The sequence below is a fragment of the Arachis ipaensis genome, chromosome B9, assembly GCF_059453495.1.
Source record: "Arachis ipaensis isolate K30076 ecotype BB chromosome B9, ASM5945349v1, whole genome shotgun sequence".
Lineage (NCBI taxonomy): Eukaryota > Viridiplantae > Streptophyta > Magnoliopsida > Fabales > Fabaceae > Arachis > Arachis ipaensis.
The window spans coordinates 122,242,353-122,386,531 of record NC_142444.1 but is presented as its reverse complement, the minus strand read 5'-3'; the positions used below and the strand labels follow the sequence as shown (position 1 = coordinate 122,386,531).

At 35.8% G+C, this 144,179-nt stretch overlaps 1 protein-coding gene and 3 non-coding genes across 5 annotated transcripts; 3 read left to right on the top strand and 1 right to left on the bottom strand.

The window, feature by feature from the left end:
* The first annotated feature begins 7,239 nt into the window (after positions 1-7,239).
* LOC148546162 (small nucleolar RNA R71) lies at positions 7,240-7,343 on the top strand. Its single transcript, XR_015901730.1, has one exon. It is a non-coding gene; the product is annotated as a small nucleolar RNA R71 (small nucleolar RNA).
* A 56,706-nt stretch (positions 7,344-64,049) lies between these two features.
* LOC148546161 (small nucleolar RNA R71) lies at positions 64,050-64,157 on the top strand. The gene has a single exon (XR_015900563.1). It is a non-coding gene; the product is annotated as a small nucleolar RNA R71 (small nucleolar RNA).
* Positions 64,158-78,810: 14,653 nt separating this feature from the next.
* LOC107615796 (protein SIEVE ELEMENT OCCLUSION B-like) lies at positions 78,811-106,276 on the bottom strand. Of its 2 annotated transcripts, XM_016317826.3 has the most exons (8): positions 105,913-106,276; positions 105,722-105,808; positions 102,320-102,738; positions 102,143-102,219; positions 101,613-101,755; positions 101,028-101,492; positions 85,329-85,404; positions 78,811-79,083 (listed from the first exon to the last, which is right to left on the bottom strand). In XM_016317826.3, exons 1-8 carry the CDS (start codon positions 106,210-106,212, stop codon positions 78,887-78,889), a joined length of 1,764 nt encoding a protein of 587 aa, XP_016173312.1. In that variant the 5' UTR covers positions 106,213-106,276; the 3' UTR covers positions 78,811-78,886. The 2 variants fall into 2 exon arrangements, with proteins under 2 accessions (XP_016173312.1, XP_088356336.1); XM_088500210.1 differs by lacking the exons at positions 78,811-79,083; positions 85,329-85,404 and adding an exon at positions 96,543-96,695.
* Positions 106,277-131,096: 24,820 nt separating this feature from the next.
* Positions 131,097-131,199, top strand: LOC148546160 (small nucleolar RNA R71). The gene has a single exon (XR_015902060.1). It is a non-coding gene; the product is annotated as a small nucleolar RNA R71 (small nucleolar RNA).
* The last annotated feature ends 12,980 nt before the right edge of the window (positions 131,200-144,179 follow it).

The window sequence follows — 144,179 nt, the reverse complement described above, 5'->3', positions numbered from 1 at the left end:
TTATGGCTTAAATGCCGATTTCATGAATTTGATGATTTTGAATGTGGAAGTGCTGTTTTGTTGAGAGCCGGAATGGCTGTGTATGTTTATACATATTGATTAGTTCTGGATTGAACCGTGAGCCGGAATGGCTGTGTATGATATGAATATTGGCTGGTTCTGGATTGAACCGTGAGCCAGATGGCTGAGATGGATGTTGATCCATGATTGAGAATGAAAGCAATTATGCTGAGACATTGATAAGTTGTGATTTTTGCACTTCCACTATTGGAAATGAGGGTTTCCCCTGGTAGTAGCAATGGCTAGCCACTATGTGCTCCAGGTTGAGACTCGAAGCTCTGTTAACCCAATGTCGTAAGTGTGGCCGGGCACTGTGAAAGGCCCGGATGAGCTCGCCCCCATAAATATTCACCAGTGATGGTGATGGATAAATATTCACCAGTGAGGGTGATGGATATGGATCATGATTATGATCAAGTTTATGATGAGTATAACTCGAGTTGGGGATGCACGACAGAGGGACAGTCCAATGGTTAGCTACCAGGACTTGTCGGGTTGGCTCTATAACCGACAGATGATATCATCAGCCACTAGGGACAGGCATGCATCATATGCATTTGTGTGACATTGGTTGGGTGTGCATATTATACTTGGTTTGCCTATGTGATTAATTGCTAACTGTTCTACTTGTAATAACTATTTGTTTGTGCTTGAACTTCCTATCTGTGTTTGCATCTGGGACTCTGTTGGATTGTGGTGATTGGTTGTTGGTTGGATTGTTTGGGCCTAGGGCCGTGGTTGGAAAGAGATGAACTGACGGTTGATTTCGGTTTTGTGTTTCTGGTTTGGAATAAAATTATGAAAGGCTATTTTGGTTCCGCATAGATAAACCGTTTTGAAAGGCTTTTGAGTTTTGAGAATTGAACGGTTCTTCTTTCCGAAAAGATTTCCGACTTTACTTTCATTATAAACCGTTGTTTTTGAAAAGAGGCATAAGACGGTTATGAATCACTAGTGCGGTTATCTTCATGTATCCTATTACAGTAATTCCCAAAAACCCTCTACTGAGAACCCTTTCGAGGATGATGTTCTCACCCCCTACATTTTTCCCCTTTCAGGATATGGGCGCAGAAGTTACGAAGAGCTTATTTAATTGTTGTTGTGATGCTCTGTATTGTTTTAGTTAAGGTTTATTGCACCCTCGCCTTTATCTTGATATATTCTGTAAGAAGGATAGGAATTGTATTGGATTATGCTTGTAATGATATTTATATATATATGTATGTATATATATATGTATGTACTCTTTATGAGTTTCTGTAAGTTGTATGGTATGTATGGATGTACGTTGTATAGCAAAAGTATTTTTTTTTTTTTGGGAGCGGTATTGCGGCTTAAAGTTTCAAACAGGCTCATATTTTAGTATTAAATAGTATAAGTGTCGTCGTAATATCCGAGCTATCAGAGTAGCGCAGCCGGAAGCGTTGCCTTTGGTAGTCAGGGTGTTACAAAATTCAATTCCATGATTTAAAATTATTATGATATATTAATAGAATAGAATTAAGTTTAAAGAGTGGAAAAGTGTATTTAGAAATTAAACCCTTTTTTGTCTGATTTATAAAGAAAGAAAAAATGAGAATTAGAATTCTCAAAAAATTTAAATAATTCATTTTTAGTTACTCTAAAAAAAATTCAACTTTTGAATGAATTATAAGTAAAATAGATATATTGATAATAAATTAGCCACAATATTAATCTAAATTTATCTATAATTATATATTATCGCTAATAAAATTTAATCATAAAAAGTATACTAAAAGATGACTATCATTATTTATCAATGTTTCTAAAACCTATGTTAAATATATTTTGTTTCAAGACTTGTTCTTATTTGCTAATCTTAAACCTATGTTCCATGTATCTACTAATTTCTAGCAAAAATCTTGAAAAAATATTTTGGGAGGCAAACATCATACAATGTCATCTAAATTAAAACTACAAAGAAAATCTGCATAAAATTAGTTTTTTTTTATACCTTTTGAAAATAATTTTAAAGGTGACAAATGTAATATGAAAAAATTAATGAAATTCATAATTTAATTTGATCAAAATAAGAGAGTAAGAATTGGTGTCTAAATAATTTTTTTAATATGTAAAAAGTAATGTGGTTGTTTACACAAATATAATTTTTTCAAAATAATTAGTTGTCTACTGAATCAGATTTTTGCTCAGGTCCCTCAATTTCAGCCAGAAAATACCTGAAATCACAGAAAAACACAGAAACTCATAGTAAAGTCCAGAAATGTGATTTTTGAATAAAAACTAATAAAAACATAATAAAAATTAACTAAAACATACTAAAAACTATATAAAAATAATGCAAAAAAGGGTATAAATTATCCGCTCATCACAACACCAAACTTAAATTGTTGCTTGTCCCCAAGCAACTAAAATCAAAATAGGATAAAAAGAAGAGAATATACAATGAATTTCAAACTTATCAATGAAGATTAGTCTCAATTAGATGAGCGGGACTTGTAGCTTTCTGCTTCTGAACAGTTTTGGCATCTCACTTTATCCTTTGAAGTTCAGAATGACTGGCATCTATAGGAACTCAGAATTTAGATAGTGTTATTGATTCTCCTAGTTCAGTATGTTGATTCTTGAACACAGCTACTTTATGAGTCTTGGCCGTGGCCCTAAGTATTTTGTTTTCCAGTATTACCACCGGATACATAAATGCCACAGACACATAACTGGGTGAACCTTTTTAGATTGTGACTCAGCTTTGCTAGAGTCCCCAATTAGAGGTGTCCAGGGTTATTAAGCACACTCTTTTTACTTTGGATCACGACTTTAACCGCTCAGTCTCAAGCTCTTCACTTGACACCTTCACGCCACAAGCACATGGTTAGGGATAGCTTGGTTTAGCCGCTTAGGCCAGGATTTTATTCCTTTTGGGCCCTCCTATCCATTAATGCTCAAAGCCTTGGATCCCTTTTTTTTTTTATTTTACCTTTGCCTTTTGGTTTAAAGAGCTATTGGCTTTTTCTGCTTGCTTTTTCTTTTTCTTTCTCTTTTTTTTTCGCAAGCTTTGGTTCTTCACTGCTTTTTCTTGCTTCAAAAATCAATTTTATGATTTTTCAGATTATCAATAACATTTCTCCTTTTTCATTATTCTTTCAAGAGCCAACAATTTTAACATTCATAAACAACAATATAAAAAATATGCACTGTTCAAGCATTCATTCAGAAAACAAAAAGTATTGCCACCACATCAAAATAATTAAGCTAAATTCAAGATAAAATTCGAAACCATGCACTTCTTGTTCTTTTGCAATTAAAACATTTTTTTATTTAAGAAAGGTGATGGATTCATAGGATATTCATAGCTTTAAGACATAGACACTAAATACTAATGATCATGTAATAAAGACACAAATATAGATAAAACATAAAGAATAGGGAACGAAAAACAGAAAAATAAAGAACAAGGAAATTAAAGAACGGGTCCACCATAGTGATGGCGGCTAGTTCTTCCTCTTGAAGATCTTATGGAGTGCTTTAGCTCCTCAATGTCTCTTCCTTGCCTTTGTTGCTCCTCCCTCATGGCTCTTTGGTCTTCTCTAATTTCATGGAGGAGGATGGAATGTTCTTGGTGCTCCACCCTTAGTTGTCCCATGTTGGAACTCAATTCTCCTAAGGAGATGTTGATTTGCTCCCAATAGTTTTGTGGAGGAAAGTGCATCCCTTGAGGCATCTCAGGGATTTTATGATGAGGAACTTCCTCATGCTCTTGTTGAGGTCCATGAATGGGCTCTCTTGTTTGCTCCATCCTTTTCTTAGTGATGGGCTTGTCCTCTTCAATGAGGGTGTCTTCCTCTATGACAATTCCAGCTGAATTGCAGAGGTGACAAATGAGATGAGGGAAGGCTAACCTTGCCAAAGTAGAGGACTTGTCCGCCATCTTGTAGAGTTCTAGGGATATGATCTCATAAACTTCTACTTCCTCTCCATTCATGATGCTATGGATCATGATAGCCCGGTCTATAGTAACTTCAGACCGGTTGCTAGTAGGAATGATTGAGCGTTGGATAAACTCCAACCATCCCCTAGCCACGGGCTTGAGGTCAAGCCTTCTTAGTTGAACTGGCTTACCTCTTGTGTCTCTCTTCCATTGAACGCCTTCCACACAAATGTCCAAGAGGACTTGGTCCAACCTTTGATCAAAGTTGACCCTTCTAGCGAAAGGGTGAGGGTCTCCTTGCATCATTGGCAAGTTGAATGCTAACCTCACATTTTTCGGACTGAAATCCAAGTAATTTCTCCGAACCATTGTGAGCCAATTCTTTGGGTTCGGGATCACACCTTGGTCATGGTTCTTAGTGATCCATGCATTAGCATAGAACTCTTGAACCGTTAAGATCCCGACTTGTTAAATGGGGTTGGTGAGAATTTCCCAACCTCTTCTTCGAACTTCATGTTGGATCTTCGGATATTCACTCTTTTTGAGCTTGAAAGGGATCTCGGAGATCACCTTTTTCTTGGCCACAACTTCATAGAAGTGGTCTTGATGGACCTTTGAGATGAATCTCTCCATCTCCCATGACTCGAATGTGGAAGCAATTGTCTTCCCTTTCTTCTTTTTAGAGGTTTCTCTGGCCTTTGGTGCCATTAGTGGTTATGGAAAAATAAAAAAGCTTAGCTTTTCCCACACCAAACTTAAAAGGTTTGCTCGTCCTCGAGCAAAAGAAGAAAGAAAGGAGGAGAAGAAGAAGAAATAGAGGAGATGGAGGGAGGTGAGTGGTTCGGCCAAGGGCGGTAGGAGTGTGTATGTTGTGTGAAAATGAAGGTGGTAAGAAGGGGTATTTATAGGGTAAGGGAGAGAGGGTATTCGGCCATGTGTGGGTGGATTTGGGAGGGAAATGGTTTGAATTTGAATGGTGAGGTAGTGGGGTTTAATGATGGATGAATGTGAGTGGTGAAGAGGTTATGGGGAAGAGGGTAGGATTTGATAGGTGAAGGGTGTTTGAGGAAGAGGTATTGAGGTGATTGGTCAAGGGTGTATGGGGAAGAGAGTTATGGAAAGGTGTGAAGAGGAGAGAAGAGGAGGTGGGGTAGGTGAGGATCCTATGGGGTCCACAAATCCTGAGGTGTCAAGGAATCTGATTCCCTGTACCATTCTAGCATTCAAACGCCCATTCTGTGCTAAATTTGGCGTTTAACGCCAGTTTTGCTACCTTTCCTGGCGTTAAACGCCAGCCAGACACCCTTTCATGGCGTTAAACGCCAGCCAGACACCCTTTTCTGGTGTTAAACGCCAGCCAGATGCCCATTTCTGGCGTTAAACGCCCAAAGTGCTGCCCATTCTGGCGTTTAACGCCCAGAATGCTGCCAGGCTGGGCGTTAAACACCCATTCTGCCATCCTTACTGGCGTTTAAACGCCAGTAAGCCTGTCCTCCAGGGTGTTCTATTTTTAATGCTATTTTTCATTCTGTTTTTGATTTTTCAGTTCTTTTTGTGACTTCACATGATCATCAACCTAAAGAAAACATAAAATAGCAATAGAAAATAAATAAATATAATTAAATAAAATTGGGTTGCCTCCCAACAAGCGCTTCTTTAATGTGAATAGCTTGACAGTAAGCTCTTAGAGAGCTTCACAAAGATTCAGAGCTTGATGATGGCCTCCCAACACCAAACCTAGAAGTTGAGTGTGGGGGCTCTGTTTGACTCTGTATTGACAAAAGCTTTTCATGCTTCCTCTCCATGGTTGCAGAAGAAGATCCTTGAGCTTTAAACACAAGGTAGTCCTCATTCAATTGAAGGACTAGCTCTCCTCTGTCCACATCAATCACAGCTCTTGCTATGGCTAGGAAGGGTCTTCCAAGGATGATGGAGTCATCTTCATCCTTCCCAGTGTCTAGGATTATGAAGTCAGCAGGGATGTAAAAGCCTTCAACCTTTACTAAGACATCCTCTACAAGTCCATAAGCCTGTTTCCTTGAATTGTCTGTCATCTCTAGTGAGATTCTTACAGTTTGTACCTCAAAGATCCCTAGTTTCTCCATTACAGAGAGGGGCATGAGGTTTATTCCTGACCCCAGGTCACATAGAGCCTTCTCAAAGGTCATGGTGCCTATGGTACAAGGTATTAAGAACTTTCCAGGATCCTGTTTCTTCTGAAGTAATTTCAGTTGAACCAGATCATTTAGTTCATTGATGAGCAATGGAGGTTCATCCTCCCAAGTCTCATTACCAAATAACTTGGCATTCAGCTTCATGATTGCTCCTAGATATTGAGCAACTTGCTCTTCAATAATATCTTCATCCTCTTCAGAGGAAGAATACTCATCAGAGCTCATGAATGACAACAATAAGTTCAGTGGAATCTCTATGGTCTCTATATGAGCCTCAGATTCCTTTGGTTCCTCATTAAGAAACTCTTTAGAGGCCAGTGGACGTCCATTGAGGTCTTCCTCACTGGAAATCACTGCCTCTTCCTCCTCTCTAGGTTCGGCCGTGTCGGGTATATTGATGGCCTTGCAGTCTCTTTTTGGATTCTCTTCTGTATTGCTTGGGAGAGTGCTAGGAGGGAGTTCAGTAACTCTTTTACTCAGCTGACCCACTTGTGCCTCCAAATTTCTAATGGAGGACCTTGCTTCAGTCATGAAACTGAGAGTGGTCTTACATAGATCAGAGACTATAGTTGCTAAGTCAGAGTGGCTCAGCTTAGAATTCTTTGTCTATTGCTGAGAAGATGATGGAAAAAGTTTGCTAGTGCCAAACCTATTTCTTCCACCATTATTATTATTGAAGTCATGATTAGGCTTCTGTTGATCCTTCCATGAGAGATTAAGATGACTCCTCCATGATTCTCAGGGTCATAAGCTTCTTCTTCAGAAGAAGCTTCCTTAGTATTGCCTGATGCAGCTTGCATTCCAGACAGACTCTGAGAAATCATATTGACTTGCTGAGTCAATATTTTGTTCTGAGTCAATATGGCATTCAGAGTATCAATCTCAATAACTCCTTTCTTCTGAGTTGTCCCATTATTCATAGGATTTCTTTCAGAAGTGTACATGAACTGGTTATTTGCAACCATTTCAATGAGTTCTTGGGCTTCTGCAGGCGTCTTCTTCAGATGAAGAGATCCACCAGCAGAGTTGTCCAATGACATCTTAGACAATTCAGACAGACCATCATAGAATATGCATATGATGCTCCATTCTGAAAGCATGCCAGAAGGACACCTTCTGATCAATTGCTTATATCTTTTCCAAGCTTCATAGAGGGATTCACCTTCCTTCTGTCTGAAGGTTTGGACTTCCACTCTAAGCTTGCTCAATTTTTGAGGTGGAAAGAATTTGGCCAAGAAAGCATTGACCAACTTTTCCCAAGAGTTCAGGCTATCTTTAGGTTGTGAGTCCAACCATGTCCTAGCTTTGTCTCTTACAGCAAAGGGGAAAAGCATAAGTCTGTAGACCTCAGGATTAACCCCATTGGTCTTAATAGTGTCACAGCTTTGCAAGAATTCAGCTAAGAACTGATGAGGATCTTCCAATGGAAGTCTATGAAACTTGCAATTCTGCTGCATTAGAGAAACTAATTGAGGCTTAAGCTCAAAATTATTTGCTCCAATTGCAGGAATTGAGATGCTCCTTCCACAGAAGTCAGAAGAGGGTGCAATAAAGTCACCAAGCATCTTCTTTGCATCTCCACCATTGTTGTTAGGTTCGGCCATCTCTTCTTCTTTTTCGAAAAATTCTGTCAGGTCCTCTCCAGAGTGTTGTGCTTTAGCTTCTCTTAGCTTCCTCTTTAGAGTCCTTTTAGGTTCCAGATCAGCTTCAACAAGAATGTTCTTATCCTTACTCCTGCTCATATGAAAAAGAAGAGAACAGAAAAGAAGAAGAATCATCTATGTCACAGGATAGAGATTCCTTTATGTGAGTAGAAGAAGAGAAGAGTAGAAGAATGAGAAGAGAAAAATTCGAACACAGAGAGGGAGAGAGGGTTCAAATTTTAAGAAGAAGAGAAGTGTTAGTGATTAAATAAATAAATAGAAAGAGATGAGAGAGAGAGAATTCGATTATTAGTTTAAATAAAATAAAAAATATTTTTTAATTTAAATTTTGAGTTAGAATTCGAAAATTAAGAGAAGAAATAAAATAAAATTTGAAAACTAATTAATTAATTAATTAAAAAGATTTTTGAAAAAGTGGTTAGTGATTTTTGAAAATTAGAGAGAGAGAGAGAAAAGTAGTTAGGTGGTTTTGAAAAAGATATGATTGAAATAGAAAACTTTTAAAATCAAACAAAAAGTCAAGTAGTTAATTGAAAAAGATTTGAAAATCAATTTTGAAAAGATAAGAAGTTAGAAAAGATTTTGAAATTGATTTTGAAAGGATATGATTTGAAATTTATTTTGAAAAAGATTTGAAAAAGAAATTAAAAAGATTTGATTTTGAAAATTAAAGTTGATTACTTGACTAACAAGAAACTTTGAAGATATGATTCTAAAAATTAAAGATTGATCCTTTCTTAATAAGTAAGTAACAACTTGAAAATTTTTGAATCTAAATTTTAAATGTTAGCAATGAATTCGAAAATATGAAATAAAAATAAGAAAAAGATTTTGAAAATTAAATTTTAAAGTTTTTGAAAATTATGAAAGAAAAATGAAAAAGATTTGATTTTTGAAAAAGTTTTGAAAAGATAGGATTTTTAAATTGAAATTTTGACTTGACTAACAAGAAACAACTAAATTTTAAAACTTTTTGACTAAATCAATTCAAAATTTCGAAATTTATGAGAAGAATAATGGAGAGATATTTTTTTATTTTTGAATTTTAATGAGGAAAGAGAAAAACATAAAAATGATGCAAAGCATAAAAATTTAAGATCAAAACAAAAAATGCATGCAAGACACTTTGAATGTCAAGATGAACACCAAGAACACTTTGAAGATCATGATGAACATCAAGAACATGTTTTTGAAAATTTTTTTAAGAAAAGAAAAACATGCAAGACACCAAACTTAAAAATTTTTAAACTTTAGACACTAATAATTCAAGAATGCATATGAAAAACAAGAAAAGACACAAAATAAGAGAATGCAAAGATCAAACAAAAAAAATTATCAAGAACAATTTGAAGATAAATGAAGAACAGTTCCATGCATGTGTTCTTCGAAAATTTAAAAAAAAATTAAAAAGATGCAATTGACACCAAACTTAAAATTTGACACTAGACTCAAACAAGAAACACAAAATTCTTTTTGGTTTTATGATTTTATTAAAATTTTTTTGTATTTTTCGAAAATTATTTTGAAAAAGGAAATAAAGAAATTCAAAATTTTTAATAAGAATTCCAGGAATAATGCAATGTTAGTCTAAAGTTTCGGTCCAAAAATTTAGACATGGCTTAATAGCCAGCCAAGCTTTATGTGAAAGCTTCGGTCCAAAAGATTAGACATGGCCAATGGCCAGCCAAGCTTCAGCAGAGCATTACATACAATAGCCAAATTGATGGGAATCAAAAGGCTCCTCCAATGATAAGTGGAAGCCTCGGTCCAAAAGAATTAGACATGGCTTGACAGCCAGCCAGGTTTCAACAGATCATGATGAAACTCTAGAATTCATTCTTAAAAATTCTGAAGAACAAAATAAAATATAAATTTTTTTTTTGAATTTTTTGAAAATAGAAAGCTTAAAAATAAAATAAAATTACCTAATCTGAGCAACAAGATGAACCGTCAGTTGTCCAAACTCGAACAATCCCCGGCAACGGTGCCAAAAATATGGTGCACGAAATTGTGATCTCTGCAACGGCGCCAAAAGCTTGGTACGCACGATCGTAATCTCAACTCTTTTTCACAACTCCGCACAACTAACCAGCAAGTGCACTGGGTCGTCCAAGTAATAAACCTTACGTGAGTAAGGGTCGATCCCACGGAGATTGTCGGCTTGAAGCAAGCTATGGTCATCCTTGTAAATCTCATTCAGGCAGATTCAAATGGTTATGAGGTTCTGGTGATTAAAATATAAATAAAATATAAAATAAAATAAAGTTACTTATGTAATTCAATGGTGGGAATTTCAGATAAGCGTCTAGAGATGCTTTGTTGCTTCTGAACTTCTGCTTTCCTACTGCCTTCTTCCAATCATGCATTACCTCCTTCCATGGCAAGCTGCAAGATCCTCTCGGATGAAAACAAATCCATATGCACTGTCACCACACGGCTAATCATCTGTCGGTTCCCGCTAGCGCCGGAATAGGACCATTGTCCTTTTGCAACATTTGTAGGTTTGAAGCTCTTTACAGTCATCCCTTCCCAGATCCTACTCGGAATACCATAGACAATGTTTAGACTTTCCGGATCCCAGGAATGCTGCCAATGATTCTAGCCTATACCACGAAGGTTCTAATCTTAGATTAGAAACCCAAGAGAATATACTCCAGCTGTCGTCCAATGACTACGTTGAACATCATGTAGACCGCTTTGTGGTTGTCAGGCACGCGATCTTGGATAAGCGAGTAATGAAGATTGGGTGATTGTCACGGGTCACCCCTTCATTCTGACTTAACTGAATTAAGTACGAGAGTATATCTTGGAGAAGAAGTAGGTGTGAATTGAATAGAAAAACAGTAGTAATTGCATTAATTCATGAAGAACAGCAGAGCTCCACACCTTAATCTATGTGGTGTAGAAACTCTACCGTAGAAAATACATAAGTGAAAAAGGTCTAGGCATGGCCAAATGGCCAGCCTCTAAACGTGTACAAAATGATCTATGATAGCATAAAACTGATCAAGGATGTAAAATAAATCACTAAAAGTAGTTTTTATACTAAACTAGTAACCAGGGTTTACAGAAAATGAGTAACTAAGTGCAGATAGTGCAGAAATCCACTTCTGGGGCCCACTTGGTGTGTGCTTGGACTGAGCATTGAAGCTTTTTCGTGCTTAGGTTGTTCCTGGAGTTAAACGCCATCTTTGGTGCCAGTTTGGGCGTTTAACTCCAATTCTGGTGCCAGTTTGGGCCATCAAATCACGGGCAAAGTATGAACTATTATATATTGCTGGAAAGCCCAGAATGTCTACTTTCCAACACAATTGAGAGCGCGCCAATTGGGCTTTTGTAGCTCCAGAAAATCCACTTAGAGTGCAGGGAGGTCAGAATCCAACAGCATCTGCAGTCCTTTTTCAGCCTCTGAATCAGAATTTTGCTCAGGTCCCTCAATTTCAGTCAGAAAATACCTGAAATCATAGAAAAACACACAAACTCATAGTAAAGTCTAGAAATGTGATTTTTGAATAAAAACTAATAAAAACATAATAAAAATTAACTAAAACATACTAAAAACTATATAAAAATAATGCCAAAAAGAGTGGAAGGATTATTTACATGGCTGACAAAGTTTTGAATGTGAATGTAGATTCAGCCACAAATGATAGTGCACCAGAAAATGGACAACCTTCGAACGTTATTTCACGTTCGGAAGGGGTAGTTGTGAACAAAAGTATGGCAGTTACTAATGTGCAGGCTGGAAATAATGGGCGTAACACTCGTCCATGTGGTAATCCACCACCAATTCAGCCCCAAGTAAGTATTGGTTGGCCTTCTTATGGCCTTCCTCCGAGTTATACTCCACCAGTAAGTAGTTTTGTTTCTTCCGTCTGATTTGGGGGTAAAAATGGGATAAACATTGCTTAAAATCCAAAACAGCAATCCGAGTTTTCTCGAGATTATAATATGGGCTCTACATCGAATGCTTCTAATTCAATAGCAGCATTTCGGTAACATGTAGAAGAAAGTCATCATGACCTGGTCAATTTATTGACCCAGTAAATGACCACAATTCTGAATCCTATGATGGCTGATCACGAATCAAAATTTGATTGTATTGCAAGGCAAGTCGAGCAAATTGCTCGAATCATTGATTATGATGAAGTAGAAAGGCAGAATGCCAAAGGTAATAATGAGGGTTTTGAAAACTTATTTCAAAATGAGAATGATGTTTTTAGAAATAGAGAAAATCCTCAGTTAATTCCTTGTGGTCAAAATGTAGATGATGTCCTGGTTCGATTACGTGCTAATCAAGTTGGTGAACATTATCAGTTTACCAGAATTGTGGAAGATGTTCTAAATAGGGTTGGATTCAATATAGGATTCATGAATCGACCCTACTTTGTGTCAGCTTTTCCTCATAATGTACAAATGGCTGAAGTGCCAAGGGGAGTGAAAGATCCTAAAATAATTACGAAGTTTGCAGGAGAAGTTGGGGAGTCAACTACTGAACATGTTGTCCAATATTTGGTTGAGATTGGAAATTTGGCATGAAAGTTTGAAAATGAAGTTTTTTCCTTCTTCTTTAATAAAGAATGCATTCACTTGGTTTTCGAATCTTAGACCAAATTTGATAACAACATGAGCTCAGTTAGAAACTGCTTTTCATGCCCAATTTTATCGGAGAGAATTAAATGTGGTAGTTACTGACTTAGTGGCTTTGAAACGTGAAAATGGTGAAACCATTGATGATTACATGATTCGTTTCAAAAACGCTAGAAGTCGATGTTATGTGTCACTTCCTGAAAATGAAGTAGTAAAGATAGCAGTTATAGGGTTAGGATTTTATCGGGGAGAATTAAATGTGGTAGTTACTGACTTAGTGGCTTTGAAACGTGAAAATGGTGAAACTATTGATGATTACATGATTCGTTACAAAAATGCTAGAAGTCAATGTTATGTGTCACTTCCTGAAAATGAAGTAGTAAAGATAGCAGTTATGGGGTTAGGATTTTACATGCGTCAAAAATTACTTAATGTGCATATTTCTGATTTAATCCATTTGGCTGAGAGAGTTCGACAAGTAGAAATTCTGAAGGAAGAAAAAGAGAAATAAAAGAATGAAAAGAGGCCGAAGAGTAAGCCTTTTTCTCGTAAGGAGAAAGTTTCCTATGTGGCCATGGAATCCTCTGATGAGGAGTTCGATTTAGATGCAGAAGTTGATTTGGTTGAACTTAGGAAAGGCCCTTTTTATATTTGTTCTTTATTTAAGAAAATCCCTCACAATGAGAAGTCGAATGATTCAAAACAAAAAAGTGGGAAAAGATATAGTTTTAATATTACGAAATCTTATCAGATTTTTGATGTGTTGCATAAAGATAAACAGTTAGTTTTACCTGAAGGCAGAACTTTACTTTCAGTGAAAGATTTAAAAGAAAAACCTTATTGTAAGTTTTACCAAGCAACTAGTCATTTGACTAATAATTGTGTTCTTTTCAAGTATTTGATACAAGAAGCCATCATGGAAGGACAGTTGAAATTCGATGATGGTGAAGCTAGTTTTGCTTAACCATATTTTGGAGTGAATATGGTTGGAATGTCTTATGACTTTGATATGGCTTTCAGAAACTTTGAATTAGACGTCCGATCTATATACCTTGGAGTAGGAGATGGGATGTCGGCTTTTCTGGTGCAGCAGAAATTAAAACATCGGGACGTATCTCTATGTCTCGATGCAATGCAGTTTTTGATGCTAAAGCTGCAGTAATTTTTGAGAAGGAAAGGACGAAAAAGGAATTGGCTCACAGAGAAAAATAGGCCCGTCAAAAACAACCTATTCAACGAATGGAAGGGAAAAGTTCTGGAGGTCCTCAGAAAAGTAATATTGCACTTATCAACCGTTCTCAAGCCATTGGCGTACAATGGATTCAAAACTGCCAAGAGTTTCAGAACAGAGACGCTCATTATAAGCGTAACCCACAGTAGGGGCATAGAGGGCCTTGATAAACCACTATTTCATGGTTTATCTTGTATTTAATTGAGTGGTTTTATCAAGTCTTTGCCCACTTATTCATACTAATTGCATGGTTTTACATTTTCCTTCCGAATCTTGTTTTATAATTGGAAACTTGCTTCCCAAAGCCTTTAAATTACCAAAAATTAATTCTCCTTTACCATTCGATGCCTTGATATGTGTGTTAAGTGTTTTCAGAGATTACAGGGCAGGGATGGCTTAGAGGATGGAAAGGAAGCATGCAAAAGTGAAAGGAATGCAAGAAATTGAAGGAATTGCTGAGCTGTCCAGCCTGACCCTCTGCACTAAATCAATCATAACTTGAGCTACAGAGGTCCAAATGATGCGGTTCTAGTTGCGTTGGAAATCTAACATCCGGGGCTTTGAAATGATATATAATTTGATATAGTGGCTGTACAGCTAGGCGATGCGAACGCGTGCTCCACGCGGACGCGTCGCAGTGACAAAAAACCAGCGTGGCAGATTTCGCCCCCAGCGATTTCTGGGCTGTTTTTGACCCAGTTTTCGGCTCAAAAAACACAAATTAGAGGCTATAAAGTGGGGGAATGCATCCAACAATTGATATAACTTTCATATTCACAATTTTAGGTTTTAGATGTAATTTTCTAGGGAGAGAGGCTCTCTCCTCTCTCTTAGGATTTAGGATTAGGATTAGGATTTAGGATTTCTATTATGATTAGGCTACTTCTCTTCATTCCAGGTTCAATGTTTCTTTAATTTATTTTCTACTTTTATTAATTCTATTAGTTTAATTATTATTTATTTTTTCAATTTGGCTTATGAACTTTCCATGTTAGAATTAATTTTCTTATTTAATACATATTGAGGTATTTCAGATCTAAAGATTGCTTTCTTCAAATTTATGTTATTAATGCTTTTAGTTTAATTTAAGATTTATTTTCCCCTTTTTGGCTTTGGTTAAGTAATTGGTGACACTTGAGTTATCAAACTCAGCAGTAGATTGAAAATTGGGATTGCTAATTGATTTGGATCCCTCTAAAGCTAGTCTTTTCTTAAGAGTTGACTAGGACTTGAGGAATCAAATTGAGTAGTCCACTTGACTTTCCTTTATTTAGTAAGGGTTAACTAAGTGGGAGAAAAATCTAATTCTCATCACACCTGATAAGGATAACTAGGATAGGATTTCCAGTTCTCATACCTTGCTAAGAGTTTTTTATAATTATTAATTTATTTTTCCTACTATTTAAATTACTTATTCCCTATTTCAGAAAACCTAAAAATATCCCTTTTTCTATAACCAATAATAAATCATACTTCCCTGCAATTCCTTGAGAGACGACCCGAGGTTTAAATACTTCGGTTATAAATTTTATTGGATTTTGTTACTTGTGACAACCAAATTTTTGTACGAAAGGATTCTCTGTTGGTTTCGAAACTATACTTACAACGCGATTATATATTTATGAATTTCTTTACCAGCAGGAATTCGATCGTCAAAAAATGGCGCCGTTGCCGGGGAATTGCAAACGTGTGCCTTATTATTGGTTATTGTAAATATTTGCTTTTTCCTTGTTTATTTATTTTTATTTTTGTTTTTATTTTTGCTTTTTCGTAAATTAAGAGGTTATTGGTTTTTGTTTAGTTATTAAAATTTTCGAAAATAATGTTCCTTGTTCTTTCTTGATCTTCAAGTTGTTCTTGGTGTTCATCTTGAACTTCAAGTTGTTCTTGGTTGTTTTCTTCGTTTAGATCTAAAAATTTTAAGTTTGGTGTCATTTTATTGTTTTTCTCTTTCCTCATTAAATTCAAAAATATCTTTTCTCTTTATTTTAATTGATTTTTCGAAAATTACAAAAAAAAAATTCAGATTTTTATTTTAAAATTTTTATCTTATCTTATCTTAGTTTTAAATTTCAAAATTCAAATCTTTTTCAAAAATCATATCTTTTTCAAACTCTTATCTTATCTTATTTCAAAATCAAATTTCAAATTTCAATATTTAAAATTCCAAAATTCAAAATTCAAATTTCAAAATTTAAACCTTTTTCAAATCTTTATCTTATATTGTTGTTAGTGTTTCTAGTTTTAGGAGTTTATTTTTATTAATTTTTTTATTAGTTTTTGTTTTTATTTTTTTAGCTACTATAAATTCTCACCCCTCTGGTTTTAAGTTAGGTTCCAATGTTGTTGTAAGGAATGGAAACTATAATGAAAATAGGCATTAAGGTTGGAAGAATCAAAGATGGGAGGAGCCACAAGGATTTGATCAACCCTCTTGGCAACAACCCCCTCCAATGCGCTATCACCAACAACTATTCTGTGATGCATACCAAGATAATAGTTATGGTGGACCTCTTCGTGACAACCAATCTCCACCAAATTACTATGGTCAAGAGCCATTCTAGGGAGTGTACCAAGATGATGAATATAGTGGACCCCCTTGTAGTTACCAACAAGCCCCACCATATGCTTATGAACCGCCTCCACAATATACCTTTGAACCACCATACCCACAAGCCCCTTTACACCATTCACTTCCATATGACACTAATCCTTATCCACCACACCAACCACCATATGAACCACACCCAGAACCACCACCTCAATATTCACCATCTCCATATCCTTATCAGGAAGAACCACCTCCGTATTATGAGCCCTCTCCCCCAACAAATGAACCCTCCTATCTACCCCAACTCCATTGGATAACAACACACTCATCTCCAACATCATTGGTCTCACCTCTACACTCCAAAATCTTATATCCCGCATGAACCAACCCTCTACCTCCAATATTCAGCCCTCAAGCTCTAGTGCACTTCCTTTTCAACCACATAATGATCTCTCCATCCCATCACCACCCTCCATAGAAGAGCACCTACATCCATCAATCCAAGAGCAAGATGATCCCAATTATGCTATTGATATGGAACAAAAAAGAAGGAATCATCTTCGCGAATCCATACTTCATAAGAAGCTAGAGGAGGCCCTAAGGGTAGCGGCAGGAGAGACCCTTGAAGATGGAGGAGTGATTGAAGAATTAGTGAAGGAAGACATCAAGGAGGAGTTTGATTTTGTCTTAGAGCAAGAGGAGGCCCAAAAAGTGGAGGTAGGAGAAACCCTTGAAGATGAAGGAATAGTTGAAAGGAGTTGTCATGGAAAAGAAATCATCAAGGATGAGTATGATTTTATATTAAAACAACTGGACAAAGTAGTAATTATTGAAGAGGAAGGAGTGGTTGAAGACTTGGGAGATGCTGAACCTCCATGGGAAAGTCAAGTTATAGAGCCTCCTTCAAAGACATTTGAAATTGATGTTGAGGAGGGTGTACAACCTCCAAGGCATAGCCTGGTTGAAGACTTTGAAGGGGATGATCAAGAGATAGATTCAATCATTGATGAATCCTTATCTACAATTGAATCCTCTCCCATTGGACTTTACATGGAGATTAAAGAAGAAGAAGCACAACCTTCCATGCCCTTGGAAAGCAATGAAGAGGATATTGAATTGGAAGAAAGCTACCAAGAGGAAGAGGTTGAAATTGAAAAAGCTTACAAGGAGGTGAAAGAATTCAAAGAAGAGCAAGGGAATGGAGCTTGCAAGATCATTAGAAACACCTCTCCCAAAGCCATTACCATCCAATACAACATTCAAGTGGGTAAAATTCTTATCCTTGACCTTTACTTTTCCACTTGAATATGGTTTACTTGAGACAGATGGTCAACTTAGAGCTCTTTGTGGCATCAAGAGTAAGAGAAAAATGGTTAGTGGTAGGAGTTGCCCTGCAAGGTTCAATACTGTTGCACACTCCAAGTTGAAGTGTAAATATTGGTGTAGAGCTCGATTGAATGGGTCTAGGTAGTTGTTTGGATGCCGTTGTGAGAATTCGAATTGCTTACCACCCAGATGGAATCATCATGTTCCACTTGAAGACGGGTGCAGAAACAAGATTTGGGATCCAGGCATACATGAGGATCAAATTTGGGAGCTCAAAGCTTGTGAAGAACTCCATCAAAGCTTAAGAAATTTACTTGGTATTGATAGAGCTTATTGGAAATCTAAGCATTGGTGGAAGTTTCAAGACGAGTTCAAGCACAAGCCACCATGATAAGGAGCTCACCAAATGTCCAACTTAAGGACTTTAACTAAAAGTGCTAGGTGGGAGACAACCCACCATGGTATGATCGTTCTTTTTCAGTCTTAGTTTTATTTTACTTTATTCTATTTTATTTTTGTTAATGACTCTTCTCATATTCTCTGCATATAGTCTGCATTTACATTTGCATTTTGCATTCTGCATAGTACATAAAAAAAACGCACGCGACGCGTAAGCGTCGCTGACGCGTAAGCGTCATAAGTGCGTTCTGAAGAAAAGAGAATTGAACAGAAAATCACGCAAAAGCATGGCTGGAGGCGTGCCTTAGGCACAAGCATGCCCACGCGACCGCGTCAATGATGCGTCCGCGTCATTTTGAAAAAGAGCCTCCCACGCGACCGCGTGACCCATGCGAACGCGTGCCCTGTAAAAATCGACGTAAAGAGGTATATGGCAGTAAGTTATGATGGAGCTGGGTGATAATCAGAATCGTTGTCGGTAAGAAATTTCTCTTATAGAAAGAAGAATTTCGTTGTAAGCATAGCTCCAAACCAACAAACAACTCTCGCATCAAATTAAATTTTTGGTTGTCACAAAGAACAATCCCCAAATAAGAATTAACCGGAGTATTTAGACTCCGGGTCGTCTCACAAGGAATTGCAATGAAGTGTATGATTATTGGCTATGAGGGGACAAGAGGGTCTTGATTTTGTATAAGGACAAGAAAGTAAATGACAAGGAAAGTAAATAAAGCAAATAACTAAAGAAAGCAAGTAATAAAAAGAGACATTCATGGCAAGAATTGAGATCATAGGCTTTCTATCCTAGTCATACATTGATTAATTCATCTTATTTAGTCAACTCCAACAAATGGAAGAAGGTATCATGTCATCTTCACATAGGGAGAAAGTCAAACAAGACTAATTAATCATGTCACAAATATAAACAAGAATTTATCTCATTACGTCATCTCCAATATTGGAAGAAGGTATCATATTATCTTCCATGAGAGAAAGTCTAATAAGACTAGCTAATCTCAATCCAAAAGTCCTAATCAACTTACTAATTAAATTAGCAAAAGATTAGCGTCAATGGAAATAATATTAGCTAACAACTCTAGATCACCAACATGAGTTGGGTTTTCATGACTCAAGATTGCCTAATTACTCTCTCCAAGCCAAGAATGCTCAAAATCTACTCTAAGATCCAACCAAGCATTTTGTCAAACACTTGGTGGGTACTAAAGGAAAGCATGGTAAATATGCAAGAATGATAAATCTACCAACTACAAATTGCAAGAAATCAATAATCACAACTCAAATCAACAATTAAAAGAACATCAACATCAAATTTGCATTAAATGTAAACCAAATCAATCATGAGTGAATGAACATAAAAGAGAGCAAAAAGTGAAATTAACATTACAAATCAAGAGAATGAAAGAGTGGAAGTAAGAATTCATAAAAGAAACAAGATGAAAACATGTAATTGAACCTAAATCTAAGAGAGATTAACCTAACCTAATTCTAGAGAGAAGAGGGAGCTTCTCTCTCTAGAAATCTAACTAAAGGCTCATATTGGCTAAACTAATTGCTCCCCCTTTTACCCAAGCTTGAATTCTGCATGAAATAGCTTCAGAAATGAGTTGGGTTGGGCCTAAAGTGCTTCAAAAATCGCTGGGGGCGATTTCACTTTAGTGGGCCACGGACAGCATCGGCGCACACGCGTACATGGCACGTGCACGCCCCTGAGCGCGAAGTAACATATGGCAAATTTTATATCATTTCGAAGCTCCAGATGTTAGTTTTCCAACGCAACTAGAACCGACTCATTTGGACTTTTGTAGCTCAAGTTATGGTCGATTGAGTGTGAAGAGGTCAGGCTTGACAACTTTCCGGTTCCTTCATTTCTTCATGAGTTCTCCCACTTTGCATGCTTTTCTCCTCACTTCTTCCATCCAATACTTGCCCTGTGAACCTGAAATCACTCAACAAATACATCAAGGCATTGAATGGAATTAAAGTGAATTAAAATTACCAATTTTAGGGCCTAAAAAGTATGTTTTCACATTTAAGCACAATTCAAGGGAGAATTGCAAAACCATGCTATTTCATTGAATAAATGTGAGAAAAGTTGATAAAATCCCCCAATTTAAGCACAAGATAAACCACAAAATCAGGGTTTATCAAATCTCTCCACACTTAAACTAAGCATGTCCTCATGCTAAAATTAAGAAAGAAGCAAAGGGTATTAACATTTATTCAATGCAAACTAACTAAATGCAACCTATCTATATGCAATCTATCTACATGAATGCATCCACTTAGTTAAAATAAATTAATTTCTAAGAAAACATATTTAAGTACAAGGGTTAAAGCCATAGCAGTCAAATCAACCCACAATTGAATTGAATTATTAAAAAGATTTTATAAACTTGCAAGAAAAGATGATCATAGGTGGAAACATGTAATTGAGCGATCGAACCCTCACCGGATGTGTATTCGCTCTAGTCACTCAAGTATATGGGGTTGATTCACTCAATTCTCCCCTAATCATGCTTTTCAAGATTTGTTTTTCATCTAACAATCAACAATTACTTTATGCATGCATACAAATATCATGAGGACTTCCCATAGGTTGTAATGGGGCTAGGGTCAAGGTAGGGTGCATATGGTCAAGTGAGCTTGAAATTCGAATCTTTGATTAACTTAAACTTCCCACCTAACCTATGACAACCTATACAATTCTAAACAAACCTAACTACCCATTCTTCACTTTTTCGCACACTCATGCATTCTCTTTTTGATCACCACCCATATGCATTGACTTTTATTGAACCTTGCTTTTGGGGTATTTTGTCCCCTTTTTATTGGAATTCTTTATCTTTCTTCTTTTTTATTATTATTATTATTTTTTTTTCATAAATTTTTTTTTCTTTTCAAACTAAAATATATATACAAGAACATCAATGCATATAGTTTACACATGATTAATATATGAGTATGTTCCCAATTCCCAAGATTCTTCAACAAAAATGTAAACACACTTTTATCTCTACCCAATCTTTCCAACTCTCCCAAAATCAAATGATAAACACTCTCACTAGCCTAAGCTAATCAAAGATCCAAATTAAGGGATATTTATTGTTTTTTTCACTTAGGCTTGTAATGTGCTACAATTAAGAACAAATGGGTTAAGCATAGGCTCAAAATTGACTAACAATGGAAGATAAAAGGTAGGCTATTTGGGTAAGTGAGCTATTTGAACAATGGCCTCAATCATGTAAATGCATGTATACACAGAATAATGGACATAAAGAATCAAACAAATCAAAGATTACAATCATAGGAAGAGAATAATGCACACAAGAATGAAAATAAGTGGTTATATATGATGTAACCACACAATTAGGCTCAAATCTCACATGCTTGTGTTCTTAGCTCAAAACATGATCCACAAAGTATATAATTCAAGCAAGTTCTAAAAAAAAATTTTTTTTTCAATCAATTGGGTGCCCTATAGATAAAATCCTTGGAAAATATCATGATTTTGACTAAGCTTAATATATACATATGCAATGCAACCAAAAATCCTAAAATGAAATGCAAAAGTGTTGGGATTAGAAACTTGTCACCCAAAAACGCCGAGCGGTCGGACGACCTTCCCACACTTAAAAGTTTGCACCGTCCTCGGTGCACTCAAAGATGAGCAAGGGGGTACGGCGACTTTCCGAGTTGCTACCTTCAGCTGGTAGGTCAACCGGTTGCTGCGTGTTCTTTCTCCCGCTTCCATTTTTGCTTATGGTGCATCAATCATGAAAAACAAAATAAACACCGTAAGATGAAAACAAACAAAAGCTAGGAAGCGTGAATTGTTGGAATGAGGTGAGTCACTAGAATTGAACGAGCGAATTAGTGTGACATTGATGAAAAATAGGTGTGTGGGTTCTAAAATTGCGCGCGATTTAGAACACACACACATGCTAGTATAAAAATCTATGTCACATTTACACAAAAGAAAGCATACACTTCACTCATTCTAGTGTGCTTGAAATACTTCAAAAGACTTGTAGGGTAAGGGCAACCAAACAAGTAGTGAAGAATCATAACAGCATTCAAGCAATTAATCAAGCAATTGTGAAATTGGATAATGCATGGACATTGATTGATGTGTAGGTAAAATTAGTGAACAAAATGATATATGAAACTTACACAACAATCAATGACACGTATTGAAGTTGTTGCAACACCTAAGTGACATAGAGGTGGAACATATGGATGCTATGAAACTTAGGACAAAGAAGATAGAAGTGGAAATCAATCACATAGCAAGCATGGCCTACAAAGCTTTACAAAGATCAAAAATATGTCACTAGGTAAGCTTTCGATCCAATTTCACAATTCCACAATCTCAATGCATAAAATAAGTGATGGTCACTCAAAACAAGCATCCTAAAAAAATGCATTGATAATGTACAATTGCCTAACAATAGATGATGAATGCATGGTGGCCAAAACATGCAATTCAAAGAGGTAAGATGCATGAAGGCAATGTAACAAGTACTTGGTATTCAAAAGTGTTAAACATGAAAAATTCCAAACCAAGTAATAAATTGCAACCTCAACAAAGGAATCCAACAAGTACAATTAACAACAATGATGTTAAACTAACATCCTATTAATAAGCAGCAGTAAATGGTAAACAAGATCAGTAATCCAACACTTATAATGGAAATAAAAAATTAAACTAACCAACTAACTAAAAGAAAATGGTGTTATATGATGTTTGGTAGTGTTGGATGATGATTGAAGGGTGGAAAGAGAACAGAAGAAGGAAAGAAATGGAAAGAGGAGAAGAAAAGAAGGTGAGTGAAACAGGGCAATCCACAAGTGCGCGTCATGTGCGCGTAAGCGTGGATTGATGAAATAGAAGCGATGCGTATGTGTGCAGTGCACGTATGCGTGCATGGCAAAGCAGAGAGTCGACGCGGACGCGCAAGGTACGCGTTCGCGTGCCCTGGGGCACCAAGTTGGCACACTTCAGGCACAACTCTTGGGTGAATGTATGGGAAGTAGAAAATTTCAATCCACGCGTACGCGTACATGGCGCGTCCGCGTGGATGGCCGAAATTTCTTGATTCACGCGTACGCGTGGAGTGCGCGTGCGCGTGGGTGGTGCTCTGTTTTTCAAAAAAAAATTTTCTATGTTTTTTGCACCAAACCAAGTATTCCAAACCTCCAAACAGCTACCAAAACATCATAAAACCTTATTTAACACACTAAACTACCAAACAAACTCAACTAACTAAACAAAACATGAAATTAAACCTAAATTACCAATATATACAAAAGAGAAAAAGAAAGAGTTTACCATGGTGGGGTGTCTCCCACCTAGCACTTTTGTTTATTGTCCTTAAGTTAGACTTATGGGGAGCTCTTCATCAAGGTGGCTTGTGCTTGAATCCATCCTTGAACATCCACCAATGCTTGGACTTCCATTGTGCTTCATCATTCAAAGTTAATAACTCAAAGCTTTGATGGAGTTCCTCACAAACCATAGGCTCCCAAAGTTGATCTTCCTTGTGTGATCCGGGATCCCACACTTTGTTTTCACACCCGTCCTTGAGTTGATCATGGTGATTTCCTCCGGGTGGCAAGAGAGATGAATTCTCATGGAAGCACCAAGCTATTCTCCTAGACCCACCCAATTGAGCACTAGTCCAACCTTTACTCCTTGAAGCTTCAACCATAATGAGCCTAGACTTACAACACCAACCACGAAACATCTTTCTTTTATGCTTCATCCCATAAAGCATCCTAAGTTGACCATCCGTTTCAAGCAAGCCATATTCGAGTGGGATAATAAAGGTAATAGAAATGAATTTTACCCACTAAAATGTAGGAGTAGATGGTAACCTAGGAAAAGGTGATTCCAAGGGTCTTGACAAAGCGTATTCAATTCCCATCCTTCTCTTTCTAAGGACTTCCACCTCCTCACAAGATCTCTTAATCTCAATCCTTTGTTCAATAATTTTATCTAAACATTTTTCCTTACTCAAATCACAAATGGGAGGACAAGAGAGATTTACCTCCACATTGCTTTCCATCTCTTTGGGAGAAAGTTCTTCATGCTCAAAGGATTCTTCACCACTAAGACTTGATGCTTGATCTCCATCACCAAGGGAACTCAATTCTTGCTCTATCTCATTCAAGGCTTCATATGGAATATGCCTTGGAAGGTGTGCACTTTCCTCCCTAGCATCAATTTCAATCTTCTTGGATGGGTTTTCTTCAACTCTATGTTCCCAAGGAGGTTTCGCATCTCCTAAGTCTTCAACCACTTCTTCCTCTTCTTCAATAATCTCTACCTCCTCCTCTTGTTGCATTACTTGCTTTAACTCGTCTTCTTCACCTTGGAGCTTCAAGTTCACTCCCTCACTAAGCTCCTTGGTTGCTTCTTCACATTCCACAATGGAAGTGCCTTGATCGCACAGGCTTAGGCGGGATGAGACTATGTTGCCAATGGCTTCTACCATGATAGCCATTTTTGCTCTTAACTCCTCAAATTTCTTTTCATCCTTCTCGTGTTGCCTTAAGATATGAGATTCAAGATCCCTTAATTCTAGCATAGAGGCTTTATCGAGAGGTGATGGTGGAAGAGAGGGTTCATTGTTTGGGGGAAAGGTATTATAGTTGGAAGGTGGTTCTTCTTGGTAGAGTTATGGTGGTAAGTAGTATTCATCTTGGTAGTAATATGGAGGGGATGGTTCTTGAAAATGTTGATGTTGGAATGGTGGTGGCCCTATATGTGGTTCATATGGTTGCTGGTAGGATGGATATGGATTAGGGTCATATGAAGATGGTTGGTGAAAGGTGGCTTGTGAGTATGGTTGATGGCTATGTTGAGGATATGGCTCATAGGTGTATGGTGGTGGTTCTTGGAAGTCACAAGGAGATTCACCATAAGCATTGGATTAGTATGCATCATAGAATGGCTCTTCTTCATAGTGCATTGGTGGAGGTTGTTGCCAAGAGGATTGATCATATGCATATGGCTCCTCCCACCTTTGGTTATCCTATCCTTGATGCACATCTTCATTGAAGTTCCCATTTCCTACAACATAGTTGTAATCACACTCATAGCCAAAGTGAGAATTCATAGTGAAAAGTGAAAATAAGAAATAAAAGCTAACAAGAAATAATGAAACAAAGTCCTAAAACAAACAAAAATTAACAAGCAATCCAAAAATCAAGCTATTCACAATATTCACATATATACAATAACCAATAACACAACACCATTGCAAATCCCCGGCAACGGCGCCATTAATTTGATAATCAGAATCGTTGTCGGTAAGGAATTTCTCTTATAGAAAGAAGAATTTCGTTGTAAGCATAGCTCCAAACCAACAAACAACTCTTGCATCAAAGTAAATTTTTGGTTGTCACAAAGAACAATCCCCAAATAAGAATTAACCGGAGTATTTAGACTCCGGGTCGTCTCACAAGGAATTGCAATGAAGTGTATGATTATTGGCTATGAGGAGACAAGGGGGTTTTGATTTTGTATAGGGACAAGAAAGTAAATGACAAGGAAAGTAAATAAAGCAAATAACTAAAGAAAGCAAGTAATAAAGAGAGACATTCATGGCAAGGATTGAGATCATAGGTTTTCTATCCTAGTCATACATTGATTAATTCATCTTATTTAGTCAACTCCAACAAATGGAAGAAGGTATCATGTCATCTTCACATAGGGAGAAAGTCAAACAAGACTAATTAATCATGTCACAAATATAAACAAGAATTTATCTCATTACGTCATCTCCAATATTGGAAGAAGGTATCATATTATCTTCCATGAGAGAAAGTCTAATAAGACTAGCTAATCTCAATCCAAAAGTCCTAATCAACTTACTAATTAAATTAGCAAAAGATTAGCGTCAATGGAAATAATATTAGCTAACAACTCTAGATCACCAACATGAGTTGGGTTTTCATGACTCAAGATTGCCTAATTACTCTCTCATAGCCAAGAATGCTCAAAATCTACTCTAAGATCCAACCAAGCATTTTGTCAAACACTTGGTGGGTACTAAAGGAAAGCATGGTAAATATGCAAGAATGATAAATCTACCAACTACAAATTGCAAGAAATCAATAATCACAACTCAAATCAACAATTAAAAGAACATCAATATCAAATTTACATTAAATGTAAACCAAATACATCATGAGTGCATGAACATAAAAGAGAGCAAAAAGGAAAATTAACATTACAAATCAAGAGAATGAAAGAGTAGAAGCAAGAATTCAGAAAAGAAACAAGATGAAAATATGTAATTGAACCTAAATCTAAGAGAGATTAACCTAACCTAATTCTAAAAAGAAGAGGAAGCTTCTCTCTCTAGAAATCTAACTAAAGGCTCATATTGGCTAAAATAATTGCTCCCCCTTTTACCCAAGCTTGAATTCTGCATGAAATAGCTTCAGAAATGAATTGGGTTGGGCCCAAAGTGCTTCAGAAATCGCTGGGGGCGATTTCACTTTAGTGGGCCACGGACAGCATCAGCGCGCACGCGTACATGGCGCGCACCCCTGAGCGCGAAGTAATATATGGAAAATTTATATCATTTCGAAGCCCTGAATGTTAGCTTTCCAATGCAACTCAAACTGCCTCATTTGGACTTCTGTAGCTCAAGTTATGGTCGATTGAGTGCGAAGAGGTTGGGCTTGATAGCTTTCCGGTTCCTTCATTTCTTCATGAGTTCTCCCACTTTGCATGCTTTTCTCCTCACTTCTTCCATCCAATACTTGCCCTATGAACCTGAAATCACTCAATGAATACATCAAGGCATCGAATGGAATTAAAGTGAATTAAAATTACCAATTTTAGGGCCTAAAAAGCATGTTTTCACATTTAAGCACAATTCAAAGGAGAATTGCAAAACCATGCTATTTCATTGAATAAATCTGAGAAAAGTTGATAAAATTCCCCAATTTAAGCACAAGATAAACCACAAAATCGGGGTTTATCACTGGGCTGGAATCGTGCTAGAAGCACAAGCCCTACCACGCGAACGCGTGCCCCACGCGTCCGCGTCGTTTTTCAAAGTATGGCCATTCACGCGTACGCGTCACCCACGCGAACGCGTCACCCCAGATTTTTGGCAAAATGCATTTAAAACAGAGAGTTGTGCATACGCGAGGCTGCACTAGCGCCAATAGCACAAATCAGGCCACGCGATCGCATGACCCACGTGTCCGTGCCACCTGAAAAATATCGCACACCACGCGACCGCGTCACCCACGCGTCCGCGTTACATGTGGCGCACAGCTTATCCAGATCAGCCAAATATCATATCTTTTCTTCCCCAAATCCAAATCTTTTCTTTCCCTTCTTATTTCTTATTTCTTCCTTCTTCCTTCTTTATTCTTTCTCACTTTTTACTTCCACCATCCCTTATTTTTCACATCCATTATCAAGGTTCTTTTCTTCCTTTCTTTACTCTTTACTTTTCTATTATTATTATTTTATTTATGTTTTCTTCTTCTTTTCCTTTTAACTTTCATTATCTATATTTTCTTTTTCTTTCTTTTCTTTTCTTTTTTTCCTTTAATTGGTGTTAGAAATTTATTTGGGTGATTATTTTCTATATTTTGCTTGTGAATTATTGTGAATTGTTTGACAATTAATATTACTTCTTAAAGGGTTGCTTGCATGTTCAAATTAATACTTTCAATAACATATTCACCATGCATGCTATGTGTTTGTGAAAAATCCCATATGGCATTGAACACTATTTTAAATTATTCTACTACTCTAATGTCTGTTTTTTTCACAAAACCCTTTTATATTTTATTGATTAAAATATAATTGTCAACACAAACAGATTGTTAGTTTGAAAGAGTGATAATTCATTTAAGTAATTAATGATTGATCTATGCTACTCATGCCTTTGCCAGCATGCCAATAAACATCTTGCATTTAATTGCCATAACATGCACTTGCTATATTTCCATTGATGGACTTTTCACATGTAGTCATGACCATGTGTTAACGACATCCTTCTTTACCGTGCATTGATTATCCTTCTTTTCGAGGTCGATATCCTTTCTTTCGCGACCGATCCAAAGAGTATCAAAGGGGCAGAGGAAGAAGCAGACGACAACCATCAAAGGTGTTTCCAGTTGACAAAGTCAAGGGGACAACACCTTCTGTGCACTCTGATAAACCACTATTTTATGGTTTATCTTGGGCTCAATTGAGTGGTTTTTATCAAGTCATTGCACACTTATTCGTATAATTTGCATGGTTTTACAATTTCTTCCTAATTTTGTTCTATGGTTGAAAACTTGCTTCCTAGACCTTTAAATTGTATATTTTTAACTCCCCTTTATACCATTCGATGCCGTGATCTGTGCGTTTATTGTTTTCAGGCTTTATAGGGCAGGAATGGCTTAGAGGATGGAGAGGAAGCTTGCAAAAATGGAAGGAACACAAGAAATTAAGAAGACAACCAGCTGATGGGAAAATTTGTGGAAAAACAAATTTCCAAAACACCCAAATCTAACCGGCAAGTGTACCGGGTCGCATCAAGTAATAATAACTCACGTGAGTGAGGTCGATCCCACAGGGATTGAAGGATTGAGCAATTTTAGTTTAGTGGTTGATTTAGTCAAGCGAATCAAGATTTGGTTGAGTGAATTGTAATTGACTGAAACTAAATTGCATGAAAAATAAAGGGAGAGGGATAATTGCAGTAAAGTAAAGAGAACAGAAAATAAAAGTGCTGAATCTTAAAGAATAAGAAATTAAATGGCAGAAACTTAGAACGCAAGAAATGTAAATTGCAGAATCTTAAAGTGCAAGAAATATAAATGGCTTGAATTATAACAGGAATTGGGAATTAGATTTGCAGAAATTAGACAAGGAAAAGTAAATTGCAATAAACAAAAAAGTAGAAAAGGAATTAAAATGAAACGGATCTCAACTGGAAATGTAAATGAACTTGGAGACGCATTCAACAGAGAAATTAAAATGAAAACTCCAGATCTCAGGACCCAAGAGACTAGATAACCAAGTCTAGATCTCAATGCTTTCCTAGATCCAAATTCAGAATTCAATTGCAAGAAAAGTAAAGATCAAGCAGTAGAAGAAAGGAATGCAAAAATTGATTTCTCAAAAAGTGCAGTAAATAAAACAGAGAGATCTCAGGGTGAGATTGAAACAGAATTCCTTCAATTCTCCAACACCCAATATTTAAACAAAGAGTAAATGAAATTGAAAATAAGAAAACTAAGAGGAAGAGAATTCAATTCTCCTTCCCCAAGACTCAGAATCTCAAAATAACTCTTAACCAAAAGCTCTCCCAAAATCACTCAGCAAAACTAAAAAGGAAAAGCTCCCCAAAAACTTAAACTCTAAGCTATTTATACACTCTCTTCAAATGATCTTCAAGCCTTGAATTGGGCCTTTGCTCTTGATGAAATTGGGTTGACAAAAGCCTCTGTTGATTGCTCTTGGAGTTGGAGAGAAACCCACTTGTGAACCGGGCCATGAACCATTAAAGCTTGAGTCAAAGTTTGAGGTCAAACTTTGACTCAAGCTTTTCATATCAGCTTGCCTCCTTTTGCTGTCATCCACGTTTGAGCCAAAGTTTGAGGTCAAACTTTGAGCCAAACGTGGATCCCTCTTGTATGCCTCTTGGGGTGCTACTTTGTCCTCTTGTCAACGTTGCCAATTTTATGCCAACTATAGACTATTATATATGGTTGGAAAGCTCTGAATGTCAGCTTTCTAACCCAATTGGAATCACCTCAATTGGACATCTACAACTCAAGTTATTCTTGTTGAAAGTATACCCCTTCAGGCTGTTGTGGTGCCAACGTTTGCCTAAAAGCTTGAGGTCAAACGTTGGCGCAAGCTTTTTCTCCATCTAGGGTGAATTCAACTCTTCCAAAAGTTTGAGCTAAAGTTTGAGGCAAGCTTTTGCTCAAGCTTTTTGTTCTCTCTTGCTCCTTGCCATTTCTTCTTTCTTCAACCTTCTTCAAAGCTCTTTTCACCTATCATCAATCAACCAAGCACATCAAAGCTATGCTCAAAATCATGAGATTGTTATTCCTTCGTAATATACGATAATTATAGCACAAAATCTCATGAAATTGCATTAATTTATCCATGGTTGATTGAATCAAAGGAAACATGAAATTCTACCCAATTGGCTTACCTATGGCTCAAGAAAGTGCATAAAATTAATTGAAAACAAAAGAAAAAGACTTGTGAAACTAGGCTAAGATGACTTGTCATCACAACACCAAACTTACAGCTTGCTTGTCCCCAAGCAAGAAAAGAATTATGCTCAAAGGTTCTTTCAATTAGAATGGATTTGAAGAATTACATGTACTGTCCTGTGAGTGAAGTGATTAAGTGACAGTGGGGTGAACTCTAAATTATATGCTCATGCAAGGGTTTCAGTGCTCACTAGTCCCTACATCTTGGGAGTCTTAGGTCTTAGAACTTTCATCCAAATAATATCATGAAGATCTCTTTATGTGTAATCACCTTGAAGCAGCTTGTAGTTTCTGTGCTTTGGCCTTGACTCTAAGTGTCATGTCCCAAAGCGGCTCTTTAGATAAGCTTTCAATCAATACTCCTAAACCAGTTGGTTTTAAGGTATTAGGTGTTAAAGCACCCCTAGGGATTTACTTGCTCAAGCCTCTTTCTTTGACACAATTCGACCACAAGCATTTACTATGATAACAACTCTTTGAGTTTTTGTTTCTTCTTTCTTTTCTGCCTAGTAATTGATGCTCAGAACCTTGGGCCATGTTCTCTTTATTTTTATATCTTCTTTATTTTCTTTTGTTTGCTGCTTCTTGGATCAATAAATGTTCGAAAATCTCCACAATACTTCTTTGAATTCTATGTTCTGCCTATGAGCTCCCATGCAAGTTTTCATAAGCATGCAACCTCAATGCATAATCACACAACCAGAACCACCACTTCTCCTAATCTTTTGCTTGCCTCAAAATTGTTTAATTCCTCAATCCTTCTTTTCAAAGAACTTTCATGTGATGCATTTTTGAAATATTGAGTGCAAACATGTTTGGAGAGTACAGGGTTGTAAATGATCAAGCATCTTGATTATTGAATTGCAGAAAAACTATACTAGACAGAAGGACAGATAGGGGTATAATATCACTTTCAATCATAGCAGTGATGCAACTAATCACTTAACAATACAACCTTTTGAAGTTTGCTTGCTTTACTCCTCATCATCATTATTGCTGGTCTTCACATTCCTTTCTCTTTGATTGATGATGCTTAATTTCTCCAGAAGCTTGTGTGATGTCTCTACAGTGATATTGAAAGTTGTTGTGTCTCCAAGCACTTAAAAAATGGTTAGCATGCATGAATTATTTGTGGGCTTTTGAACTTACTTTGGTGTGGGAACACCAAACTTAGTACCTTGCCAATGGTTCTCATGCATCAGATTAACCATGTGTGAAACTCTTTTTCTTTTTCAAAAGCAATAGAACTGAAAACTAGGAAACAGCAGAATAGTTAACAAGTTCGTCTAAACGCTTGAAGCTAGCATTATGCAGAAAGTGAGAATGCGTTTTATGATGGGATTTTGGTGGAACACCAAACTTAGAATCCTTCATTCTCCCTTATATTGTTTTGGTGTGTAACACCAAACTTAGCTTCTTGCAATATGGATGAAGTTAATTAACCTTTTTATTAAAATAGCTATGAAAAGAAAACTACCTCGAGTTGGGTTGCCTCCCAACAAGCGCTTCTTTATTGTCATTAGCTTGACATTCTCTATGCTTGCTCAGCTCAGATTCTGGACTTCCTTCTCCTTGTCCCATTGTCCTCCTAAGTGAGGCTTTGCTCTGTGATGCTCATCCTGGATGAGTGATTCTTTTCCTTTAGCCCTCTCGCTTTCCTTCAAAATTGCTTTCCATTTCTCCCATCCGGCAGCTTTTTCGTTGTCTTTTGGGTCATCTTTAGTGGCTTTGGGGAAAGTAGTTACCCTCTTCTCACCCATTTCTGCGAGGTTCTTAGCCAGTTGTTGCATTTGCTTCTCAATTCTTCTGATTGAGGCTTCCTGGTTCTTCATTGTCACCTCTTGGTGTTTCATCATTCTCTCTATTAAGATCTCCAAATTGGTGATCCTCTGAGAGTCTTGTGAGATTGGTTGGTTGTGGGGTGTTGGGGGTTGGAAGGGTGGGCTGTGTGGTGATATGTAGTGATTGTTGTTGGTATGGTGATGTTTTTGTAGGTTTGGAAAATTGGGGTTGTCGTAGTTGAAGTCCCTGGGTCTTTGATTTTGGTGTTCGACCCTCCTCCAGTTGGAATGAGTTCTCCAGGGTGGGGTGTACACATCATTCTGAGACCTGTATTGAAACATGCCAGAGGAACTATTTGGAGAGTGTGATTGTTCATAACTTTGTTGCTCATGGTCAATTGCTCCAACACCTTGTTCAGGTTGATTCCAAATGTGTGAGTTTTGAGTTAGGTTGTATGCATGTACTACAGCAGTTTGCTGCTCATTGATTTTTATGACCATCATATCTAGGTGTTGTAGAGTCTGCTGATGCATCTGCTTGTTTTGGTTCATGACTGCACGGACACCTTCAATTTCCTTCTCTTGTGTGAATGGTTGCACTTCTACCTCTGGTTTAACAATTCCCTGAGGTGGTTTCAACTTGGCTAGGAGTTCACTCATTAATTCTTCCCATCCGATGATGTTTCCTTGTGGGAAAGCTTCAAACCATTGAGCAACGTCGTTCATGGTGACTAGTGGTTGCTTCAAAGTATGGGTTGCATTATCATCTAAGGTGGGGATATTACTCCCCCGCTTACTGGAATTCGTTGAGTTCCCCTCCATGATCTGCACAAGCGCAAACGGTCCAGATGAAGATAGAGTATATTCATGCCAGAATATGATTGGAGAATTAGTTGACACAATGTGTCAAACAGTTGATAAACTTGAAAGATAAATGGAAGAAAATTGCTTCTCTCGTATATTCAATAAGCACAGGCATGAGGATCACACAAAGCCAGAAAATACCAAGAAAACTTCACTCTATTGCTAAAGTGAAATTTCAGTTAGCTCAGGCAAAAATTCAAACAGTTAGCGTGTTAGTCAAAAGTTAAAGAAACAGAAAAGAAAAAGTGCTTGATCTAGATCTCCACTTCACTTAATCATTGTCAATCTATTTCAATCCCCGGCAACGGCGCCAAAAACTTGATGGGAAAATTTGTGGAAAAACGAATTTCCAAAACACCCAAATCTAACCGGCAAGTGTACAGGGTCGCATCAATTAATAATAACTCACGTGAGTGAGGTCGATCCTACAGGGATTGAAGGATTGAGCAATTTTAGTTTAGTGGTTGATTTAGTCAAGCGAATCAAGATTTGGTTGAGTGAATTGTAATTGACTGAAACTAAATTGCATGAAAATTAAAGGGAGAGGGATAATTGTAGTAAAGTAAAGAGAACAGAAAATAAAAGTGCTGAATCTTAAAGAACAAGAAATTAAATGGCAGAAACTTAGAACGCAAGAAATGTAAATTGCAGAATCTTAAAGTGCAAAAAATGTAAATGGCTTGAATTATAACAGGAATTGGGAATTAGATTTGCAGAAAATAGACAAGGAAAAGTAAATTGCAATAATGAAACGGATCTCAACTGGAAATGTAAATGAACTTGGAGACGCATTCAACAGAGAAATTAAAATGAAAACTCCAGATCTCAGGACCCAAGAGACTAGATAACCAAGTCTAGATCTCAATGCCTTCCTAGATCCAAATTCAGAATTCAATTGCAAGAAAAGTAAAGATCAAGCAGTAGAAGAAAGGAATGCAAAAATTGATTTCTCAAAAAGTGCAGTAAATAAAACAGAGAGATCTCAGGGTGAGATTGAAACAGAATTCCTTCAATTCTCCAACACCCAATATTTAAACAAAGAGTAAATGAAATTGAAAATAAGAAAACTAAGAGGAAGAGAATTCAATTCTCCTTCCCCAAGACTCAGGATCTCAAAATAACTCTTAACCAAAAGCTCTCCCAAAATCACTCAGCAAAACTAAAAAGGAAAAGCTCCCCAAAAACTTAAATTCTAAGCTATTTATACACTCTCTTCAAATGATCTTCAAGTCTTGAATTGGGCCTTTGCTCTTGATGGAATTGGGTTGACAAAAGCCTCTGTTGATTGCTCTTGGAGTTGGAGAGAAACCCACTTGTGAACCGGGCCATGAACCATTAAAGCTTGAGTCAAAGTTTGAGGTCAAACTTTGACTCAAGCTTTTCATATCAGCTTGCCTCCTTTTGCTGTCATCCACGTTTGAGCCAAAGTTTGAGGTCAAACTTTGAGCCAAACGTGGATCCCTCTTGTATGCCTCTTGGGGTGCTACTTTGTCCTCTTGTCAATGTTGCCAATTTTATGCCAACTATAGACTATTATATATGGTTGGAAAGCTCTGAATGTCAGCTTTCTAACCCAATTAGAATCACCTTAATTGGACATCTACAACTCAAGTTATTCTTGTTGGAAGTATACCCCTTCAGGCTGTTGTAGTGCCAACGTTTGCCTAAAAGCTTGAGGTCAAACGTTGGCGCAAGCTTTTGCTCCCTCCAGGGTGTGTTTGTTGTGGCGCCAACGTTTGCCTAAAAGCTTGAGGTCAAATGTTGGCGCAAGCTTTTGCTCCATCCAAGGTGAATTCAACTCTTCCAAAAGTTTGAGCTAAAGTTTGAGGCAAGCTTTTGCTCAAGCTTTTTGTTCTCTCTTGCTCCTTGCCATTTCTTCTTTCTTCAACCTTCTTCAAAGCTCTTTTCACCTATCATCAATCAACCAAGCACATCAAAGCTATGCTCAAAATCATGAGATTGTTATTCCTTCATAATATACGACAATTATAGCACAAAATCTCATGAAATTGCATTAATTTATCCATGGTTGATTGAATCAAAGGAAACATGAAATTCTACCCAATTGGCTTACTTATGGCTCAAGAAAGTGCATAAAATCAATTGAAAACAAAAGAAAAAGACTAGTGAAACTAGGCTAAGATGACTTGCCATCACCAGCGAGCATCGACGAGCACGCATGGCTCACGCGTGCGCGTGATCTGGAGATTTTTACAGCGACGCATGCACGTATCTGACGCATACGCATGAATTGGGGTTTGCACAGCGACGCATGCGCGTACCTGACGCATACACGTGACAACAAAGAAGGAAATCGACGCGTACGCATGACTGACACGTACGCGTGACATGCGTCACGTGCAGAAATCGCAGAAAACGCTGGGGACAATTTTGGGCTGAGTTTAGACCCAATTTTCGGCCCAGAAACACAGACTAAAGCCAGGGGACAAGCAAAGACTCAACACACATTGAATTCACTTCTCATTATTCACAATTTAGGTTTTAGATGTAGTTTTCTAGAGAGAAAGGCTCTCTGCTCTCTCTAGGTTTTAGGATTCCTAGTTTTATGCTTTTGAGTTGGATATTGAGAAGAGTTACTACCTCCGTTGAAGTCTTTATCATTCTAGTTTGTTTCCTATTCCTTTACTCTTTTTATTCGCCATTTACTTTGTTTAGAGTTATATGGATACCTTCGATTTTGGAATTAATTAATGCAAAGATACTTTTCTATTTAATTTCATTATTTCTTGATTATTTTCAATTGAGTCCAATTATCATGTCTTCTTTCTACTCCATTTATATGTATGCGAAATTGGCATCCATGTCAATGGAGTAGGCTTTCAACTTGGCTTTGGAGTTGATTAATATTTGGAGACCCTTGAGTTGGAAGACTCGAGTTAATTTATAATTGGGAATTATTGGCTGACTCTCTAGTCATTAATGGTAATCCTTCCCAAAGGAGAGGATTAGGACTTGTGAATAGAAGTTGGCTCAACTACTTGACTTTCCTTTATTCGGTAAGAGTTACCTGAGTAGAAACAACAACCTATTACTATTAATCTTGGAAAATCCAACAAGGATAGAACTTCTGACTAATCTTCTCCTAGCCAAGGCTTTTTATTTTAATTACATAAAACCTCTTGTTAATTTTCATTGCTTTAATTTATAATTATTTATTTTTCTATTCTCCAACTCTAAAATTTCTCAGAAAACTCATAACCAATAACAAGAACACCTCCCTGCAATTCCTTGAGAGACGACCCGAGGTTTAAATACTTCGGTTTATTTTTATTGGGTTTGCTTAAGTCACAACCAAATTTTTGTATGAAAGGATTATTGTTAGTTTAGAAACTATACTAGCAACGAGAATTTATTGTGAATTCTTTACTAGTAAAAATCCATTCATCAAAATGGCGCCATTGCCGGAGAATTACAAACGTGTGCCTTATTATTGGTTATGGTGAATATTGTGAATAATTTTGCTTTTTCATTTATTTGTTAGTGTTTCTAGTTTTAGGAGTTTATTTTCATTAATCTTTATTAGTTTTTATTTCTCTTGCTACTATGAATTCTTATCCCTTTGGCTATGAGTTTGGTTACAACCATGTTGTAGGAAGAGGAGATTACAATAAGAGCTTGGATCACGGATGGGGCAATCAAAGATGGGAGGAGTCACAAGGATTTGATCAAGTCTCTTGGCAACAACCACCTCCAAGGTATTATCAACAACCAGTCCGTGATGCTTATCAAGACAATGGATATGGTGGACCCCCTTGTAGTTACCAACAAGCCCCACCATATGCCTATGAACCCCCTCCTCAACATAGCTTTGAACCACCATACTCACAAGCCCCTTTCAACCATTCACCTCCATATGACTCCAACCCTTATTCACCACACCCACCACCATATGAATCATACCCAGAACCACCACCTCAATATTCACCATCTCCATATCCTTACCAAGAAGAACCACCTTCCCATTATGAACCCTTTCTCCAAAATAATGAACCCTCCTATCCACCCCAACCTCCACTGGATGACAACACCCTTAATGTTATTCGCCAAGGGCAAAGAGAGCTTCAAACCACACTTACCTCTACTCTCACTAGTCTCACCTCTACTATCCAAGGTCTTATATCCCGCATGGATTCATCATTTATCCCCAACATTCAACCCTCAAGCTCTGGTGCACTTCCTTTTCAACCACATAATGATCTCTCCATCCCATCACCACCCTCCATGGAAGAACACCCACATCCCTCAATCCAAGAGCAACACGATCCCAATTATGCTACTGACCTGAAACAAGAGAGAAGGGATGGTCTTAGGGATGTAATGGATCGGTTTTATGCACACATACTTCAAGAGAAGCAAGAGGGGGCCCAAAAGGTAGAGGTAGGAGAGACCCTTGAAGATGAAAGAATAGTTGAAGAATTAGTGAAGGTTGAACAAGAGGAAAGTTCCATCATTGAAGACAACTCTACATTAAGTAACATCAAGGAGGAGTTTGACTTTGTATTAGAGCAAGTGGAGAAGGCTGAAATTATCAAAGAAGAGGAAGTGGTTGAAGACTTAGGAGATGCGGAAACTCCATGGGAAAGTCAAGTCATAGAGCCTCCTTCCAAGACGTTTGAATTTGATGTTGAGGAGGGTGTACAACCTCCAAGGCATATCATGGTTGAAGACTTTGAAGAGGTTGATCAAGAGATGGAGATTAAAGAAGAAGAGGCACAACCTCCCATGCCCTTGGTAAGCAATGAAGAAGAGAGTGGATTGGCAAAGAGCTACCAAGAGGAAGAGGTTGAAATTGAAGAAGCTTACAAAGAGGTGGAAGTTATCAAAGAAGAGCACAAGGGAATAGAGCTTGAAATCACCTTGCCAAAGCTGTTGGAGACCTCTCCCCCAAAGCCATTACCATCTAATACAACATTCAAGTGGGTAAAATTCATATCCCTTAGCTTTCTCATCCCACTTGAATTTGGTTTGCTTGAGACGGATGGACAACTCAGAGCTCTTTGTGCTTTTAAGAGTAAAAGGGAGATGGTTAGTGGTAAGCGTCACTCTAGGTTCATGATGGTTGCACGCTCAAAGTTTAATAACAATGGTTAGTGTAGAACCAAAGTGAATGGGTCTAGGAGGATGTTTGGGTGCTTACATGAGAATTCATCTTGCTTACCACCCGGATGGAACAATGATGATCCACTTCAAGACAGGTGTAGAAATAGGATTTGGGATCCCGGCATAAAAGAGGATCAATTTTGGGAGCTCAAAGCTTGTGAGGAACTTCATCAAGGCTTGGGGAATTTACTTGGAATTGATAGAGCTTATTGGAAGTCCAAGCGTTGGTGGAAGTTTCAAGACGAGTTCAAGCACAAGCCACCATGACAACGAGCTTACTAAATGTCCAACTTAAGGATAATAACTAAAAGTGCTAGGTGGGAGACAACCTACCTTGGTATAATCGTCCCTTTTTATTCTTAGTTTATTTTATTTTATTTTTATCAGTGTTCATTCATAATTTCTGCATCATCACCTAAATTCTGCATAAAAAAAAAGAAGGATCGACGCACACGCGTCGTGTGCGACTACACAACAAAAATAAAACGAACAGAGAGTTGCGATGGAGACGCGCGGGAGGGGTGCATGGCGCACAAGCCACTCCACGCGTACGCGTATCTCACGCGTATGCGTCCCCTGCAGAAAGTTCAACCCACGCGTAGACGCATACGCGTGGGGATGAAAATCAGCGTAAAAAGCAAATTGAACAGAGAGTTGTGTGGCCATGGTGCTGGAGTTGCGCGAGTAAGCACGCGTGCGCGTGACTGACGCGCACGTGTCAGAATGCATTTTTTTGCCATCCACGCGCACGCGTGGGCGATGCTTACGCATCGCATGGCTGTCTCTGTTTTCACGCGTATGCGTGAGGCACGCGCGCGCATCGCGTCCTGTTTTTCATTCCCTTCTTCTTTCTTCCTCCTTTCTTTCTTTCTTCTTCTTCATTTCTTTAACTTCTCATCCTTATTCTCTTTCATTCTATTTTTTCTATTGCATTTGCATATTTTTCTTCCTTGCATTTTAATTTTGTTCATATTTTTATTTTATTTTCTACATTTATTATTTTCTCCATTGGTGTTAAATGTCCTTATTCAACTGTTGTATCTTTCCTGGTATTATTCTGGTACTTCGTGACTTGTTTTAAATTATTGGGTATTATTGATTATAAGTCAATGCTAATCTTTTATGATACTTGTATTCCTTTTGCATTGACATGCACTTATACTATCTTGCATTACCCACACCCTCTTCCCCGTTGTTGCAATTTTTGCACTAATGATATGCCATTTGCTTCTACTGTCCTCTCACTTGCATGTTGTAGCTACCATGTAATTGAGACCCTCATTATTTGGCATTAACCCACCCATACTTTATTTGTTTTCTTATCTTTATTTCTGGATTACTTTTCTTCTTTTTCCTCTTCTTTCAGGCTGGCCACCGAGAAGGAAAAGAGAAAGCTTCTCAATGGGGCAACAGACAAGTTCATCTGCACAATTTTTTGAGAAAAGTATCAGTTGGAGCAACCAGTCCACTTGCACATCTCAGGATGCACCGAGGACGGTGCAATCTTTAAGTGTGGGGAGGTCGATACCGACTTCCGTGGGTTAGCTATTTCGTCTCAACACCAATGTTTTATTTTTCTTGTTAGTTGTTACATTTGCATGTTTGATTTTGTGCATATTTTACCACTACTTGGTTAAAGTAATAAGTTTCTTTTCAAGACCCTATTTTATAGTATTTCACTAATTTAAATTGAAGAATTTGTGTTAAACTTGTTTGAGGAATGTAATTTAGAACATGAATTATAGCTGAGAACACACAACCTCTGAGACTTTGAGCTTAATTACATGGTTACATTATTTAACTATAATATTTTATTCTGGTGTATTTTCTTCTCTATGATTGCAATCTTTGCTTTGTTTCATTCTATATGTCCATTGTTTAGTGTATTTATATGCTTGCATATGATTGAAGCCATCATTTGTTATTAGCTCACTTATCCCAAATAGCCTGCTCTTTCAATTACCTTTGTTTGCCACTTTGAGCCTTTTAATCCCCATTTGTTCTATATTTTACCACATCACTAGCCTTAAGCGGAAAAATAATTAATTACCCCAATTGAATCTTTGGTTAGCTTAAGATAGAGATTATGTATTAATTAAGTGTGGGGAACTGTGGGAACTTGGGTTGATGAAATTGTGCTATGTTTTACTGATAAAAGTATTGAGAATTTGGGTGCATAATCATGTGAGACAAGAAAAATTAAAAACACATATGCATTGATATGTTATGTTTGCTTTTGTGATTCAAAAAAAGAAAATAAAAGAAAATATAAATAAATATTACAATATAAATAAATAAATAAGGGGACAAAATTACCGTAATGCTAAGTTTAATAAAAGATCGATGCATATGTGGTGAAATTAAAGAAAAGTTGATACATGAGTATGTGAAATATACAAAAGGGAAATTTTGGGTAGCTAGACATGATTTTAGAATTACATAGAGTGTGTGTGTGTGTTAGGTGCAAGCTTAGGTTAGTCAAAGATTCATATTTTAGCTCACTTGGCCATACATATATCCTCACCCTTACCTTAACCCCATTACAACCTTGAAAAGACCTCATGATGTTTGCATTGGTATACTAAATTTTTGTTGATTGGTTAGATGAAGAACAAAGTTCAGAAAGCATGACTAGAGAAGAGTAGAGTGAACTAACCCTAGTAGAATCTGATTTATTTTTGCCTTGAAGAGCTTATTTACTTTTAACCAAGTAGGCAGTAACATCTTAGCATATAGTTGCATTCATATATAGGTTGCATTACATGAGTCTTACTTTTCCCCATTCATTCTTTCTGTCTCCTTGAGCTTAGCATGAGGACCTGCTAATGTTTAATTGTGGGGAGGTTGATAAACCACTATTTTATGGTTTATCTTGGGCTCAATTGAGTGGTTTTTATCAAGTCTTTGCACACTTATTCATATAATTTGCATGGTTTTACAATTCCTTTCTAATTTTGTTCTATGGTTGAAAACTTGCTTCCTAGACCTTTAAATTGTATATTTTTAACTCCCCTTTATACCATTCAATGCTGCGATCTGTGCGTTCAGCGTTTTCAGGCTTTATAAGGTAGGAAAGGCTTAGAGGATGGAGAGGAAGCTTGCAAAAATGGAAGGAACACAAGAAATTAAGGAGACAACCAGCGAGCATCGACACGCACGCATGGCTCATACGTGCGCGTGATCTGGAGATTTTTACAGTGACACGTGCGCGTACCTGACACGTACGCGTGACACGTGAAAATGGCAACCAACATGTACGCGTGACTGACGCGTACGCGTAACATGCGCCACGTGCAGAAATCGCAAAAAATGCTGGGGGTGATTTTGCGTTGAGTTTGGACCCAGTTTTTGGCCCAGAAATGCAGACTAAAGCCAGCAGACAAACAAAGACTCAACACACATTGAATTCACTTCTCATTATTCACAATTTAGGTTTTAAATGTAGTTTTCTAGAGAGAGAGGCTCTCTGCTCTCTCTAGGTTTTAGGATTCCTAGTTTTATGCTTTTGAGTTGGATATTAAGAAGAATTACTACCTCCGTTGAAGTCTTTATCATTCTAGTTTATTTCCTATTCCTTTACTCTTTTTATTCCCCATTTACTTTGTTTAGATTTATATGGATACCTTCGATTTTGGAATTAATTTATGCAAAGATACTTTTCTATTTAATTTCATTATTTTTTGATTATTTTCAATTGAGTCCAATTGTCATGTCTTCTTTCTACTCCCTTTAAATGTATGTGAAATTGCCATCCATGTCAATGGAGTAGGCTTCCAACTTGGCTTTGGAGTTGATTAATATTTGGAGACCCTTGAGTTGGAAGACTCAAGAGTTAATTTGTAATTGGAAATTGTTGGTTGGTTCTCTAGTCACTAACGCTAATCCTTTCCAAGGGAGAGGATTAGGACTTGTGAATAGAAGTTGGCTCAACTACTTGACTTTCCTTTATTCGGTAAGGGTTAACTGAGTAGAAACAACAACCTATTACTATTAATCATGGGAAATCCAACAAGGATAGAACTTCTGACTAATCTTCTCCTAGTCAAGGCTTTTTATTTTAATTACATAAAATCTCTTGCTAATTTTTATTGCTTTAATTTATAATTATTTATTTTTCTATTCTTCAACTCTTAAATTTCTCAGAAAACTCATAACTAATAACAAGAACACCTTCCTGCAATTCCTTGAGAGACGATCCGAGGTTTAAATACTTCGGTTTATTTTTATTGGTTTTGCTTAAGTGACAACCAAATTTTTGTATGAAAGGATTATTGTTAGTTTAGAAACTATACTAGCAACGAGAATTTATTGTGAATTCTTTACTAGAAAAAATCCGTTCATCACACTCTCAATAGTTTTTCCGACTGATGGAGAGACATTTCCAAAGGGAGTTCCCTCCCCTGTGAAGTTGAATAAAGGAAAAGCAGTCGTTATTGCTTCAGATGGTGACAAAGATAAGGTTGCTGGTTTAGATGAAGATTACTTCGAAGAACGGAAAGATGAAATGGTCAGTACCATTTCGATTATCCCAAGTGAGTATCTGGGGAAATATGAGGCTAATCCGGTGGAGGATTATGATATAGATGATGAGGAAGCCTTTTCGTTCATTCGATATGAAGATGAACCCAGTTATTTTCAGAGGCCTTCCAAGAAGCAAAAATCTCATTTGCACCCACTTCACGTTACAGCAACCATGATTGGGATAAAAATGAATAAAATTCTGATCGATGGAGGAGCAGCTATTAGCCTTCTACCGGAGAGGATGTTAGTGAATGTGGGAAAGCACCCTGATGATCAAATTTCTACTAACATTACTGTGACAGATTATAGTGGTGTTTCAACCCCTGCTAAGGAGTTAGTTACTCTTGGGGTAAAGGTTGGATCTTTTGAGCGAAATATAGTCTTCGAAGTGGTGGCTTCGAAGGCAAGTTATAATGCCTTACTGGGGCGAGTTTGGATCCAAGGTGTTGAGGCTGTACCATCCACTATGCATCAAAGTGTCATTCTTTGGACAGATGATAGAAAACCTGAAGTAGTCAAGGCTGATTTGAATCTATATGTCGAACAGTTGTATGTCGATTTCAGGGTGTATAGTCCAAAACTAAAACCTTTGAATGTTGACAGGGTCTTGAATTCTTTCAATTGTGAAGGCTGTTATCTGACCTCAGAAGGTTCGAATGTGAAGTTCTGCCGTCCACATCTTGATGCGTCTCCATCTGGGTAAGATTGTTCTACATAAATAGTGATTTGAGGATGTTTTTTTATGGCAAGTGAACAAGATGTCTCGGATTATCTGATAACTTTAAATAAATATTTAAGTAACTTTCTTTTAATAGAAAATAAAAGTGATTCTTCTGATGAAGTCGAGTCATGTAGGAAATTAGTTTCATCTTCTTCTTATAGTGTAGGTTCGACCCCTTCGGTCGAATTTAGTCATAGTTTAAGTTCTTTCTGTTCCCATAATGTTAATAATGTTGTCAATCAAACTGCTGCTGGTATAGCAGAAATACATTGTATTGAAAACAAAACTGTTGTTAATTTAGCAAATGATCAAGTTTGTTTCAATCCTAATGGATCTGTCGATCTATCTTTTGATTGTATCTATGATTTAGAACCGTTGGATTTTAAGAAATATTCGGTACAAGACGGTGAAAATGTGAAAGGTTTCGAGTCGCAAGATCCTTTAGAAGAGATTAATCTGGGATCTGTTGATGATGTTTGAATTGCTTACATATGTAAGGACCTTCCAGTCCCATTTCGAACTGAATTATATCACCTTTTGCATGAATTTAGAGATTGTTTTGCTTGGAATTATCATGAGATGCCTGATCTTGATCGTTCTCTCATGGAACATCGACTAGCGTTGAAACCGAATGCTCGACCTATAAAGCAAATGCCTCGACGATTTGCTCCTGAGATTAATCAAAAGATTAAAGAAGAGATTGAACACTTGATTAAGGCGAAATTTATTCGCAGTGCACGGTATGTTGAATGGGTTTTGAACATCATCCCTATGATGAAGAATAATAAGAAATTAAGAGTATTGATTTCGAGATTTGAATAATGCACTCTGAAAGATGAATATTTTATGCCAATAGCAGATATGTTAATCGATTCTGCTATAGGAAATGAGATTTTAATCTTTATGGACGGTTATTCAGGGTATAACCAGATCTTCATTACAGAAGATGATGTGTCCAAAACTGTTTTTCGATGTCCTGGGATATTAGGTACATATGAATAAGTTGTTATGCCATTTGGTTTAAAAAAAGCTGGTGCAACATATCAACGTGCCATGAATACTATTTTTCATGAGTATATTGGAAACTTTATGGAAGTATATATCGATGATGTTATGGTTAATTCGAACTCTGTAACTGAACATATCGATCATTTGAGAAAAGCATTTATTACTATACGGAAAAAAGGGATTAAAAATGAATCATTTAAAGTGTGCATCAGTGTATCAGCCGGGAATTTCTTAGGATTTGTTGTCCATAAAAAAGGGATCGCTATCAATAAGGGTAAGGCTGATGCAATCTTGGCATTATCCCTTCCTAAGTCAAAGAAGAAAGTGCAATATTTTCTTGGGAAAATTAATTATCTTAGAAGATTCATATCGAATCTTTCGGGTCGAACTCGAGTATTTGCACCTTTGGAGAAACTTAAAAATGAATCTCAGTTTGAATGGACAGAAGAACATCAAGAAGCTTTTGAATCACTTAAAGCTTATTTGTCTAAAGCTCCAGTAATGGCAAATGTCCGTCCTCGTGAGCCTTTAAAATTATATATTTCGGCATCTATGAATACGATTAGGTGTATGTTGGCTCAAGATGATAAAAATGGACATGAACGAGCTATTTATTACTTTAGTCATGTATTAACTGATATAGAGACAAGGTATTCACATATCAAAAAATTGTGTTTGTATCTTTATTATGCTTGCACAAAGTTAAAATGCTATATGGTCGCCAAACTTGTGAAAGTAATTGCACAAACTGATCTAGTTAAATATGTTAAATTATCCAATGTTGAGAGGACGATTAGGAAAATGGATGTTGGCTTTAACAGAATTTGATCTGCAATATATCCCAGCAAAGACTGTGAAAGGTCAGGTCATTGCAGATTTTCTAATAGATCATTCAAAAAATTTTAATGACTAGGGGACAAACATAATTGATGTTCACGTCGATTACACGAAGTTGTATTTCGATGGTTCGAAACATAAAGATGGTGCTGGAGTAGGGATTTTAATTATCTCACTAGACAGGGTTCCATCGAAAATTTTGTTTGAATTAAAATACCATTATTCAAATAATGTGGCCGAGTATGAGGCTTTAATATTAGGCCTGGAAATCTTGATTGGAAAAAGGGCTTTAAAAGTTCAAATCCTTGGGGATTCTCAGTTAGTTTTGAAGCAGTTGTCAAAGGAATTCAAATGTAATAATGAAAAGTTACAAAAGTATTTGGCAACAGCATGGGAATTGTTAACTTTTTTCGGAAAATCGCATTAGTTCATATTCCGAGAATTCAAAATGAAATTGTGAATGAGTTGTCTCAAATCGCTTCGAGATATAAGATATTCCCAAAAACACTAAGAAAACTGGTAAAGATTTGTCAGATCTTAGTACCAGTCCATGAGAGAGAAGCTTTGTGTTTGGATGAGTGGGAAGATGACGATTGGAGAAAACCTATTGCCGAATACTTAAAAGATCCCAATGTTTGAGTTGATAGGAAAATAAAGTTGAAAGCGATGAACTTTGTATTGATGGCTGACGAGTTATATAAGAAAGGAATTGATGGAAGCCTTTCGAGATGTTAGGTCAAGCTGATAAGGATATCGCTTTAGGGGAAGTTCATAGAAGTATATGTGGGGTCCATCAGGCTGAGATGAAAATGAAATAGGTGTTACGTCGAAATCATGTCTATTGGCCTTCTATGATTAAGGATTGCATCGATTATGCGAAAGCATCCCAAGAATGCCAATGTCATGGAGTGGTACAACAGATACCAGCATATGAATTACATTCGATTATTAAACCATGGCCTTTTCAAGGATGGGTTTTAGATTTAATTGGTTTGATACACCCTCCTTCGTCAAAAAATCATAAATTTATTTTGGTAGCAATTGATTATTTCACAAAGTGGGTCGAAGTTGTTCCCTTAATAGAAGCTGGGCAGAATGAAGTGATAGATTTTATCGAGGAACATATAATCCATCGATTTGGAATTCCTCAAACTTTGAGTACTGGACAAGGGACTATGGTCACTGGTCAGCGAATTAAGAGTTTTGCAACCTCCAGAAACATTAATATGGTTAATTCGACTCTATATTATTCGCATGCCAATGGGCAAGTCGAGGCAGCAAATAAAATATTAATCAATTTGATCAAGAAACAAATTGTTAGTAGACTTCGAACTTGGCATGAAACTTTAAATCAAGTACTGTGGGCCTATCGAAATTCACCAAGAGGGTCAACAGGTAGTTCTCCTTATAAATTAGTGTTTGGTCATGACGCAATTTTACCATTAGAGATTAATCTCAACACGTTGAGAATTTTGAGGCAAGATGAATTGCCAGTTGATGATTATTGGAATGTAATGTATGATGAGCTGAATGATTTAGACTCAGAGCGTATTGTGGCACTCGAAATTATGATTCGACAAAAAGAAAGTGTTGCTTGAAACTATAATCATCGAATAAAAGAGAAATGTTTCAGTATAGGGTAATGGATTTTAAAAGTTGTATTACCAATGGAAAAGAAGTCAAGATTCCTTGGCAAGTGGTCCCATACTTGGGAAGGATCTTTTCAAGTAATTGAGTTGTATTCTGGAAATACGTATCAAATTAAAGATATCGATTCGAGAAACGTGATTAATTCGATAAATGAAAAATATCTAAAGCAATATCGATGTATGTTGAATCAAGATTAAATAATATAAACAAATAAGTAAGAGCATAAAAAGTGTTATTAAATATAAGAATGCCCTAAGTAGGTGGAGTTGAAGGTGCTAAGAGTTCTGCTAAGTCAGAGTAAAGTTGGACTCTTTTACTGTCCAAAGTAGCGAGTGCTTCGATATGCTCATATTCTTTATTTTGATCTTTGTCAAGCTGCTTCTCACATTCTTCTTGTTTAGCTTCTACAATGCAAAGTTCCTTGAAAAGTGTTTGTTGCTTGTCCTGAACTGAAGCCAAGGGTATAGCTAAGTCAGCTTTCCTTTTTCGAATTTGGCCAATTTTTTATTAATTTGGGCTAGTTCTGCCTCAAGTTCTTCCCCTTGTTTGTTATAATGGGCTTGAGCAGTGAAGGCTTGAGTAATTCACAGATCGAATTCTTTGTAGGATGCCTTCATTGGTCGAAGAATTTTGCTAACTTCTTCTGACTTATTCTTGAATGTGGCCACTTTTTTCTTAGCTTCTTGTAACTTGTCTTGGACAACGATGCAGTTGTTGAAAAATTTTATAACTTTCTTGACTATAGTAAAGAATTAGGGAGGAACCTGAAATTCAATGGAAGAGCTCAAAATATAAAAAATGAGTGAGTTCAGGTTTTGTTGGCTGGTCCATTCAGTTGGTGGATGTGATAAGAGCCTAAGAAGAGTGTTCAATTATTTGTGGGTGTGTCGATTGAGTTCTAAAGGAAGGCTGGATGTAGAAGGGCCTGTAGGAGGTGGAGTTGAAATTGGTACTTTGTCTTCTTGAACAATCCGAGTTAAAATGGCAACCAGTTCAGCAAGGTCAGTATCAGAAGGTTGAGAGGGTATGTCAGGGGCTTTAAATGATGGTTCTGGACCCTGTGAAGTAGAAGGCTCGTTATTTTTGTTTGGACTTGGAGATTTCTTAGGAGTTACAACCGTCTCCCAGTTAACCAAACTAAGACCCCTACCGTTAATATTGTCTTTCCACAAAAATTGATCCATCATCGAGTTGATCCTTTTGCACACATAATCAGGAAAGGAAGACACCTGCATGTGATATATAGGAATAGAAGACACTACAGACTTGATAACATAAAGTCCCCACATTTCCTTGTCCAACTAGCCAAACAATTATTTCCTTGAGTTAATTTTGTTTAGACGCATGTGAACATTCTCTTATTTTATTTGACACATTATGCAAGCAAAGGACTTTAGACTTCTCCACATTCACTTTCATTCCAAATGTAAGACAAAATTTGTGAAGCACATCCATAACCAATCGAACCTAAGATTAGGAAGTTTTACAAAATAATAGGATATTATCTACGAACATTAGGTAGGAGATATGTAGACCCCTTCTAGACACAGCAACTAGCTTCCATAGATCATTAAAAACCTGCTTGGTGATACAGAGACATAGAAGACATAGGATCTCCTTGATAAAGACCTCTACGAGGGGCAAAACCCTTTAACTTGTTGCCATTCCAAAGAATTGACAGAGAAGAAGCTTGGCTACAAGACATAATTAAGGAAATAATAGAAGAGGGAAAGCCAAAACTAACCAAAGAATGCTTTAGGAACCTCTAATCCGCCCTATCAAACAACTTTTCAAGATTGATTTTAAAAGCAAGGGTCCTTTTCTCATATTTTGTCCATTTCATAAAATATAAAGCTTCCTAGGTAATAATAATAGTATTAGTTGTGCCTCTTCCTAAAATAAAACCACCTTGAAATAACCCAGTAACCTCAGTTAAGAACAGTTGAAGACGATTAAACAACACCATGGTGATAACCTTGTATAACAAATTACAAAAGATTATAGGACAAAAATATTTCAAGGATGTAAGAGATTGGACCATAGGGATTAGCACAACGAGCATTTTCATGAGAACGAGATTGATGGACTACCCTAGAAATGCACCATCGACCACATACCACACATTCTTACCCACAATGTGACAATATTGCTTAAAAAAATAGCTTAAAAGAGATCCAGGACAAGAGCCCTAAAAAGAGTGACTTTCACTTCATCTAAAGAAATAGTAGTTGTAAAGTTAGAGCAAGCTTCATGACTCAAGATAGGCAGAGAGAATTCTCCCAAAACATCTGGCACTACATCCTCCATAATCCAAAAGAGAGTTGGGGAAAAATATATAGCTTTCCATATGAAAGTCTCAAGTTTAGTTACCCAAGAACCATCACCAAATAATAGGCCATGGATTTTGTTAAATTTCCTCCTTACTAAGTTTGCATATAAAAAAATTTATTATTCTTATCTCCAAATTTTACCCACTGCTCTCTTGATTTTTGAAGCAACAAAAGCTCTTCTTGCTGTAGAACTGAGTTATACTCCTCAATAATACACCCCTTCTCCTTATTCCTGAGAGCAAGAATGTCCATGTCTTTTAAGCACTTGTAAAAATACTATTAATTTTCTATTCCAGAACTCTCTTTCTTCCAAATATGTTAGAATTAAAGTCCAAAGAACATTTCATGACCTCAACTAAAAAGTTAGTGACACTAGAAGAATATTTCTTCCAAATCTTGTTGCATAATATCATGAAAAGAAGGGTGTGCAATTCAAGTTGCCTGAAATCTGAAAGGCTAAACACCTTTAGGTTGAGGCGAACCAAAATAGCACAAAAAGATAGGACAATGATTTGAATGTAGCAAACATAGAATTTTCAAATAAGCTTCCAGGACAAGAAGTATTGGTAAGAACTCAATCAAGCTTCTTAGCAATATTTCTAAACCCCTGAACACGCTGGTATCAAGTAAAACCTCTTCCTGTACAAGACATATCCATGAAGCCACAATTGTTAATGGTCTCAACAAAAGGATTAGAATGAAACTAAAAAAAAGTTACCATCATTAACTTTAGTAGAATGCCTAATTTCATTGAAATCCCTAAGCAAGACCCATGGACATTGATGCAAGGAGCCAAGAGAAATCAAATAATCTTATACTAGACTACACTTGTAAACTTGAGATTGCTACCACCCATGTTACTTTTTACAATAAGACACCGCTCAAACATATCAATAATCTGACAGTTGAGATTAAGATAACAAAATAGTAGCCAAATCCCTTCTTTATCACCACAAGTCTTCACCACCACTAGGTCATAATAACCAAGATTTTCCTAAAATTCCTTTATATTAGCAAAGGGAACATGGATTCAATTGAAATAAAGAAAGAATGATGAAATTTTATAATCATGTCATGACAGTGAACGCAAGCCATTTTGTTTGAAACTCTCTTCACAGTCTAAGCCAAAAAACAGAGATTTTCACTATCCATAATAACCACAAGATAAAGGTGAAAGGAACCTCCCTCGAGCTATTGATTCCCGCCTACCACAAATTGCGTGTAATCATTCTAAGTCTTCTCTTGAACAACTGCAGATTGTCGCTATTCGTTAGAAGTAGTGATAAGATCAGCAATGGTTAGCGAGCCTTGCAGTGAAGTTGGCCTTGTCCTAAAGAGTTCGAATGTTATGCTATTTGGAGGATTGGATCGTTGAAGTAACAATATTTTCTCTACTATAAACTTTGGGTTCACAAACTATTGATGAAGCCCCAACATGTAATTGCACCTTAGTTGTAACACCCTAACTACCAAAGCTCACACTTCCGGCTGCGCGACTCTGATAGCTCGGACATTACGACGACACTTATACTATTTAATACTAAAATATGAGCCCGTTTAAAACTTTAAACCGCAATACCGCTCCCAAGAATTCTTTCGTTCGATAACGTACATCCATAAATACCATACAACTTACAAAAACTCATAAAGCGTACATCCGTATATATATACACATATATAAATAATATTACAAGCATTACCCAATACAATCCCTATCCCTCTTACAGAATATATTAAGATAAAGGCGAGGGTACAATAAACCATAACTAAAACAATGCAGAGCATCACAACAACAATTAAATAAGCTCTTCGTAACTTCTGCGCCCATATCCTGAAAGGGGAAAAATGTAGGGGGGTGAGAACATCATCCTCGAAAGGGTTCTCAGTAGAGGGTTTTTAGGAATTACTGTAATAGGATATGTGAGGATAAACTGTACCAGTGATTAATAACCGTCTTATGCCTCTTTCAAAAACAACGGTTTACAGTAAAAGTAAAGTCTAAAAATCTTTTCTGAAGGAAGAACCGTTCAATTCTCAAAAACTCAAAAGCCTTTCAAAACAGTTTATCTATGCTGAACCAAAACAGCATTTCATATTTTATTCCAAACCAGAAACACCAAACCGAAATCAACCATCAGTTCATCTCATTCCCAACCACGGCCCTAGGCCCAAACAATCCAACAACAACCAATCACCACAGTTCAACAGAGTCCCAATAGCAAACACAAATAGGAAGATGCAAGCACAAACAAACAGTTATTACAAGTAGAACAGTTAGCAATTAATCACATAGGCAAACCAAGTATAATATGAACACCCAAACAATGTCACATAAATGCATATGATGCATGCCTGTCCCTAGTGGCTGATGATATCATCTGTCGGTTATATAGCCAACCCGACACGTCCCGGTAGCTAACCATGGACAGAAACACCCATCGCGGAGCAAGTAGGTTTGAGCTACAACCCCATTGCTACTACCCGCTCAACCCAGAGCCAGTGGAATAACCACTACTGCGGCTACTACCCAGGCGGGTGTTTAAAAGCTCAACCTGGAGCGAGTGGAATCACCACTACTACCGCTACTACCCAGGCGTCACAGTCTCTAACCTGGAGCAAGTGGGACGAACCACAACCCTTGCTACTACTCAAGTATCTCAAGCATATATTCATTCAGTCCTAGCCATGGATCAACATCCATCTTAGCCATCCGGCTTAAATTCATAATTCATAGTCAGCCATACGGCCCATAACTCATTCGGCAATCAGCCATAAATCAATATCATACACAGCCATTCCGGCTCGCGGTTCAATCCAGAACCAGCCAATATTCATAATCATACACAGCCATTCCGGCCCATAACATAACAGCACTTCCACCATCCAACATTATCAAATTCATAAAACCGGCATTTAAGCCATAAATCACTTTTTCTCAAATCGCTTCACTTTGAAATCAAGTTTCAACTCTTTTCAGCCTTGGCTTTAGAAATCTCGTTTCTCAAATCATCTCAGGCTCATAAGCCAAATTTACTCAAAGTGAGTTCCCTTTTTAAAACAAAGCCACTCTCGGCATTCTCTTTCCAAAACTTCCAAAACCATGGCAAGTTAAGGATTTATTTCAAAGTATTCAAAATCACCCATACAACAATGGGATTTCATAACAAAAGTTTCTCGGCAGAGTCCCAAGTCTTTAGGGGAGAATAACATAACTCATTTCACCAAATTCATTTAAAATCACTAAAACATTGGCTTTCTGATTTGAGTAAGCAAATAGGATCTAAGCCAAACCGAGTCATGTAATCATTTACTTCTTTCAAAGCCGTTTCCTTTACTTAGGCAAAACCAACTTCAACCCCATGATAAATTCTAGAACGTTTCAACTGTTCAAAATTGTTTTAGTCTTGCAAGAATTCAGAATTTAAAGAGTACTTAAAACCTTTCTCAAAACATTTCAAAATGAAACTTGTCAATAGACATTCAGGTTCTTTCAAAGTCATTGAAACTTCTTTAATTGAAACCCCCAAGTCAAATTCAAAGGCATAAACCCTTTTTACACCCAAACAGCTTTAAAACACAAAGTTTCATCTAAATAACCTTCTCCTGAAAGAGATACAATGCCTTTCTTAAGAAGCAAGACTAAATCACAATTTCCTCTTTATTAATTCATTTCGAAAGCATGAATCATCCTTTTCTCGATAATTCAAATAAAATATTAGAAGTCTTTAACTCATCATTTTCCAGACAACATTTCAATAAAGACTCGGATTTTATAGAAATTTCGACAGCACCTCCCCTAAAACTTGGACTTTTGCCACCCGGTTCGGGTCCCAACTAAACCGTTTCTCATTCCTTTTCAACAGCTCAAAACCAGAAATCAATTCAAAAGCAAGCTAAATCCAACAGTCGCCTCAATGGCATACCTCAAGGAAACCATTTCAAAAATCAACTCAATATCAACCGATTTAACTCATTTATAAAGCTTTAAAGAATCGGTTCAGCAATAAATCATTTATCAAAACCAGAGCAATTAAAGCAACCCAGGCTGAATTTCAAGAGCATTCTATCTTTCACATCATCAAATTAATTGACTCAATTAAAACCAATCCTCAACGGATTAAACTCATTTCAAATACTTAAAGAATTAACTTCAAACATTACATTTCACAAGCCACACAACAATTCAGCCAAGCCAACATCCATAGTCATTTGAGTCAATCAGTTGATACATAAGGCAGATCCAATCACCAAATACACAATATCTCACATCAGTACCCATATGTAATAATTCCAATAATAAACTATAGTTTTCGGAAAGCGCCCCTACCTCAAAACGCAATTCCATAATCCAAACGCTTCATCAAGTCCATTTCCGCCTCAACCCGAACTGACGGCAACCAAAACCTCAGCTCCCAGCCACGTTCACAATAACCATAGCAACACTAATCGCAACATACAATAATCAGGACTCGATCCCACGTTATCAAGATTCATATTCATTAACCAAACGCAATGAAATACTAACGTGAAGCTTTCCGAAACATACTTACTTACCGAAACGAAGAAGAAACGGTTGAACCGAACAGTGGCGGTCTCTTGAACCGGTTCGGCGGCAGCCCGGCAGCCACCTCAAGCGACAGCGGTGACCGGACTCCGGCGTTGGTAACTGAAACCCACATACAGAGGCGCAGCTCCCTTCTTCGGCAGCGACACCTGCGGCGGTCTGAACCCTCTTCTGACTGTGGTTCAGCTTGCCATCACCAGCAACGACAAGCTCGGATGGTGGCAGTGGCGACGGCCGTTCCGACGGAGGCGGTGGTGTCCACGACGACGACATAGCGGCGGCGCTAGTTCTCCCCAGCTCATCGGGGTTCAGGACCGATCTCTCCTCTCGTCTGGGCTCGACGGTGACACAGGCTTCCGGGAATGGCGATGGCGCGGTTACAGTGACGGCGGCAGCAGATCGGCGAGGACGAGCTTGTGGCAGGCGCGACGCCCTTCTCCTCGCGGTCGAGCTCCCTCGCGCGCGCCCCTCTCTCCCAGTGTCGTTCACTCACGGCGGACTAGGGAAGCAGAAACGGAGCTCCATCGTGCTTCTCGTTCGGAGCTGGCAAGGGCGACGACGCGGTGACCCTGACGGCGACTGAGCGCAGCTCACGGCTCCATGGGTGACAGCGAGGCCCGCCGGCGCTGGCCCGTGCCTCTCTTCCTCCCCTGCTTCCCTCTGCGTTCCCCTCCGATCTCACCTTTCTTTGTTTTCTGTTTCTTTGTTTTTGGAGAAAAGGGGAACCCATGAGTGTTGCGTTCTGTTGGGGAAAGGGGGAGGATCTGCTGCTGCTGCTGTGTATGGAGATAAGGGAACCGGGTCATGGTAACGGGTTACTGGGTTAGGGTTTCCTTATTTTGAAAATTAGTGTTAGGGGTAAATTGGTAATTTCACATAAAATTGAGAATAATATGATGATTGAAACCCAAATTAAATCCAACACTAATTATATATAGAAAATACTATTTGCTCATCAACTTCACAAATTATTTTCAATAAAATGCCCAAATCTAAAAATTAGAAATAATATACTTAATTTCTTCATTTTCCAAAATAACAATAATAATATTTAAAATATTACTTATCTAATCCAAATCATATAAAATCCTTATTATTTCATAACTATCCACTTTATACTCTGAATATAGAAAATAATCCAATAATTGTAAAATTGGATAATAATCATAACTTATCTCAAATCCAATAAATCAAAACTTGCCTTAATTATCATTACTAAAATAATTTCTGAAATTAAGGCTGTAAATAACTATATGATTTGAGACTTGATCATAATAAGACTTTTCAAAAGTTCTGGGTCTTACATTAGTACTTTTCTTGAAAGGCGTTACTATTGGGCCTTTTTTTTAAGTTGCTTTGGTCCACATTAGTTTTTGCTTTACGTTGCCCTTTCACCCAACCTTTTTCATCATCTGCATGCAGATCTTTTTGAGATTCCATATTAATTGGATGCGAATTTATCTCCTCATTCTTCTCCAAATTCAAACGTTCATTAATTACAATTTGATTCTTTCCAAATTCAAAAATGTAGGATTCATCACCTCCTTCGTTGCTAGTGATTCTTTTCCTAAGTTATTTTTTTTGGTTCTGTTAAGATCAACCAAAAAAGAGTCCACCACCATCTTCTTGCAGTCTATCGTGACATGCCGATAACAATTACAAGTCTCACATACCAACTGCAAGCTTTCATACTCCACTGCATAGTCAATCCCATTCACAACAATGCACAGACTACTGACGATCGGATTTCTGCCGGTAAAGAATTTTATAGAAATAATCGCGTTGTAAGTATAGTTTCTAAATCAACAGAGAATCCCTTCGTACAAAAGTTTGGTTGTCACAAGTAACAAAACCCAATAAAATTTATAACCGAAGTATTGAAACCTTAGGTCGTCTTCTCAAGGAATTGCAGGGAGGTATGATTTATTATTGGTTATGAAAAAATGTGTATTTTTGGGTTTTAAAAATAGGGAAGAAGTAATTTAAATGGCAAGAAAAATAATAAATTAATAATTAAAAAATCTCTCGGCAAGGTATAAGAACTGGAAATCCCATCCCAGTTATCCTTATCAAATATGATGAGAATTGGATTTTGCTCCCACTTAGTTAACCCTTACTAAATAAAGGAAATTCAAGTGGACTAATTAACCTGATTCCTCAAGTCCTAGTCAACTCCTATGGAAAGACTAGCTTTAGAGGGATCCAAATTAATCAGCAATTCCAATTTCCGATCAACTGCTGAGTTTGATAACTCAAGTGTCACCAATTACTTAACCAAAGCCAAAAGAAGAAGAAATCTAAATTAAATTGAAAGCATTAATAACATAACTTTGAAGAAAGCAATCTTTAGATCTAAAATACATCAATATGTATTAAATAAGAAAATCAATTCTAACATGGAAAGTTCATAAGCCAAATTGAAAAGATAAATAACAATTAAAGTAATAGAATAAAAAAAAGTAGAAAATAAATTAAAGGAACATTGAACCTGTAATGAAGAGAAGTAACCTAATCATAATAGAAATCCTAACTCCTATTCCTAATCCTAAATCTTAAGAGAGATGAGAGAGCATCTCTCTCTCTAAAACTACATCTAAAACCTAAATTTGTGAATTATGAATATCGTATTCATAAATGAATGCATTTTCCCACTTTATAGCCTCTAATATGTGTTTTCTGGGTCGAAAACTGGGTCAAAACACGGCCCAAATTCGCTGGGGATGAAATTTGCCATGCTGGTTTTTCTGCAGAACGACGCGTCCGCGTGATTCATGTGTGCATGTCGTTTTGCTGTATGGATACTATAGCAAATTATATATCATTTTGAAGCCCTGGATGTTAGCTTTTCAACACAACTGAAATTGCATCATTTGGACCTCTGTAGCTCGAGTTATGATCGATTGAATGCAAAGAGGTCAGGCCGGACAGCTTTGCAATTCCTTCAGTTTCTTGTATTCCTTCCACTTTTGCATGCTTTCTTTTCATCCTCTAAGCCATTCTTGCCCTGTAATCTCTGAAATCACTTAATATACATATCACGGCATCGAATGATAATAAGAGAGGATTAATAATTAGTAAATATAAGGCCAAAGAAACATGTTTTCAATCATAGCACAAGATTAGGAAGGAAAACATAAAACATGCGATTTCTATGAATAAGCGTGAGAATAATGGATGAAAAACCACTCAATTTAGCACAATATAAACCATAAAATAGTGGTTTATCAACTACTGAAAGTCCTAAATAAACCTGGACACAAGTTTTTGCATACCTCCCCTTCTCTGTTAATCGTGTTGCAAGGTCATCTTTTATGGGCTTACCTGTTGCGGCTGCAATTCTACTCATAGTCTTATCATGATAATACCAAATTGGAACTCCCGTAATTTGGATACAAACCATCGTCGAACCAAAGAAAGCCTCCCAGATCTGAACATTGAACACCAAGGTTTTGCTGTAATATATTGTCCATTGATCATCCATGGACCACCCATTAAAATGTTATCTATTTCTTCTCACTAATCAAACTTTACCAAAAAATATCCATGTCCAACATCCAAAATCTCATAACTATCCTTGAGTCTCCAAGTATTCTTGATTCTGTGAGACATTGATCTAAAATTAAAATGTTTATCTAGGACCTTAACCAATATATCATCCTTGTAAGGCTAATACAAAGGCTCTCTAGCCTCTGGCGTAAAAGGTTACATTCAAAGGTTTAGGGTCTCCTTACTTTCCTTCCACTCGAGCCATGCAATCCTCATAAAAAGAATTAGCTACATCCATTTCCTTTAAAGCAGTAGAACCAACAACCTTATCACAAAAGTAAATCTTGTTACACCTATGATCCTCCTTCTTCTCAACCCTGAACCCTCGCTCCTTGTCACTAAAAGCAAACCGCCCCGAATCTCCCCCTTATCACTTCCACCAGCATGGTCGTTTCTCGCATCGTGTTTCGCCCTCGAAATCTTACCCTTGATCTTTTCTCCACTCATATTGGTTGCTCAATCCAAATGATTTGTGTTCATAAAATATTCTAATATGTTAGCTTTTTAATCTAAATGTTACCGTTTCTAAAATTTATTACCAAAATATTTCTCTTTTCAAACTATTTATTTAGATGCTATTATTTGCTATGGTAACACTTATTATTAATTTTTTTGGTATTTTGACTGGAAGCTGTTTATCCGAGAAGCGCTTGTAATAAGAAAAATGCTAACTTATAAACCGCTCTCTGTATAAAAGGAAGCAAAGCACGAATTTCATATAATTGTCTTTGTTTTATTTGATAAAATCTTTAATAATTATTAAAAGAATGTTAGATATTATTAATTTTAAAATTTCATAATGAAAAATAAATATTTAAAATATGACTTATTTTTTAAAACAATAAATTAAAAAGTCAATCGATAGACACTTATCTCAAGTGAGGTTGATAAAAAAAATATTTTGGAGTTTTACTACCATCATTACTTGCAAGGGTGAAAAGGATAATTAACATGTAAAACAATATTAGAAGCTAGAATAAGCTCAAAGAAAGTTGAAATGCTATATCTATTCAAAGTTGAAAATGTCTACAAAAGTATGTATATTATAAAGGTGAGTAACAGTAAAAATAACATCGATATTCAATATGCATCCAAATATAGTTCTCAAAAGAAATACCTATGATAAATCACTCATGATAACAATTGAAACAGCTAAAATCCTATGTAAAAGTAGGTTGAATCATGTTTAAATATTTTAGATCATGAATAACTAAGAAATGTTAATATGCTTTTGAACTTGTTTTGAGTACTAGGATATATAAATTCTAGTATAAAAAATGCTCATGTTATATTTCTAAAATTTAATTTTAAGGTATTAAAAAATTTGAATTAAAGAATTTAAAAGAGATAAGTTTCAAATGATAATACATAACAATAATATACATGGATTTGATAACATGGATTTTTTTTTTAAGATTTGCCTACGTACAATTCTCATCCATTGTGGAGATTTTCATTATAAAATAGTACTCTAAGATATTATTTTCTTAAATATTTTCAGACAAAACTTTGATTAAAATTTAATGAGTTTAAAAATATTATATATTCTTTGCTAAAACATTCTCAGGTTAAATAATGACTCAAATATTTAAAGGATCTAAGAGTCCTATATATTATTGCGTCAATAATTCTCAAATTAAGTTTGATTACTATTGGATTAGGTTAAAAAAGTTCAAACCAAACACGATTTTGGATACCTTGAACAATGGCTTTTTATGAATAATATGGAAATGGAATCATATTTTTTTTTATTTGGATCATATCTTATCTATCTAAACCTTCCTAAAAACATGAAAAATGCTTAACTAAATTCTCACCTCCTCTAACAAGCAAACAATATAAATAGGGGTGCCATTAGTACCTTTTGGTATGGTTTTCACACCCACATATACATTATTATTATTATTATTATTATTATTATTATTATTATTATTATTATTATTATTTCACCTCAAAGACTCTTTTGGATTGGTCATCAAAGTCCCTTTACAAGTATCTAAACTACATGGAAATGGCAACGTCAAGAACCTAACCTAGAACAAGAAAATTTGTCACAACCTTGTGTCTTGATTTCACAAAAGAATCTTAAATCTACTTCTTGAACATTAGTGTCATCTGTGGCCAGACATGATCGCTTGTTGCAATTTTTTTCTTTGGGTTATTTCTCACCACCTACCCATGGCCATCACTACCAACATACCTAAAATTTTAACTCTTACATTTTAAAAAAATACAAAATTGATAACTCCTCAAATTTTGGCTCCTGCCTACCTAGTACTTACGTGCTTCGATATCTCCCATCTAGGGATGTTCATAAAAAAAGCTAAAATGTGATTAATCAGTTAAAAAATCATAACCACTTTTTAATTAACTAATTTAATAAAATAATTTTAAAAATTATATCCATATTTTTTAGAATTGGTTAAATAAAATCAAATTAAAAAAATGGTTTTTAACCAATTAACCAAAACCGAAACCAAATTAAAATCTCTCCCCCTTCCTCTCTCTTTCTCTCTCCCTCCCTTCTTTCTCTTCTTCTCTCTCTCCTCTTTCTCTCCTCCTATCTCTCTCTCCTTTTCTTTCCTTCTCTCCCTCCTCTCTCTCTCATTTTTCTCTTTCTCCTCCTCCACTTTGTCTCTCTCCTTCTCTCTCGCCCCATCCTCTCTCTCTCTCTCTTTACCCTCTTTCTCTCTCTCATCTCTCTCTAATCTCTCTTCCCCTTCTCTCTCCTTTCTCTCTTTCTCTCCCCTCCTCTCTCTTCTTCTCCCCCCTTCTTTCCCCTCTCCTCTCTCTCTCCCCCTTCCTTCCCTTCTCCTCTCTCTCTCTTCCCTCTCTATCTCCTCTCCCCTTCTCTCTCTCATTTTCCTCTTTCTCCCCCTTCTCTCTCTCCTCCTCCCTTCTCTCCTCTCTATCTCCCTTTCTCTCTCTCTCTCTCTCTCTCTCTCTCTCTCTCTCTCTCTCTCTCCCCTCCCTGTTTTCTCTCTCTCCTCCCCTTCTCCTCTTTCTCCACCTCCCCTTTCTTTTTCTCTCCCTTGTCTCTCTATGCTTCTTTCTCTCTCTCCCCATGCTCTCTCTCTCCTTTCTACTTTCTCTCTCTCCTTCTCTCTCTCTGTCTTTCTCTCCTTCTCTCCCCTCTCTCTTCTTCTCTCTCTCCTTGTCCTCTTTCTCCCCCTCCCTTCTCTCTCTTCCTCTCTCTACTCATCTCTCCCCTTCCCCTCTCTCCCCTCATCTATCTTTTCCTCTTCCTCTCTCTCTCTCTCCTCTCCTTCTCTCTCTCCCATATCTATCTCTTTTCTCCTCTCTTTTCCCTTCTCTCTCTTTCTCCTCTCTCCCTCCTCTCTCGCTCTCTCCCCTTTCCCTCCTCTCTCTCCCCCTCCCCTCTTTTTCTCTCTCTCTTTTTTTCCTTTTCTCTCATTCTCTCTCTCGCTTCTCTCTATTTTCTTTCCTTATTTCTCTCTCTCCTCCTCTTCCTCTCTTCATTCTCTCTCCTTCTCCTCTTTCTTTCCCTATTCTTTCTTTTCTCTTTCTCTCTCAGCCTTCTCTTACTCTCTATTTTCATTCTCTCTCTTTTTTCCTCTTCTCTCCAAAGCGAGAGAGGAAAAAGAGAGAGAGAAAAGAAAAAGGAGAAAGATGAGAAGAGAGAAGAAGGAGAGGAGAAAGAGAAGAAGAGAGAGAAAGAGGGCAAGGAGAAAGAGAGAAAGAGAGGAGAGAGAGAGAGACATAAAGAGAGAATGAGAGAGAGAGATAGAGAGAGAGAGAGAGAAAGAGAGGAGGGGAGAGGGAAGGAGGGAGGCATAGGAGGGGAGAGAGAAAGAGGGAAAGGGAGAGAGAGGGAGAGAAAGATAGAGAGAAAGAAAGGAGAGGGGGAGAAAGAGGGGAAGGGGAGAGAGAGAGAGAGAGAAGGAAGAGAAGAGGGGGAGAGAAAATGAGAGACATGGGGAGAAGGAGATAAGAAAAAGTTACTCATACCATTTAGAAAGAAAATTATTTACATTAGAAAAAATTATTTATAGAAAATGCTGAAAAGAGATAAGAAAGAAAAAGGAATGAAGCAATGGAAGGGATTTCATTATTTATAAATGTTACTCGTATTATTTAGAAAGAAAAAATAATAATTTTTAGATTAAAAAAATTCAATTTAAAAAAAAGGTTTAAAATTTGGGTTTTTGTATGTAAAAAAAATTAATTTTTGTGTAAAAACCAGTTTTTAGGTGTAAAAACCAATTTTGGTATAAAAACCGGTTTTTTAGTGTAAAAATCGATTTTTGGTATAAAAACCGATTTTTCTATATAAAAACCAGTTATTATTTTAAAAATCAGTTTCAAATTTTATTAACCGGTTAATAATCGATTTTATCATGTACAACCAATTTGATTAATTAACTAAGACTATATTTTTGGTTAACCAAAAAACTGATTTGGTTTTTAGATTAACCAAACCATGAACACCTCTACTCCCATAAGAAAGGTCAATACCCATCCCTATTAATTTTGAGCCACTTCAAACGGCGCAGTGGTGCACGAAATTGTGATCTCAATGGTGCCAAAAACTTGGTACGCACAATTATAATCTCAATTCTTCTTCACAACTTCGCACAATTAACCAGCAAGTGCACTGGGTCGTCCAAGTAATAAACCTTACGTGAGTAAGGGTCGATCCCACGGAGATTGTAGGTTTGAAGCAAGCTATGGTCATCTTGTAAATCTCAGTCAGGCGGATTCAAATGGTTATGGATATTTGATAATTAAAATATAAATAAAATATAAAATAGGATAGAGATACTTATGTAATTCATTGGTAGGAATTTCAGACAAGCGTATGGAGATGCTTTGTTCCTTCTGATTCTCTGCTTTCCTATTGTCTTCATTCAATCCTTCTTACTCCTTTCCATGGCAAGCTGTATGTTGGGCATCACCGTTGTCAATGGCTACTTCCCGTCCTCTCAGTGAAAATGGTCCAAAATGCACTGTCACCGTACGGCTAATCATCTGTCGGTTCTCGATCATGTTGGAATAGGATCCAGTGATCCTTTTGCGTCTGTCACTACGCCCAACACTCACGAGTTTGAAGCTCGTCACAGCCATCCCATCCCAGATCCTACTCGGAATACCACAGACAAGGTTTAGACTTTCCGGATCTCAAGAATGGCCGCCAATAATTCTAGCTTATACCACGAAGACTCCGATCTTTTGGAAAGGAGGCTAAGAGATAAATGCTCAAGCTAAGGTAGAACGGGAGTGGTTATCAGGCGCGCGTTCATAGGTTGAGAATAGTGATGAGTGTCACGGATCATCACATTCATCATGTTGAAGTGTAAGCGAATATCTTAGAATAGGAATAAGCTTGAATTGAATGGAAAAACAATAATACTTTGCATTAATTCATGAGGAACAGCAGAGCTCCACACCTTAATCTATGGGGTGTAGAAACTCCACCGTTGAAAATACATAAGTGATAGTGGTCCAGGCATGGCCGAATGGCCAGCCTCCAAACGTCTAAGATAGCATAAAACTGATCAAAGATCTCCATACAATAGTAAAAAGTCCTATTTATACTAAACTAGTTACTAGGGTTTACAGAGATAAGTAAATGATGCAGAAATCCACTTCCGGGGCCCACTTGGTGTGTGCTTGGGTTGAGCATTGAGCTTTCATGTATAGAGACTCTTTTTGGAGTTAAACGCCAGGTTGTAGCCTGTTTCTGGCGTTTAACTCCAGAATAAGGCAGGGAGTTGGCGTTTGAACGCCAGTTTGCATCATCAAAACTCGTGCAAAGTATGGAATATTATATATTACTGAAAATCCCTGGATGTCTACTTTCCAACGCAATTAAGAGCGCACCAATTGGGTTTCTGTAGCTCCAGAAAATCCATTTGGAGTGTAGGGAGGTCAGAATCCAATAGCATCTGCAGTCCTTCTTCAGCCTCTGAATCAGATTTTTGCTCAAGTCCCTCAATTTCAGCCAAAAATTACCTAAAATCACCGAAAAATACACAAACTCATAGTAAAGTCCAGAAATGTGATTTTTATTTAAAAACTATTAAAAATATTATAAAAATTAACTAAACCATACTAAAAACATACTAAAAACAATGCCAAAAAGCGTATAAATTATCCGCTCATCACAATACCAAACTTAAATTGTTGCTTGTCCCCAAGCAACTGAAAATCATAGTTATGGCCTTGCACTCTCTCTTGGGATTTTCTTTGGGGTATTGCTTGGGAGAGTACTTGGAGGAGTGTCAATAATCTTCTTACTCAGCTGACCTACATGTGCCTCTAAATTTCTAATGGATGACCTTGTTTCATTCATGAAACTTAGTGTGGTCTTGGATAGATCAGAGACTGTGGCTGCCAGGCCAGAATGGCTCTGTTCAGAGTTCTCTGTCTGTTGTTGAGAAGATGATGGAAAAGGCTTGCTATTGCTAAACCTATTTATTCCACCATTATTATTATTAAAGCCTTGATTAGGCTTCTGTTGATCCTTCCATGAGAAATTTGGATGATTTCTCTATGAAGGATTATAGGTGTTTCCATAGGGTTCTCCCATGTAATTCACCTCTGCCATTGCAGGGTTCTCAGGATCATAAGCTTCTTCTTCAGAAGATGCTTCCTTAGTACTGTTGGTTGCAGTTTGCAATCCATTCAGACTCTGAGAAATCATATTGACTTGTTGAGTCAATATTTTGTTCTGAGCCAATATGGCATTCAGAGTATCAATTTCAAGAACTCACTTCTTCTGAGGCGTCCCATTGTTCATAGGATTCCTCTTAGAGGTGTACATGAACTGGTTATTTGCAACTATTTCAATGAGTTCCTGAGCTTCTGCAGGGGTTTTCAAATGAAGAGATCCTCCTGCAGAATGGTCCAAAGACATTTTTGACAACTCAGACAGACCATCATAGAATATACATATGATGTTCCATTCTGGAAGCATGTCAGTAGGACACCTTTTGATCAGTTGCTTATATCTTTCCCAAGCTTCATAGAGGGATTCACCTTCCTTCTGTCTGAAGGTTTGGATTTCCATTCTAAGCTTGTTCACCTTTTGAAGTGGAAAGAATTTGGCCAGAAAAGTACTGACCAGCTTATCCCAAGAGTTCAGGCTATCCTTAGGTTGTGAATCCAACCATGTTCTAGCTCTGTCTCTTATAGCAAAAAGGAAAAGCAGAAGCCTGTAGACCTCGGGATCAACTCCATTGGTCTTGACAATGTCACAGACTTGCAAGAATTCAGCTAAAAACTGATGAGGATCTTCCATTAGAAGTCCATGAAACTTGCAGTTCTGCTGCATCAGAGAAACTAATTGAGGCTTAAGCTCAAAATTGTTTGCTCCAATTGTAGGGAGTGAGATGCTTCTTCCATAGAAGTTAGAAGAGGGTGCAATATAGTCACCAAGCATCTTCCTTGCATCTCCACCATTTTTATTAGGTTCGGCCATGTCTCCTTGTTTTTCGAAAATTTCTGTCAGGTCTTCTTCAGAGAGTTGTGCTTTAGCTTCCCTCAGCTTCCTCTTCAGAGTCCTTTCAGGTTCAGGAGAAGAAGATGGGTTTCGAATTTTGGGTGGGAGAGAAGTGTTAGTAGATAAATAAATAGAAGGAGATGTGAGAGGGGGAGAAAATTCGAATTTAATTTAAAATAAAAGGAAAATATTTTTGTTTTTATTTCAACTATAAGTTAAAATTCAAAAATTAAAAAGAGAAATAAAATTAAAATTAAAATTTGAAATAATTAGTTAATTAAAAAGAATTTTGAAAAAAAAGGGTGAGGAGTTTTCGAAATTTAGAGAGAGAAAATTAGTTAGGTAGTTTTGAAAAAGATAAGAATCAAACAAAGAGATGAGATTAATTGAAAAAGATTTGAAAATCAATTTTGAAAAGATAAGAAGTTAGAAAAGATTTTGAAATTGATTTTGAAGAAGATATGATTGAAATTTATTTTAAAAAGGATTTGAAAAAAAAATTAAAAAGATTTGATTTTGAAAATTGAAGTTAATTACTTGACTAACAAGAAACTAAAAGATATGATTCTAAAATTTAAAGATTGAACCTTTCTTAATAGGCAAGTAATAAACTTTAAAATTTTTTTGAATCAATCACATTAATTGTTAGTAAAGATTTTGAAATTATGAAATGAAATTAAGAAAAAGATTTTTAAAAAATTATTTTTAAAATTTTCGAAAATCATAAAAGAAAAATGAAAAAGATTTGATTTTTTTTTTTGAAAAAAGTTTTGAAAAGATAGGATTTTTAAATTGAAAATTTGACTTGACTCATAAGAAACAACTAAATTTTAAAAATTTTTTACTAAGTCAAACCAAATTTTCAAAATTCATGAAAAGAATAAGGGAAAGATATTTTTTTATTTTTGAATTTTTAATGAAGAAAGAGAAAAATAATAAAAAGACTCAAAACATGAAAATTATGGATCAAAACACACAATGCATGCAAGAACACTTTGAATGTCAAGATGAACACCAAGAACATTTTGAATGTCAAGATGAATATCAAGAACTTATTTTTGAAAATTTTTAAGAAAAGACACACATGCAAGACACCAAACTCAGAAATTTTCAATGTTCAGACACTAACAAATTGAAAATGCATATGAAAAACAAGAAAAGACACAAAACAAGAAAATGCAAAGATCAAACAAAGAAGATTATCAAGAACAACTTGAAGATCATGAAGACACATGCATGTATTTTTCAAAAATTTTTAGGAAAAATTAAAAAGATGCAAATAACACTAAACTTACAATTTGACACTAAACTCAAACAAGAAACATAAAAAAAAATTTTTGTCTTTATGATTTTATTAAATTTTTTTTGGCATTTTTCGAAAATTAATTTGAAAAAGAAAAATAAGGATTTCGAAATTTTTAATAAGAATGCCAGGAATCATGCAATGTTATTCTAAAACTCCGGTCCAGGAATTAGACATGGCTTACTAGCCAGCCAAGCTTTCAGTGAAAGCTTCGGTCCAAAACACTAGACATGGCCAATGGCCAGCCAAGCTTTAGCAGATCATTGCTTAGAACAGCTAAATTGATGAGAAAGACTGAGAAGCTCTTCTAAGGATAAGTGAAACCTCGGTCCAAAAGATTAGACATGGCTTAACAGCCAGCCAGGATTCAACATATCTCATGAAACTCTAGAATTCATTCTTAAAAATTTTGAAGAACAAAATAATTTTTTTTTGAAAACATTTTTTTTCGGAAATAAAAATAATAAAAACAAAAAGCTTAACATTAAAATAAAATTACCTAATCTGAGCAACAAGGTGAACCGTCAGTTGTCCAAACTAGAAAAATCTCCGGCAACGGCGCCAAAAATTTGGTGCACGAAATTGTGATCTCAATGGCGCCAAAAACTTGGTACGCACAATTATAATCTCAATTCTTCTTCACAACTTCGCACAACTAACCAGCAAGTGCACTGGGTCGTCCAAGTAATAAACTTTACGTGAGTAAGGGTCGATCCCACGGAGATTGTCAGCTTGAAGCAAGCTATGATCATCTTGTAAATCTCAGTCAGGCGGATTCAAATGGTTATGGATATTTGATAATTAAAATATAAATAAAATATAAAATAGGATAGAGATACTTATATAATTCATTGGTAGGAATTTCAGACAAGCGTGTGGAGATGCTTTGTTCCTTCTGATTCTCTGCTTTCCTATTGTCTTCATTCAATCCTTCTTACTCCTTTCCATGGCAAGCTGTATGTTGGGCATCACCGTTGTCAATGGCTACTTCCCGTCCTCTTAGTGAAAATGGTCCAAAATGCGCTGTCACCGCACGGCTAATCATCTGTCGGTTCTCGATCATGTTGGAATAGGATCCAGTGATCCTTTTGCGTCTGTCACTACGCCCAACACTCGCGAGTTTGAAGCTCGTCACAGCCATCCCATCCCAGATCCTACTCGGAATACCACAGACAAGGTTTAGACTTTTCAGATCTCAAGAATGGCCGCCAATAATTCTAGCTTATACCACGAAGACTCCGATCTTTTGGAAAGGAGGCTAAGAGATAAACGCTCAAGCTAAGGTAGAACGGGAGTGGTTGTCAGGCACGCGTTCATAGGTTGAGAATAGTGATGAGTGTCACGGATCATCACATTCATCATGTTGAAGTGCAAGCGAATATCTTAGAATAGGAATAAGCTTGAATTGAATGGAAAAACAATAATACTTTGCATTAATTCATGAGGAACAGCAGAGCTCCACACCTTAATCTATGGGGTGTAGAAACTTCACTGTTGAAAATACATAAGTGATAGTGGTCCAGGCATGGCAGAATGGCCAGCCTCTAAATGTCTAAGATAGCATAAAACTGATCAAAGATCTCCATACAATAGTAAAAAGTCCTATTTATACTAAACTAGTTACTAGGGTTTACAGAGATAAGTAAATGATGCAGAAATTCACTTCCGGGGCCCACGTGGTGTGTGCTTGGGCTGTGCATTGAGCTTTCATGTGTAGAGACTCTTTTTGGAGTTAAACGCCAGGTTGTAGCCTGTTTCTGGCGTTTAACTCTGATTTGCAACCTGTTTCTCGCGTTTAACTCTAGAATAGGGCAGGGAGTTGGTGTTTGAATGCCAGTTTGCATCGTCAAAACTCGTGCAAAGTATAGACTATTATATGTTGCTGGAAAGCCCTGGATGTCTACTTTCTAACGCAATTGAGAATGCACCAATTGGGTTTTTGTAGCTCCAAAAAATCTATTTCGAGTGCAGGGAGGTCAGAATCCAACAGCATCTGCCGTCCTTCTTCAGCCTCTGAATCAGATTTTTGCTCAAGTCTCTCAATTTTAGCCAGAAATTACCTGAAATCACAGAAAAATACACAAACTCATAGTAAAGTCCAGAAATGTGATTTTTATTTAAAAACTAATAAAAATATAATAAAAATTAACTAAAACACACTAAAAACATACTAAAAACAATGCCAAAAAACGTATAAATTATCCGCTCATCACGCGATAGCCACGACATGCTGCATTTGCCACTCCTTTCAGAAAATTTTGGATTTAATTCGAATGAGTTTTAGGTGATTCCTAAAATTTCTCCTTTTACAATTAATCAATTGCAACAATGATAATCACCCGCACTTTTATTCCAATCAGTAAAAATTTTTTGGTTTCTCATATAAAAAAATCATCAATTAATGATGTTAATAGTAAGCTTTTCCTGGTTTCGTTTCTCTCTATCATTGAAAAAAATTGATTACTAAAGGAGAAATCTAAAGTTTAAAATAAATATGTACATGGTGTAACACCTTACCACACTGAATCTTATGCTTAAGTCATAAAACAGAATTGATAAGATATTACGACCTCTAAAAATAAAATCATATATATAATAATAGTGAAAAAGATCTTTAACTATGAGTCTTTGAAGAAAAGGGTAAAGCAAATCGTTAAATTGAAAAGCGCAATACTTACAAAACGATAAAGTAAGCGAATCAAAGTAGAAGATAGCTAACACGGATATATATATATATATATATATATATATATATATATATATATATATATACTCACACACATACATACAAAAGAGTGCCAAAATACAGATAACAAAGCTCAAGACTCGGCTCGCGAAAGTAACCGGTCCGAGCATATATATATATATATATATATATATATATATATATATATATATATATATATATATATATATATATATATATATACTGTATTAATTCCTCTTAGAGGTTATTTTAGAGAAATAGGTTCTGTAACTCTGTATTTTAGGTTTTTTTTGGGTTGTCATATATATATATATATATATATATATATATATATATATATATAAACAGTGGAGATAATAAGTATCTATATAATTACATATAACCAAAATAAAGTCCCAAGAGATAAGAATCTTCGCTAACTCAAAAGCTTCCAGCATGCCTCAGCGAGGAGTCTCACGTCCTGCATCTGAAAACCACAAAATCCGCATGGAGTGAGAACCAGAGATTCTCAGCATGGTAACAGTGCCCATATATCTAACATGTAATGTTCTGAGAAAGCCGAAGGTACTCCTAGAACTTTCGACATATAATTAAAATCTTGTTAACATAACTAAACCATGAAAATGAAATAGGCAACTAGCTAAGGGTCTTTACTCTATCTAAAACTCCCCTTTCCAACTCCTCCGAACCTCCCAACCGACACCGGAATTTGATATTACAAACACAATTATTTCACGCAAGGAAATCACAAATAGAAAGCAGATACAGCAGATAAACAGGTAACAAGTAGTGATGCAATCAATTAGGCATTCCAAACAAAACATACCAAACAAACATATAGATGCATATGATGCATGCCTGTCCTATTGGCTGATGTGTCTCATCTGTCAGTTATAAAGCCAACCCGACATATCTGGTAGCTAACCCGGACACAGTCTCTCTATTGCGCTTTAATACCATTAGAGAAAATTTGTACCCTGTCACCATTAGAGGGTATCTGTGCCCTGTCACAATTAGAGGGTATGTATGCCATGTCATCATTAGAGAATGCCTTGTCATCCTTACAACCAAAGAGAGAAACACAAGCATACTCATCCAACATTTTTCATCATGATTCATTTACCACATTCATTCATTAATCATATATGCATCTCCGGCATACTCGCCATATTTTCAAGCTTCCTCAATTAATCATAATCATTTAATCATCAATCAGATTTCAGTAATAATTCTTCTTTTATTTTCTTTTACATTCATTCATTCATTCACTCATTTTTTAAACTTTCTTCATCTCCAAGTTACCACTCCTCCCTATCTTTTTCTCACCACTCAAAATACAACTAAGTTTTAGGGGCTAAAAGAGTAAAAATAGAGGTTTAGAGGTTTGAAATTAGGTTTTAAAACACAAAATCCACTTTGCTGAAAATAGGGGTCACGCGTGGGCCACGCGTACGCATGGGCGTGCATTTTTGTTTCCTCGCGTACGCGAGCTACCCAACCCAAAAAGGTTGGTCGCGTCGCGTGCAGGTGGTCGCGTACACAACCCCTCAAAAATCACTGTTCGCGTACGCAAGCACCCTGCTCACGTATGCAAAATGCCCAACCCGAAGAGGTTGGTCATGTCGCATGTAGTAGTCGCGTACACAAGCTGTGCAGAACAGCAAAAGTGTTAATGCTACAGAATATTCAATTTTGCACTCCAAACTTTTGACGCTCATAACTTATTCGTTTTAAAATATTTTTCACCCGTTCTTCGAACGGCGTAAACTTCACGGACCCAATTTTCATATGAAATAATTTTAAAACAATTTGGGATCCGGAAGCCAAGTTATGACTCGCCAAAATTTGGCTAAAAATTAAATTTACACAAAATCCTCAAACCTCTATTTTCAAAACCTACCAATTCCTAGTCTTTTAAAACCAACCAAAACCTCATCCATATGTCACACAAAGTGGATGGCCTCGTTAATGTCACACACAATTTCTTGCACACACAAAAGTTCATATGGACATGGTTTTCCGCACTAGCGATAGCTCGCATACATGAGATACTATTGTGTACGGGAGATGAATTTTGCCACATTCCATATTAATGAAGCATGTGTCCCAAGCCCCACTACCCCCTCCACTGATGTGGCTTCTGAAGAAGAAAAGAGAAATTTAAAGGGATGAGGAGTTAAGTTTCCATTAGGTTAGTTTTAGGTTTTAGAGTAATTTTAAAGATAGAAGTTTTCCATTCTCTGTAGGATTTTAGTTTTCTTCTTTAAGTTTAGTCTCTAAAATTAAACTTTATTATTAGTTATTTAAATTTTCTGCATGATTTAAGACACAAAGTTCATATCCTTCAAGTTCTAGGTGGTTTGTACTTTATTTTTATAATACTTTGTTTAGGTTTATGAATGCTTAGCTTGTTGATTGAAATCTTTATTTGAATATTATGAATGATTACCTATTAATTATCTTGCATTTATGTTTAGTTAAATATTTTTTATTTTTTGTTCAATTTAAGTAAAGTTAGGATTTTGTTCTTAAATATTCCAATGTTAATTAAGTTTTATTTGTGCACTTTAAGTACTTGATGAAATGTCTCTAATTATTATGAAGTAGAATTCCTGTTTTTGCCTTATGGATAAAATTCAGGAAAGTCTTGCGTTCAATTCTATTTTGTTATGATATTATTTCTCCCAAAAGTTTAAGTTGATAAGAGAAGATAACATGAATGATTATATCGTTAACACATTCCTTTAAGAAAGAGTCTCTTTTGGATTTTTTTGCATATTTTTTTTTCTTTAGACACTACTAGAAAACTAGTTATTACAGACGGATATTTTCGACGGATTTTATCCCATGGAAATACAGACAAAATTTGTGAGAGATTTTTTTTTGGAAAAAAAATGAATTAGCATAAATTACAGATGGAAAAGATAATCCGTGGATAATTCTGTCGGAAAAATTAATTTTTTTTCGTGGGAAATGGTTACCGATGGAAAATCCATCTATAATTAAATGGACAAAAACGCTGTATTTTATTAAATTATTACAGACAGAAAATCTGTCTATAATTTAAAATTTTCCGTCGGAAATGTTGATATTATGCGTTTATGATCGTTTGTGCCCGAGCTCCATTCATTCACAGCACCAAATCAAACGAGCTAAACCTAGCATTCCCCTCTCCGTCGACGAGCTTCTTCTTCTCATTTCCTCACCCACAGCGCCACCATCGGCCACCCTAACCGCCGCAGCTACCTTCTCCTTCTTCTCCTCTTTTTTAAACACTGAACCAGTAGAACACAGCCCCTGTCCCTATCGTTCTTTCTCGTTCACAAAACAAAGCAAGCTCAAGCTCCACCACCACCTCCCCTCAAGCTCGCATATCTTCTCAGTGCTACAGCCATCATCTCCTCCAGTCAATGTCGCAACTATCTTCGCACAAGCCCTAGCTCTGTGGCAACCAAAATCAGTTCCTCCGCCAGCTGCGGTTCCACCTCTCTCTTTCCCCCTGTTCGTACCGTAGAGACCAGGTTTTGGTTTTAAAATTCTTTAAATTTCTGTTGAGTTCAATTAATTTTGTTTAGTTAGTTTGATTTTAGTAATTAGTTTAGTTAGATTTATTTTCTGATTAGTGAATTTTTAGGTTGTTAAAATAGGATTAGATTAGGTTTTGATTCTGAATAGCTGAGAAATGTTTAAAATAGAATTTTTAGGTTGGTTTCTTATTAGTTAGATTTGAGACATTATTACATGAAATTGGTACATGAATGCAAATTTTTAAACTAAAAATAGTTAAAAAGGTACTGCTTTTACAACCATGTTAAAATTGATGCTTGGTTGGTGAGTAAAAAGCATCTTTTAAAAATTAGAAGCAGCCTAATTGCATTTTATGTCTCAATTACAGCATGCATATAGAGATGGTCGTCTTGAGGAGGTAGTTCTGCGACATCTTGGAGCTGTAGATGGTAATACAGTGATTGCCAAAGATATCAGGTTGCTTTTGTGCTCCTTTATTGTTCTATAGTTTATGGCCTTCTGCTTTTTGACTTTAGATTCCTTTCTGTTATGTTTTTGTTCATTTACTAACAAAATACATGATGATATCTGCTACCAATTCTTTCTGACTTCTGTAGCTGATTGGTAGAAGTCATTAGAAGTCATAAGGTTTCTACTTTCTACTGATTTGTTTTTTCGTTTCATCTTGCTTTGGTTTGGTGCATTATCTACTAGGTGATGGGTTCAAATGCTGGAAATGGTGGTGCTTGATTCACAGCTTAACTATTGCCAATGGGTTCAAATTACTATTAACAATAGAGATCTTTTGATTATTTTACTGATTGGTTTATATTTGATAAAAATATTGCTACGGTTTGTTAAAAAATTCTAAGGCAATAGTTATTAATTCTTTTATATAGACAATGTTACCCATTTATCGCTATGTTTAATGCCTTATGCAGTTTATATACTTGTTTGTTTCTCAGGTTATCCACTTGATAATATTAAACATTTCTCTGACAAAGAATTGAGAATGACTAGTGATAATTATCATCCAAGCAATAAGACAGGAGGACGAGATTTTGGAATTGAATGTAAGAATAACTCATGTATAAGTTGAATGTGGTGGATAGTTTTCTAATTTTATTTTGATATTATTGGATATTAGGGAAATCATTTGTAAGTGTATAACAGTATTAAGAGAGTTCTTGGTCATGTACTGTGAAACTTTGCTTATTGCTGCTTAGGTAATTTGAGATCAAAGTGTTGGTTTCTTCAAAAGAATTCTTCAATGAGCTCTGTGACTTCCTAAGCTCTAGCCCTGTTATTGCAATGGTTACAGCTTACACCTTACAATTTATAACTGACTCTTCCTATTTCTTACTTTTGGAATCAAACACAAAATACAAAACAATATGTTATTGTTTCTAGACTAGTCTGATTTTCCCTTAAATTCATGAAACAGGTTTGGGAAGGAGAAGGAGTCATAACTTATGGCCGAAAATTAATTGGAATATTTTGTTTCAATACAACAATAAATCAAATGGAATCTCAACCATACTATTGAAATAGATTCATGATAATGACACTGCAAGTTCATTTATTTACAAGTATGAGTTAAGTAACTTTTTTTCCCAATTTATATTTACCATCTTGAGTGAAACTTATAGTGAGTTTAGTATTTAGTAATAGTAGACATCATGAATAGGAGACCGGAACTTGAAGTTTTGACTTTTAAGCTATATATATATATATATATATATATATATATATATATATATATCCAAGAATTGAATATTATTATATACTCTCATCAAATATATGTTTTGTGTTGGACAATGAAAAATACTTGTGGACCGTGTTGGAGTAACATTATTATTGTTATGTCAAAATAGCATTTCCATGTACTATAAATTTTTTTGTACTGATTCAAGCAATTGCGAACTAATAAGTATTAACAGATGCTCATAATTTTCTCTGCAGCAATAGTAGGAATTAATATAACTAATAAGTTTTTTTATCATTTTAAAGTTATAAAAGTTCATTTCTGTGCATTAAGAATGTAACATTTATACTCTTGATTATTTTGTTAATTGCATGTAGCATATGACTCTCTGAATTTTCTTTTTGCAGGTAGATATCAAAGTGTCTCCAGGATCTCATGCTGATGAAATATTAGGTGAAGCTACCATTTCCCTTTGTTTTTCAGCGTTTAGCATGAGGATTCTGGGGTTACTACTCCACCTTGAATTTTAATATGAATACTTTATGTTCCATGTTTTCTCTGTTAAAAACTATGCTCAATCCTAATCATAACACAAGTTTTGGATTTTACTAATTTTCTGTTGTTGCAGTGAATAAGTAGTTAAATGATAAAGAGAGAGTTGTTGCTGCCTTGGAGAATCCTTTGATTTTTGCTTATTAAGCAAAACAAGTAACTTCAAATGTAGACATTCATGCCAAAATTAACAGTAAACTTGCACCAAGAGATTTCTAGTAAAAATATTTCTTGGTCAAGAATAACCCAAACAATGACCGTGGTGTCAACAAGGATAGATCCAGAAATATTATCATGGGGGCCAATAACATATATAATATTAAAAAATTATGCAAAAATTATATAATATAAAATGTATTACAAAAATATACCGAGAATATATTTTAAAATACAAAAAATATGTATGTACTTTTTATTAACGAAGTGGTCGATTTTTCGTATCATAAAATTTATCGATAATAGAATTTGTGTCAAATTTTTTAGCAATTTTCTTTTTAACATAATTAAAAGACAATTAGCAAGAAATTCATCTTTCATTTTGTTTCTGAGTTATATTCTTCACAATATTCATAGCTGAAAAAGATCTCTCAGTTGTAGTAGTTGAAACATAGAGAATTAATACCAAATGAATCAAGAAGGACGCTTACAAGAAGGAAAAAATTCATTTTATGAGATTTGAAAAATGTTATTTAATTTAAAAATATTAGTAATACTATCTTTTCAGATTTTTTTAATATTGTTACTTACTTTTTAGATATTAGAAATCATTAATATTTAAGTTAGATTAGACTTTTATTTATATTAAACTAAATACTAAATAATTTTTTAAAAAATTAAATCATACTTAATAACTTATTACTATTAATCTTTTTTTAAAAAAGCTGGGGGGCCGAGGCCTCCACTTCCCCCCCCCCCTAATGTCTGTCCCTGGGTGTCAACTGATTAGAATTAGAAATGTTATAGTTAGAACAACATAATTCGTATGTTCAAATTTTAAACTATTTGAATGTAGTGGATTCTATACAATTTTTCTTTATGATGAATGATTCCTCTATTTGTTAACCCAGCTGACTTATGTAGGGATTAAAAATTTTAAACTATTTGAATGTAGTGGATTCTATACAATTTTTCTTTATGATGAATGATTCCTCTATTTGTTAACCCAGCTGACTTATGTAGGGATTAAAATCAGAATTGGAGAAAGCTTCCCCTGCTTTGGGCCATAGTGCTATCTACTTGAAAGAATCACGCATCAATGCCTTGCCAAGGTTGGCATTCAGTTTTGGATATGATATTTTTTAGATTTTGGCTTTTTGTTTACTTTAGTCTACACCACATGAATGTGATCTCAGAATGAGTACATTTTAATGTAGCATGATGTAGCCTCCATTGTATTAGGGTGTAGTTGTATTTTCCCTTGGTATACGATAGTGCATCTCTTGGTTGAGCTTCATTTCTTCATTGCTAATTACTATTTGCTCAGCCAGCAGCTAATCTTGATATGGTTCACTATTTTGCATATTATTAATTTAAAGATATCAATTTTTATTTTGTTGATCACTAATCTGAGTTTGTTAATGATAGGGTCTATGTTCTCACTCTGGGCATTTTACTTTAGCTCCTAAGAGATGAGGAAGGAAAAAATCTTGGTCTGAAAGGCAGTGAGAAAAGCTCAGTTCAAAAAGATAACAATGAAAAAATGGCAGATGCAGAGGTAAGGAAACTTAGACTCCCATTCCATACCATATGACACACATACCTTATTGTGCATAACTAGCTATAAGCCATACCCTTAATTTTTTTCATTAATTCAGGGATCTTCAAATGGAGGAGGCGAGCCATCTGTAGCTCCAATGGAAGAGGGTAAAATTGACCAAATTCCTCTTTCTGCTATCTTCTTCGTTTCCTTTTTGTTTCTTTTTCCCTATTATCAATCCTCTTGCTGCTTCTGACACTCATTATCTGTGTCCATAGGTGAAAAAGTAACGCATATGACTGGAATATATGATTTGGTTGCCGTATTGACCCACAAGGGTAGAAGTGCTGATTCGGGACATTATGTTGGTTGGGTCAAGCAAGAACATGGTGTGTGAAAATTCTGTTCTTTATCTCAAAATTTTGTTGGTTGTCCCCACCACAACTTTCAACCCCTCTCAGGTAATTCTGTTCTTTATCTTAGAATAATGATCACAATTTATATTACCATGACTACTACGATGTCAGAAATGTAGAAATAGTAGACAGCTGCCACCCTTTTTTATGTGTCTTGTTCACGAGGTGAGATGATACTGATAATTAGAGGCGGCGACATTGCTTATCGACCTTTGGTCAATTTGTCATTAAATCATTATATGGTATTTCATAACATGTGATTTTCGAAACAGATAATGTCATTATGGACTGGTTACAAAATATATCTGAAAAAGGATAAGAGAAGGAACAAAAAGGCAAAGTTTTCTTGTGAGGAAAGCAGTGATGATGAAGAAAAAGAAGCAGCAGTAAGAGCAAGTGAAGTGAATTTTGCAGATAAGATAAGTGGAATTAACACAAGACCTCCTTCACCAACTTCATCTATTAATTATTAGAGCAGCAAAAATTGTTCAAATAAGTTAGGAAATTGAATAAGAGTTGCTTGCAACATAGGTCTTTCAATTTACTAGTATGAGAAAAATCATTTAGAGCCCTTTGGATACCCATTAACAACTTTTAATTTATTCAATACACTTTGTTGATGTATGTTTGTTACTTATTATTATAGTTGATGTATCAATACACTTTGTTTATATTTTGAATTATATTGACTTGCTTGTTTATAGTACTTTTCTTTTAGTTTGATAGTACAATGAATTTAATTATTTTTGAAATATTATAAATATTCAAATACAAATTAGATAAAAATTTGCATTAAATTTATATTTATTTTGTATGAAAACAAGTTTATTTTGCAATAAAAAAATCTAAAAAAATTCTATTTTACCTTACTGACAGATTTACGGACGGATTTTCTGTCTGTATTCAGAGTGTGGGATGATTTTCCAAGGTTCAAATTACAGACGAAAAATCTGTCGAAAAATCTGTTGCCAATTAACGACGGAAAATCCGTCTATAATTACTGACGAAAAATCCGTCGAAAAGTTTACCGTTTCAGGGAAATGGAGGGGAGAATTTACCGAGGAAAAATTTGTCGATAACTGGTAAAAATCCGTCGGTAATTTTTCGACGAAAAAAATCCGTCAGTAAATAATTTTTGACGAAGCTTTTACAGAAGGATAAAATCTGTCGGTAACCAAAAATCCGTTTGTAATAAAAACTAAATCTGTTTATAAATCTTTCTGTATTAAGCAATTTTTTAATTGTGAGATCAAACTCTACACATTTTAAACATAAATTAATAGAATAAAATAACATAAATAATTATATTTCTAACCTACTTAATGATTAATGAATTAGAGCAGTTGAATTAATATAATTAACATGTGACTTTAATTATCTTTACACGTTATTAATGGTCGACTTCTTAAGATGATTTATTAATTAAGTTGAGAAATTCTAATAGATTTTTTATATTATTATTGGTAAACTTATTATGATAATTTACTCTAATTACATTAATATCATTCATAATTTATGATTAATGAGATTTATATATAAATAAGGCTGAATCTCAACAACTCTATTGTATTTCGGACCCTTTTTTCTGCATTGTAATATTATTGGTTATGTTGTGCTATATGACTGCGATGTTGTTATGTATAATACATAAATGTATGTATGATTATGTGTGTTTACTATTGAGCAGTGCAGCATTATCATATTATTTGTAACATTTGGCTCTCCATGAAACAAGAGTCTCTAGCCTAATAATAATAATAAAAGAACGAAAATGTCTGATAACCAAAGAAAATCAGCCAAAAACAGCCATAAATTATCTTATTTAGCATTCAACCAATTATACAAGAGATTTTTTGTATAGCAATACTTTGATTTCCAATTTAGGCAGAACTCTTAGATTATTTATCTATTACATCACAATCATTTATCTCATAAATTAAATATAATATTGTTATTAAAAAATTAATAACAAAAAAACTAATTAAAAGCCTTTTAAAAAGAGGAGAAGTAAACTTTTTCTATTAATGTATCGCCTTTTTAAAATTTACTATCAAAATATCACTCTTTTAAAATTAATTATTTAAATGTTTCTTTTACATTATTATAATTAATTATAATATAAAATAGCATATTAAATGTCATCCTAACTAAAAAATAGTATTTAGATAATAGTTTCAAAATAAAAACATTTATAATAAGTTTTGGAAAAAATATCACATTAGTAAAATAAAAGAATCGGTAGAAGTGAATATACGAGAAAATTTAGGGGATCGGCACTTTTATTAAAATTTAACCATCACTTAACCAGCAAAAGAAAAGTAAGTAATCTCACACTATTGGATAAAATCTCACACCATTAAAAACACTAATAATAACTAATTGATAGTTACAAATCACAAAATTTACTGATCTCCTAATCCTCATCGTGAATATACACCAGGGATAGTGAAGCCACCTGTTCCTGTGAAGGCGACAGATATGGCGATGGCGACTGCAACCAGCAAAACAGAAGACCAGGGAAGTGAGTGATGAGTGATAACACAAAGCAGAATGAGTGACGATGCTGCAGCAATGTAGAGGACCGCAGGGCAATGGAAGAAAGGTGTAGGGATTCTGTCTAAAAAGGTTAAAAAAGACCGATAACATAAGTATACGAATATATATAAAATACAATTATATATGAAATATACACTAAAAATTAATTAGTAAAATTAATCATTAATATAAAATATATATTAAAAAATTATATTAAAATAAATTAAATAATAATATATAAATTTATAAATAAATACTTAATAATTAATTTTAGTAATTGATTTTAAGATGGGTTAAGTATGATTTCAGTTTTTGTATAGGGCGAAAATTTTTTCATCCTTAACCTTTTTTTGCATACAAAATTTTTCTTAAGATTTAACTTTGTTTTAAAATCGTCCCTAAAGTTTAACTTGGTTCTAAATTTTTGGCGGCGGAAGCGGAAGCGGAAGCAAAGGTGGATCGTGTACGGTTTCTTCTTCTTTTCTTCTTCTCCTTCTTCTTCTTCCATTCCTCTTTTGCAGGAGTAGAAACACTCTCTTTTATTTTATTTTATTTTATAATTTTTTTGTTATGGATAATTCGGTCCAAAATTTTAAGATTTATGTAAAAATGACAATTTTAAAACTTGGTTTTAAATCTTAGAAATGATTTTGTATAAAAAAAATTTAAAAAAAAATTTAGGCCTATACCTTAAGAACCAAAATCGTATTTAACCTTTTAAGATACATATGATATTTTTTTTTTGAAAAAGTATTTACATTATTGAGCATTACATATATGCATCAGGCCTTGAATCATTTGAATGAAGTGATTATCTACTCACCATAGTAGGTACAAAACTCTAATATCTTACATTCAATTTTTAGCCAAAATTATTATCACTAACTCGTTGAGTTCTTCTAATGTTACCAATGCACTTAGGCAACAGAAGCTAAGATAACTAATTGGTCCGTCGTCCCGTGCGGAATTTCGAATATGTTAGAAATAAGAGAGTAATCTAAAGAAAGTATTTTGTGTATTATTCGATTTTAGGTATATATAACTGCTAGAAGAATCAAAATAATAAAAGCATAAAATCCTATAATTAATGTACAGATACATTATATAAATACAAATGATACTAATTGATCCAATTTGATTCTAATTATTCTCTTAACATCCCCCCTCAAACTCAAGTGGGAGTTAAGGATACTATTTTAAGTTTGGATAACAGAGTCCAAAAATGAGTCGAATGATGAGCCTTCATGAAGATATCAGTAGTATGATCCAGTATTCCAACAACGATGAGACAAACAGCATCAATAAGAATATGTTGCCGAACAAAGTGACAATCGATCTCAATGTGTTTAGTGTGTTCATGAAACACATCATTATGGGCAATCTGAATAGCATTGCGGTTGTCACAAAAAATATTAGTTGGGGATGACTGAGGAGCACCCAAGTCTTCAAGAAGCCAACAAATTGAGATAATTTCAGTAGTGGTGTCAACGGGAGCACAGTATTCAGCTTCTGTGCTTGATCGAGTAGTGAATGTTTGCTTCTTAGCTCGCCAGAAAATGAGAGAGTCTCCAAGAAACAAATAATAACCAGTAGTGAAATGACGATTAGTGGGATCACCAGCCCAATCAACATCTGAGTACGCCTGAAGGGATAAAGATGAATAGGGAGAAAAATAAAGGCCATGGAATAGGGTGCCTTTGATATAGCAAATTCAAAGAACTGCCGCATAGTGAGTAGTACGAGGAGCTGACAATAACTAGATAAGAACATGAATCGGATAAGCGATGTCTGGTCGGGTGATAGTTAAGTAGACGAGTCCTCCAACTAATTGTTGATAAAGAGTAGGATTATCCAAAACAGTGCCATCCATAGGAGTAAATCGAACATTAGGCTCAAGAGGAGTAGACTCAGTGCCACTATCTGTAAGTCTGGCTTGAGCAAGAAGATCTGAAGCATATTTAGCTTGAGAGAGATAGATCATCGATGGATATGACTTCTAGACCAAGAAAATAGCTGAGAGAACCAAGATCTTTCATCTCAAAAGTAAAGTAAAGGGACGCCTTGAGATCAGAGATACCATCAACATCATCTCCAGTAATGATCATATCATCAACATACAAAAGTAGAAGAACAACTCCATGTTCGCTTTTACAAATGAAGAGAGTATTCTCATGAGGGTTGCAAGTGAAACCAAGATTACGTATGGTAGTACTGAACTTATCAAACCATTCACGAGGAGCTTGCTTCGATCCATAAAGTTCCTTGCGAAGGAAACAGACCTTACTAGAAGGACAAGGATATCCCGGAGGTGGTTTCATATAGACTTTCTTTTTCAAATTCCCGTTAAGAAATGCATTCTTCACATCTATCTAACTCAGAGACCATTTTTTAATCGTAGCAATGGCAAGGAGAGCTCGAACAGACGTGAGATGAGCAACAAGAGCAAAAGTCTCTTCATAATCAATACCATACTCTTGTGTACAACTTTGAGTAACCAATCATGCCTTATAACAATCAATAGAACCATCAGAGCGAGTCTTGATCTTGTATACCCATCTACTACCCACAACTTCTTGATCAGAAGGAGGATCAACCAAATCCGAAATGTGTGCTTTTTCAAGTGCTTTAATTTCTTCCTACAATGCTTGCTGCCAATTTGGATTGGTAGAGGCTTCTTGGAATGACCGAGGTTCATGATGATGAAGAATAGTAGAAAAACAGTGATAATAAAAAAGATGAGGAGGTGGATTTCTTACCCTAGAAGAACAAGTGAAGGAAGGAGGCATGACAGCAGGAACAGAAGCATCGTCCAGTCTGGAATCATCGAGAGATGGAGAAGATGGAAGAGAAGGGGCCTCGAGGGTTGCACTGGAGGTAGACCCTGTAGTATCATCACTAGAAAAGAGATCAACATTGGGGTTTAGTAAAAAACGGTGACAGAGTAGAAGGAATGGACTCAAAAGAGGAAAAACTAGAGAACATGTAATGCTCCCAAAAGACAACATGACGAGATATACGAATGCGTCGAGAGATAGGATCCCAAAAACAATAACCCTTATGTTTAGAACCATAACCAAGAAAACAACATATGCGAGCCCGAGGTTCCAGCTTATTGTGTTCATGAGGCTGAAGAAGGACAAAACAGACATAACAAAAAATACGGAGAGAAGTGTAATCAGGAGAAGTTTGATAAAGACGCTCAAAGTGAGTATTGTTACCAAGAATAGAAGAAGGGAGTCTATTGATAACATGAACATCAGTGAGAACAAATTCACCCCAAGCACGCTCAGGACAGGAAGAGGAAATAAGTATCGCACGAACAGAGTCAAGAATATGACGTTGTTTACGCTCAACTCTGCCATTTTGTTGAGAAGTTTCAGGACAAGAAAACTCAGACAAAGGACCCTGTTCAGCGAGAAAATTTAAATGTTTGGAGTCACGATACTCCATAGCATTATTCCGTCTGAAGATTTTAATGACCTTTGAAAACTGAGTCTGAATCATAGTGGCAAAGTTAATATAAATCTGAGACAGCTCATGATGATCAGTCATCAAATAAATCCAAGTAAACCGTGAATAATCATCAATAATGACTATAAAGTATCGAGCCCCTCCCATAGAAACGGTGGGAGCGGGACCCCAAACATCAGAATGAATAAGATCAAAAGGAGAGCAAGCAATAGAGAAATTATTATAAAAGGATAAGGTAGGTTGTTTTACAATTTGACAAGAAATGCAATCAAACGACTCATTTTAAACTTGACCTAAAACACCCGTAGACATAAGAGGACGCAATATTCCTAAGAAGCCGTGGGCAAGACGACGGTGCCACATGTGAAGAGTAGGTGGAGAGGAAATAGCACAGAGATTTTATGTAAAGGGAACATGAAGATTTTCGAGCTCAAACAAATGTCTGACCTTACAACCAGTCCTGATGATCTTTCTCTTCCGACGATCCTGCACACGACAACCAGAAATAGAGAAAGTGACATCAAAATCGAGTTTAACAAGTTGACCGACAGAGATAAAATTAAAATTCAATTTTGGAATAAAATACTTATCAGGAAGATGAATATTGGACTGTGAAATAAATCCTTGATATGTTGCATGCAGGAGGGAACCATTAGCAGTGTCGATAGATGGTGCATTTGTAGTGGTAGACAATGGCGAGAAAAGATGACATAAAGGAGACATATGATTAAAATAACCAGAATCAAAATATCATTTATTACCTAGAAGGGTGGAAAGAGTACCAGGGGTATTTACCAGAAAAAGAGAGAAGTTGCTTAAGAAGAGATTTAATGTCTGATGGAGAGACAGAAGGTGTGTTCAGAGAGGTAAAAGGGGTGGACTCAGTAGCACCAGCAGCAGTAGAAGCAGGCACATGTGGAGAGTTGTTGGGACGAGTTTGATACTTGTTCTGATCTGAACGTGGTGGTCTAGTAGGATAGGCAGTAATCAAGTGATCCGAGAGCTTACAATAATGGCAGAATAGTTTCGGACAGTTGGGGCCAATGTGACCATTTTGTTTGCACTTATGACATTCAATAGAGGAACAGTCGAAGAAGGAATGCCCATGACGGTTACAGTTTCGACAGATTTTGCCCTTTTTGTCGGTGGCAGCAAAGACAGTTTCACTCTTAGAACGAGTCAATCTCAAGCACTTTTCTTTAGACTTAAGACGAGAAAGAGCATCTTCAAGACTAGGCAAGGAATTATGATGAAGAAGAGAAGCCCTGACCAACTCATAGTCATCAGTAAGTGACATAAGAAATTGGATGAGACGTGTTTGGTTCTAATAATCCTCATATGCCTTAGCATCGGTCGGATCTTTAAGAACAGGCTCACAAGAGGTCAATTGATCCCAAATAATTTTTATTTGAGCAAGAAAATCAAAAACTGTTTGGTCACGTTCTTTCTTAAGGCTATGAAGCTCCTTTAGTAGTTGGTACTGATGAGAGAGATCAGAAATAGTGTAAAGCTTTGCCAAATGATCCCATACCTCTTTAGCAGTTTCAAAACGCCCAAACTGTAAATGAATGCCAGGAGTAGAAGTGTTGCAGAACTAAGTGATAATCTAGTAATTTTTACAATTCCAATATTCCAATTTCTCTGCAAAGTCCTCCTCAGCAACCTCCTTGGATTTGGAAGTCCCATCTTTGGATTTGTCAATCACAGTTGGCTTAGCAGGATAAACAATATCACTAGTTACATATCATCATAATTTTCGCCCTTTATGAAATCCTCGCATAGCTTCAACCCAATGAGCATAGTTGGAGCCATTAAGGACAACAGGAATAGGTTGAAAAACATCTGGTTTCTCCATAATAACAGAAACAAAGGCAAAAAAGAGAAGAAATTGCAAATTTAGGGGAGAAAATGAGAAAACGAATGGCAAAATCGAAAAGAGCTCACCAAAAAATCTTAAGGAGGGTCCCACTGTCTGCCACGTTGGATGACACGTCAGCAGGAAAGGACACGTGGTGCAGCGTGATTAGAGGCGGAGAACACGTCAGCGCTGATGGGGCGTGGGGTGGCACGCGGGTTACGAAGCAGATCGGTCAGGCGCGTGGGTCGAGCACGGGTCCGTGGAGCTCTGCTGACACGTAGCGTGACACGGAGCCGTTGATCTGGGACGCCGATCGGAGGCGTCTGGAAGGATCGGAGAACTTCTTCAAGCGGACAGGAAACTTCAAGTAGCGCGTCTAGCGGTGATTCTGGAGGCGTTGGAAACGTTATGACGAGAAGAAGGTGATGGTGGCAGCGGTGAGGAACCAATGCATCGGAAAGGAGTCGAAAAGTGAGGACAAAATACTGCCAGAGGTGACAAAATAAAAGAGCTAGAAACCAATTGTTACTGGAAAAAAATAAGCTAAGCTCTTGATACCATGTTAGAAATAAGAGAACAATCTAAAAAAAAGTGTTTTGTGTATTATTCAGTCTGAGGAAAAGTACAATGTACAAGGGGTATATATAGCTGCTAGAAGAATTAAAGTAATAAAAACATAGAATTCTACAATTAATATACAAATACGCTATATAAATACAAATAATACTAATGGATCTAATTTGATTCTAATTATTCTCTTAACAGAATAAATAAAACTACGATAATGCTAGGTTGATGATAACTAAAATCATTAATATGATATTTATAATATATAGAATATTTAAAATTATATATTTGTTATATTTAAAATTATATAATTAATTTAATAATAATTAATAAATATTAAATAAAATAATTTTAAATTATTTTAATTAATTTTTTTAAATATTATTTTAAAAATAAGAGAGAATTGTATGTAAGAGTAAAAAAGGGTATACCTTTGTAAAAGAGCGTGATGAGAAATAATCCGATGGAGAAATGAAAATAATAATACCTAAACAATTGCTTCAATCTCTGCAAGGAAAAAAACCAAACATTGCCACATAAGAGAACTACTTTTTCAAAATATAACTCTAAAATTACAAGTTTGTAACTACACAAAAATGTGAAAAATTATAAAATCAACAAGAATTCTAGTTAAAATATTGCACCAAATACGAGGGTTGCAATTCTAAAAAGAGAATTTTAAATTTCAGTTGACAATTTAACTTTTATACGTGTTAAAGAGTTTCATACATTATTTATAAGATCATTTAAATGAGTAATCAGTCATTCATATAAATATATATTAAAATAAAAAATACATATTAAAAAATATATATACTTATATAAAAATATATAGTACTGATTTTTGGTGTGCATGGTTAGATGATCGTACAAAATTCTTTACGTTGTTCAAACTTTAAAATTAAACTAAAAAAGAAATTCAAGTAAACTCCAAGCTAAAGAAAGGACATAACTAGGAAGGGAGGAACATTGTTAGTTCCGCATTTTAGTGGGTGTATGAGGGAGGAAGTGACACCGTTTAGGTTCGTGGGTGCGTGGATATGGGATTGCTACTTTTCTATACTATCTATAAGTATGTTTGTCTATTTTTATAAATGAAAATGTTTTTTCTGTAAAAAGAAAAGAATGACCTAGCTAGTAAAGACTTTAACTGTGCAGGATTTTTTTTGTATATAAAATAAAATAATTAATTATTTCTCTAGAAAAGAATTTCCAGCTTTATTTTCAATGATACGATTTCTTTTTTTTTTTTTTTGGAATTAGAGGAAGTTCACCGCACCCCCGGCGAACTTTATAGGTGGGTTCAGTACCAAAGTAATTCTCCACACCTCCTTGTAGAACCCTGATGCTGATTGTTGAATCGGCCTTGACCATCGTGAAAATGTGTTGTATAGTCACTTTCGAATCCAACCTATGATGATCTTTCCCCATCGAAGTTTGCATGCAAGTATGATGACCAATGTATCTCCTAACCTCCCACCTTTCTTGCTTTCGGTGATATGATATGAGTATGCTCCAATTACAACCAGGTCCGAACTGGATACATCGTGCATTGTACCTCTAATGGTCACTCTCTACTATTTTGTACTCCGCAGCCCTCCTGATGCTGTACTGCTTAACTGCCAACATGACTTCTTCCTTGTTCCCAAATTATTGTCCAACCTCAAACTCGTTGCTTGGATCTTCTTCAGAACCTCCTTGGGTAAATGACCAATCCGAAGTCATTGCATCGAGATTCAACCTCGTGAAATGATCCAGCCGGTCATATGATCGAGAAATAGCAGGCTGTGTCAGAGCAATCTGTGTGTCACCGTAGTAGTTCATCTCCTCTTCCTCGTCACCATCATCAGGGATTTCGGGTGGTTCTTCGTCAGCATCATCTCCATCATCGAGGTTGACTTCATACACCTCCATCATCAGATCTCTGATAAGAGAACCGTCATGACTTTCATGACCGTCATCCATTAAGTCAACGTTACGAACTTCAACATTAGACCCCTCCTGACTATCCTCAGGTGGCATATTTAGATCTACCATCTTCCTTCTGATAGTTCGTCTAACAACTCCACTCGTCGGACTATCATCAACAGTATCTGCAGATGATCCTCGGCCACCAAAGTTAACAAGAAACACGTATAATTCCAACAGATAAAAATTGGTCCATCGATTGTGCCACGACCTTATAAGCCATACGTCCTCGTCGTTGCACAACTGGTACCTAATTGAAAACAATAGAAACATCGCTCACAATGATGGTCTGATAAATATACTAGTAACAGAGACAAAGACAACACAACAGTAATATATACCTTTTATAAAACAAATTGCCATCTAACTCGGTCGGATATCTGTAGTAAATTTTTTTCACCCTTTTAGATTCTTGTTGTCCGATGAAATGCAATATCACATCCTTCAAACCTGTTAAACTGTTGACTTCCAGTGTCATATAGGTAATTATCGGTTGACCCGATCTAAAGACAATTGAACCTTCTTCATCATACACTATTTCACCATCGTAATGAATGGATAACAATATATTTTCTGACATCGTAGCGACAATGTTAATAGTGAGAAAGAAGGTAAACAAAGAAATTGTGGCTACTTGATCTTTCTCTCCAATAGGCCTGCTTTTATTTCCGAACTCATCATAGAGTTCGCCGAGGGGTGCGGCGAACTCTATATAAATTATAGAGTTCGTCGGGAGGTACGGAAAACTCTATATAAATTATAGAGTTTGCCGGGGGGTGCGGCAAACTTTCTCTTATTCCAAAAAAAAAAATCGTATCCTTGAAAATAAAACTGGAAAATATTTTCTGGAAAAATAATTAATTATTTTATTTTATATATGAAAAAAATCCTAACTGTGCACAAGCCCAATGGCTTTATTTTATTTGAATGAATCCAAATTACAGAGACAAGAGAATACAAATAGTGTGGTACGCAACAAGGCACAAGGCATAGCGTGTCACTAGCTAACACAGACTTACATAAACTATAAATCTCAAAAGCATGCATAATTGATGATGATAGATATATAATATATTTTATTCAATGCTAAATGAAAGCAAAGCCAGCTGAATTTTAAACTTAATGAAGTTATGGTTGAAGACGCGATCAACGAGTAAACTCGATCAGAGGACCATACGGCTTGAAGGCGGATGGGGTATTATTGGTCCTTTACCATTTTCAAATGAAAAATCATTATCATCATCATCAAAATGTATATTTCCATTGGCAGCACTTGAAGGTCACAGATTTGATATCCATCTTCCGAGGCATGTCGGATCGGGGCACCTATAGATGATCAGCCCACTAGAAGGAATGTTATGCAATCAGAACTTCATGCAAGGCGGATCTTTTGGCTTGTGGAGTTGGGAATAGTAATTGTAAGTGGTGTTAAGGCCTAAACCCAATATATTGGTGTTAGTCAAAATAAAACAAATTTAGAATATCTAAAGGAGGAACTCGTTTGGTATTTTTAAAGGCAATGAAACTTATCGGAAAGGACATATCGACAAGAAAGACAAGTTCGATCGACAGGGCTCATCAAAGAAAAGTGAGATAATCGAAATGATGAAGAAATTGACAAAAAAAGACAAACAATGGCAGTTATAACATCATTCAAGGCGCTAGAACAGTTACTCAAGAATTCACGCACATGAAAAATATGTTGGATCTTGATTGGTTGAAGAGTCTTATAAATAGTTGAAGAATGGAAGGAAAAGAGGTTGGAATTCAGTTTCAAAAAATATTTTCACACACTCATGTCTCCGGCGAATTTCTGAGTCTTCAAAGAGCTTTCTTTTCTGTTGGATTCCTTTCATGTCTTTAAATTTTTTTTAAGCTTTCTGTAACTTTTCCATTTTTTTGCAAATTTGTTGCTTTTCTTTAAGATTTTAGTGTTTGTATTTGAATTCAAAGCCCTTTGACTTTATCGAAGGCATTTTATTGCTTTCTTTTAAATTCGAAGTTATTTCCTTCATTTTAGCAATTTCGTTTTGTTCTTTTTCAAGTAATTTTCTTTAATATTTCAAATTTTCCCTTCGTCATTTTGATCATGTAATAGAATCTTTGGTACACTTTCGAAAATTAGTACTGATGAGAGAAGTAGGTTTTACTCCCAGATTATTAGATATCGAACCAATCCAGATTTATTAAAAATTTGCAAAATAAATTGGCACGTTCAGTGGGACTGTTTTGAAAAAAAAGTGTGTCAAAAGTTCTTTGTAATGGTTTAGTTTATGCAGCTTAGAAGTGGAAGAATTATACACATGGCGGACGAAATTTCTAATACCAATGGTGGATCAGTGAATAATGATAATGCTTCTATAGTTGCACAAACTTCTGCAGAGTTAATGTCGCACATGGAAGGTAGTACATTGGGAGAAAATGCGATAGTTAACAACCCCCTGTTGGGAATTATGGGCGTAACCTATGCCCACGAATTGCTCCAACACAAACACAACTGCCAGTAACTGCAGGTTGGCCTCCTTTTGGCCTTCCTCTAGGTTACACTCCACCTATGAGTGGTTATGGGCCTCCAATTCGATTTGAAAATGCATCAGGAGCGGTTAACAATCAACTGCCTTTATAGCATCCTGAGTTTACCCGTGATTATCAAACGGGTTCAACATCAAATGGCCCTGGTTCGATGGTAGTGTTTCAATAACATGTCAATGAAAGTCATTACGATTTAGTTAATTTATTGACTCAGCAAATGACTACTATTTTGCACCCTATGATGGCTGATCATGAGACAAAGTTTGAACATCTCGCTAGACAAGTCGAGCGGATTGCTCGAATTGTTGATTATGACGAGGGTGATTGACAAAATGTTGAAGTAAATCCAGAGGATTTAGAAGGCAATTATTTGATGTGTTTCGATATTGGTTTTGCCAAAAGGCAAGATGTTGCTTTCGATAAAAGATTTAAAAGGGAAACCTTATTATAAGTTTCATCAATCAACTAGCCATTTGACTAATAATTGTATCAGTTTCAGGGACTTGATCTAAGAAGCAATTATGGAGAGAATATTGAAGTTCGATGATGGCAAAAAAAATATGAAACTTGATACTGATCCTTTCGATGCTGGAGCAAATTTTGTTGAGCCTATTTTCTTAGGGATCAACATGGCTGGCTTCACTTATGAATTTGACACTGCTTTAGTAGATTTTGAAGCTAATGTTTGATTAGTGTATCCTGGTGTTAGTGAGGGACTGTTAGAGTTTCTAATGTAGCCGAAATTAAAGGATCAGGATGTGTCCCGATGCCCTTAGTGTAATGTTGTATTTGATGCTAAGGCTGCAGCAATATTTGAAAAAGAAAGAATGAAAAAGAAGCTAGCTCATAATGAAGAACAGATTCCTCAGAGTCATCCCCCTCGATGACAAGTTGGTCAGAGTTCTCAAAGTTCTCGAGAAAATTTAGTTCCTCCACTTAATCATTCACAAGCTTTGGGAGTCCAATGGATTAAGAATTTTTAAGAGTTTTGAGATCGTGAGACGTTCCAATATCGACAACGCCAATTCCAAAGGGGTTATATGGGTTCTAATCAAGGTTGGTATCCATACTCCCGAGGAAGGGCGAGAGGTAATCAAGGTGAAAGAATTTCACGTCCAATTGCGCCAGAGAGGCCATCGAATTGCATGTCCAATTGTGCCAGAAAGGCCATCGACCTTGACAGACAAGGGGGCAACTCCTTCCGTTCATTCATGAATAATTTTTCCTGTTGATGGAGAAACTAATCCTAAAGGGATTACTTTATCTAAAAACGAGAAAGGGAAGTCTATCGAAGTTACCCCGATTAAAACTAATGACAAGGATGCTGATCTTGACGAGGAGTATTTCAATGAGGGAGATGAGGAATGGTGTGTACCATCTCCATTATCCCTACAAAATATCTGGGAGAATATGAAGGGAACCTGGATGAAGATTATGATGTGGAAAGTAAGGAAGCTTTTACTTTCATCTGTGAAAATGAAGAGTTGGGTTGTTTCAAAAAACCAACTGAAAAGAAAAAGTCGCACCTTCGACCTTTGCACATTACTGCCCACATAAGTGGTATTTGTATTAACAAGGTTTTGGTCGATGGTGGAGCAGCAATTAGTTTTTTGTCAGAACGGATGTTGATCAAGGTGGAAAAATATTTCGATGATTTGATTCCTACCAATATTTTAGTAACTGATTACAGCGGAGTGTCAACCCCTGCAAAGGGTTTAGTAACTCTTCAAGTGCAAGTAGGGTCATCATCTCGTAACACTATTTTTGTGGTGGTATCCTCTAAGGCTAGTTATAATCTCTTGCTTGGTCGAGATTGGATTCATGGTGTTGGGATTGTACCTTCGACCGTGCACTAGAGTATTCTTCTTTGGACTGATGAAGGAAATTCTGAAGTGATAAAAGCATATTCGAGTCTTTATATGAAGCAAATGCATGTCGATTTTAAGGTATTTAATTACAAACTAGTACCCCTCAATGTCGACAGGGTGCTCAACTACTACAACTGCAAAGGTTGTTTCTTATCAATAGATGAACTTTAAGCTTCCTCAGCCAAAGCTCAATTATACTCCTACAGGGTGGGAGTAGTTGATCTTGAAGTATAATAGCTCAAAACCATCTCGTCATGGCCAAAGAACAAGATGTTTCAAACTATTTAGTTTCTTTAGAGAATTATCTAAGTAGTTTTAATTCTGCACGAAATATTTCTTTTTCTAGATATGATTTTTCTGATAAAGTTGAATTGAATAGGGATTTCAATTCAACATCTTCAATTCCTAGTGCAGATTCGATTCCTACAACCGAATATAGTTCTACTTTAGATGCTACATATATTTCCATTCCTAGGTCTAATATTATTGACCAATCTCATGTCGATGTATCTCAAGATCTCTGTGTGGTAAATAACTTGATTGCTGATTCAGTTGATAATAAAACTTATTTTTATTCACATGATTCAATAGATCTTTCTTTCGAATGGATTTATGATTTGGAACCTTTGAATTTTGGAAAAATCTCAATTAATGATGATCATGTTGAAAGAGGCTTTGAGTCTCAAAATCCTTTTGAGGAGATCAATTTGGGGTTTAATGGTGATGTCAAACCCACTTATATTTGCAAAAATATTGATGAGGAATTTTGAGGAAATTTGATTAATGTCTTGATCGAATATAAAGATAGTTTTGTTTGGGATTATGATGAGATGCCTGGGCTTGACCGGTCCTTGGTAGAACATCGATTGGCTTTAAAGCCATTCTCTTGATCAGTAAAACAGGCACCTTGGCGATTTGCTCCTGAGATCAATCTTAAGATTAAAGAAGAGATTGAAAGATTGATTAAGGCAAAATTTATTCGAACAACTCGTTATGTTGATTAGGTATCGAATATTGTCCCAATAATGAAAAAGAATGGAAATTACGTGTTTGTATTGATTTTTGAAATTTGAAGAATGCCACTCCCAAAGATGAATATTTTATGCTTGTAGTACACATGTTAATCGATTCAGCAGCACGTAATGAAAATTTAAGTTTCATGGGTGGTTATTCTGGTTATAATCAAATCTTCTTATCCAAGCATGATGTATCGAAAACTGCTTTTTGGTGCCATGGAGCTTTAAGAACTTATGAGTGGATAGTGATGCCTTTTGGTTTAAAAAATGCTGGGCAACATATCAACGAGCCATAAATTTATAGGAAAATTTATGGAGGTGTATATTAATGACGTAATAGTAAAGTCAAATTCGATGGATCAACATCTCAATTATTTTTGTCAAGCATTCAAAACAATGAGACAGAAATGTTTAAAAATGAATTCTTTAAAGTATGCATTTAGAGCTTCTGCAGAAAATTTTTAGGATTTGTGGTACAAAAGAAGGGGATTGCTATCGATCAAAATAAAACTAAAGTAATTTTAGAGTTGCCTCCACCAACGTCGAAAAAAGAAGTGCAGTCTTTCTTCGAGAAGATAAGTTTTCTACGACATTTTATTTTCAATTTGTCTAGTTGAACTTGTGTTTTTTCACCCTAAGTCAAACTCAAAGATGAGTCCCAATATGTGTGGATAGATAAACATCAAAGGGCATTTGAATCAATAAAGGACTTCTTCAAAAGCCCCAGTAATGGCAACTGTTCGTCCTTTTGAACGATTAAAATTCTATGTTGTAGCTTTGACAAACACCATTGGATAGATGTTAGTGCAAGCTGATGAAGAAGGATGCGAAAGGGTAATTTATTATTTGAGTCAAGTCTTGTCCGATATCGAAACAAGATATTCTCCAATTAAAAAGTTATGTCTCTCTCTTTACCATGCTTGTATGAAGTTAAAATGTTACATGGTTGTAAAAACTGTAAGAGTGATTGCACATACCGATTTGGTAAAATACATGTTGTCTTATCCAATGTTGAGAGGACGATTGGTGAAATGGATGCTTGGATTGACAGAATTCGATTTACAAGATGTCCCAACTAAGGCTACTAAAGATCATGTCATAGCAGATTTTCTAGTCGAGCAGCCGAATAATCTCAATGACCAGGTGGTAAACATCATCGACATTGAAATTGAACCTTGGAGATTGTATTTTGATGGATCAAAACATAAAAATGCTGCTGGTGTTGGCATTCTGATTATATCCTCAAAGGGGATACCATCAAAATTTTTGTTTGAATTAAAATATCCATGCTCTAATAACGTAGCTGAATATGAAGCTTTGATATTGGGACTAGAGATTTTAATTAACAAAGGGGCATTAGAAGTCTTAATTCTAGGAGATTCTTAGTTAGTTTTACAACAGCCATCAAAATAATTTAAGTGCCATAATGAAAAATTACATAAATACTTGTCGACAGCATGGGAATTATTAGCATCCTTACGAAAGCTGTCTTTGGTTCATATTCCAAGAATTTAAAATGAAGTGGCTAATGAACTAGCTCAAATTGCATCGCGATACAAAGTACTTCCTGAGACTTTAGAAAGGTTGATAGAAATCCAACAAGTCTTCGTACCCGTTGGAAAGAGGGAAGTGTTGGCTATTGATGATTGGGATGATGATGATTGGAGAAAACCAATAGCTAAATACTTGAAAAATCCTAATATAAGAATTGATAGGAAGGATAAAATAAAGTTGATGAATTTTATGGTATTAGGGGACAAATTATATAAAAAATGTGTCAAAGGGAGTCTAATGAGATGTTTAAGCCAATCTGAGAGAATGATTGCCTTTGGAGAGGTTCATGAAGGTATATGTGGTGTCATTAGCCTGGTGAAAAAATAAAATGGATGCTTCGACGTGATCAAGTGTATTGGCCATCAATAATCAAAGATTGCATCGAGTATGCTAAAGCATGTCAGGAATGTCAAAAACATGGTGTAATACAACAAATTCATGCTTCTGAATTGCATTCGATTATAAAACCTTGGCCATTTAGAGGTTAGGCTTTAGATTTAATTGGAATGATTCATCTTCCATAATCAAAAATCATAAGTTAATTATGGTGGCTATCGATTATTTCACAAAGTAGGTTGAAGCCGTGGAAGAGTATATAATTCATCGATTTGGAATTTTTCAAACTTTATGTACTGATAAAGGTACCATGTTTACTAGTCAATGTATTATGAATTTTGTAGCATCAAGGGGGTATAACTATGGTAAACTTCAACCCCATATTATGCGCAAGCAAATGGCCAGGTTGAAGCTGCAAATAAAATTATAATAAATTTGATTAAAAAACAAATTAGTCAGAGACCTCGTTCTTGGCATGAAACTCTGAGTCAAGTTCTATGGGCTTATCGAAACTCACCAAGAGGCTCGACGAGCATGTCGCTTTATTAATTAGTGTATGGCCATGATGCGATGTTACCCTTGGATTTTAATTTGAATACTATAAGGATGATGAGACAAAATGAGTTGCCGATTGAGGATTATTGGAATGCGATGTTTGATGAATTAAATGATTTGGATAGTGAACGTATTTTAGCACTCAAAAATCTTATCCATCAAAAGGAGAATGTTGCCCGCAATTATAATCGACAAGTAAAAGAAAAGTGTTTTCAAGTTGGTGAATTGGTCCTTAAGGTTATTTTACTAATAAAGAAAAAATCAAAATTTTATGGTAAATGGTCCCAAAATTAGGAAGGCCCTTTTCAGGTTATTGACTTATATTTTGGAAATACATATCACGTTAAAAATATCGATTCCGGCATCGAGGTCAAATCAGTTAATGGAAAGTATTTAAAGCGGTATCAATGTTGTTGGGAGAATAATGTTTAATATATATAAGAAAGCAATGAATAACAAGTGAAGAGTTTCGGAAGTATTCAAAAAGAAAAACAACAAAATAAAAACTTGGCATCCCAAGTCTTCAAAGATAAGGCTCTAATAGATCTTCCAATTCAAATCAAAGGCGTACTCTTTCTTCGTCATAAGAACTATAGACAGTGATCTCATCGTGTTCTTCAAGCCACAGTCTCTCATATTTTCTCCTGAGGTCAGCCAAATCATTTTTCATCTCACAAATATCTCAAAAAAGATCTGTCTTCCTTTTTTGAGCTTTCAAGTAAGGCCCCTCTAGTAAAGCCTCTTCTTCACATATTTGGGCAAGTTTTTTTCGAGTTCTTCTATGCGCTGAGCAAATCGAGCTCGAGTGCTGGCAGCATGAGCAACATTGATTTCATATTCTTTATAAGTCTTTTATGCTGATTTATGAAAAGTGTCAACCTTTGTTGATTTTTTTTCAATGTCTGTCATTGCTTTCTTTACTTCAACCAATTTGTTATGAGAGATAGAAAGGTTATCGGCAATTTTTTCGAATTTCTTCACCACTTTTGAAAAGTTGATTGGAACTTGTTACTCGAGAGTAGAACTCAGAATATCCGAAAAAGTTGCATTCAAGTCATCCCAATTTATCCACACATCGATGGTATGTGTCAGGAAGGTAAGAAGAGTAGAAAACCTTTTGATAGCATAAGGAGTAAGTTCTTTTGGAAGCTCGTGTTCTAATATTCCTTCCATGGTCGGAATCGGAGTTATGAGAAATATGGGACATGGCAGCAAGGAGCTCAGCTAAGTCAGTCTCTGGTGGACTAGAAATAGTGGTTGGAGGAATTTATTGAGTTTCAGGGGTTTGTTTCAAAGGCTGCCCAAGTTGATTGATCGAATAAGAAAAAATTTTGACTTTCTGGATTAGCATGAAAGAGATGTGCCCCTTTTTCAATATTTTTTGCAAAAGGGATATTTTCTTTTGAAGGAGATCAGTTAAAAGTGAGATCGACATTGATCTTTGGAGAAGAGGATATATCATTAATAAATTGAACTTGTGGGAATTTTTCTTGGCTCGATTTCTTTGAGGTGTGGTCTTCGATGGTTGGACGATCGACATCTATAATAGGGGAAACAACTTCTTTGGTTACTCGTTTGTCAGATTATTGTGTGTTCCTATTAGTCGATAGATATTGAGAGATTACATTACCACTAGATGATGATCTCGAAAGGTGATCCCTCCCTTGATCAAGAATAACCTTTGCTGGTGAAGTGGAAGGAGGTTGTTAAAGAAGTATATCAAACTTTTTCATATCAAAGAAAGGAAGAAAGTTATTAAAGAGCTAATCGATAACTTTATTGCTATAATAATTATGGAATCTACCTTCGTGGTTATTCTTGGCTCAGAATGGTGTGAACGAGTATTTGTTTAGGTGCTACTCGATTCAGAACTACTTGAAGCAGAAGAGGAATCACTCGAATGAGAGTAATCTTGTTTTGGTGAGGGTTTAGCACTTTTATCGGAAGAGTCTTCACTGGAAGATTGCTTCTGTGATAAAGAAGAAAAAGGTTCAAGACAAGAACTTTAAAATAGAAGACTGTTAAATATAAAAAAGAGGAAGGCAGAAGACTTAACCAAATTTTACCTTTTTTCTGTCATAGTCTTAGTTGAAGTTTTTTGTACCTTTTGTTTTTGTTATCTCGATATCTCTACTTTTCTCTTTAGAGCTTTTTGTGGGGGTTCTTTAGAGGTACCAGGATATGTTTTTATCGACCTCTTCATAATATCGTCAAATGAACAATCATATTGAGAGTAATAATTATCCCACCATTCGATGAAAGACTTGGTAACAAAGTCGCTATAAACAAAAGATAGAGGAGAATAGTGGCTTCGATTTTTCTCGCTGACATCAAGATATTTCTTAATATCTTCTTTCGATTTGAAGGTAACATGACAGAGAGCTGCGGATTTCCTTGGAAAGGGAGCTGGAATTGCTTGTGAAAAACTCATTTGTCTGGAAACATAATGTAGGGCATGAAGGTTTACATTGAATTGTTCCTTTTTAGTATTGAGGAATTCCCGTTGGGAATATTTCAATGGCAAGAAAGTTGGACCAGGTTATTGTTGTTCGAACCATGACTATCATCGTCTGAAAGGATATGGCGTTGAAACCATGATGGTCCACATCTTCAATCCGCAAAAGGGGCAAGCACTAGGTCTTCATTTCAAAAACTTTTGCATGAGTGGAATTTCAAAAATTCTTTCCAAAAAAGTTCATCGATCGAATGTGCATTTTTGAAATCTGGTTGTAAAGTGATCAATCAAAGGCTTTCAATGTTTTGTTTATCAAAAGTTGTGATTCACCCTTGTTTCATGTATTTTTTTAAGATGGCATTGAGCCAAAGTTGTAATAACCAAAAGGGGCCCTCTGTGCTGATTGAAGTCTTCTTCCGAAGACTATCGAGCATTTGCACTAACTCGTCATAAATATTTTCCAAAAGCAATTTGAATAAATTGAATTTGTGCCCTTCATGAAGCAAAGTAACTAATGAATGAACAATTTTTGCATTGAGATACTCCTCGAACAGAAAACAACAGCATTTAGCCAATAATAAAAAAGGCCACACATTCGTCTTCAGTAACAAGAGTGCCTGCCTTTCCCATATTGTGCTTAATAAACTCCCCATAAGAGTTTTTCTTAATGATATTGTATGTTCGATTGGGCTTCATATCGAACATAGCTATAGGATTGCCCATCAGAAGCCCAATAATAGCTACCACATCGAAGAGTGCAGGGCCAACCATCCCGCATGGAAGATAAAAGTTGTTTATAGTTTTGTTCCAAAAATATAGCGCAGCACCAATCATCTAATGATGCGTGATCGGTGGAAAATGGGAGAGTCAAAGGAGATCATGAATCCCATGTAATTTTCAAGCTTCACCTTTCACAAATTCAACCCTTTGGTACCAAATAAGGAAATTGGCATTTTTAAAAGAAATTTTGGCGTTCTTCCGGAAAGGTTGTTTACTATCGATGAAGGGTGATACAAGAAGATCTTGTTTAATAAGTAAGTCTTCCCCTTTAGCAGTAGGAAAATGGTGGAAGACTTTCTTGGCTTGGTCAGGGGATTTCAAAGTACTGACAAAACAATGCATGTCATCCTCAACAGAGAAGGGGAAGAGGATTTTCTTGTCATTTGTAGTATTGATTGGGTCCTCAATAACAATGTATGCAGCTCGAGATAGGATGCACAAATCGGATTGTTCGAAGGTTTTAGTTGCAATTTGTTTCCCTTTGTCTTTGGGTGATGTAGTTTCTAGAGTTTTAGATGAAAGCAATTACTTACAGAAAGGAAAATGGATGAACTTTGGAGTTGGAGCATAGAAGATTAGATGAAATCACTATGGCGTTAATGCAAGAATATTACTAGAGAAGAACGGCAAAGTGAAATGAGATTTTTTGAAGATGAAGGTTTCGAACTTTTTCAAAATTTGAAGACTTCCTTGAGAAGGTAAATGTTAAGGAGAGAGAAAACGATAATTAATGAGAAAACGTGCTATAGTGGGCCTTGTTTGAATTAATTAATTGTTTACGGATTTTAAATTTGCAAGATAGGATTGAACGTTTTAGCTCCAGTTTAATCTCGATAGACGTGTCAATTCTAAGAGGGTAATTTGTTAGTCAAAATAAAACAAGTTTAGAATATCGAGGTAGGAACTCATTTGGTATCTTTGAAGACAATGAAGCTTATTAGAAAGAACATATCGACAAGAGAGACGAGATCGATCGACAGGGCTCATCAAAGAAAAGTGAGATAATTGAAATGGTGAGGAAGTTGACAAATAAAGACAAACGATGGCAGGTATAACATCATTCAAGGCGCGGAAACAGTTACTCAAGAATTCACACACATAGGAAATATGTTGGATCTAGATTGGTTGAAGAGTCTTATAAATAGTTAAAGAAAAGAAGGAAAAGAGGTTGAAATTCAGTTTTAGAAAACACCCTTGCACACTCATATCCTCAGCGAATTTCTGAGTCTGCAAAGAGTTTTTTTTTATTTAGAATTCTTTCCATGTCTTTAATTTTCTTTTTAAGCTTTCTGTAACTTTTCCATTTTCTACAAATTTATTGATTTCCTTTAATATTTCAGTGTTTGTATTTAAAGAGCTAAGACGTATTTCTCTTAGCTCGGACTCGTGTGCAGGAGTGTTTGCGGTGCAGTTTGGTTTGGTTATTTAAAAAAAATCATCCGATTCGTTCGTTTATTAAAATTGCAGTTCAGTTTGGTTCGGTTATTTTGTCAAGATCATCCAAATCAAACCAAACCAATTAAAATCGGTTTGGTTTGATTCGGTTTTTTTGGTTTTTGGATTAATTCAAAGAAAAAACATGTCCAATTTAGTCAGAGTCATAAAAACAAAATTCCACACCAATAAAGAAATTATGTGCATAATTGTAACCCAGATGACTAAATAATTGTAACCCAAAACTAACAATCATAACAAAAAAACCAAATGACTAAATAATTTATGTACAGTTTTATCAGAGCCTAGATAATGAAAGGTAAAAAATCAAATTATTAGAAAGAAATAATCACAACCCAAAACTAATAATCATAACAACAAATTTAAAAAAAATTAAAATCAAAATCCTGAAATAAAAAGTAGAACCAACAATAAATGGAATAATCATAAGCAAACATCAAAAAAAAAATAAAAAGAACCAAATATCGGAAAAAGAATCGAAGATGGTGAGATGATGGTGAGATGACGGTGCGTCAGTGGCCACAAGGGAGTGGCTACGCTAGAGGGACATTACGGATTCAACGTCGGAGGCAAAGTGGAGGACAAACAACACGGCTTCAATGACGAACAACAAAAAGCCAGAGAAGAATGCCCAGATGGCTAGAGCACGACGGTGCTACGATTGTTAGAGATGGAAGGCGTAGGAAGAGGGGCTCGCTTAGTTGCTCTCTGTGCGCGATGGCAGTAGCAGCAGCACTGTGTGCGACGGCAACGACGTTGTGCGTATGCAGCGCTCTGAGTGAACGATGGCGAGGGAGCAAGGGAGAGAAATGGAGAGGCTACGACTGCGACGAGGGAAAGGGAAAGGCTGTGACGGCAACGGTAGAGAAGCTAACCGACTCTATGAGGAGGGGAATAGAGAGGGATTGAGTCTGAGTGATGGTTGAGGATTGGAGAAGATTGTGCAGCATAGGAGATGGGAAGGAAAGTGTGAGTGAGGGTGTTAGTGTATTGGGTTATTAGGGTTAGGTTTAATTTATGGATATTTTGGATCTTTAACTTATAGTTGCGGTTTGGTTCAGGTTTTCTACACTAGAACTGAAAATCAAACCGAACCAAAGTAAAAATAGCAAAAATTTAATTTTTCGGTTTTTTCGATTTTCAATTTATTCAATTTTCAGTTTTTTTAGTTTGGTCCGTCAGTTTTATTTGGTCTGGTTCGATTTTTAACATCCCTACTCGTGTGAATATAAAGAATATCAGAAAAAAATCTAGGAAACTAATATTGCACAAATAACAATACAGCCAACATTTAACATAAAAAAAGATATCTAAAACCCTTAAATATAAAAATGTTGGAAACTCAATTCAAAACATCTTAAATTAAAAACTAACAAAAATTTATTTTTAGTGGACTTTATGCTAAACTCGTTTGATAACTTACTATAGTGTTAGCTAATACTATATTGCTAATTCTCTAGTATTCTTCATCGTAGTAGTAGTATTATTATTATTGTTGTCGTCGTCGTGGTCATTTTACTTGAGCATATTTGTAGTGTTCTCATGTATCAATGATCTGTACATACTCTACGCAAATAAAAGTAGCAAGGATTGAAAAGTAGTAGTTCTTACCGTGACCCATGTTTGAATAGGAGGATGAATTTTAAATGCTGCGGGCCAAAACCATTTCCATTGTTGAGAAACAAAATATGAGATGGTAGCATAATCGAATGGGAAGACTTCTATGCCCCACAGAATGATCGGGCGCAGTGCATTTTGGTTCAAAACATTTCCATAAGCATCAGCCACCACCACAATAGGTTTACCTCGGTAATTCCACACTTGTTGCAATGGTTCGTAACCTTCTATGAGTGATAAATATTCCACCACATACCATGATGGCATCCTAGACTTCAAATACTGAAACCTTTCCTTATTGATTTCAAGGGTCCAATCTTCCACAACAGGCACCCACACAATCTTACCTATCTTATAATCGTGAATCCATGTTAGAGACGTTATTATCTCAAGGTCAATGTCAAGACCAGAAATGAACAAAAACAACTTCTCTGTTGTTATTAGTTCATCCAGGTTAAGCTGTCCATTGGCGAACCAAATTACAATTAGAAACGAGAAAAACATAAATTTGCAAATCTATATATAAACACACGGCATGTCATGGTGTTGAAATTTTATTATTACTGTCGCACTAATTACCAGTTCTTTGGTAGCATTGTTGGCAATTATATTATCAGGTTTGTCAACGTTGTTGGGATAGATTAGAGCTTTGAGAAGTTGCCAAATTCCTGGTGAAGGATTTTGGAAGGCCTCTAAACGCCAAATTAGATCTTCCAATGCCCCTGCAATAGAATAGAAGATAAACCTTAGAGTTAGTAAGTATAGATTTAAATAACGAGAAATGATTTAATTTTTTTATTTTTATAATTTAAAAAATAAATGTTAAATTTCTTAATTAATTTTTCCCGAGTTAACTAATAAAGTAGTAAAGTGTAAAAGTTGTGCTAGTGGCATTTATTTATGAGAAAGTCTAGAAGGTCAATATTTTTATTAAAATCTAGTTAATATTTAACTATTAAAAGAAAAATGAATAATCTTATATCATTAGATGTTATCTCACACCATTAAAATATTAATAATGACTAATTGATGACTACACATCACAAATTTTGCTAGACTCTAGCAATCCTCTTTATTTATTTATATAGTATGTGTGAAGATAACGTAACCTTGTTGGATTCTGATTTCCTCCAGAATAACGTTGAGTTTCTCAAGAAGAACCAAGTACTGGATCTCCTCCCTTTTCCTGATGAGTCAATCCAACAATTGTGGTAATATAGATTTGATTTTAACCAATATAAAAAATATAATGAGAGAGCATCTTCGATGTTAAAATTCGGACATACGTTTGATTAGCACAAGCAAAAAGGGAGAAAATTGCCCAATAAGCATAAACAGCACGATGATCTTTGCAGAGAGTTGGAAAATGCTTTATAGTGTATGATTTGTTTGCAAAGAGCTTCTCCAATGTGATGATCTTCTTTATGAGTTCCAGTGTAATTTTAACCAAATTACTTGTAAGATTTGAACCCGATTGAGCGGGCTTGTTCTCCTCTTTTGCAAGCGTGAGCACATGCAGCTCAAGCGCGTTCTCCTTCTGGCTCGCTTCCTCTGCCACTGTCAGTCGCAATGGCTTTCCATAGTTCAAAGCAAAAGCAGAGAGTGCTATCACTGTTTTAGCATCCCATGCGTAACTCCTCAGTTTCTGAAGAATTCCCACCACCGACTCGTGCACATTTGATGTGTTGAACGAGTGGCATGTCATCTGTAATAATTATCGAATGTCATTCTAGTATCGTATCCAAATGTAACCAGGATGGCTACCATATTTTAAAAAATATTATATACATATATTAAGATGATTATAGAAGGTGCAACTAAGTATTTATTATAATTTATTTTTTAATTAGTCATTATTTATTGTAATAATTATTTTTAGATGTTATGTCTTAATTTTTTTTATATATTTAAAATTTAAAATTATACTTTCTTAAAGTTAAAATATTTAAATTTAAATTTAAACAAAACAAAATAAAAATAAGAAATCAAAATTAAACTCTAACCAAACTAAAATTAAAATAATTCTATCAAAATCATTTTTTTTTGGTTTTAAGACCGGTATATATGATTTTTTTATTTTAATTAACAAAAATAATAAATACAATTATTTTTGGATGAGTTTTGAATATGTTAAAAAATTATTTAGTATACAACAATTTTGTAATTTTAAATGTGTTCATTAATGTGTACAACAACATGGTTAAATATTAGTACCACATAACAATAGTGATGACCACATTTGCTTTATGACAAATACCGTTTTCTTTTCTTTTGAGTATATGGAGATTTCTATTTTATTAATTTTGTATGTGTGGCTCAAAAAACTTGTTTAACAACTTCGTTCTTGGATTTTATTGTAGAAGAAGTGCTATATATATTGAGTTGTTCTCAAAACCAAAGTAGCAAAAGATAATCAATTTTTTGTTATTATTTGTGTTCAAAAAAATATTTATATTAAGAAAATATAAGCACAAATTTGATGAATTTCAGATGTATACTAAAAGTATTTTATATGTTATTTTATTATTTAGGATGTGTTAAAAATTATTTATGTAAAAAAAAATATAAACACAGATTTAAATGAATTTTAGATGTGACAAAAAATATATATTTTATGTGTTGCTTTATTACTTTAAATGTGTTATGAATATATATAAAATAATAAAAAAACATAAACAAAAAATCACACGAGACATATCATTAACGTTTTGAAATGTTAATATAACGTTGAATATCAACTTCTACTAATGCCTATGATGATACATATTCTTCATGAAACTATGGAATAAAAAAATTGAAGTTGCAGAATTTGTGAATTAAAAATGACAATAAACTTTTGTGAATAATAAAAAGTAAAAAAATTAAAATAGTAAATGAAGAAAAAAAATAAAAAAATTAAAATAGTAAATGAAAAAAACTAAAGTTGTAAATGAATTATTATTTATCTTGTCAAAAGAATAAAGAATCGTAATCATAAACCACATAATAATAAAAAAAAAATTAAAACACAGTGACAAACACTAGAAGTCACACATAAAAGTAAAATAATATGAATGGAGTAACTTGAATGACTAATTTATTAAAAAACGTATATAGAAAAGTAGTTATTTATCAGTACTAAGTATTTGTATTTTCAAAATTTAAATTAAATAAAAGTGTTACTGGTTCTTAAAATTTAGGAAATATGATTAAATAAAAATTAAAAAAAATAATATAATAAAATAATTAAATTTAAAAGCTGATTAAAGAATAATTTTTAAAGGACAAATAACATCATTGTTATAATAGTTATGATGTTTTAAAAAATTAGAGTAAAGTATTGTTTTTGTCCGAACGTTTGGGGTAAGTCCTATTTGTGTTTCTAACGTTTAAATTGTTCTATTTGTATTTTTAACGTTTATAAAAGTGATTCAATGTTATTCTACTATCAATTATACTAACAAATCAGATTATATTTTTCAATTATTCTCACTTGGATGTATTCATTCTCAATTAGATCTCACTTGAATGTGTTCGATTTTAATATTATACCCACTATTTGTATTTAGATTCAATTATGTCCCTAGAAAAATAAATTATGTAAATGTTGTAGGAATTAATTTCAACTTTTGATGAGCTATTTTTCGGAGTGGATCATCAATTCTATCACAGACATTTGTATTCTAACTTCAAGAAGAGATTTTTAAAACTCAAACTAAAGCGTTCATGATGAGTAATTGACGGCATGATAATATTGAATCACTTTTACAAACGTTATGGATACAAATAGGACGATTTAAACGTTAGGAACATAAATAGGATTTACCCCAAACGTTTGGGACAAAAACGATACTTTACTCTAAAAATTATTATTAAAATAAAAATAACGTTTTTTATTATTTAACAATATTTTTTAAAAATATTACTAAAAAAATCACCAAATTAAAAAAAATATAATTTTAATTTTAATAATATTTTATAACTTCTGTGATCACTATAAACATAAAGATACTTAAATTTAATCATCAATCATTTTTATAGATGACTTCTGTAGTGGCTAGAACAAAACAATGACTGAGGTGGTCAAGAATAAATGTCCAATCTGAAAGGAACACGTGGCACTTTTAAATACTGTATCAATTTTACAATTTTAATTTAACCATAAATTGTTGCAGAATTTGCACTTTTTAAAATTAAAAAAAAAAGTGAATTACAAAATAAATTTTTAACATTATTGTTACATTTTAATTATAAAAAATGCTACTAAAATGGTTTGATTTTTACATCTATCTTTATAAATTAACTTAAGACTTATTGTTTGTAAAGTACGATGGAAACAAATGATAAGAGGATTTTTTTTCTTATTTATCAATATCTTCTAAAAAAAAGTTAATAATAAAGTAATAAAATAAAAAATTAATTATACAATTTAAAAAAATAAACAAAATTTATTGAAACAGGACCATGATTTAATAATGAATTAATGACCCACATGAACAAAAAACTGCTTTTGAACAAATACTTTATACTTTATGCTTCTCCTTACAATGATCAAAGTGTCAGGTGTCACAAAATATTTGTAGGTTAATAAAAACCTTTTTAACCACCACAGTTCATGCCACCAGAGATCCCCTTAAATATGTAATAATTTTTATTGGCACCATAAAATGAGCTAAGTTATTGTAAAAGTAGGTAATTAATGAGTTGACCTGACAAGCAATCTCGTTGAGAAGGCTGTAAGCTGGCTGGAGAGCAACTTGAGGAACCTTGTGTTGCCCAAGATCGATGGTCACTTGCTGAAATAATAATAATATTCAGAAATAAACAATAATATAAATATAGTCACATTAAAATGCATTACAATGTTATAATAGTTAGTTAGTTAGTTAGTTATGAGGACCTGGAAGTCAAGAGAGTCGGTTGAGGTGCTAATAACAATGTCAGACAGAACATTGAAAAGAGAATCGACATCATGTCTGATTGCTTGAACGTCGTGGAAGGGGCTGATGTTGCAAGAGATGAAATCATCATTAGGCACATTGAATGGGTTCAGCGGCATTATTGGAGGAGCACAATTGGCTGGGAGCAGTGGAATTGCAGGATGAGGGGTGGAAGTGGATACGAGTGGAACTCCTGCATGAGACTCTCCTGGCTTCTCCTTTATTCCAGGGAATTGAGGGCTTCCGATTGTGTTTGACATTATCAAAAAACTCAAAAGAAAACAAGAGTTACTTAGCGCTCTCAGATTAATTAAAGAACCAGAAAAAAACCAACTCTTCTACTTGTGCGGTTTTGGTGTGCCTCTCCTAGCTGCATACCTTATCCCTATTTATAATTCTCAAGGGGTCACACTTTTACACACTCTTTTAATTTTCTTTAATTTGTACGGTCTTAATATAATTAATAACAAGTGTTCCGTGTTCACACTCGCAGATCCAGTTAAAAAACCTAGCATTAATCGATTACTCTAACTAGCTAATTGATTGTCGGCCAGCATCTTATCACTTGATGTTTTAATAATTAAAAGGTTGGAATTTGAAGTCTACGTACTTTGGTATGAAATGTACTCATCTATGATCAATTGTTTATTTTTAAGTGAGAAAAGTTTAAAGGTGTTGTAAAATAAATAAAAGATATATTAAATATAAAATAAAGATGTATAAATAGAAGACTTTAATATTAATATAATTAGCTCAATAATGATTTATATATATATATATAATAATATTATATGTTGTAATGTGTATATATATAAAGATAGAAAGAAGTATTAAAATTAAAGAGAGAGAGAATTGCATTTGCTTTTGTTTTATTATTGGGCATCCAACTCAGCTTCTTATTACAATACTTTCCCTTGGATGCCCATTTAGAATTATTGCCCCATTAAAACCTTACTAAAGGAAAACCCTGTGGGAAAAACCTTAGTGAAGGAAAAAGAGTACAATATCCTTTGTGATGGAGACTGCCTCATTAAAAACCTTGTCAAGAAAAACCCAATGGGAAAAAAACCTGACCAAGGAAAAAAGAGTACAGTCTCCCCCTTTTGCTGACATCATTTAATGTCTCGAAATCAGCGCATTCCAATCTCATGTACTAATCTTTCAAAGGAGGATTTTGGGAGTGACTTTGTAAATAAATCTGCCATATTGTCACTTGAGCGGATTTGTTGGACATCAATTGTCCCTTGAGTGAAGAAGAATTTGGGAGAAATATGTTTTGTTCTATCACCTTTGATGTATCCACCCTTAAGTTGAGCAATGCATGCTGTATTGTCTTCAAACAGGACAGTTGGAGCTATCTTATGATCAATCAGTCCATATGATGATAGAATATATTGAATCAGACTCCTCAGCCAAAAACACTCGCGACTAGCTTCATGAATCGCCAGTATTTCAGCATGATTAGAGGATGTTGCAGCAATCGTCTGTTTCGTGGACCTCCAAGATATAGCTGTACCACCATATGTGAACAGGTATCCTGTTTGAGATCTCCCTTTATGTGGATCAGACAAGTATCCGGCATCTGCATAGCCAACTAGTTGTGACTTGGATCCATAGGGATAAAACAATCCCATATCAACTGTTCCATGAAGATATCGAAAGATTTGCTTGATTCCACTCCAATGTCTTCTGGTTGGAGAGGAACTATACCTCGCTAGTAAATTCACCGCGAATGATATATCAGGTCGTGTATTATTAGCAAGATACATTAGCGCTCCAATGGCACTAAGATATGGTACTTCAGGACCAAGGATATCTTCATTTTCTTCTTTAGGATGGAATTGATCCTTTTCCACATTCAAAGATCTTACGATCATTGGGGTACTCAAGGGATGTGACTTATCCATATAAAATCTCTTCAAGATCTTTTCTGTGTATGTTGTTTGATGAATAAAGATCCCATTTTTTGTATGCTCGATCTGCAGGCAGAGACAAAATTTAGTCTTTCCAAGATCTTTTATCTCAAACTCTTCTTTTAGAGTTTTTATCATTGTTGAAATCTCTTCAGGAGTTCCAATGATATTTAACTCATCAACGTACACAGCAATAATAATGAATCCTGATGCAGTTTTCTTTATGAAAACACATGGACAGATATCATCATTCTTGAATCCGTTTTTGGCTAGATACTCAGTAAGACGATTATACCACATTCGTCCAGATTGTTTCAGACCATATAAAGATCTTTGCAATCTGACTGAGTATAACCCTTGCGAATATTCACTGGATGGTTTAGATATCTTTAGTCCTTCAGGGACTTTCATATAGATATCCCGATCTAATGAGCCGTATAAATAGGCTGTTACCACATCCATTAAATGCATATGCAATTTATAATATGCAGATAAACTGACCAAATAACGCAATGTTATCGCATCCACTACAGAGGAATACGTTTCTTCATAATCTATACCGGGCCTTTGTGAAAAACTTTGTGCCACAAGTCGGGCTTTATAGCGCACAACTTCATTTTTCTTATTTCGTTTTCTCACAAATACCCATCGGTATCCAACAGGTTTTACATCTTCAGGTGTACGGACTACAGGTCCAAAGACTTCACGTTTTGCAAGTGAGTCTAATTCAGCCTTCATGGCTTCTTTTCATTTTGGCCAATCATTCCTTTATCGACATTCTTCGACTGATCTTGGCTCAAGATCCTTACTTTCATGCATGATATTTAATGCCACATTATATGCAAATATTTCATTAACAATTGTCTTATTTCGGTCCTATTTCTCTCTTGTAAAGACATAATTTATCGAGATCTCGTCATTTTCACAATTTTCAGGTACCTAAACGTCTTCTGGCGTTATATCAGAATTTTGGACAACTGCAGGTGTCTCTACTATGTCTTTTTCAACAGGAATCGTATTTACCTCTTTTCTTTTTCGAGGATTTTTATCTTTGGAACCAACAGGCCTGCCACGCTTCTGGCGTGTATTTGCTTCCGTGGTTATTTGTCCTACTGGGACATCAATTCGAATTGGGGCATTTTCTGCCCTGCCACGCTTCTGGCGTGAATTTACTTCAGTGGCTACTTGTCTTACTGGGACATCAATTCGAATTGGAGCATTTTCCGCTGGTATATAAGATTTGGTTATCCTCTTTGTATCAGAAAATGCATCAGGCAATTCATTTGCTATTCTTGCAAATGTATAATCTTTTGAACTTCTAGTTCATATTGCCCTGACCGAGGATCTAAATGCATCAACGATGATGCATTCCAATTAAGTTCCTTTTCAGGAAGCTTATTCTCTCCCCCTAATGTTAGAAATTTTGATTCATCAAAATGACAATCCGCAAACCGGGCTTTAAATACATCTCCCGTTTGTATCTCAAGATACCTCACTATAGAGGGAGAATCATATCCAACATATATCCCCAATTTTCTTTGGGGTCCCATTTTGGTGCGATTAGGTGGTGCAATGAGAACATATATCGCACAGCCAAATATTCTTAAATGGGAAACATTTGGCTGTTGGCCAAAAGCTAATTGCATAGGAGAGAACTGATGGTAACTCGTTGGCCTCAAATGAATAAGTGCTACGACATGTAAAACTGCATGCCCCCAAACCGAGGTTGGGAGATTTGTTCTCATATAAGCAAGGGTCTAGCAATTAATTGGAGGCGCTTAATAAGTGATTCTGCTAACCCATTTTGTGTGTGAACATAAGCTACTTGATGTTCAACACTTATTCCATTAGCCATACAATAAGCATCAAAAGCTTGGGAAGTAAATTCACCAGCATTATCAAAGTGAATTGCTTTGATTGGATTTTCTGGAAATTGTGCTTTTAATCGAATAATTTGAGCCAGTAATCTCGCAAACACCAGGTTACAAGAAGATAATAAGCACACATGTGACCATCTCGAAGATGCGTCTATCAGGACCACAAAATATCTAAAAGATCCACATGGTGGATGAAAAGGTCCACATATATCACCTTGAATTCTTTCTAGGAATTCAGGGGACTCAAATCCAATCTTTACTGATGATGGCCTTAAAATTAACTTCCCTTGAGAACATGTAGCACAACAAAATTCACTAGTTTTAAGAATCTTCTGGTTCTTTAGTGAATGTCCATGAGAATTTTTAATAATTCTCCTCATCATGGTTGTTCCCGGATGACCCAATCTATCATGCCAAGTTATGAATTCATTTGGGCTAGTAAACTTCTGGTTTACAGTGGCATGTGATTCAATTGCACTAATCTTGGTATAATACAACCCAGATGAAAGTGAGGGTAATTTTTCTAATATAACTTTCTTATTTGAATCATGAGTTGTGATACATAAATACTCATGATTTTCCTCATTCATCGTTTCAATATGATATCCATTTCGGCGAATATCTTTGAAACTCAACAAGTTCCTCAGGGACTTGGTAGATAATAGTGCATTATTTATTATAAATTTTGTTCCTCCAGGAAACAAAATTATAGCTCTTCCAGAGCCTTCTATCACATTGTCCGAGCCAATAATAATATTAACATATTCATCTTTTGGCACAAGATGGGTAAAATATATATTACTTTTAAGAATAGTGTGTGAACTCGCACTATCCGCAAGGCAAATATCTTCAGAATATGTCCTTGCCATTTTTCTTCAAAAACAAATGATAATAATAATAAGATGAGTAGAAGTACATGCACAGTAAAATTATTCACATAAATACTTAACAAACACATACATATATCAAACTATTCCATCATTGATCAAATAGTCAATATTTTCTTCAGAATCCTTAAAGAAATTAGATACATCATAATGAGTGGTGGAATTTTCATCATTTGTAACAAACATTGTTTCCTTTTCTTTGTCATCCTTTTTCAAGGATGCTTAATAAATATCAACTAGGTGCCTTGGGGTACGACAGGTACGTGACAATGGCCCTTTCCACCACAACGCAAGCCTTTATCCTCAATTGATTTACTTTGCCCAATATTTCTTTCTTTATCCCACTTCTGGTGAGATCCTTTCTTGTGAACATCATTTCTTTTCCTTCCATAATTTTTCTTGTTATCAAAATCTTGCCATTTACCTCTTCTGGGGTTAATTGCCGCATTTACTTCAGGAAATGGGGTGGCGCCAGCTGGGCGCGCTTCATGATTTTTCAAGAGTAACTCATTGTTGCGTTCAGCAACAAGAAGGCAAGAAATTAACTCAGAATATTTTTTAAACCCTTTTTCTCGATACTGCTGCTGCAGGAGCACGTTCGAGGCATGGAAGGTTGAGAAAATTTTCTCCAACATATCGGGCTTGAGGAAGTATCACCGTCTTTTGATGATTGTATCTTTCTTCAAGACCTTTCCACAGATCTGCAGGATCTTTTAATGTGGGATATTCATTTTTCAATCATACGTCAACATGACGACGAAGAAAAATCATGGCTTTGCCTTTATCCTTTTGGGATGCATTATTTTCAGCCTTAATGGTATTTTCAAGATCCATTAAATCAAGATGGATTTTAACATCTAGTATCCATGATAAATAATTATTTCCAGATATATCAAGAGTATTAAATTCAAGATGAGAGAGCTTCAACATAATAAAAATTTGTTACCTGGAGTCTTCCTAAAATTTCGTTAGAGTTTCGTGCTGATAATGTGTTGTAAAATAAATAAAAGATATATTAAATATAAAATAAAGATGTATAAATAAAAGACTCTAGCATTAATATAATTAGCTCAATAATGATTTATATATATATAATAATATTATATGTTGTAATGTGTATATATATAAAGATAGAAAGAAGTATTAAAAGTAAAGAGAGAGAGAATTGCATTTGCTTTTGTTTTATTATTGCTGTTGTGTGTCTTCAGAGGATGGAACACCTTTTTTCCACAACTCATTTATTGAAGAACAAAATAATTTCTTCATTGAGAAACTGAGCCGCCCATATATTAATGGGCATCCAACTCAGCTTCTTATCACAATAAATAAAAGGTAGGCAGAATTTATTATATTTTGTTAGTATTTTTAATTATTAACCTAATTTTTTTAGTATAGTAATTTATTGACATATTTTTAGTTTATATTTTTAAATATTAATGATAAATTGTTAACAAAAAATATATAATGAATTCTCTTACCCTCTAGTATTTTTTTTAAGTGGATAATATATACTAGTAACAACTAAGATATATATATATATATATATATATATATATATATATATATATATATATATTGTGTGTAAAAAATATTATAAGCTCATTAGAATTTATTATTTTTTATTATTATTTTTAATTGTTAACTTAATTTTTTTAGTATAATAATCTAATAATATATTTTAGTCTAACTTTTATTCAATTTTCTCTAAAATAAATGATAAGTTACTCCTTATGATTGGATAAAACTATTTAGTTTATTATGTAATCATAAAAAAATAAATAAGAAATAGGATAAATTTAAAAAAAATAGAAATAAAAATATTTAATAGTCAACAAACATGTAGCAGTTTTAATTGGTAAGTTTTTTTTTTAGTTAATAGAATAAAGTGTAGCAGTTTTAAATATTCTATTTAAATATATATTTTTTATTTGATAATATATATTTTTTAAATAAATATTATCATAATAAGTTTTTCCACATATCAATCAACATCAAATATTAAACCCAACTATGTAATGAGAAAAGAAAAAGTTAAATGCATAATTTTATGAATATTAATCAAAATGATGAATATTAACATTCAATCTAACTATCTAGTGATTTTTATAATTTTCAAAAAAATTATTCCATAATTAATTAGTTAGATTATCAAAATTTAAATTAAGTTAAGAGTTAAAATTAATCCTAATAAACTAATCAATTTTATATAATAATTATTATACATATTACAATAGATAATTTAACTTTTATTTTAAAAAAAATTAGATAAAATTTACCTACTTTTAAATATTAATAACTAACTAATAACTAAAAATAAAAAAAAGTCTAGAGAGCCAACAATTTTGTTAAATTCTGGCCAGCATGTAACCAGCAAAGAAAAGTGAGTCATTGGATGAAATCTCACATCAATATCACATCATTAAAACCATCATTGATGACTATTTGATGACTATAAATCACAAAAGTTATTGACCCTAGCATTCCTCTTAAAATAATAAATTCCAGCGTTCCTCTCTCTAGATATAGACTTGAAATGAAGTGGTTGTATTATATTTGTTTTAATTGCATATGCAGAAAAATGAAAGAATACAGAAGTAATTGATGGCGCGTCTAATGGCGACAGAAGTGGATCACAGATTCTTGTAGCTTATTTTGCATGCATTCAACCTTTTCTTTTTCTTATTCAACTAGCTTGGGAAAAGCATTTCATCATCATATTATTATTTGATTAACTGCTACTTGAGGCTACAGAACATAAAGAGATCCATGATCCGATACATTTAACCTTTTGTTTATTATTTAATTTGCAGATTAAGGTTACGTATTGCTTGCATTCTGGACATGTTATGTGACGCAATACATTGACATCACCCATGCATCGTACTACTTTCCCTCCATAATAATATATTTTTGTTGTATAACATCTTAATAATTTAAATACTAAACATATTAGTTTATATTTATCAAACTAATAAAAAATTGCTGCTATGTGAACAAGTTTTATTTTTCTTTCAAATCCCAACTAAGCCTCAAATCCAAAACCGTCTTATGTGCCTTTTTTATTCTACCTCCAACATACATGTTGATCTGGACTCATTGCTTTTAATTTCTTCCAATCTCAGATTTAATTTTTGGCTTGCAATTCTCCTTCGATAATATACTTTTAATTTTTCATGAAAAAGAAGAAAGAAGGGAGGAAAAAAACGCCAAGGAAAAGAAATGGAAGGTAAAAGAAAAAAAAAAAAAAAGAGAGGGGGGAGAGGAAGATAAATGTTTTGGTGATTCTTTAAATGTTAAACTGTTCCTAACCATCCTTCTATAGCATATAAGTAGAGTATGTACTAGTGTTTTTTTTTTTTTTTTTTTTTCGTTTGGGATATTAAAATTTTTCATTATTTTAAGATTTGTAAAAAATACTTTTATTAGTTGACTGAATAAATAAACGGATCATACACTAAAAGTCACAATTAAATAAGTAAAAAGTTACAGGACATGTGGACAAGTTGTCACTATATATTCATTAATCCTTTACCTACCATATAAAAAATACTATTCTAATAGAATATCTTTTGAGGCCATTAATTGATAAAGCAAGTATTTATTATTTACATGTTAACGTTAAATAATAGTAAAAAAATATTAAAAGTATTTTTGAAGAGAACAAATTATCATAAAAATTATTACGTTAATATTTTACTTGACGTATGTCTTTTACCTGCAATAAATTTATTGTCGAAATTTAGTAATGTTAGAGAGATAAAAAAAAAGTCAAAATTTATTTTATTTAACATTCACTAATTATTACAGTAATAATTAATGAATACTAAATAAGACAAATTATGATTATTTTTGGCTAATTTTCTTTACTTATCAAATATTTCTGTTTTATATATATGGAAGCTATGTCTAGAATGAATGAAGCCAATTCGTGGACTATTTAATTTGACTCTTTTATAAATTTGGCTTGTAAATTTTAAAAATTATACTTGAGTTGAATTTGAATTTATCAACCGAGTTGAGTTTAATTTTGGGTAATTTAGTTCATTAGTTCATTAACTTATGAGTTATTTCATATATATATATATATATAGGGATAAAGTTAGATAAAATATTAGAGGGGTTAAAAATGTAACACCCTAATATTCAAATTCTTATATTCGAGTCATAAGTCAATGATATTATGGTGGTACGACTCTCAAGGTGAATTTTTATTAGATAATTATAAGTATAATTGAAAGGAGTATTAGTTGAAAAGCTTGAAAAGAGTAAAAATAAAATCGCGAAGTCGTATCGCTCACGTATCGAAAACTAAAACATAAAGCGTGAAGTCGAAAGCAATATAAGGAATAAGCCATAAAGGAGAACAAGAGAAGGACAGTTTATATATATATAACATAAGTAAATAGCCATTAGTCGCGACCCGCAAAGTTTAGGCCGGCTAGGTTATAGTATAATAGTAGTTGGCAACAGTATCTTTTAATCTCTCCCAAAAGAAACATAAGAGCCTCTATAGGCAAGTTTAAAAGAGTTCAATACATAATGTGAGCTTTTCAAAATAAAGGTGGAGAGAATTCTAAGCAAAATATAAAGTAGAGAATATGAAAATCTTCGCCATCTCTCAGATGAACCACAGCTCACTTCTGAGCACCTGGACCTGTATCTGAAAAGCAAGAGATATATACGGAATGAGAACTCCCGACCCATGGATTTCCAGTACGGGAAAAGTGCAAAATAAATAAAATGCATTGCAATAAAATCTCACTAAGCATCCTAAACTTCCTTTCACCAAATATTCACCCTATGTTCTTGCTAATCCATAAACAAGCAACTGTCATAAGGGAATGCTAAATCTAATTCATATTCCTCATGCTTCTCAACTTTCTGACTCTCTCACAAAACAGGATCAGAATCATAAGCCAAAACATCACCAGTTATTTTTGTCTTAGCAATTCTATATCAACACTTCATACTCTCACCTGGAGCAAGTGAAATCACTTCACTGCGTCTACCCAGGGAACTCATATGATCTCATTATCAACCTGGAGCAAGTGAAATCACTTCACTGCATCTACCCAGGGAACTCAATTTATCTTATTCAATAACCATCATTTTAAATTAATCATATCATTATTCCATTTCAACAAGAATAGCCCTCAGCATCCACCGACACCAACATAAGGGACCTCTCAGTTGTACAAACACAATCAATGCAGACAAGTAATACACAATTAAGGTATAAGTAGAATAGATAGCATATAGTCAGGTAACATAGCATATATGATATAGCACTCCAAACAAATAGGCAAACCCAAACAATTCATACATATGCAAATGATGTATGCTTGCCCTATGGCTGATGAGTCTCATCTGTCGGTTATAAAGCCAACCCGACAAGTCCTGGTAGCTAACCATTGGACTGTCCCTCTGTCGTGCATCCCCGACTCGGGTTATTCACAATCATAATCATAATCTGTTACTCTCTTGAAGAATGTTTATTACTTGACTTTCTTTTAGAATGTGAAATGATTTTTCCGCAAATTTTCGATTCTTTTATGAATAATGTATTCGGGAGTATTTCTAATCGTGCTCTTGAGTTCTGTGAGCTTTGTCTTGGGTTTGAAATCTTCTCTTCTGCAAACCTCATACTTCTTTGACTCAGCTTGAAATTTGTTCAAACTAATGCACTGATTTTCTACTTACTGGTCCTATTGAATTTCTTTGATCCAAGGGTTATTTTTGAAATTGTCAATTGGATGGATTCTAGCAAACTTCATTTGCTTGATCATCCTTGCTTGTCTGGGATTGGATACATTCTCTCAAATCTATGAGTATTATCTGACAATTGTCTCTCCTTTCTAAATCTTGTATCCTTCTGAGTAGACTCGAGAATTGTTTTGATATCACGTGCGACTTGTAGACATAGTAACGCGACGCGTTAGCTCTTTAAGACGTGATATGTGTATATGGAATGTGAAGCGGTAAGTGTGCAACGTTATGAGTTATGGTTGTTTTGTCCCTTGCGAACGGGTTTGCGGTTGTTAGGCTTATGATCGAATATGGGGATTGAAAAGTGCTTGATGGAGTTGGAAAGTTGAAGCTTTGAGGTTGATATGAGATTAGTGCGCGGATGTTGCGCACGTCGTCTTAACCCCATCCTGTTTTATAGCCTTCGATGCCTTGCTTTACTATCACATGTTTGAACCATGTCACCTTTTGCGTTGAGCCTAACTTGTAACGTTTGCTTTGCAATCACACTCCTACCATTGTATCTTTATGCATATGACCATCCAAGTATTTAAAAAACCGTATATATGTTTATATGTTGAGATATTTTTGCTTCTTCCTTAAATGTGTTCAAGGGTGAACTGTTATGAAATTTCTTTCGTTTTGTATCAATTTTCGAGGACGAAAAATTTTGTAAGGTGGGTAGAATGTAAGACCCAGAACCTTTGAAAAGTCTTATTATGATCAAGTCTCAGATCATATAGTTATTTATAGCCTTAATTTCAGAAATTATTTTATTAAAGATAATTAAGGCAAGTTTTGATTTATTGAATTTGAGATGAGTTATGATTATTATCCAATTTTTCAATTATTGGATTATTTTCTATATTTGAATTATAAAGTTGTTAGTTATGAAATAATAAGAATTTTATATGATTTGGATTGAATGATTGATATTTTTAAATATTAGTACTGCTATTTTGGAAAATGAAGAAATTAAATATATTACTTCTAATTATTTGGTTGGAACATTTTATTGAAAATAATTTGTAAAATTGAGGAGCAAATAATATTTCTATACATTAATTTTGTTGGATTAAAATTTGTTCCTAATTACTATGTTACCCTTACTTTTATTTGAAATTACAAAAGTACCCCTAACCCTAAGTTTCAAAAATGAAACCCTAGCTCCCTCAAACCCAAGCAGCCGCAGCTGCTACCCCTCTCTACTCTAAACACACACCCAGCCACCTGAACAGGGAAAGAACGAGAAAGAATGGGAAGTGGGGTGAGGGATACACGGAGAAGGAAGGAAGGAAGAGGGGAGGGAGGAGTGTCGCCGGTGCGTCGGGCTTCACCACCGCCGTCGCGCCGCCTTGGAGTCCGCAGTCAGAGTCGTGTCACGCAGAGGAGAGGAGAAGAGGAACTCATCATGTCGCCGTCACCCACAGAGCTGCGAGTTGCGCCCAGTTGCCGTCGGGGTCACCGCGCCGTCGTCCTTGCCAGCTCCGAACGAGAAGCACGATGGAGCTCCGTTTCTTCTTCCCTGGTCTGCCATGAGTGAGCGATGTTGGGAGAGAGAGGGAGTCGCTGTGGAGCCACGAGCTGCGCCGGTCGCCGCCGCATCGCGTCGGAGAGGAAGGCTCAGATTGAGCGCCGCTGGGAGAGAGGAAGACACGCACGGGAGGGTGAAGCCGCCGCTATCACCGCCGTTGCCGTGAGTGGGGGGTCGTTGCCATCGCCCTGCACGTCGGCGCCATACACCTCATCGCCGGAGGGCCAGAACGCGATGGAGGAGAAGCCCACCTTCGCCACTGCCTTTCACTACCGGTTACCTCCGCGTCTACTGACCTGTTGCTCTACAGTGCTTGGCTGGCACTTCTAATACTGTCGCCAGAGTTCTGAGGCCACCGAAACCACCGCCGGAGCTTCTGGCTACTTCTACCATCGCTGGAAAAGTTGCCAGCAAGGATTTTATTTGAGGTTTCTGCCTTTTTGGATTTCGAGAAGGTTTTAATGTTGCGCAGTTTTTATAGTTGATCCACCAGAGCTTTCGGCCGCCGCCGGAGCTGTTGCCGGGGCCGGTTCGAAATCGCAGCTGCTTCGTGTTGTTATTCCGGTAAGAAATTATGTTTCGAAAGCCTTACGTTAGTGTCCCGTACCTGTATTAAAGCCTTTACAGTATTAATGTTCCTAGAGTTTAGTAACTGAGGTTGCTTGTTGTAATTTAGAGCTATTTATGCTGCTGCGAAAATGTGTGGGGCTGTGCTTTGAATCTTCCTTTGATTTCGAGTTGAGGCGAAAAGAACTTATGAGGCGTTTGGATTATGGAATTTGCGTTTTGAGGTAGGGGTGCTTTCCGAAAACTATATTTTATGTATGAAATTATTACATATGGATACTGATGTGAGGCAATGTGTATTTGGTGGTAGTAGCAGCCTTATGTATTATTGATTGTCTCGAATGATTATGAATATTTGTTTGATTGGATTGTTGTGTGGCTTTGTGAAACGAAATGCTTTTGAAGTTGATTCTTTTAAACCTTTGAGATCGAGTTTAATCCGTTGGAAATTGATTTGAGTTGAATGGATTTTCTTAAGAAGGTGAAAAATAGAATACACTCTTGAATTCAGTCTGGCTTGCTTTAAATGATCTGGTTTTTGATAAATGGTTGTTACTGAACCGTTTCCTTGAAACTTTAGAAATGAGTTTATTCGGCTGATAATGACTTGATTTTTGAAATGGTTTTCTTGAAATATGGTATTGAGATTGACTGTTGGATTTTGGCTTGCCTTTGAAATGATTTTGGATTTTGGACTGTTGAAAAGGATTGTGGAATGGTTTTGTTGGGACCCGAACTGGGTGGCAAAGTCCAAGTTTTAGGGGAGGTGTTGTCGAAATTTCTATAAAATCCGAGTCTTTATTGAAATATTGTCTGGAAAAATGATGAATTAAAGACTTCTACTATTTATTTGATTTATCAAGAAAAGGATGATTCATGCTTTTGAAATGAATTATTAAAGAGGAAATTGTGATTTAGTCTTGCTTCTTAAGAAAGGCATTGTATCTCTTTCAGGAGAAAGTTATTTAGATGAAATTTATGTTTTAAACCTGTTTTAAATGTGACAAGGGCAATGCCTTTGAATTTGACTTGAGCGCCTCAATTAGAGGAGTTTGAATGACTTTGAAAGAACCTGAATGCCTATTGACAAGTTTCATTTTGAAATGTTTTGGGAAAGGTTTTAAGTACTCTTTGAATTTTGAATTCTTACAAGACTAAAACAATTTTGAATAGTTGAAATGCTTTAGAATTTATCATGGGGGTTGAAGTTGGTTTTGCCTAAGTAAAGGAAACGGCTTTGAAAGAAGTAAATGATTACGTGACTCGGTTTGACCTAGATCCTATTTTATTACTTAAATCAGGAAGCCAAGGTTTTAATGATTTTAAGTGGATTTGGCGAAATGAGTTATGTTATTCTCCCCTAAAGACTTGGGACTCTGCCAAGGAACTTTTGTTATAAAATCCCATTGTTGGATGGATAATTTTGAATGTTTCAAAATAAATCTTTAACTTGCCATGGTTATGGAAGTTTTGGAAAGAGGATGCCGAGAGTGGCATTGTTTTCAAAGGGGAATTTACCTTGAGTAAAAGTGGCTTATGAGCCTGAGATGATTTGAGAAATGAGATCTTTAAAGCCAAGGCTGAAAAGAGTTGAAACTTGATTTCAAAGTGAAATGAATTGAGAAAAGTGATTTATGGCTTAAATACCGATTTTATGAATTTAATGATGTTGAATGGTGGAAGTGCTATTTTATTATGGGCCGAAATGGCTGTGTATGATTATGAATATTGGCTGGTTCTGGATTGAACCGTGAGCCGGATGGCTGAGATGGATGTTGATCCATGGCTGAGAATGAATGCATATATGCTGAGATATTGATAATTGTGATTTTACACTTCCACTATCTGAGATACGAGTTTCCCTGGGTAGTAGTAGTGGCTAGCCACCACGTGCTCCGGGTTGAGACTTGATACTCTGTTGACCCTATGTCGTAAGGGTGGCCGGGCACTGTGAAAGCCCCAGATGAGCTCGCCCCTGTGAATATACACCAGTGAGGGTGTTGAATATGGATCATGATTATGATCACGATTATGTTGAGTATAACTCGAGTTGGAGATGCATGACAGAGGGACAGTCCAATGGTTAGCTACCAAGACTTGTCAGGTTGGCTTTATAACCGACAGATGATATTATCAGCCACTAGGACAGGCATGCATCATATGCATCTATGGGACATTGTTTGGGTGTGCATATTGTACTTGGTTTGCCTTTGTGACTACTTGTAATTAACTGCTATTTGTTCTACTTGCTGTAACTGTTTGTTTGTGCTTGAACTTCCTATCTGTGTTTGCAACTGGGACTCTGTTGGATCGTGGTGATTGGTTGATGGTTGGATTGTTTGGGCCTAGGGCCGTGGTTGGAATGAAGTGAACCAATGGTTGATTTCGGTTTTATGTTTCTGGTTTGGAATAAAATATGAAAGGCTATTTTGGTTCAGCATAGATAAACCTTTTGAAAGGCTTTTGAGTTTTTGAGAATTGAACGGTTCTTCTTTTAGAAAAGATATCTGATTTCTCTTTTATTGTAAACCGTTGTTTTTGAAAAGAGTAATGAGACGGTTATTAATCAATGGTACGGTTTACCTTCACGTATCCTATTACAGTAATTCCTAAAAACCCTCTACTGAGAACCCTTTCGAGGATGATGTTCTCACCCCCCTACATTTTTCCCCTTTCAGGATATGGGCGCAGAAGTCACGAAGAGTTTATTTAGTTGTTGTTGAAATCCTCTGTATTGCTTTAGATTATTATTTGTTATACCCTCGCCTTTATCTCAATATATTCTGTAAGAGGGATAGGAATTGTATTGATTAATGCTTGTAATATTATATATGTATATGTATATATATGGATGTACATTATCGAGCGAAAGTATCCTTGGATCGGTATTGCGGTTTAAAATTTTAAACAGGCTCATATTTTAGTATTAAATAGTATAAGAGTCGTCGTAATGTCCGAGCTATCAGAGTAGCACAGTCGGAAGCGTGAGCTTTGATAGTTAGGGTGTTACATTATGGTATCAGAGTGGTCTTTCCTGTAGAGCCTGAGGAATGGACCGACTATGCTTCAGTTGCATACTCTGAGCGTTTGTCATGTATTAGGTCTTGTCGAATGATTAGAATTAAAGCTTTATGCACATAACGATCTATTGATTAACGCTGTTAGTCTTGCATTGCATAATTCTTGGTATTAAGTTTGGCCGGCTTAATACTAGTGAATTGTGTATATGAGAGCACTAATGGGTTGTCATAAATGATATGCGAGTTTTGAGTAAAGCGAATCGCGGGTTTTGGGAACGTTGGAAACTATTTCTCGAGGCTATTCAGTTGTGTGTCTTGAAATTCTATTCGAGTCGACCTGTTCTTTCATATCCTAACTTGAAGTTCTTATTTGCTACTCCTCTTGAAAAGTAATTTGATGTTTCCACTCTATTTCTCTATTCATATGCATTCTTGTTTGATCTTAAGTGCATATGCTTGTTAAAAATCCTTGTTGCATCTATCTTTCTCTGTTTGAGTTCTTCTTGATTCATGTATTCCTTGCTATAGCTTTAAACTTGTCCTATTGCGTTGTGCATTTTAACTCCGGATTCCGAGTCCATTCTTGGAGAACTTGTTGATTCAGTTTTTCTCTTATTTGACAGTGATCACGGCCAATTTTGAGATTTTTATAAATATTGCTGTTGACTAGATATACACTTATCTATATGTGGAACTTTGAAGATTTCTTATACAGTTTACCAACTATTTATTTCTAATACTTCGCCTGTACTTTTACTGGTTTGCGGGACTGCATTTACTTTAAATTACAATTTGATCTTCTAGTAATTTTACTATAGTTCCAATGCACATCTTCATTTGACTATGTATTTGGGTATTTTTCAAAATTCTAAAAAGGAAGGATTTTTTCGCTTTTATTCCGATTGGGTTTCGTTTGATAAACTTCACTTAATTTATCTTGATTTGAGTTTGATTTAGCATACCACATTGTTTATGCCATTGTTATTCCTTTGAAAATGTTGGACTCATAGCCTTCTTCTTATGAGCAGACTAGATTTTCTCTTAAGCCTTCCATCTCCATGAATGTCACACTTGACTATGTTTTTAAATAATCTTCTACATCTTGTGAACATTACCATTGATCTTGGTTTTTCCTCTCTCATGGATGTCATTCTTATGTGAGTCAGTTTGATTCGTTTCAAATTAGTGCATCGTTTATTCTCTCATTATCTCTACAAGAGTTTTTAGTCAAAGATTTATCCTTGAGAAATTACTAATGATTGAATTGTCTCTTCCTATGACTTTGTATTCTTTTGGATCAATTGAAAGTTTGTTTGATGTCTCATGCCTAGTGGATCTTGTTTGAACTATCTTGGTTTAAAGTTCTTTCTTGTATGACTTGACTCCTTTTTAAGTACATCCTAATTTTCTTGAATATCTTTCTGAGATGGTGATTTCAAGTATACTTTAAATTCTTTTTTCGAACTTTTTGAAGTTTTGAATTCTCCTTGAAGAAGTTCTAAATTGAATTTATTTTTCTGTTGCTTGATTGAGATTGAAACCATTGTTCAATTTTGATGAAGTTAATTTAAAGTTGGCATGTGCTATTTTAAATGAGGTTTTGAAAAGCTTCCTTGTTTAGTGGAAACTGGTTCGTTGGTAACGCATCACTTATTTCCTTTACCAAATTACCAACAGATTCTTTTTTTTTTGCCTCGGATTTTCTTTTCTAAATAGAGTTTAACTTACTCTTTCATCCTTGCTATAATTTTTATACACGCTTGTTTGAATATGAACCTTGAGAATTTTTGAACAAGCATTTGATTTTCTTCTGAGTTTTTATGGTTGCTTTTGGTTAGGTTGCGCACCTAATTATCTTTCTAACATAGTTGAGGAAATATTTTGGGCTCTTGGCCAAACCAGTGTACAGTTTGTTTTTAAGATTCTACATGATCTGTTTTAACATGAAGTTGTATTACAGCAAAGCCACGTTTATGCTTCTGTTACTCTCTTGAAGAATGTTTATTACTTGACTTTCTTTTAGACTGTGAAACGATTTTTCCGCATGTTTTCGATTCTTTTATGAACAATGTATTCGGGAGTATTTCTAATCGTGCTCTTGAGTTCTGTGAGCTTTGTCTTGGGTTTGAAATCTTCTCTTCTGCAAACCTCATACTTCTTCGACTCAGCTTGAAATTTGTTCAAACTAATGCACTGATTTTCTACTTACTGGTCCTATTGAATTTCTTTGATCCAAGGGTTATTTTTGAAATTGTCAATTGGATGGCTTCTAGCAAACTTCATTTGCTTGATCATCCTTGCTTGTCTGGGATTGGATACATTCTCTCAAATCTATGAGTATTATCTGACAATTGTCTCTCCTTTCTAAATCTTGTATCCTTCTGAGTAGACTCGAGAATTGTTTTGATATCACGTGCGACTTGTAGACATAGTAACGCGACGCGTTAGCTCTTTAAGACGTGATATGTGTATATGGAAGGTGAAGCGGTAAGTGTGCAACGTTATGAGTTATGGTTGTTTTGTCCCTTGCGAACGGGTTTGCGGTTGTTAGGCTTATGATCGAATATGGGGATTGAAAAGTGCTTGATGGAGTCGGAAAGTTGAAGCTTTGAGGTCGATATGAGATTAGTGCGCGGATGTTGCGCACGTCGTCCTAACCCCATCCTGTTTTATAGCCTTCGATGCCTTGCTTTACTATCACATGTTTGAACCATGTCACCTTTTGCGTTGAGCCTAACTTGTAACGTTTGCTTTGCAATCACACTCCTACCATTGTATCTTTATGCATATGACCATCCAAGTATTTAAAAAACCGTATATATGTTTATATGTTGAGATATTTTTGCTTCTTCCTTAAACGTGTTCAAGGGTGAACTGTTATGAAATTTCTTTCGTTTTGTATCAATTTTCGAGGACGAAAAATTTTGTAAGGTGGGTAGAATGTAAGACCCAGAACCTTTGAAAAGTCTTATTATGATCAAGTCTCAGATCATATAGTTATTTATAACCTTAATTTCAGAAATTATTTTATTAAAGATAATTAAGGCAAGTTTTGATTTATTGAATTTGAGATGAGTTATGATTATTATCCAATTTTACAATTATTGGATTATTTTCTATATTTGAATTATAAAGTTGTTAGTTATGAAATAATAAGAATTTTATATGATTTGGATTGAATGATTGATATTTTTAAATATTAGTACTGCTATTTTGGAAAATGAAGAAATTAAATATATTACTTCTAATTATTTGGTTGGAACATTTTATTGAAAATAATTTGTAAAATTGAGGAGCAAATAGTATTTCTATACATTAATTTTGTTGGATTAAAATTTGTTCCTAATTACTATGTTACCCCTACTTTTATTTGAAATTACAAAAGTACCCCTAACCCTAAGTTTCAAAAATGAAACCCTAGCTCCCTCAAACCCTAGCAGCCGCAGTTGCTGCCCCTCTCTACTCTAAACACACACCCAGCCACCTGAAGAGGGAAAGAACAAGACAGAAAGGGAAGTGGGGTGAGGGATGCACGGAGAAGGAAGGAAGGAAGAGGGGAGGGAGGAGCGTCGCCGGTGCGTCGGGCTTTACCACCGCCGTCGTGCCGCCTTGGAGTTTGCAGTTAGAGTCGTGTCGCGCAGAGGAGAAGAGAAGAGGAACTCACCACGTCGTCTTCACCCACGGAGCTGCGAGTTACGCCCAGTTGCCGTCGGGGTCACCGCGCCATCGTCCTTGCCAGCTTCGAACGAGAAGCACGATGGAGCTCCGTTTCTGCTTCCCTGGTCTGCTATGAGTGAGCGACGTTGGGAGAGAGAGGGAGTTGCTGTGGAGCTGGTATGCAAAATCGTGATCGTTCATTCCTTGGTAACGGCACTAAAAACTTAATACGCACGTTCATAATCTTAATTCTGTGTCACAACTTCGCACAACTAACCAGCTAGTGCACTGGGTCGTCCAAGTAATAAACCTTACGTGAGTAAGGGTCGATCCCACGGAGATTGTTGGCTTGAAGCAAGCTATGGTCACCTTGTAAATCTCAGTCAGGCGGATTCAAATGGTTATAGAGTTTTAATAATTAAAAGATAAATAAAACGTAAAATAAAGATAGAGATACTTATGTAATTCATTGGTGGAAATTTCAGATAAGCGTATGGAGATGCTTAGTTCCTTTTGAATCTCTGCTTTCCTACTGCTTTCATCCAATCCTTCATACTCCTTTCCATGGCAAGCTGTATGTTGGGCATCACCATTGTCAATGGCTACATCCCGTCCTCTCAGTGAAAATGGTCCAATGCGCTGTCACTGCATGGATAATCAGCTGTTGGTTCTCGATCATGCTGGAATAGGATTTACTATCCTTTTGCGTCTGTCACTATGCCCAGCACTCGGGAGTTTGAAGCTTGTCACAGCCATCCCTTCCCAGATCCTACTCGGAATACCACAGACAAGGTTTAGTCTTTCCAGATCTCGGGAATGGCCATCCATGGGTTCTAACTTATACCACGAAGACTCTAATATCTCGGACTCGGTCCCCTGTATTAGATATCTAAGAGATACTCATTCTATCTCATCTTCATGTAGAACGGAAGTGGTTGTCAGGCACGCGTTCATAGGTGAGAATGGTGATGAACGTCACATAATCATCACATTCATCTTGTTCTTGGGTGCGAATGAATATCTTAGAATGGGAATAAGCTTGAATTGAATAGAAAAACAATAGTACTTTGCAATAATTCTCGAGGAACAGTAGAGCTCCACACCTTAATCTATGGGGTGTAGAAACTCCACCGTTGAAAATACATAAGAACAAGGTCTAGGCATGGCCGAATGGCCAGCCTCTAAAACATAGTCCAAAGATAAAACTAAAGATGTAAATACAATAGTAAAAAGTCCTTTTTAAACTAAACTAATTACTAGGGTTACAGAAATAAGTAAATGATGCAGAAATCCACTTCCGGGCCCACTTGGTGTGTGCTTGGGTTGAGCATTGAAGCTTTCACGTGTAGAGGTCTTCCTTGGAGTTAAACACCAGTTTGTAACGTGTTTCTGGCGTTTAACTCTGCTTTGCAACCTGTTTCTGGCTTTTAACTCCAGAAAAGAGCAGAGAGCTGGTGTTGAACGCCAATTTGCGTCATCTAAACTCAGACAAAGTATGAACTATTATATATTGCTGGAAAGCCCTGAATGTCTACTTTCCAACGCAATTGAGAGCGCGCCATTTGGAGTTATGTAGCTGCAGAAAATCCATTTCGAGTGCAGGGAGGTCAGAATCCAACAGCATCTGCAGTCCTTCTTCAGCCTCTGAATATGATTTTTGCTCAAGTCCCTCAATTTCAGCCAGAAATTACCTAAAATCACAGAAAAACACACAAACTCATAGTAAAGTCCAGAAATGTAATTTTTATTTAAAAACTAATAAAAATATACTAAAAACTAACTAAATTATACTAAAAACATACTAAAAACAATGCCAAAAAGTGTATAAATTATCCGCTCATCACAACACCAAACTTACATTGTTGCTTGTCCCCAAGAAACTGAAAATCAAATAGGATAAAAAGAAGAGAATATACTATAAACTCTAAAATATCAATGAAATTTAGCTCCAATTAGATGAGCGGGACTAGTAGCTTTTTGCTTCTGAACAGTTTTGGCATCTCACTTTATCCCTTGAAGTTCAGAATGATTGGCATCTATACGAACTCAGAATTCAGATAGTGTTATTGATTCTCCTAGTTCAGTATGTTGATTCTTGAACACAACTACTTTATGAGTCTTGGTCGTGGCCCTAAGCACTTTGTTTTCCAATATTACCACCGGATACATAAATGCCACAGACACATAACTGGGTGAACCTTTTCAGATTGTGACTCAGCTTTGCTAGAGTCCCCAATTAGAGGTGTCCAGGGTTCTTAAGCACACTCTTCTTTTTGCTTTGGACCTCGACTTTAACCGCTCAGTCTCAAGTTTTCACTTGACACCTTCACGCCACAAGTACATGGTTAGGGACAGCTTGGTTTAGTCGCTTAGGCCAGGATTTTATTCCTTTAGGCCCTCCTATCCACTGATGCTCAAAGCCTTGGATCCTTTTTATTTTACCCTTGCCTTTTGGTTTTAAGGGCTATTGGCTTTTTGCTCTTGCCTTTTGGTTTAAAGAGCTTTTGGCTTTTTCTGCTTGCTTTTTCTTTTTTTTTTTCTCTTTTTTTTTGCCATTTTTCTTTTCTCTTTTTTTTTGCAAGCTTTTGTATTCACTGCTTTTTCTTGCTTCAAGAATCATTTTTATGATTTTTCAGATTATCAATAACATTTCTCCTTTTCATCATTCTTTCAAGCGCCAACATATTTAACATTCATAAACAACAAATTCAAAAGACATATGCACTGTTCAAGCATTCATTCAGAAAACAAAAAGTATTGTCACCACATCAAAATAATTAAACTAGTTTCAAGGATGAATTTGAAATCATGTACTTCTTGTTCTTTTGTGATTAAAACGTTTTTCATTTAAGAAAGGTGATGGATTCATAGGACATTCATAGCTTTAAGACATAGACACTTAAATACTAATGATCATGTAATAAGACACAAACATAAACATAAAGCATAGTAAACGAAAAATAGGAAAATAAGAACAAGGAGATTAAGGAACGGGTCCACCTTAGTGAGGGTGGTGTCTCCCTCTTCTTGAAGAACCAATGGTGCTCTTGAGCTCCTCTATGTCTCTTCCTTGCCTTTGTTGCTCCTCCCTCATAGCTCTTTGATCTTCTCTAATCTCATGGAGGATGATGGAGTGTTCTTGGTGCTCCATCCTTAGTTGTCCCATGTTGGAACTTAATTCTCCTAGGGAGGTGTTGATTTGCTCCCAATAGTTCTGTGGAGGAAAGTGCATCCCATGAGGCATCTCAGGGATTTCATGGTGAGGAATTTCCTCATGCTCTTGTTGAGGTCCATGATTTCTTGTTTGCTCCATCTTTTTCTTAGTGATGGGCTCCTCTTCAATGAGGATGTCTTCTTGGCCACAACTTCACAGAAGTGGTCTTGATGGACTTTTGAGATGAATCTCTCCATCTCCCATGACTCAGAGGTGGAAGCAATTGCCTTCCCTTTCCTCTTTCTTGAGGTTTCTCTGGCCTTAGGTGCCATTGATGGTTATGGAAAAACAAAAAGCAATGCTTTTACCACTCCAAACTTAAAGGGTTTGCTCGTCCCTGAGCAAAAGAAGAAAGGAAGTAGTAGAAGAAGAAGAAATGGAGGAGATGGAGGTGTGTGAATGGTTCAGCCAAGGGGGGTTTTAGGTGGTTATGATGTGTGAAAAGGAAGGAGTGATGGTTTGAATTTGAGTGGGTGGGTGCAGGTGGGTTGTATGATGGTTTTGGAGGAGAAATGGAGGTGATTGGTGAAGGGTATTTGGAGAAGAGTGTTATGAAAAGGTGGGAGAGAGAGAAGAAGAGGTGGGGTAGGTGGGGATCCTGTGGGGTCCACAGATCCAGAGGGGCCAAGGACTTAGCATCCCTGCTCCAATTAGGCGTGCAAAACACCCCTTGTATGCAATACTGGCATTTAACGCCAGAATGGTGCCTGTTTCTGGCGTTAAACGTCCAAATGTAGCCAGTTTTTGGCGTTTAACGCCAGCTTGGTGCTTGTTTCTGGCGTTAAACGCCAGACATATGCTTGTTTTTGGCGTTTAAATGCCAGACTGCTCTTCCTCTAGGGTGTGCTATTTTTAATGCTATTTTTCATTCTGTTTTTGATTTTTCAGTAGTTTTTGTGACTTCACATGATCATCAACCTGATAAAACACGAAATAATAATAAAAATAAAATAGATATAATTAAATAACATTGGGTTGCCTCCCAACAAGCGCTTCTTTATTGTCACTAGCTTGACAGTGAGCTCTCATGGAGCCTCACAGATAATCAGAGCATTGTTGGGACCTCCCAACACCAAACTTAGAGTTTGAATGTGGGGGTTCAACACCAAACTTAGAGTTTGGTTGTGGCCTCCCAACACCAAACTTAAAGTTTGACTGTGGGGGCTTTGGTTGACTCTGCAGTGAGAGAAGCTTTTCATGCTTCCTCTCCATGGTTACAGAAGGAGATCCTGGAGTTTTAAACATAAGGTTGTCCTCATTCAGTTGAAGGACCAACTCTCCTCTGTCCACATCAATCACAGCTTTTGCTATGGCTAGGAAGGGTCTTCCAAGGATGATAGATTTATCCTTATCCTTCCCAGTGTCTATGATTATGAAATCAGCAGGGATGTAAAGGCCTTCAACCTTTACTAACACGTCCTCTACTTGTCCATAAGCCTCTTTTCTTGAGTTGTCTGCCATCTCTAATGAGATTCTGGCAGCTTGTACCTTAAAGATTCCAGTTTCTCCATTAAAGAGAGTGACATTAAGTTTATGCCTGACCCCAGGTCACACAGAGCCTTCTCAAAGGACATGGTGCCTATGGTACAGGGAATTAAGAATTTACCAGGATCCTGTTTCTTTTGAGGTAATTTCTGCCTATCCAATGCATTCAGTTCATTGGTGAGCAAGGGAGGTTCATCTTCCCAAGTCTCATTACCAAATAATTTGGCATTCAGCTTCATGATTGCACCAAGGTACTTAGCAACTTGATCTTCAGTAATGTCTTCATTCTCTTCAGAGGAAGAATACTCATCAGAGCTCATGAAGGGCAGAAGTAAGTTGAATGGAATCTCTATGGTCTCTGTATGAGCCTCAGATTCCTTTGGTTCCTCAAAGGGGAACTCCTTATTGGTCACTGGACGTCCCAGGAGGTCTTCCTCACTAGGATTCATGTCCTCCTCCTCTTCTTTGGGTTCGGCCACACCAAGTAAGGTAATGGCCTTGCACTCTCTTTTTGGATTTTCTTCTGTATTGCTTGGGAGAGTACTGGGAGGAGTTTCAGTGACCCTTTTACTCAGCTGGCCCACTTGTGCCTCCAAATTTCGAATGGATGACCATGTTTCATTCATGAAACTCAGAGTGGCCTTAGATAGATCAGAGACTATGTTTGCTAAGCTAGATGGATTCTGCTCAGAATTCTCTGTCTGTTCCTGAGTGGATGATGGAAAAGGCTTGCTATTGCTAAACCTGTTTCTTCCACCATTATTAAAGCCTTATTGAGGCTTTTGTTGATCCTTCCATGAGAAATTTGGGTGATTTCTCCATGAGGGATTATAGGTGTTTCCATAGGGTTCACCCATGTAATTTACCTCTGCTATTACAGGGTTCTCAGGATTATAAGCTTCTTCTTCAGAAGATGCTTCTTTAGTACTGTTGGATGCAGCTTGCAATTCATTCAGACTCTGAGAAATCATATTGACTTGCTGAGTCAATATTTTCTTCTGAGCCAATATGGCATTCAGAGTATCAATTTCAAGAACTCCCTTCCTCTGAGGTGTCCCATTACTCACAGGATTCCTTTCAGAAGTGTACATGAACTGGTTATTTGCAACCATGTCAATGAGTTCTGGAGCTTCTGCAGGCGTTTTCTTTAGGTGAATGGATCCACCTGCAGAATAGTCCAATGACATCTTTGATAATTCAGACAAACCATCATAGAATATATCCAGGATGGTCCATTCTGAAAGCATGTCATAAGACACCTTTTGGTCAGTTCCTTGTATCTCTCCCAAGCTTCATAGAGGGATTCACCTTCTTTCTGTTTGAAGGTTTGAACATCCACTCTAAGCTTGCTAAGCTTTTGAGGAGGAAAGAACTTGGCTAAGAAAGCCGTGACCATCTTATCCCAAGAGTTCAGGCTATCTTTAGGTTGAGAGTCCAACCATATTCTAGCTCTGTCTCTTACATCAAATGGGAAAAGCATAAGCCTGTAGACCTCGGGATCAACCCCATTGGTCTTAAAAGTATCACAGATTTGCAAGAATTTAGTTAAGAACTGAAAAGGATCTTCGGATGGAAGACCATGAAACTTGCAATTCTGTTGCATCAGAGAAACTAATTGAGGCTTAAGCTTAAAATTGTTTGCTCCAATGGAAGGAATTGAGATGCTTCTTCCATATAAATTGGAATTTGGTGTAGTAAAGTCACCAAACATCTTTCTTGCATTGTTATTATTTTCGGCCATATCTTCTTTTTCGAAAATTTCTGTTAGATTTTCTCCAGAGAGTTGTGCTTTAGCTTCCCTTAGCTTCCTCTTCAGAGTCTTTTTAGGTTCAAGATCAGCTTCAACAAGAATGTTTTTATCCTTGTTCCTGCTCATATGAAAAAGAAGAGAACACAAAAGAAAATATGGAATTCTCTATGTCACAGTATAGAGATTCCTTATTTTAGTATAAGAAGAGAATGATGGAAGAAAGAAAAGATAAAAATTCGAACACAGAAAGAGGGGGAGGGTTCGAATTTTTAAGAAGAAGAGAAGTGTTAGTAAATAAATAAAATAATTAGAAAGAGATGAGAGAGAGAAGAACTCGAAAATTAAATAAAATAAAATAAAAATATTTTTATTTTTAATATAAAATTAGAGTTAAAATTCAAAAATTTAAAAAAAAAGAAAAATAAATTAAATGAAAATTTAAATCAATTAGTTAATTAAGAAGGAGTTTTGAAATAGAGGAAGGTGATTTTCGAAAATTAGCGAGAGAATTAGTTAGGTAGTTTTGAAAAAGATAAGAATCAAACAAAAAGATAAGATTAATTGAAAAAGATTTGAAAATCAATTTGAAAAAGATAAGAAGTTAGAAAAGAAGTTTTTGAAATTGATTTTGAAAAAGATGTAATTGAAATTGAAAAAGATATGATTGAAAATCATTTTGAAAAAGATTTGAATTGGAAATTAAAAATATTTGATTTTTGAAATTAAATTTGATTACTTGACTAACAAGAAACTCAAAAGATATGATTCTAGAGTTTAAAGATTGAACCTTTCTTAATAGGCAAGTAACAAACTTTAAAATTTTTGAATCAATCACATTAATTGTTTGTAAAGATTTTGAGATTATGAAATTAAGAAAAAGATTTTGAAAATCAAAATTTGAAATTTTCGAAAATATGAAAGAAAAAAAATGAAAAAGATTTGATTTTTGAAAAAGATTTGAAAAAGATAGAATTTTTAATTTGAAAATTTGATTTGACTCATAAGAAACAACTAAATTTTAAAAAGTTTTGAAAAAGTCAACTCAAATTTTCGAAAATTTATGAGTGAAAAAGGGAAATATATTTTTTTGATTTTATAATTTTTAATGAAGAAAGAGAAAAACACAAAAAAGACGCAAGACATAAAAATTATGAATCAAAACAAGGAAAATATGCAAGAACACTTTGAATGTCAAGATGAACATCAAGAACACTTTGAATGTCAAGATGAACACTAAGAACTTATTTTTGAAAATTTTTAAGAAAAGAAAAATATGCAAGACACCAAACTTAGAAATTTTCAATAATTAGATACTAGCAAATTAAAAATGCATTTGGAAAACAAGAAAAGACACAAAACATAAAAATGCAAAGATCAAACAAAGTAATTCATCAAGAACAACTTGAAGATCATGAAGAACATATGCATGAGTTTTTGAAAAATGCACAAATTTTAAAAACATGAAATTGACACCAAACTTAAAATTTGACTCAAGACTCAAACAAGAAACACAAAAATATTTTTGATTTTATGATTTTATTAAATTTTTTTTTTGGATTTTTCGAAAATTATTTGGAAAAAGAAAAATAAAGATTTCAAAATTTTTAATGAGAATTCCAGGAATCATGCAATGTTAGTCTGAAGCTTCGGTCCAGGAATTAGACATGGCTCACTAGCCAGCCAAGCTTTCAATGAAAGCTCCGGTCTAAAACACTAGACATGGCCAATGGCCAGCCAAGCTTCAGCATATAAATCAGACATATAACAGCTGATACTTCATTCAAGATGCTTCTGTGCTGATAATTGGAAGCCTCGGTCCAAAAAGAATTAGACATGGCTTTACAGCAAGCCAGGCTTCAACATGTTATCTTGAAACTCTAGCATTCCTTCTTAAAAATTCTGAAGAACATAGAATAATTTATTTTTTTGAAAATTTTTTTTTTTTAAATTTTTGAAAACTAAATGGAAATATTTTTTTTTTGAAAATTTTTCGAAAATAAAAGGCTTTAAAAATAAAATAAAATTACCTAATCTGAGCAACAAGATGAACTGTCAGTTGTTCAAACTCGAACAATCCCCGGCAATGGCGCTAAAAACTTGGTATGCAAAATCGTGATCGTTCATTCCTTGGTAACGGCGCTAAAAACTTAATACGCACGTTCATAATCTTAATTCTTTGTCACAACTTCGCACAACTAACCAGCAAGTGCACTGGGTCGTCCAAGTAATAAACCTTACGTGAGTAAGGGTCGATCCCACGGAGATTGTCGGCTTGAAGCAAGCTATAGTCCCCTTGTAAATCTCAGTCAGGAAGATTCAAATGGTTATAGAGTTTTAATAATTAAAATATAAATAAAACGTAAAATAAAGATAGAGATACTTATGCAATTCATTGGTGGGAATTTCAGATAAGCGTATGGAGATGCTTAGTTCCTTCTGAATCTCTGATTTCCTACTGCTTTCATCCAATCCTTCATACTCCTTTCCATGGCAAGCTGTATGTTGGGCATCACCGTTGTCAATGGCTACATCCCGTCCTCTCAGTGAAAATGGTCCAATGCGCTGTCACTGCATGGCTAATCAGCTGTTGGTTCTCGATCATACTGGAATAGGATTTACTATCCTTTTGCGTCTGTCACTACGCCCAGCACTCGCGAGTTTGAAGCTCGTCACAGCCATCCCTTCCCAGATCCTACTCGGAATACCACAGACAAGGTTTAGACTTTCCGGATCTTGGGAATGGCCATCCATGGGTTCTAACTTATACCACGAAGACTCTAATATCTCGGACTCGGTCCCTTATATTAGATATCTAAGAGATATTCATTCTATCTCATCTTCATGTAGAACGGAAGTGGTTGTCAGGCACGCGTTCATAGGTGAGAATAGTGATGAGCGTCACATAATCATCACATTCATCATGTTCTTGGATGCGAATGAATATCTTAGAATGGGAATAAGCTTGAATTGAATAGAAAAGCAATAGTACTTTGCATTAATTCTCGAGGAACAGCAGAGCTCCACACCTTAATCTATGGGGTGTAGAAACTCCACCATTGAAAATACATAAGAACAAGGTCTAGGCATGGCCAAATGGCCAGCCTCCAAAACGTGATCCAAAGATAAAACTAAAGATGTAAATACAATAGTAAAAAGTACTATTTAAACTAAACTAGTTACTAGGGTTACAAAAATAAGTAAATGATGCAGAAATCCACTTCCAGGCCCACTTGGTGTATGCTTGGGCTGAGCATTGAAGCTTTCACGTGTAGAGGTCTTCCTTGGAGTTAAACTCCAGTTTGTAACGTGTTTCTGGCATTTAACTCTGCTTTGCAACCTGTTTCCGGCGTTTAACTCCAGAAAAGGGCACAGAGCTGGCGTTGAACGCCAGTTTGTGTCATCTAAACTCGGACAAAGTATGAACTATTATATATTGCTGGAAAGCCCTGGATGTCTACTTTCCAACGCAATTAAGAGCGCGCCATTTGGAATTTTGTACATCCAGAAAATTCATTTCGAGTGCAGGGAGGTCAGAATCCAACAGCATTTGCAGTCCTTCTACAGCCTCTGAATCTGATTTTTGCTCAAGTCCCTCAATTTCAGCCAGAAATTATCTGAAATCACAGAAAAACACACAAACTCATAGTAAAGTCCAAAAATGTGATTTTTATTTAAAAACTAATAAAAATATACTAAAAACTAACTAAATTATACTAAAAACATACTAAAAACAATGCCAAAAGGCGTATAAATTATCCGCTCATCAGGAGCCACGAGCTGCGCCAGTCGTCGCCACATCGCGTCGGAGAGAAAGGCTCGGATTGAGTGCCACTGGGAGAGAGGAAGACGCACGCGGGAGGGTGAAGCCGCCGCTGTCACCGCCGTTGCCGTGAGTGGGGAGTCGTTGCCATCGCCTTGCACGCCGGCACCGTACACCTCATCGCCGGAGGGCCAGAACGCGATGGATGAGAAGCCCACCTTTGCCACTGCCTTTCACTGCCACCTACCTCCGCCTCTACTGGCCTGCTGCTTCGCGGTGCTTGGCTGGCACTTCTAATACTGTCACCGAAGTTTTGAGGCCACCGGAACCACCGCCGGAGCTTTTGGCTATTTCTGCCGTCGCCGGAAAAGTTGCCGGCAAGGGTTTTATTTGAGGTTTCTGCCTTTTTGGATTTCGAGAAGGTTTTAATGTTGCACGGTTTTAATAGTTGATCCACCGGAGCTTCTGGCCGCCGCTGGAGCTGTTGCCGGGGCCGGTTCGAAATCGCAGCTACGTCGTGTTGTTATTCCGGTAAGAAATTATGTTTCGAAAGCCTTACGTTAGTGTCCCGTACTTGTATTAAAGCCTTTACAGTATTAATGTTCCTAGAGTTTAGTAACTGAGGTTGCTTGTTGTAATTTAGAGCTGTTTATGCTGCTGCGAAAATGTGTGGGGCTGTGCTTTGAATCTACCTTTGATTTCGAGTTGAGGCGAAAAGAACTTATGAGGCGTTTGGATTATGGAATTTGTGTTTTGAGGTAGGGGTGCTTTCCGAAAACTATATTTTATGTATGGAATTATTACATATGGATACTGATGTGAGGCAATGTGTATTTGGTGGTTGTAGCAGCCTTATGTATTATTGATTGTCTCGAATGATTATGAATATTTGTTTGATTGGATTGTTGTGTGGCTTTGTGAAACGAAATGCTTTTGAAGTTGATTCTTTTAAAGCTTTGAGATCGAGTTTAATCCGTTGGAAATTGATTTGAGTTGAGTGGATTTTCTTAAGAAGGTGAAAAATAGAATACACTCTTGAATTCAGTCTGGCTTGCGTTAAATGATTTGGTTTTTGATAAATGGTTGTTACTGAACCGTTTTCTTGAAACTTTCGAAATGAGTTTATTTGGCTGATAATGACTTGATTTTTGAAATGGTTTTCTTGAAATATGGTATTGAGATTGACTGTTGGATTTTGGCTTGCCTTTGAATTGATTTTGGATTTTGGGCTGTTGAAAAGGATTGTGGAATGGTTTTGTTGGGACCCGGACCGGGTGGCAAAGTCCAAGTTTTAGGGGAGGTGTTGCCAAAATTTCTATAAAATCTGAGTCTTTATTGAAATATTGTCTGGAAAAATGATGAATTAAAGACTTCTACTATTTATTTGATTTATCAAGAAAAGGATGATTCATGCTTTTGAAATGAATTATTAAAGAGGAAATTGTGATTTAGTCTTGCTTCTTAAGAAAGGCATTGTATCTCTTTCAGGAGAAAGTTATTTAGATGAAATTTATGTTTTAAACCTGTTTTAAATGTGACAAGGGCAATGCCTTTGAATTTGACTTGAGGGCCTTAATTAGAGGAGTTTCAATGACTTTGAAAGAACCTGAATGCCTGTTGACAAGTTTCATTTTGAAATGTTTTGGGAAAGGTTTTAAGTACTCTTTGAATTCTGAATTCTTGCAGGACTAAAACAATTTTGAACAGTTGAAATGCTTTAGAATTTATCATGGGGGTTGAAGTTGGTTTTGCCTAAGTAAAGGAAACGGCTTTGAAAGAAGTAAATGATTACGTGACTCGATTTGACCTAGATCCTATTTTATTACTCAAATCAGGAAGCCAAGGTTTTAATGATTTTAAGTGGATTCGGTGAAATGAGTTATGTTATTCTCCCCTAAAGACTTGAGACTCTACCAAGAAACTTTTGTTATAAAATCCCATTGTTGGATGGATGATTTTGAATGTTTCAAAATAAATCTTTAACTTGTCATGGTTATGGAAGTTTTGGAAAGAGGATGCCGAGAGTGGTATTGTTTTCAAAGGGGAATTTACCTTGAGTAAAAGTGGCTTATGAGCCTGAGATGATTTGAGAAATGAGATCTTTAAAGCCAAGGCTGAAAAGAGTTGAAACTTGATTTCAAAGTGAAATGAATTGAGAAAAGTGATTTATGGCTTAAATGCCGATTTTATGAATTTAATGATGTTGAATGGTGGAAGTGCTGTTTTATTATGGGCCGAAATGGCTGTGTATGATTATGAATATTGGCTGGTTCTGGATTGAACCGTGAGCCGGATGGCTGAGATGGATGTTGATCCATGGCTGAGAATGAATGCATATATGCTGAGATATTGATAATTGTGATTTTGCATTTCCACTATCTGAGATACGAGTTTCTCTGGGTAGTAGCAGTGGCTAGCCACCACGTGCTCTGGGTTGAGACTTGATACTCTGTTGACCCTATGTCGTAAGGGTGGCCGGGCACTGTGAAAGCCCCAGATGAGCTCGCCCCCGTGAATATACACCAGTGTGGGTGTTGAATATGGATCATGATTATGATCACGATTATGTTGAGTATAACTCGAGTTGGAGATGCACGACAGAGGGACAGTCCAATGGTTAGCTACCAGGACTTGTCAGGTTGGCTTTATAACCGACAGATGATATTATCAGCCAGTAGGACAGGCATGCATCATATGCATCTATGGGACATTGTTTGGGTGTGCATATTGTACTTGGTTTGCCTTTGTGACTACTTGTAATTAACTGCTATTTGTTCTACTTGCTGTAACTGTTTGTTTGTGCTTGAACTTCCTATCTGTGTTTGCAACTGGGACTCTGTTGGATCGTGGTGATTGGTTGATAGTTGGATTGTTTGGGCCTAGGGTCGTGGTTGGAATGAAGTGAACCGATGGTTGATTTCGGTTTTGTGTTTCTGGTTTGGAATAAAATATGAAAGGCTATTTTGGTTCAGCATAGATAAACCTTTTGAAAGGCTTTTGAGTTTTTGAGAATTGAACGGTTCTTCTTTCAGAAAAGATATCCGATTTCTCTTTTATTGTAAACCGTTGTTTTTGAAAAGAGGCATGAGACGGTTATTAATCACTGGTACGGTTTACCTTCACGTATCCTATTACAGTAATTTCTAAAAACCCTCTACTGAGAACCCTTTCGAGGATGATGTTCTCACCCCCCTACATTTTTCCCCTTTCACGATATGGGCGCAGAAGTCATGAAGAGTTTATTTAGTTGTTGTTGAAATCCTCTGTATTGCTTTAGATTATTATTTGTTATACCATCGCCTTTATCTCAATATATTCTGTAAGAGGGATAGGAATTGTATTGATTAATGCTTATAATATTATATATGTATATGTATATATATGGATGTACATTATCGAGCGAAAGTATCCTTGGATCGGTATTGCGGTTTAAAATTTTAAACAGGCTCATATTTTAGTATTAAATAGTATAAGAGTCGTCGTAATGTCCGAGCTATCAGAGTAGCGCAGCCGAAAGCGTGAGCTTTGATAGTTTGGGTGTTACAATTACAACATCAGCATTTCAAGTTAATGTTTACCAAATTCGTCTTTGAATCCAATCATTATACATTTCAATCTAAATCCAAGGTCATCATGATCATATCGTAATACTTATCTCTCAAACATGACGATTGGTACTCACTTATCGCCTAATTCTAATTACATAGGGGTGAGCACGGGTCGGTTTGGTTCGGGTTTATGGTAAAATTAGAACCGAACCGATCAAAATATAATTGGTTCTGTTTGGTTCGAATTTGTATTTTTTTGTACATGTACCCGAACTAAACCAAATTGATTAAGAACAGATTGGTTCGGTTCGGGTAATTGGGTACCCGATGACTTTGAAATTCATAAAAAAAAATCAAATTTTTATCTTAAAAATTCAAGAAGTACAATAAACATGTAACATCAATAGAAATAATCCAAACATGTTAAACACCAAATACATTAAAAACTAAACTCATTAAAATCCAAACATATTAATAGTGAATAGTTATTGTCTAATGGAAAAGTCATATATATTTTTTATTTTTTTATTTAATTAATATATGATCGGGTTCGCGGGTTGGTTCGGGTTTCGCACCCCCAGAACCGATACCCGAACCAATCGCTGACAAAGACCATCGGTTTAGTTCGGGTTGAACCCAATTAACCGTTGATTCCAAAACCAATTTAATTGGTTCGGTTCGGATTCGGATGGGTAATCGGGTACCCGCTACCCGTGCTCGCCCCTATAATTACACACGGACAATCATTTCCGTATCCACTCTGGAATTAGTCAAAGTTCACAGCCACATTCAATTCAAGTACCTGAGAATCATTACTCGCATTAACCAACTAGACCCTTCAAGTATTTCAAGCTTAAGACATTCTAGTCAACTTTACACCTCCCATACGTAACTATCCTGTGTTACTGCTTTCGCTGTGCTACTCTGATTTCTCATCTAGTGCTAATCCTATCACTTATTTCCTCAAGTACTAAGCCACAACTTAGCATGACCGACATTCACTAGATTTCTATCTATGATAGTCAAAATTAAATACCAACTTAATCGTACTTTTAACACATTGTTACCAATCTTTCACTTACCTTTTCCCGAACCGTCGGATCTAGCGGTATCCTCCGTCGTCATGGTGAACACACAACCCGACTATTGGGCCTTAGTAGCATTCCGAGTGGCCTTCTCAGGACGGTTCCAAGACATGTGTCCAGCTCCTCCACAGCTATAGCAAAGTCCCAATCCAGCTCGACACAGAGTTCACTGATGATAGCTTCCACACCGCCTACAAGTCATGTCATTCTGAGGTTGCTTTCCATACCTCCTCCCTTGATGATTGTTGTTGTTGTTCCTTCGAGAGTTGTCTTGGGCTTGTTAAGGCTGTGGACTATAACCTGCTCTCTTAAAATTTTGACCCCTTAGAGCAAAGTCCCTTCCTCGGTTCAGTTGAAAAGGTCCCCTATGACTTCCTCTCTCTGCAGCCGCCTTCTTCACACACTCTTTAGCAACCCTGCTCTTATTCACCAACTCTGAGAAAGTTCTAATCTCCATTGGTCCCACTGAACTTAAGATATCGCTCCGGATCCCTCCTTCATACTTAATGCACTTCCATTCCTCGAAGTCTCCCGGAGCTCCCTAACACATGCGGAAAAACCTGAATAGCTCCTCAAATTTGTCTGTATACTCCGATACGAATATAGCACCCTGCTTCAGTTGTAGTAACTCCAATTCCTTGGCTGTCCTGGCAGAATTCAGAAAGTACTTCTTATAGAATTCCACCTGGAAGGCATCCCAAGTGATAGGGTCATCACTCTATTACAGGAGACGTCGGGCTCCTTGCCACCAATGCGATGCTTCCCCAGTGAGCAGATAGGTAACAAATTCAACACACTACTCTTCAGGTACCAATTGCACTTGTAGTGCTCACTCCATAGCCTGAAACCAAGTATTAGCTTCAGTCGGGTTAGTGGTTCCCTTGAACTTTGGTGGATTAACCTTTAAGAAGGTTGCCAGTGTCATTGGGCCCTGAGCTCCATTTCTGCCATTGCCATTATTGTTTATCTGTTGCCCAAGAGCCTTTGCAGTGGCCTGCATAGTAGCAGCCATGTTCTCCAATGCCACCATAAAGTTCATTTAGGTTGATTCCTGGTCCCTGAGCACTAGTACGATCTCCCCCACGACCTCGACCGCCTCTACGAGGCGCCATTTGGTTCCTGTTCACACAAAACAAGCGATATCAAGGTGATTAGTATCAATATCTCAAGTCAAGTGCTTCAAATTACCAAAGGTACACTCATGAACTTCATGCTAAACGTATCAGTTAGATACCCTAACTAGCACAAACACAGACTCAGAGAATGCATTGAAGCATAAGCAGTTCCATCCCTCAGGCTCACAAGGACGAACTGCTCTGATACCATAATGTAACACCCTAATATTCAAATCCTTATTCTCGAGTCATAAGTCCATGATATTACGGTGGTACAACCCTCAAGTTGGATTTTTATTACATAATTATAAGTATAATTGAAAGGAGTATTAGTCGAGAAGCCTGAAAAGAGTAAAACTAAAATCGCGAAGTCATATAGCTCATGTATCGATAACATAAAGATAAAGCGTGAAGTTGAAAGCGATATAAGGAATAAGCCATAAAGGAGAACAAAATAAGGACAGTATATAGATATATACATAACATAAGTAAATAGCCACTAGTCGCGTCCCGCGAAGTTTAGGCCGGCTAGGTTACAGTATAATAGTAGTTGGCAACAATATCTCCTAATCTCTCCCAAAAGAAACATAAGAGCCTCTATAGGCAAGTTTAAAAGAGTTCAATACATAATGTAAGCTTTTCAAAATAAAGGTGGAGAGAATTCTAAGCAAAATATAAAGTAGAGAATATGAAGATCTTCGCCATCTCTCAGATGAACCACAGCTCACTTCTGAGAACCTGGACCTGTATCTGAAAAGGAAGAGATATATACAGAATGAGAACCCCCAACCCATGGGTTTCCAATACGGTAAAAGTGCCAAATAAATACAATGCATTGCAATAAAAACTCACTAAGCATCCTAAACTTCCTTTCACCAAATTTTCACCCTATGTTCTCACTAAATCATAAGCAGGCAACTGTCATAAAGGAATGCTAAATCTAATTCATATTCCTCATGCTTCCCAACTTTTTGACTCTCCGATAAAACAGGATCAGAATCATAAGCCAAACCATCACCAGTTATTTTTGTCTCAGCAATTCTATATCAACACTTCATACTCTCACCTGGAGCAAGTGAAATCACTTCACTGTGTCTACCCAGGGAACTCATATGATCTCATTATCAACCTGGAGCAAGTGAAATCACTTCACTGCATCTACCCAGGGAACTCAATTTATCTCATTCAATAACCATCATTTTAAATTAATCATATCATTATTCCATTTCAATAAGAACAGCCATCAGCATCCACCGACACCAGCATGAGGGACCTCTCAGTTGTACAAACACAATCAATACAGACAAGTAATACACAATTAAGGTACAACTAGAATAGATAGCATATAGTCATGTAACATTGCATATATGATATAGCAATCCAAACAAATAGGCAAACCTAAACAATTCAAACATATGCAAATGATGTATGCCTACCTTATGACTGATGACTCTCATCTATCGGTTATAAAGCCAACCCGACAAGTCCAGGTAGCTAACCACTGGACTGTCCCTCTATCGTGAATCCCCGACTTGGGTTATTCACAATCATAATCATAATCACACAACACCCACACTGGTGTTTATTCACGGTGGCAAGCTCATCCGGAACTTTCACAATGTCCGGCCAACACTTACGACATAGGGTCAACAGAATCTCGAATCTCAACCTGGAGCAATGGCGATTGGATTTCTGCTAGTAAAGAAATTCACAAATATTATCGCATTGTAAGTATAGTTTCTAAACCAACAGAGAATCCTTTCGTACAAAAGTTTGGTTGTCACTTAAGCAAACCCAATAAAATTTATAAACCGAAGTATTTAAACCTCGGGTCGTCTCTCAAGGAATTGCAGGAAAGTATGATTTAGTATTGGTTATGAGAAAAAGCATATTTTTGTTTTGGGTTTTTAAAATAAAGAACAAGTAATTTAAATGGCAAGAAAAATAATTAATAATTAGAAAATCTCTTGGCAGGGTATAAGAATTGGAAATCCTATCCCAGTTATCCTTATCGGGTGTGATGAGAATTGTTATTGCTCCCACTTAGTTAACCCTTACTAAATAAAGGAAAGTCAAGTGGACTAATTAATTTGATCCTCAAGTCCTAGTCAACTCCTGTGGAAAGACTAGCTTTGGAGCGATCCAAATCAATCAGCAATCCCCTAATCTCAATCTACTGTTGAGTTTGACAACTCAAGTGTTACCAATTACTTAACCAAAGCCAAAAGGGAAAATAAATCATAAATTAAATTGAAAGCATTATAAATAGAGTGAAACAATCATAAATTTGAAATACCTCAAAATATATTAAATAGAATATTCAAATCTTAACATGAAGAATTCATAAGCCAATTTGGCAACATAAGTAATTAACAAGTAAATGCATTAGAGTATCTAAAAGTAGAAGAAAAATATAAATTAAAGTAAATATTGAACCTGGAGTGGAGTAATAACCATAAAGCAAAAGAAATCCTAATTCTAAAACCTAAGAGATAGGAGAGAGAACCGCTCTCTATCTAAAACTACATCTAAAACCTAAAATTATGAATTATGAGTATTGTATTCTATTCTATGAATGAATGGATCAATTTCCCCACTTTATAGTCTCTAATATGTGTTTTCTGGGCCGAAAACTGGGTCAAAAACAACCCAGAAATTGACCCGAGCGATTTCTGGTACGTACAGGTCACTGCAAAGTCACGTGGAACCGTCATCCACGCGTTCGCGCGGATTGAGTTTTTTGCCAGGTCACGCGTCCACGTGATCCACGCGTGCGCGTTGCCTGGCTTCGAGACAGCTATGGCAAATTATATATTGTTGTGAAGCCCCGGACGTTAGCTTTCCAACGCAACTAGAGCCGTCTCATTTGGAGCTCTGTAGCTCAAGTTATGATCGATTGAATGCGAAGAGGTCAGGCTGACAACTTTAGCAATTCCTTCAATTTCTTGTATTCCTTCTACTTTTGCATGCTTTCTCTCCATCCTCTGAGCCATTCCTGCCCTATAATCTCTGAAAACACTTAACACACAGATCATGGCATCGAATGATATAAAGGAGAATTAAAATATAC

What these genes read in the sequence shown, in the direction of transcription:
- LOC107615796 (XM_016317826.3), bottom strand. Translation starts at nt 106,212, where the DNA reads ATGTCAAACACAATCGGAAGCCCTCAATTCCCTGGAATAAAGGAGAAG. An exon ending in GGAAATCAGAATCCAACAAG is followed by an intron (nt 101,756 to 102,142) that starts GTTACGTTATCT and finishes ATTCTATTGCAG; the next exon opens with GGGCATTGGAAGATCTAATT. An exon ending in CTATTCAAACATGGGTCACG is followed by an intron (nt 85,405 to 101,027) that starts GTAAGAACTACT and finishes TTTTCCTTGCAG; the next exon opens with AGATTGAAGCAATTGTTTAG.